This window comes from Dasypus novemcinctus, unplaced genomic scaffold (assembly GCF_030445035.2).
Source record: "Dasypus novemcinctus isolate mDasNov1 unplaced genomic scaffold, mDasNov1.1.hap2 scaffold_243, whole genome shotgun sequence".
In the NCBI taxonomy this organism is placed as follows: Eukaryota; Metazoa; Chordata; class Mammalia; order Cingulata; family Dasypodidae; genus Dasypus; species Dasypus novemcinctus.
The window spans coordinates 61,799-205,977 of NW_026688210.1; the positions used below are offsets into that span (position 1 = coordinate 61,799).

General features: G+C 37.6%; 1 protein-coding gene across 1 annotated transcript; it reads right to left on the reverse strand.

Moving 5' to 3' along the window:
- Positions 1–24,520: 24,520 nt before the first annotated feature.
- LOC131277653 (zinc finger protein 596-like) lies at positions 24,521–117,436 on the reverse strand. The gene is made up of 7 exons (XM_058292717.2): positions 117,128–117,436; positions 57,125–57,244; positions 42,699–42,790; positions 34,361–34,443; positions 30,050–30,176; positions 28,545–28,636; positions 24,521–28,117 (listed from the first exon to the last, which is right to left on the reverse strand). Exons 4-7 carry the CDS (start codon positions 34,376–34,378, stop codon positions 27,206–27,208), a joined length of 1,149 nt encoding a protein of 382 aa, XP_058148700.1. The 5' UTR covers positions 34,379–34,443; positions 42,699–42,790; positions 57,125–57,244; positions 117,128–117,436; the 3' UTR covers positions 24,521–27,205.
- Between the last annotated feature and the right edge of the window lie 26,743 nt (positions 117,437–144,179).

A 144,179-nucleotide genomic window follows, 5' to 3' on the forward strand; every position in this document is an offset into this window, starting at 1 on the left:
TAGTGAATAGTAATACTGTAATATACTTTCATCAATGACAAAGATGTACTGTGTTACTAATAGAGGAATATGGAATAATTATGCCAGAGTTACACTGTGGACCCTGCTTAGTGGTAAGAGTTTTATGAAACAAATGTACCACATCAGAGTTGTGTGTTGGTGGAGGAGTGTTGTATGGAAATTCCAGACATGTACATCATAATTTTGTAAGTTCACCACTTCTCTACTAAAAATACATTAAAAAATAAATACATGCAAATAGGAAAAGTGGAATTAAAACCTCCAATATTTGCAGATGACATAATCCTGTATTTAGTAAATTCTGAAATGTCTACAACAAAGCTATTTGAGTTAATGAATGAGTTCAGCAAATTCATGGGATGCAAGAACAACAAGAAAAAATCAGTAAGTTTTTATATGCTAGTATTGAACATTCTAAGGGGTGAATCAGGAAAAATTTCCATTTGCAATAGGAAAAAAGTCTCAAATACCTAGGTATAAAATGTAATCAACAAGTACAGGACCTAAATGCAGAAAAATAATGCTAAAAGAAACCAATGAAAACTTAAACAAATGGAAACATATTCCCTGTTCATGGAATGAAAGATTAAATATTGTGAAAATATCAATCCTAGAAAAACTGATTTATAGATCCTATGCAATACCAATCAAAATTTCAATAGCCTACTTTACAAAAACACAAAAGGCACTTCCACATTCATTTGGAAGGGAAAGTGCACCTGAGTAGGCATTCTAAGAAAATTAATGTGGGAGGAATTTCATTTCCTGACCTTGAAACATATTACAAAGCTACAGTGGTCAAAAGATCATGGTACTGTCATAAAGATAGACATCAATCAGGGGAAGAGATTTGAGACTCTAGAAATAAATCCTCATATCTATTGTCAACTGGATTTTAACAAACATACAAAGTCTATGTTAGTGTGACAAAAGAGTCTCTTCAACAAACCATGTTTCAAGAACTAGATATCTATAAATAAAAGATTGAAAGAGGACACCTATCTCATTCCCTATACTAAAAGCAACTAAAAAAATGAATCAAATACTTAGATATAAAATCAGTACAATAAAACTACCAGAATAAAATATAGGGGAACATCTTAAAGACATTGTGATATATGGTGGTTTCTTAGAACTTTACACCCGAAGCAAATGTAACAACAACAACAAAAATCATAGATAAATGGGACCTCTTCAAAATTAACACTTTTTGTCCCTCATAGGACTTTGTAAAAGGCTGAAAAGCAAGGAAACTTAATGGGAAAAAATGATTGGAAAAATCACATGCCCAATAAAGGATTAATATCCATGAGGTATAAACAGATGTTACCATACAATAAAGAAACACATGATCAAAATTTAAAATGGCCAAAAGACTTCTAAAGACATTTGTCCAAAGAAGAAATACAAATGGAAAAATGAAAAAATGTTTAACATCACTCATGATTAGGAAGATGCAAATGAAACAATGAGATATCATATCACTCCCATCAGAACAGCTGCTATGAAAAAGAGAGAGTGTTTGGCAGGTCCTAAGGAAGCTGAATATAGATTTGCAATGTGATCCAGCAATGCCACTACTGAGTATGTACCCAAAAGAACAGAAAGCAGTGACACGAATAGACATCTACACACCTGTGTTCACAGTGATATTAACAATTGCCAAAAGTTGAAAATATAACAGGTGTCCTCCCACCACTGAAAGGATAAAGAAATTGGTGTATTCAGCAATAAAAAGAAATGAAATTGTAAAGCATATGAGAACATGGGTGAACCTGGAGGATATTATCCTGAGTGAAGCAAGTTAGACACAAAAGGGCAAATATTGTATGACATTACTATGAAGTAAATATATTGTGTAACATATTGTATAATTTCATTTATATAAAATGTAAATATAAATCAATTTATAAAGATGAAATTTAATTAGTGGTTATGGAGGGCTAGGAAAGACATGCTAAGGTGTATGGAGATTTTTATTGGAGTAAAGAAATATTTCTGAAATTTTTTTCTGATAATGAATGCATAGCATTGTGATTATACAAAAAGTGATCGCTCATTCAACTTTAGATAGTTCATAGAGTATTTGAATATATCTTAATATATTCTATTAATTTATATAATTTATAATGTATAATAAATGCTTAATAGAGAAATAATTGTGCAAGAATAGCCAGAAATAGGAGCTATGTATTGCAGAGGGAACAGGTTGAAAGGTGAAAAAATTTTCTTGTAGGTTTTTGTATATTATTATTATGGAAATAATTAAGATGCTTTCATAATGATTGAGGTGAGGAATACAAAACCATATGATTATAACAAATACCTTTAATATGTATCAATAAATTTGATTTGTTAACAAAAAGGAAACAGGTAAATGGGAAGTCATCAAAATTTAAAATTCCTTTTGCTCAAAAGGCTTTATCATAAATGATAAATGACAGCATATACAATGAGAGAAAATATTTGGAAAGCACATATCTGATAAAGGATTAATATCCAGTATATATAACAAAATCTTTCAATTTAAGAAAATGACAAACAACCAGATAAAAATTGGGTAAAAGACATGAAGATATATCTCTCCAAAGAAGATACAGAAATAGTGAGTAAACAAATGAAAAGATACTCAACATAATCTGCAATCAGGGACAGGCAAAACAAAACCCTTTCATATTCAATTGAATGGCTATTCTTAATCTTTAAAAAAATCAATAAGGGTTTTGTTTTTTTTGCAACTTGCTTGCTGTCTGCTTTCTGTGTCCATTTGCTGTGTGCTCTTCTGTGTTTTTGCTGGTCTCCCTTTCTGTTGTGTCACCTTGCTGAGTTGGTATTCTGCAGTGCTTGCAGGCTGGGTGGAACTTGTGGGCTGGTGGCATTCTGCAGTGCATGGCTGGTGGCTTTCTGTGGCATGTGGGCATGCCTGCCTTTTTACAAGGAGGCCTTGGGACATGAATCCAGGTCCTCCCATATGGTAGACAGGTACCCAACAGATTGAGCTACAGCTGCTTCCTGACAAAAAGTTTTTGAGAGGACGTACATAGAGAAGAAGACTCATTCATTGCTGGTGGCAATATAAAATGATACAGGTCTTGTGAAAACAGTTGGAAGTTCCTAAGAAAGCTCAGTATAGAAATACCATATGACCTGGCAATCCCAATGCTAGGTATATACCAAAAAACAATGAAAAACAACAGCCTAAAATAATATTGCACACTGGTAGTCATAGTACTGTTATTCACACTTGCCAAAAAGATGGAAGAAGCTCATGTCCATCAATCAATGAATGCATAGCAATATATTATTGTATTAGTCAGGGTTCTCTAGGGAAACAGAATCACCAAGAGATATGTCAATAGTATGTGATTTTATGAGTCTCTCATGTGACTGTGGGGATGCACAAGTCCAGGTTCTGCAGGCAGGCTGCAACCAGGAGCTCTGGTGGAAGTCCATTGAAGGTTCTTGACGAATTCTGGGAGACACTGGCTGTCTAAAGACGAGGAAGGAAATTTCTCACTCAATCCTAGAATCACTTCCCTTATAAGGCATGCAAATGATTGGAGAAAGCATCAGTCATTGCTGATAGCAATCTCCCTGATTGATGTAATTGTAAACAGCATTCTATGATTTACCACTGCAATAAAATGAATGTTGACTAAAGTCCATAAATGCCCTTGTATTAGAGTTAGTCCAGTGCTTGTTTGTCCAAACAACTGGGCTCAACTACCTGGCTGAGTGGACACATTAGCCTAACCATCACAGTCCATCCCTTGTCAACTTGGCAACCATACACATTACCTTAAACCATACTTAGTCTCTCAGTAAAAACAGTAACAAACATGCATATATATATATTTTGACTAAACAGTGTTGAACTCTCCTGCTTACTACTGGAAATACATTAATTCCATACAGAATATGATGCAAGGTCTTTGGTAATATTCACTCTTAAACTTGATATCCTCAAATATTATGACATGAAATTGATACAACTTGTTATATGGTAAGGGAAAACTTTGTGGAAGAAGACAAAGAAATTTGTTTTGTGTACATATACAATCTACACCATAATGAAACAAGGAAGAAAGATTCTTGACCATTACAGTCCTCATTTCTGTAACTGGTCATGTATTTGAAGTTCGTTTTTAATCACTACCTTCTTCTACTACCCATTCCATATTTCCATTACCCTCAGCAAGCATTTTAGCTGGCTGTGGTTCTTTGCCTGGTGGAGTGATGCAACCTTCCATTCCTGAAGATTCTGGGCCATTTTTACTCCTGCTTAATTAGGTTGTTGCAATTTCCCATTGACTTTAGTCATAGGACGTGGCAGTACTAGGAGATGCCCTAGAGGATCTCCTGTATTCCAGGCAAACTCTTCTTTACCCCCATCATATAGATGCAGTCCTATTTCCCCTTGATAATCAGGATCAATCACTCCAGCCAGTATACTGATTTCCTTCTTTGTTGATTCAGAGGTAAGAGGAGCTCAAAGTGGTCAGGTGGCAATTTTAACTTCCAGTTCAATGGAATCACTGTTGTGTTCCCTGGTGACAGCACTCTTCCTTTGGGGATTAAAATCTGTAGACCAACAGAGTTTGAGGTTGCAGGGACAGGAAGTGAAAAATCTCCTAGGGAGTTACTAGGGGTATTAGTGAGTGGTGCCACTCCCTTTTCCATCCCTTGATTCCTGGACATATGGATCCTGGTTATGGGAGAAACATCACAATAGAATGGATGCTGATTTAGAGCATACACAGCCTCCTGGAGAACATTGCCCGAGCCCTGTATGGTATTGCCACATAGTTGGTACCATAATTGAGTCCTCAAAAGACCATTCTACCATTCTATCAATCCAGCTGCTTCAGGGAGAGGGGGAACATGGTAAGACCAGTGAATTGCATGGGCATGTGACTATTTCTGAACATCATTTGTTGTGAAATGGGTTCCTTTATCAGAAGCAATATTGTGTGGGATGCCATGGTAGTAGATAAGACATTTGGTAAATCCAGGGATGGTAGTTTTGGAAGAAGCATTGTGTGTAGGAAATGCAAACTCATATCCAGAGTATATGTCTATTCCAGTTAAAACAAATTTCTGCCCCTTCCATGGTGGAAGTGGTCCAGTGTAGTCAACCCGCTACCAGGTAACAGTCTAGGCACCTTGAGGAATGGGGCCATATTGGGTATGGGTGTGTGTATCTGCTGCTGGCAGAATGGGCACTCAGCAGTGGCTGTAGCCAAGTCAGCCTTGGTATGGGGAAGTCCATGTTACTGAGCCCATGCATAACCTACATCCCTATCTTTGCCACGACCACTTTGTTCATGAGCACATTGGCAAAGACAGGAGTGACTGGGAAAAGAGGCTGAGCATTAGCCACAGAGCAGGTCATCTTATCCATTTGATCATTAAAAACTTCATCTGCTGAAGTCACCCTCTGGTGAGTATTCATGTGAGACACAAATATTTTCATGTTTTTTGCCCACTCAAAAAGGTCTACCCACATACCTCTTCCCCAGACCTCTTTGTCACCAATTTTCCAATCCTATTCCTTCCAAGTCCCTGACCATCCAATGAAACCATTGGCATTAGCCCATGAATCAGTGTACAAGTGAACCTCTGGCCATTTCTTCACCCAAGCAAAATGAACAACCAGGTGCACTGCTCAAAGTACTGCCCACTGGGAGGTTTTGCCCTCACCACTGTCCTTCAGGGATTTCCCAGAAAGGGGCTGCAGTGCTGCAGCTGTCCACTTTTGGGTGGTACCTATATACCATGCTGAACCATCTGTAAACCAGCCCTGAGTTTTCTCTTTCTCAGTGAATTGATTACAAGTGACTCCCCAAGAGATCAAAGCTGTGGGCTGGGAAAAAGAAGGTAATATGGCAGTGTTGATGACCACTAGCATTTTGGCTACTTCCTCATGTAACTTACTTATGCCTTCAGGACACACTTGAGCTTTATCTCATATATACCACTTCCACTTTATTATGGGGTGCTGTGTTGCATGCCCAACTTTATGATTTGGTGGATCAGACAATACTCAGCTCATGATAGGCAACTCAGGTCTCATGGTAAATTGATGGCCCATGGTTCAGTGTTCAGACTCCTCTAAGACACAGTACCAGTCAAAATGCTGTTTCTCAAAAGGGGAGTAGTTACCTGCATAGGATGGCAGGACTTTGCTCCAAAATCCTAAGTGTCTGCACTGTGATTCTCCTATAGGGGCTTGCCAAAGGTTCCAGACAGCATCTCTATTTGCCACTGAATTTTCCAGCACCATTGGAACTGCTGCATCATATAACCCAAGTGGTAGTGCAGCTTGCACAGCAGCCTGGACCTGACACAGAGCCTCTTGTTGTTCTGGTCCCCCCCCCCAAAACTAGCAGCTTTTCTGGTCACCCAGTATATGAGCTGGAGTAGCACACCTAAGTGAGGAATGTTTTGTTTCCAAAACCCAGAGATCAACTAAGCATTGTGCCTCTTTTTTGGTCATAGGAGGTACCAGATGCAACAGTTTATCCCTCACTTTAGAAGGGATATCTTGACATGCCCCACACCACTGGACACCTAGAAATTTCACTGAGGTGAAGGACCTTGTATTTTAGTTGGATTTATATCCCATCTTCTCCCATGCAAATGCCTTACTAATACATCTACAGTCTTTGCTACCTCTTGCTCACTAGGTCCTATCAACATGATATGATCAATATAATGGACCACTGTGATGTCTTAAGGGAAGGAAAGATTATATCCCTGTGGAAAATATTACGATGTAGGGCTAGAGAGTTGATATACCCGAGGCAGGACAATAAGGTATACTGTTGGACTTGCTTGCTGAAAGCAAAGTGTTTCTGGTGGTCCTTACTAATAGAAATTTAGAAAGCATTCACCAAATCAACGGCTGCATACCAGGTACCAGGGAACATGCTGATTTGCTCAAGTAATGATACCACATCTGGGACGGTTGAAATTGGAGGCACCGCCTGCTTAACTTTATGATAATCTATTGTTCTTCCAAGATCAACTTCTTTTCTGTACAGGCCAATTAAGAGAGTTGAATGTGTATGTAGTGGGAATTCACCACCCCTGCATCCTTCAAATCCTTGATGGTGGCACTAATTTCTACAGTCCCTCCAGGAATCCAGTATTGCTTTTTAAATTTACTATTTTGCTCGGCAGGAGTAGTTCTAGTAGCTTCTACTTGGGCTATCCAACAATAGACCTCACCACACATATCAGGGATACAATGTGGGTATTTTGCCACTTGCTGATTATGTCTATTCCAATTATGTATTCTGGAATTGGGGAAATAACCATAGAGCGGGGCTGGGACACACTGGACCAACTGTGAGGCAGACCTGAGCTAAAATCCCTTTAATTACCTGATCTTCATAAGCTCCTACTCTGATTGGATCACAGTGATATTTTGAATCTCCTGAAATTAATGTCACTTTTGAGCCAGTGTCTAATAATCCCTGAAATATCTGATCATTTCCTTTTCTCAGTGCACAGTTACTCTGGTAGAAGGCTGTAGATCTCCTGGGGGAATGGTAGGAGGAAGAACAGTATAAATTTTGGGCAGTTTAACAGGATCGTTCCCCCAGGAGACCTGGCCTTTGCCTCATTCTAGGGGCTCTTGGTCTATAAACTGTTTCAAGTCTGGGAAATGATTAAGGGGTCATGATTCTCTATGTCTGTAATTTGAGGTAGGGTTTTGTTCAGTTGAACTTGAACTCTTCTGCTTTTGCAGATCTGAAAGAAATTTAGTAGACTGCCTATTTCACTGGTATGTACCCCAGTGATGTATTATCTAAGGCCATAACTTTATATGGCTCATACTCAGTGCACTTAGTTTTAGTGCTTTACTGAATCTGCCTTTCATTGAATCTGCTTTTCATTGAAGCAGTAATTAACTGCTGAAATCTGACTTTTACCAGACCAACGTCTGATCATTCCCATAAAGTTTAAGGATTCTGATTCCATCAGAGCCCACCCAAAAGTAATATCTGGACTACAGAGAAGAGCAATCACAGAGCTACTCAGGGAAGATGGAGTTAGTCTTACAAATTTATTCCTTACAGCCCAGGTTAAAGGTGTGTCTTCTGGACATTGCTGGGGTGGGTTGGCAGCTCTCAAATGGTAAATCCATTCTAGCATTCCAATCTCCCTAAGCCTTTGAATTTCCTCTTCTACTGTATGCAAGGGCAATTTGGGCATCTCAACCTCAGACATGCTAGGCCATCTTTTCGTCCATGCTTCAGTCAGTCATGAGAACAAACTGTTAGAGCCCTCTTTAACCCTTGAGCTACATGTTGAATCCAGTATTTCTGTTTAGTGGGCCCATATCAATAAATTCAGCCTGATCCAACTTTATCTTCCTTTCACCATTATCCCATACTCTTACTATCCATTCCCACACATATTCCCCTGATGTGTGTCTATATGAGATGGAAAACTCATGCAGTTCTTTCTGAGTATACCTTACTTCCTCTTGGATCACACTTGTATTTCACCTTAGGGGCTTGTTGTGATTTTAGTCTAGTAATAGGTCTTGAAAACAAGAGAGGTGGTGGGGGTGGGTAAGGAGAAGGATTAGAAATGCCTAGCAAGCTACTGACCTCAGGGCATCCCCTAGAATTTTCTTCTGGTGAGAAAGGATTAATTTCTTCAGGCAGGGGTTGGAAGGCAGTTTCTTCAGGGAGGACTGGAGGCTCAGCAGTGCATATAGGAGTTTGGCTGGTTTGTCCCTCAGGGCTGGGAGGAGGTTCAGACTCCCTGGGGCAGACTGGGGGCTGGGCAGGTCAGGCTTCAATTTGGGTGGTACACACCTCAGGCCTGGAAGGTGATTCAGACTCCCTGGGGCAGGATGGAACCTGGATGATACAAGGTTGAAAAGGTGTGGTCTTGACAGGGCAGGCCATAGCAGTTTATCTGGTAAAGTCTCAGCATAATTCACGGTTTCAATGTCTCCTCCAATATTATCATCATCCTATATACCTCCATCCAAAGTCTCTGGATTCCACTCTTAAAAATCAGTGCCTTCATTTTAACTGCACAAACCCTGCAGAGTTGAGATTTTAGATTCCTTTGTAAGTCTGCTACTCATACAATGAGAGTCTGAGTTTGGTTCTCAGATATTTTGAGCTTGTGGCTATAGGTGACTATTTTCTTTAAGAGAACACAAAGAAATTTTCCCATCATACATGTAGCATTTAAGTTTCAAATTTGAAGGCCTTTAATTATCTCTTTCTTTTCTAACAATATCCAGATTATATAGGAGGAGTCAGCCAACATGTTCATACTATTTGACTCTACAAAACTCTTCAAGGTGCTGAAAACAATCGCACCCAGAACCTTGCTTCTTATAAGTAAGGAAGTAGGGGATTCCAGTGACAATATTTTGCATATCTTGATTGCTAACTTGTACCTTGGGCTGTTAGCAGCCTCTTCATTATTGTTAAGTGAGTCCTCAATACCCTTGGTCCAATTACAGTAGAGAGCCAATTGCAAAACTCCCTGAACCACCTCAGACAACCCATGTTTAAGACTTTGTTCCTCAAGAACTGCTCCCTGTACAAAGCTTTATTAGTCAGCATTCTCTGGGGAAACAGAATTAACAAAAGATATCTGCCAATAGTATGCAAATTTAAGAGTCTCTCACATGACCATGGGGATGCACTAGTCTAGGTTCCACAAGCATGCTGCAACAAGGGACTCCAATGAAAGTCCAATGAAGGTTCTTGACACATTCTGAGAGACACTGGCTGTCCAAAGACGAGCTGGGAAATTCTCACTAAGCGCTGGAATCACATCTCCTTTTAAGGCATTCAACTGATTGAATAAAGCATTGCTCATTGCTAATGGCAATCTCCCTGACTGATGTAATTGTAATCAGCTAAGACTGTCAATGCCATAAAGCCAATGCTGACAAGTCCATAAATGCCCTTGTAATAGAGTTAGCCAAGTGCTTCCTTGACCAAACAACTGGGCAGAATTACCTGGCTGAGTTGACACATTAGCCTACCCATCACAATTATATACACACAAAGGAATAGTTTCAAGCACTGAAAAAGAAAGGAAGTTCCCATACATTCCACCATACTGATAAAACCAAGGTAACATATTGAGTGAAACAAGGTAGACTCAAAAGTAAAATCTTGTGTGATCTCAGTGATATGCAATAATTAACAGTCATGATAGGGCCAGCAAAGAAGCGGCTGAGTAGGGTTGGAGTCCTGCTGGACCAGGCTGTTTTAGGTGTTTGCAGGGCAGGAAGTGTCTGTACATTGATTTGGTGGGACGGTGACAGAGGAGATTCTTGCAAGAGGTAGAATTTTGGGTCTCTTTCATGGAGGTAGGGGTTGAGGATGGGATGCTTCCCCCTGGGGCTGGCAGCCCAGCGTTGGTGCTTCCTAAAGGCCTTGCTGTGATGAGGAGTTCCCAATCCCTGAGCAGGTTGTTTTGGAGGCTTGCAGGGCAGGAGGTGTCTGGAAGTTGATTTAGTGAGACAGTGACAGAGGAGATTATCGTGAGAGGTGAAATATTGGGTTTCTGATGCAGAGGTCTGAGGTTTGAGGAGGAACCCCTCCCCCTAGGGCTGGCAGCCAGGACAGGAAGTCCCTGAACACTTTATAGTGCAGCAGCACCCTCAACAGACTGTTTTGGGGGCTTGCAGGGCAGGAGGTGTCTGGATGTCGATTTGGTGAGACAGTGACAGAAGAGATTATTGTGAGAGGTGGAATTTTGGGTTTCTGACACAGAGGTCAGAGTTTGTGGGTGGGATCCCTCCCCCTAGGGCTGGCGCCCAGCTGCGGGGATCCCTGAAGACTGTGTTGCATTGTGGTGCTCGCAGGCCCCCTGTTAACTGGATGCATGGTTTCCAGGTCTGTGTCCCTTAAACCCTGGTGGCCCATGTTCCAGAGACTCACAAGCCTTGAGTCTGCAATAACACAGACTTCCTATCCCTGAATTCACCATGCCCTGAGGTCCATCTGGGGTCCTGGATTACCCTAGCCCTTGGCGTTTGTGATTTTTTTTTCATATTTCTTTTTTTTTTTTTTTTGTCTTGGTTGCTAATATTGCATTGTCTCCTGGTCTTTTATCCTGTTTTATCCCCCAAGGTCCTTTTTCATTTATGTAGTTGCTTTTCTCCTTTTCTTTTTCCTGCTTGTTTCCATCCCTTTTCTGTGCCCACCCCCTTTTTTCTTCTCTTTTTTTCCTCTTTTTTCTTCTTATTTTATTTTATTTTATTTATAGAATAGGTGCTGCAAGGAGTGCTTCACATTGGCTGTGTTACCTCATCCTCCATTTCCTTTATTCTATGTGAATTGATTTTGGTCACCTATACTATCCTCTTTCCCCCACATCTTGCTATCCTCCATCATCTACTGTTTCTCTTACATTCCACCTCCCTTTCTATGGACCCCAAATTGTTTGAATTTTAATTTCTAATACCTTTGTTCTGTTTCTGTATTTTATCCACTCTTGATACTATTGTCTTTCTTCTCTCTTTCCCTCTCTCATGAAAACACTGGCTTTTTAATTCATTCTATATTTCTCCCCATATTCAGTTTACTGTTTCATTATAGGTAATCTACTTACTGCTATTAACACTACACAACTTACATGAGTCTAATATCCGTTCTCCCAGATCTCACATTGTTGCTCTGTTAACATTTACTACCAATACTACTTTATACTTTTTCTTTTCTTACTCATTTTGCTTTCCCTGGCCCTAATACTTTCCTTCAAAGTGAGCTTAGCCAGCAATGAGAAAATAGAGTAAGAAGAACAAAGTGACAAAGAGAACCCATAACACTTATGCAAGAACAACTAATTAATCTCCAAGACTAGTCAAAGAAGCTAAAGAACTGATTAAACCCATCAAGATAAAATGATGACCAGACAGCAACAAAAAACTACAAAACAAACCAATAATCAGGAAACCATGGCCTAATCCAATGAACAAACTGAAAACCAGGAAGGGGAGCAGAACATCTGACAAGTAATTAAAGATCTCAAAACATATATTAGAGACCAACTTAATGAAGTAAAGGAAGGGATTAACAATATGAAGAAAACACTTGGAGAGGAAATTGCAGACACACGCAAAAAGATAACAGATACGATGGTGATGAACACCACAGTTCAAGAAATCAAAAATACACTCAGCAAATAGCAGCAGATTAGAAGAGTCAGAGGAGAGAATTAGTGATGTGGAAGACAGTACCTTGGAAATCAAAGATAGTAGAAATGATCGATAAAAAGATACAAAAAATCCAGCTAGGATTTAGGGACCTGAATGACAATCCAAAATGCACAAACATATGTATATAGGCATCCCAGAAGGAGAAGAGAAAGGACAGGGGATAGAACGGGTGTTGCAGGAAATAATGGCTGAAAACTTCCCAAATCTACTGAAAGAGACAGATGTACATGTCCAGGAAGCACAACACACCCCAAACACCATAAATCCTAACAGGCCCACTCCAAGACACATACTTGTCAAATTATACAATGTTCAAGACACAGAGAAAATTCTAAAAGCAGCAAAAGAAAAGAAAACCATCACATACAAGGGTGGCTCCATATGATTAAGTGCTGATTTCTCGTCTGAAACCATGGAGGCAAGAAGGTAGTGGCATGATATAGTCCAGGTACTAAAAGAAAAAAAAATTTACATCCAAGAATACCCAGCTAAACTAGCATTGAAAAACAATGGAGAGTTGAAAATATTCACAGATAAACAGAAATTAAAAGAGTACGCCAACAAGAACCCTGCCCTTCTAGAAATACTAAAGGGAGTTCAGCAGGAAGAAAGAACAAAAACAGGAAAGGCAGAGATGGAGGAGAGTGTAAGAGCAACAAAAAAGACACAAAGAGATGAAAAAAACAAACAAAATATGACAAAACAAGTCCAATAAAAATATGGCTAACATAAATAATTCCTTGAAAGTAATAACTCTGAATGTCAATGGATTAAACTCACCTATCAAAAGATTCAGACTGGGACATTGGATAAGGAAATATGACCCATCTATATGCTGTCTACAAGAAACACATCTTAGACTTAGGGATTCATGGAGGTTGAAAGTGAATGGTTGGAAAACAATCTTACAAGCAAACAATAACCAAAAAAAAGGCATGAGTAGCTATATTAATATCAGACAAAACAGACTTTAAATGTGAAACAATTGTGAGAGACAAAGCAGGATACTACATATAAGTGAAAGGGACAATCTCTCAAGAAGAATGAACAATCATAAATATTTATGCTCTTAACAAGGGTGCCTCCAAATATGTTAGGCAAACACTGGAAAAACTAAGTGAAAGAATAGATGACTCTACAATTATAGTGGGGAATTTTAATACAACACTATCAACTTTGGACAGAATATCTGAAAAGAGAATCAAAAAAGACACAAAAACTTTTAACAGTATATTAGAGGAGCTGGATCTAATAGACATACACAGATCATTATACCCAAATACAGCGAGATATACATGTTTGTCAAGTGCACATGGACCATTCTCCAAGACAGACCATATGCTAGGCCACAAAGAAAGGCCCAATGAATTCAGAAAGATTGAAATCATACAAAATATCTCTGACCACAGTGGAGTGAAGCTGGGAATCAGCAAGGGCCAGAGGGCCCGATTTCACAGGAAGATATGGAAATTAAACAGCACACTCTTAGAAAAACAGTGGGTCAAAGAGGTAATCTCAAAAGAAATTAATAACTACTTTGAAACTAATGAAAATGATAACACAACATAACAAAACTTATGGGATGCAGCAAAAGCAGTACTGAGAGGGAAATTTATAGCCATAAATTCATACAACAAAAAAGAAGCACAAAAATTGAAGAACTAACTGCACATATGGAGGAAAGAGTAAAAAAACAACAAAGTACCCAACAGTAAGAAGAAAGAAAGAACAAAGGTAAGAGCAGAACTAAATGAAATAGAAAATAAGAAAGCACTTGAAAAGATAAACAAGACAAAGAGCTGCTTCTTTGAGAAAATCAATAAAACTGACAAACCCTCAGTGAGACTAACAAAGAAAAAAAAAGAGAAGATGCAAATAAAGAAAATAAGAAATGAGAAAGGAGATATCACCAATGACCCCACAAAAATAAAGACTATAATAAGAGGATACTTTGAAAAGCTATATTCCAACAAAAATGACAATTCAGAGGAAATGGACAAAATCCTAGAAACACACAAGCAGCCTATATTGATGAAAGAAGAAATTGATGATCTCAACAAACCAATCACAAGTAAACAGATAGAATCAGTCGTTAAAAATCTCCCAACTAAGAAGACCCCAAGGCCAGACAGCTTCACAGGTGAATTCTACAAAACAATCCAGAAAGAACTAACACCAATTCTGCTGAAACTCTTCCAAACAATTGAAATGGAAGGAACATTATCTAACTCATTCTATGAAGCCAACATTACTCTAGTACCAAAGCCAAACAAAGACACCACAAGAAAGGAAAATTACAGATCAAATTCTCTAATGAACCTAGATGCAAAAATCCTCAACAAAATTCTTGCTAACGGTATTCAACAACACATTAAACAAATTATAAACCATGACCAAATGTGATTCATTCCGGGTATGCAAGGATGGTTCAACATAACAAAATCAATCAATGTAATACACCATATAAACAGATTGAAGGAAAAAAATAACATGATTATATCTATTCATGAAGAAAAATCATTCAAAAAATACTGAACACTTTCTTGATAAAAACACTGCCTAACATTGGAATACAAGGACATTTTTTGAACATGATAAAGAGTATATATGGAAAACCCACAGCCAACATCATTTACAATGGTGAAATCCGAAAATACTTCCCTCTAAGAGCAGGAACAAGACAAGGATACCCACTCTCACCTCTTCTATTTAACATTGTCTAAAAGTACTTGCTTGAGCACTGAGACAAGAACAAGATATAAAGGGCATTCAAATTTGAAAGGAAGAAGTCAAAATTTCATTATTTGCAGATGACACGATCCTATACATAGAAAACCCTGAGAGGTCTACAACAAAGCTTCTAGAAGTCCTAAATGAGTTTAGTAAAGTGGCAGGTTATAAGATCAAAGCACAAAAATCAGTAACATTTCTGTACAGCAATAATGAAAAAGCTCAGGAGGAAATCAAGAAACAAATACCATTTACAATTGTCAATAAAAAAATCAAATACCTAGGAATAAATTTAATTACAGATGTAAAAAACTTATACACAAGAGAACTACACAAGACTGCTCAAAGAAATCAAAGAAGACCTAAATAATTGGAAGAATATTCCCTGTTCATGAGTAGGAAGACTAAATACTAAGATGTCTATCCTACCAAAACTGATTTACACATTCAATGCAATCCCAAAAAATATCAACATAGCATTCTTTAAGGAACTAGAGAAACTAGCTATGAAATTCATTTGGAAAAGAAAGAGGCCCCGAATAGCCAAAGACATATTGAAAAAGAAATGAAATTGGAGGAATCACACTACCTGACTTGAAAACATACTACAAAGCTACAGTAGTGAAAACAGCATAGTACTGGCACAAACAGAGACACACAAACCAGTGGAACCAAATTTAGAGTTCTGATATAGATCCTCATATATATCATCATATAATATTTTATAAAGCCACCAAACCCTCTCAACTGGGAGAGAGTGGCCTATTTAAAAAATGGTGCCTGGAGAACTGGATAGCCACATGTAAAAGAATGAAAGAGCATTACCATCTCACACTTTATACAAAAATCAACTCAAGATGGATCAAAGACCTAAATATAAGAGCCCAGACCATAAAAACTTTGGAAAGCAGTGTAGGGAAGCATATACAAGAACTTATAAAAGGAAATGGCTTCATGAACTTCACACCCAAAGCATGAGCAGCAAAAGAACAAATAGATAACTGGGACTTCCACAAAAGGAAAGCCTTCTGCACCTCAAAGGAGTTTGTCAAGAAAGTGAAAAGAGAGCCTACACAATGGGAGAATATATTTGGTACCATGTATCTCATAGGAGACTTATAACATGCACATATATAAAGAACTCCTATATTTTGAAAATAAAAAGATAAACAACCCATTTAAAAAATGGGAAAAAGATTTAAACAGACATATCTCCAAAGAAGAAATACAAATGGCTAAAAAGCACATGAAAAAATGCTCCAAATCTCTAGTTATCAAGGAAATGCTAATCAAAACTACAATGAGATACCATCTTACTCCCATAAGATTGGCAGATGTGAAAAAAACAGAAGACTACAAGTGCTGGAGAGGATGTGGAGGAATGGGAACACTCATCCACTGCTGGTGGGAATGCAGAAGGATCCAACCATTCTGGAGGACAGTTTGGCAATTTCTCAAAAAACTAACCATAGATTTGCCATATGACCCAGCTATCCCACTGCTGGGTATATACCCAATAGAACAGAAAACAAGGACACAAACTGATATATGCACACCAATGTTCAAAGCAGCATTGTTCACTATCACCAAAAGTTGGAATCCACCCAAATGTCCATCAACAGAAGAATGGATAAATAAAATGTGGTATATACATACAATGGAATACTACTAAGCTTTAAGAACAAATACACTACAAACACATGTGATAACATGGATGAATCTTGAGAACATTATGTTGAGTGAAGCAACCCATGCATTGAAGGACAAATACTACATGACCTCAATGATATGAAATAAATAAACCAAGTGGCCTCAGAGAGCTACACACTGAATGATAGGTTTACAGGAAATTGGGGGGTAGAGGAAAGATGTAAACTGACACCTACCTGGGTGAAATCTATAAGATTGAGGTATTTGTATAAGGAATGGATAAAATGGGGGCATAGGGTTACCTTTGGGTGGGGCTTTGCTGGCTTGAGGGGGGCTAGGGATGGGAGGATGGCAATATTGCCAAGAAATTGGGGGAGGGTGGGGAAACATATGGACATAGGAGATTGTCAGGTATTTGGTTGAGAATATAATGCTGGGAAAAACTTTTCAAAAATATAATAAGGAAAGTTACCTGTTTAAGATGCTTAAAGGGGATAATCTGATGCAGGACAAGCTCCTAGGGAATATGTGAATATTCATTTTGCCATAGTGGTTTATATCATTGGATAGAGACCCATATAATGAGAGTGAAGATATACCCACATCCTGGGGATGACTGATGCCATTAAATAGAGGGAACATCTCTCCAGAGAAATGGTGCCTCTCAGTGCATTAGGGCAGTTGAGCATGTCAAGTCCTCAACACTGTTGCAACTATCTCTAAACATGGCCCTTCAAGCAATGAAGATTGACTGTCACTGTGGGCCCTAAGGGGAGGGGGAAAGAGGTATTGAATAGATGGAACCAATGTCATTGTGTGGGCAATAGAAGTGTTTCACAAGAGTATGCAAGTATGGATATAAGACATGTAAAATTATCCAAAAATGTATAGGGGTTGATAGGCTAAAATGTAAATCATAATGTAAAACATAAGGTAACTAAAACTTTAGAAAATTGTATAGTCTAAAATATAAACCACAATGTAAACACAAATGTTACCTTATTTGAAAGCTATTTTCTCAGTATCTGTATATCAGTTCCAGTAAATGTAGTATGAATACGCAAAAAGATTATTGCTGTGGAAGGGAAAAGCTTTTATGTTGGATATGTGGGAGTTCTATATATTCTATATATGAATTACTGTGGTCTAAAACTCTTGTGAAAATAAGCTTAATAATTAGAAAAAAGAAAAGAAAGAGATAGGATGTAGACACTGAGGAAAAGACGAAAGTAGTTGCCTTGCCAATTTCCAAACAGAGGAACACTTATTGTAGTGATGGAAGGCAAAACACTAAAAACAAAGCTTTTGCATTTTTAAATTTTTTCATACCCCTATTTATTTTTTACCTTAATTTTAAAAAATTAATATATATTCTGTATCAAATCTTTAAACTCATCACTATATTCCATTTTACTATTAATAGAACCTGGCAATATACTGGGCTTCACTTTTCAGGAAGTTTTGGATCATAGAGAGGTTCAACAATGGCAGCAGAGGAATACTGGTATGGGATGTTATTGACAGGGGACACATGGTTGGCAGGGAGTTCTACAGGGCATATATCCAGGGTACATAAAAAACATTTGGATATTTTCATAGTGGATACAATTAAAAACAACAACTGAGGGAGTGCAGAGTTCCTAGCCAGGGGAGCTCTATCATAGTCCCTAAAGAAACAGCAACAATCCCCCAAGTGCAACGGCAAAGACCAAACAAGAATGAAGGTCCAACAATGAGCCCTTAATACTAATGACTATGGTTGTGAGCCTGTGCACCTGAAATAAGAACAAGGCCTAGAGCTGCAGGGTGCCTAAGATTTGCCTACTGAGAGCCTCCATGTTGCTCAAATGTGGCCAGTCTCGAAGCCAAACTCAGCATGAAAATGCATTGCCTTCCCCCCAGCATGGGAAATGAGTCCCAGGGATGAGCCTCCCTGGCACTGAGGGATTAATACCAAGTACCAGCTGATGATGTAACCAGAAAATGACCTTGAATAAAAGGGTAAACTCTGGCCCTCATAATATCTCACTCTACATATAATACCAGGATTTAAAAATGCTTTTGTACAAATGAGTTTATATGGCTATGAGTCTCCAAAAATAACTGGGAGGATATCAGAGTGTTGCCCTTATGCATACCTCAGCAGAGTCCCAGAGACAGATAAAGTAGATACAACCCCAATATAGGTTCTTCTGAGGGCTACAGAGACCCACAGGTTCTATGGATATGGCAGATGGAGTTCAATGCCATGCCAGTTGACCCTTCTTTGGAGCTGGTGTTTCTGTGTGATGGAGCTGGACTCAGATGTGATTTTTTTTCAGAAGCCTCTCCTGTTGGTTTCACCAGAACTGTAGTTGGTGCTGGGGTTTAATATATACCCAGGGGACCTGAATCTCTGGACTGACCATATGATAGCCAGGCCCTGAGCCTCAACAGACAGCAGCTCCTACACTCTGGTTTATTGGAATTAACCCACACAGCTACCACAGAGTTGAAGGTCAACCACCACACCAGGCAGCCAAGAGTGCCTACAAATGAAAGCAGGATTGCATCCAGCATCCATGTGGTATCTAAGCCCTCTCTTGATATAGATGTGGAATGGACACAACCATCCCATGGTCCACAGGATGGAGGAATTGAATATGGATTAGAGTGGACTTACTGATATTCTATTCATGAACTATTTTGATTAGTAATCGAAGAAAATGTGGCCATGGTGGTTGCTGGGGGTGGGGAATGGGAGGAAGAGATGAGATGTGGAGGCGTTTTTGGGACTTGGATTTGTCCTGGGTGATGTTGCAGGGACAGTTACTGGACACTGTATGTCTTCCCATGGCCCAATGGCTGGAAGATGGGAGAGTGTGGGATATGATGTGGACCATTGACCATGATGTCGAGCAGTGCTCAGAGATGTATTCACCAAATGCAATGAATGTCTCATGATGATGGAGGAGATGTTGCTATGGGGTGACGAGTGGGGGGAGAGGGTGGGGGGCACATGGGGACCCCATATATTTTTAATGTAATATTAAAAAAAAAAGACCAAAAAATTTAAAAAATTAATTGACAGTCATAGATGTAAAATATTAAAGAGAGATTACCAGGGGAAAGTGGTGATAGTTAATCCATAATTATTTCTTAAAATTTTGGGCATCTATACATATAAATCCTGCACCACTGCACATCCCAGCAATTACTAAAATTGTTTGCTCCAAATTCCAACAAAGTCATGATTGGGGGTGTGAGAGACCATGCATGCCCAGTGTAAGCACCTCTTTGCATTGTCAGCTGCAGCAATACTGTCTTCCTGGTGGAGAAAAGGACCATACAGACTCATAAAGACCTTCTATCTGTGGCTGAGACAGAACTACTTCTTCAAAGGGAAATGTATTTTATGTTCTTGTGGCTTGGTGGAAAGGGGAAGGATTGTCAAGAGCTTTCAGGTCCTCCTGAGGCTAGAAACCTCCATCTCATACTGGGTCCTGGGATATCAGTACCCTTCACCCAGGGAGTTCCCAATGACAGTATCATTGGTAAAATCAGGACCATGCTTGCCATGGCCCCAGGAAGTGACACAGCTGCATGTGTGGGTGGTGGAGACACCAATGAAAAATCCTGATACAATACCAGACAAATGCTTTGCTGCCCATGCATTGGCATCCTGAAGATACCGATACTCGGTGCTGATTCACTGATGGATCAGCCAAGCTGAAGACACCTGGCATTATATCTATATAGAATGCAACTGATAAGAGAAGACACAATTTTTGTCTTTGTTTACAGTAATGCATTCTCTATAACTATGACATAAAAGACAAGGTGTAGTGAGAATAACAGAAATAATTGTAATAACCCCAATCTTAGTAGGAAAGCATTCTGCAATCATTTAAAAGCAGGCATGAAATTAGCTGTATGATTTTGATATTTTCAAGTTCTGGGGTCATATTTTTTTTTAAATTATTAATAACCAAGAAAGGATTTCCATATCTTGACCATCGTAAGGTCATTGCTTATAGTTCCATAGGACCAAAGGTTTTGGAATCTATTAATATTTGATTATTAACAAGACAATTATTGCAGTACATTTTGATTGATACTCCTTACTGGGTCAATAATGGGTGGCAATGGGAATGATCTGGACCTCTCCTTGGCAAAATGAAATATTATGTACAAGACCCTCACAACCACCAGTGAAGATTCTAATCAGTGAAATGAAATATTGTTTCCTCTCAGATCAGGAACAAAGCAACCATATGTTTCCTATCATTTAGAAATTTAATCACTGTTTCAGGAGTACCATACAAGGGACTATATTCACTTACTGGAGAAGATTAAAAAATCAGGAGACTCCACACATTCTTTTTCCCCCTAAACCTATAACATGTCTCCCAATGATATCAATAACTCAGCCTCTAGATACCCAATCATTTGCCCAAACACTTCAAACATTATCCCTATAGAAACACAATAACTGATGCACACCACCTTCACAATTGCCAAAAAGTTGATTCCCCTGATTTTTTCTTTGAATACATTCTCCACCATGAATTTTCTGGAAATCCATCAAGTAGTTTCATCCTCTTAATAAATACATTTCCCTCTAATTTCAAGTTTTTTTATGGTTATATTTTTACTTTATATTTAAAGAAGTTTTAGGTTACCAAAATGTTATATAAAATATAGGAGGGAAGCGGACTTGGCTCAGTGGTTAGGGTGTCTGTCTACCACATGGGAGGTCCATGGTTTAAACCCTGGGCCTCACTGACCTATGTGGAGCTGGCCCATGTGAAGTGCTGATGTGTGCAAGGAGTGCCCTGCCACACAGAGGTGTCCCCACGTAGGGGAGCCCCACACACAAGGAGTGCTCCCTGTAAGGAGAGGTGTCCAGCATGAAAGTTCAGCCTGCCCACGAATGGAACCACACACATGGAGTTGACACAAGATGATGCAACAAAAAGAAACACAGATTCCCATGCTTCTGACAACAACAGAAGTGGACAAAGGACATGCAGCAAATAGACACAGAGAACAGACAACTGGGGTGGGGGGAAGGGGAGAGAAATAAATAAATCTTAAAAAATATATAGGAGATTCCCATATGCACCAATCCCTCTCTCATTTTCCATTATGAATAACATCTTAAATGAATATGGCACATTTGTAAAAAGTGATGAATATCAAAACATTGCTACTAACCATGGTTAGGAGTTTTTATTATGATTTACACTTTGCAGCATATAATTTTATAGGTTTTGAAAAAAATGGATAATGGTTTGTATCCATCAGTGCAATATCATACAGAACAATTTCAATGTCCATTTATAATTTTCCATTTTTCAATGTCCTATGTTCCAACTATTCTTGCCCCCTCCCCTCAAAACATCTGGTAACTACTATCTCCATATCACTGTTAAAAGTTCTTCCATTTCTAAAATAATAAGTCTAATTTGGTTCATGGTTTCATTCCTCCTTAAGTTGCTCATTCTTTAGTCCTGAGGATTTTGGAATGGTGATGCCTGCCCTGCTTCAGACTGAAAGGGGACTTAGGCTTTATGGGAAAGATGCAAAGAACAGTTTTGCTTGCAGTTTTACTCTTTCCTTTTTGGAATGGGTATTGTCCATCATCATCATTTGTTTAGTCTTGGGCAAGTCTGATAAACTGAAGAGTGGGTGTGGGAGGCAACAGCGCTGAGATTCAGGGTTCAACTGGCATATGAACAGGCCTGGAGATTTAAGTCTCTTGCACCAACATTTAATGTAGATAGTATTAATTATAGGTGAAAATACAAAAGTGGAAGAATCTTCTGAAGGAAATGATAAATGAGCCTTACTGTTACAGTGGGGAAATAAGTTGTCAAATATTCCAAGGTAAGTCACAGTGGTGAGATGCTGATTTCATGGGGATCTGTGTTTTGTTTGCACTATTCAGGTTTCTCTAGAGCCCTCAGGGCATCCCAGTTTGAGGCTTAAACCACCCATTCACTTGATCATAGATTCTCCTCAGATTGAGCATTGGCTCACCAATCTCTACTCAATTTTAATCTGCTGATAACATATATTCAAGGCTCTAGCTCTTGGAGTCTGCACAATATCCTGAGTTCATATCAGTGAAATAATGCAATATTTGTTCTTTAATGACTGGCTTACTTCACCCAACATTGCCGTCAAGATTCATTCATGTTGTCTCATGTCAATACTTCATGCCTTTATAGGGCAGAGTAATATTCCACTATATGTATATACCACATTTTATTTATCCATTCATCCATCGATGAAATCTTCAGTTGTATCCATCTTCCAGGAATTGTGAATAATGCTGTGATGAACATTGTTGTATGTATAGGTTCACATCCTTGCTTTCAATTCTCCAGTAATAGGACTGCCAGATCATATGACAATTCTATTCTTAGCTTCCTAAGGAAGTGTAAATCCATCCTTCCCAGTGGCTGCAGCATTTCACATACCCACAAGCAGTGGATGAGTATTCCTATTCCATCACATCCTCTCCAAAACATTATAGTTTTGTTTTGTTAATAGCAGTTAGGCTAATGGTGTAAGGTGCTATCCCATTGTAGTTTTTTATTTGCATTTCCCTAAGAGCTGGTGTGACTGTTTTGGATTATTTATGAATTCCAAAAAGAGAGATCATGTTTGTAAACTGGTTTTTACCTCTTGGTTTGATAACTCTTTGATTGTGTTAGATTCAGGTGAGGTATCTGACTAAATTATTTTAAGATTAGGGATTTAATTCAGCCTCAATAGAGTGGAACTCAGGCACTGATAAAACAGACTCACAAAATGAGACATGCAGGAGAAGAACATAGAGAAATAGAGATGGTGCCAAGACACAGAAGAGGCTCAAGGAAGAAAGATGAGCCAGATAGTCTACACCTGACCTTTTGAAGAGAACAGAGCAGCTGACTCCAAAAAGAAACATGCCTTGGGGAGAGAGATGAGCCATATGCCAACCTACAGCTGAAATCAGAAGAAGCTGAGGCCATAGAGCCTTAAAAAGAATGAAGGCTGAACCCTCACAGACATTGCCCACCACCTTATTTCAACATGTGGCAAATGATTTTGGGTGAGAAAATACCTCTTATGGTACCTTGAGTTGGGCTCTTTAGGGACCTGTGATTGTAAGCTTCTACACCCAAATAAATACCCTTTATAAAAGCCAACAGATTTCTGGTATTGTTTATCAGCACTCCTTTAGCTGACTAATGCTGCTGGTGATGTTGTCCATCTTTTCAAGTAATTTTAGCCATTTGTATTTCTCTTTGGAAAAGTGTCTATTCAAATAACTTACCCACTTTTTAAATGGGATGTTTTTATTTTTGAGATGTATGATTTCTGTATCTATGCTGGATATTAGGCTCTTATTATATAAGTGGTTTCCAAATATTTTCTACAACTGAGAAGGCTGCCTTTTCACTTTCTTAACTCCTTTGAAGCACAAAGGTTTTAATTTTCAGGGTATCACATTTATCTATTTTTCTTTAATGTTCATCCTTTGGGTGCAATGTTTATGAAACCATTACCTATAAAGTGATCTCATAGATGCATACCTACATGATCTTCTAGGATTTTTATGGTCTTCGCTGTTACATTAAAGTCTGATCCATCTAGAGTTAAAATTTTATAGGGCATGAGATGGTGATCTTCTTTTATTCTTTAACATATACATATCCAGTTCAGGCCCCATTTACTGAGGAGACTATTCTGTCCCAGTTAAGTGGGCTTGGTGGTCTTGTCAAATATTAGTTGGCTATATATGTGTGTGACAATATCAGGACCCTCAATTTGGCTCCATTGGTCAGTATGTCTATCTTTGTGACAGTATAATGAATTTTACTACTGTAGATTTGTAGTATGTTCTAAAGTCAGGTAGTGTGATTTCTCCAATTTCAATTTTCTTTTTCAAGTTGTTTTAGGCTAGTTTGGACCCCCTGCCCTTCCAAATATTTTTGATAATTGACTTTTCTGTTTCAGTATATATTTCTGCTGGAATTTTTATTAGCACTGCATTGAATTTGTTAATTTGTGCAGGATAGACATTCTAATGATATTTTGTCTTCCTATCCATGAGCATGGAATAGTTTTACATTTACTTGGATCTACATTAATTTCCATTAGCAATGTTGTGTACTTTTCTGGGTATAAGTCCTTTACACATATAAATTTATTCCTAGATATTTGATTCTTTTTGTTGCTATTGTAAATGGTAATTTATTCTTGATTTCTTCCTCAGATTGCTCATTATTATTTTACAGAAATGCTATTGATTTTTGTGTGTTCATCTTATATCCTACCACTTTATTGAACTGGTTTGTCAGATCTAGAATTTTTTTGTGTATTTTTGGGACTTTCTACAAATAGGGTTGTGTCATCTGCAAATAGTGAAATTTTTATTTTTCCTTTCCAATTTGGATTCATTTGTTTCTTTTTCTCACATAGGTGCTCACATAAGTACTTGTGATACAATGCTAACCAAGAGTGGCAACAGTGTGAATACTTGTCATTTATAGATCTTAAAGGGAAAGCCTTTAGCATCTCACCATAGAGTATGAAGTTAGCTATGGGTTTTTCATATATGCCATTTATCAAGTTAAGGAAGTATACTTCTAATACTATCTTTTGAAGTATTTGTGATAAAAAAATGCATGCTATGTTTTGTCAGTTGCATTTTCTGCAGAAATAATCATTTGTTTTTTTCTTTGATATGTCAATGTGGTGTATTATATCAATTTTCTTCTTTTGAACCATCCTTGCATACATGAGATAAAATCCACTTGATCATGGTGTATAATTTGTTGTGTGGTTGGATATGATTAGCAAGGATATTTGGACATCTTTTATTAGTTCTTCCATGTTGTGTGACTCCTCTTACATTTTAGTTTGTTCACTATACTGGACCATAAATTCTGGTTTCTTTATATGGAGCAATATTTTTTCCTGATGTCTAGACATCAGTTTATTTTGAGGTTCACATTCAGTTTCTTAGTTCCTCTTTATACTCTTGGGTTTTATTTTTGATTGGTTTTCTATAATGAGACTCTTTATCACTCAGTTTCACTTTTTCTATATTCTTATTGCCCATTTCAACAGAAAAAAATATTAATTCCTCAAAAAAGAGAGACAAAAGAAAAAGAGAAAAAATTAAAAAAGGAAAAACAAAAAGAAACAGAAAAAGTAAATAATAGGAGGAATAATAGAAATAAAATTTTAAAATGTGAATAATAGAAAAGACAAACTGAAAATAGAGAAATGTCTTAATACATCAAAAGAGAAGACAAAACTGGGAAAGGAGGGAAGAAAATAAGAGAAAATATGACAGAGTATTAGAGATGAAAGGAAAAGTGAAGAGGAAGGAAAGAGAAATAAGAAAAAAGATGAAATAATAATAATATGAAAAGGGAGGGAAAATAAGAAAAAGGGAGGAAAATAAAAATAGAAAGGGAAAATTTAAAAAAATTAAAAAAAATAAGAAGTGGGAAGTGAAAGAAATACAAAAGCAAGAGAAGAAGGAATGAAAATGAGGAAGAGGAGAAGAAGAAACAAATAGGCAAACAAAACAATACAAAAGGAAACAGAAATTTGGTTCTCCCTTTCAGGCCACCAGATGCACTCAGACTGCTTGTTTCGGGCAATTGACCACCCCACAAAAATATAAAAAAAACAGGTCTCTACCTCAGTCCACCAGCACCTCACCTGTCTACTCTTATCCAGCTGCTTTTACCTGCCAAACAATCCACCCACAGCTAGTCTCTATGTCAGAACCCAAATAAAAAATGATTAAAAAACTGTAAAGAAAAGGGAACAAACAGAAAAACACTTTTGGCTAATTTTCTTCAGCTCCCTTCATATTTCATTCAGCTCTAGCTACTCTAAGCTGCTTGGACATAGACCCACCTGTATGATTGCCCCTCACCAACTTCTGTGGTCCCTGATTGTATGTCTTACCATCACCCAGGGTGAGATGTGGGAATCTCTATTCCTACATAGATAACATGAATGTGGTTTCCTTGCTGTGTCAGAGCTCCAATGTTCTTTAAGATTAAAATATTGACTGAATGCTTTCACACATAATTCATGAGATTTCTCTCCAGTGTGAGTTCCTTCATGTTTTTTTAAAAGAAGAATGATGAAAGACATGTTTCTCACACAGATGAAATTCATGTAATTTCTCACCAGTGTAAGTTCTCTCATTTTGTTTTGGGGAAGAGGATTGGACAAGTCTTTCGCACAAAGATGACATTCATGGAGTTTTTCTCCAGCATGACATTTCTCATGGTATTTAAGGCAAGAGGATGCAGTGAGGACTTTCCCACAAAGTTGACAGTCATAGGACTTCTCTCCAGTGTGAGTTCTCTCATGTCACCGAAGTTTGGAAAATTGACTAAAAGCTTTCTCACTTAGATGATATTCATGGGGTTTTCTCACCAGTGCTAGTTCTTTCATGTTGTTTAAGTTTAGCATATTGACCAAAGCCTTTGCGACATAGATGGCATTCATGGGTTTTTCTCTCCAGTGTGAGTTCTCTCATGTCTTTTAAGGGGACAGCAATTAGTGAAGCATTTCCCACTTAGATAACATTCATGGGGTTTCTCTCCAGTGAATCCTCTCATGTTGTTTAAGGGAAGAGGAATCACTGAAGCATTTCCCACATAGATGACATGCATAGGGTTTCTCACCAGTGTGAGTTCTCACATGTCGTTTAAGTTGAGAATGTCGACTGAATCCTTTGTCACATAGATGACATTGATGAGGTTTCTCCCCAGTGTGAGTTCTCACATGTTGTTTAAGGTAAGAATGTCGACCGAAACATTTGCCACATAGATGACATTCATGGGGTTTCTCTCCAGTGTGAGTTCTCTTATGTCTGATAAGGGAAGAGTGATTAGCGAAGCATTTCCCACATAGATGACATTCATGGGGTTTCTCTCCAGTGTGAATCCTCTCATGTTCTTTAAGGGAAGAGGAATTGATGAAGCATTTCCCACAATGAGAACATGCATAGGGTTTCTCACCAGTGTGAGTTCTCACATGTTGTTTAAGTTGATAATGTTGACTGAATCCTTTGTCACACAGATGACATTGATGAGGTTTCTCTCCAGTGTGCGTTAACACATGTCGTTTAAGGCGACAGTGATGACTGAAACATTTGCCACACAGCAGACACTCATAAGGTTTCTCTCCAGAGTGAGTCTTCTTATGTTGATTAAGGGAAGAGCAAGAAACAAAATATTTCCCACAAAGATGGCATAAGTAGTGTTTCTGGGCAGTAGGAGTTCTTTTATTTTCTTTAAAATGAGAATAGTGACATTCACGAATCTGCTTATGGTGACTAATAACTGAGCGGTCCCTGTGTAATTTTGCCATCGGACTCCTAAAATATGGTTTCTGTGTCTTGCAAATTAAAGCATGTTGTGTCACTGTGGATCTGTCAGTGGTATCTTCTTTCAAATAATTGTATTTGAAGGAATTCCTTTTAATGTTAGATCTCTGCTGTGGGGAATTAGATGAGAGACTGTAAAACATTTGTCAATATACATGAATTTCTTTACTTCCCTGCATATGAATTCTACACTAATCCTTCAGTGATAGAATCCAATTAAATAATTCCCTTGTTACATTCATAAATACATTATTCTTCTCCATAACACAGAGATATTCTTCATTATAAAAATCCAATATCAGAGTTATCTGATAAATCTTGAACTTCATTATGTATTAAAGATTACATATGTGAAACCTATTTATGCAATTCTTTTAAATATTTTCTCAGGTTAGAGTTTTTGGCTTAGGTTAATTTTCCCTAAATTCAAACTCTGATTTTTTCTAGATTAGAATTTAATCCCAAAATTGATTAAATTAGGCTATTTTAATAAATTCCTAATTTACTCTATCTCCAGGTATCTATGTGGAAACTTACCAATGACATGATTTCAGAAGTATCTTTCTTACAGATAGGTGGGTTGAATATCATTTCTATCATTTCCCATTTTTCAGAGACACTTTTGCTACCTGTAATAATTGGGGAAAAAATTTACATGTTAGGGTACGATTCAGGGTTTGAAAATGTTTAAAGTTTCCAAGTATCTCTGTCAGTATGTTTCCAACATTCAGAATTATCAGGAAAAGAGAATCAAATTGAATACTCTAAACAAAAAACTATGATATCCACATATAATGGGCAAAAAAACCCTGAACAACTGTATATTAATATTACAAGATGTTAATATCAGGCAAAAAACATAGTAAGTGAAAGAAACCAGATGCAAAATACTATGTATTATATGATTCCATTTATATAAAATGTAAATATAAGTCAATATATAAAGAAATAAGTCTGCTCATTATGTAAGACTGGGAAGGATTGCTAACAGGGTGTAGTTTTTCTTTTTGGTGTAATGAAATTGTTCTAAATTTTTTTTCTGTTGATGAATGCACACCATTTGATTATAATAAAAGCCACTGATTATACCCTTTGGAAAATTTGTATGGTATATGAGTATATCTCAGAAAAACTGCTAAATAAATAATAAATATGCAAAAATAGCCAGAAATAGGAGCTATGTAAAACAGCTGAAGCATGGATAAATTGAGAAGTGAAGAATCTTCTTATGTATCTGGTGTTTGTTTGTTATAATTATTGAAATAAAAGGTTCTAATTACATTAATGATACTTCAGAGAAAATAAAGAATCCTGTTAATTCGAAATAGGAAGAAATCTATGTTTCCACAGTGACTGAATATATTTTAAAACAATTTGATTGATACATATTAGTGAAGCATATGATCCATTCAGGGTGTACAAATCAATGGTATTTGGAATAATCACATCACTGGACATTTATAACTTCACTAATTTAATAATAATAAACAAAAAAAATTCATCACCTCTCAATCTCTGTATGCTTCATGAGATTCATTTTATGTTAAAAAAAATCAAACTTATTTCATCAGAATTATCTAAATTCAATCTGGGAAAAGGTATACACAAATTTTTTTTTAACTGTTCTGAAAAGTCAGCATAGCCCTTGCAGCAGAATACCTATTTCACAATGGCTTTTTAATCCATTCAAACAGCATTCACTGAGTTCTCCACACTGCACAGAGTGTTGGAAATGGAGATTCACAAAAGACACTAAGTTGTGGTCAAGATTAAATTATATTGGATTGAAATAGAGGTAAGTAAAAGTAAGGAACAAATTACATTTAGACAATTGTATGTGTTATAAAATAATATATTTAAATTATAATATATAAAATATAAGCAAAATAATGATTATATGACAATACAGAAAACCTGATCTTGCTATTTGAATAAATGGAAGATGATTTATAGTAAATATATAGGTAAATACTAGATACATAGGTGGGATAGATGGTAAACAGAGACAGACATAGATGATAACTACATTTTTAGATTCTTACCCACTGAGACCAGGTGACTGATATTCTCCAGCATCACTTCTCTGAATAGCTTTCTCTGGGAGGAGTCCAGCATGTCCCACTCTTCCTGGGTGAAGTCTACAGCTACATCTTTGAAGGTAATTAACTCCTAAAACATCACAGAAATGTTGGTTCACACAGAGCTCTCTGTAACAATGTCTTGAGTGTGATGCTCAAATTAACATCACTAACCTCTACAATAAACTTTCATATTACACTGAGATCTCTTAACCATAAAGGCTCCTTCATATTTAATGATTCCCCATTTTGGCCAAGGTCTTTTTCCAAATTCATCACTAGTTGGTGCTTCATATTAATCCCTTGGTGCCAGGGAGCCTCATCTCTGGAGGTCATGTCCCATGCAGGGGTTATAAAGTAGTGTTTTTATTTGCTCATCAGTGGTCTGGCATTTTGTGTTTGCTTTTATTAGGCATTGCTTACGTACTTGAGAGATTCTTGCCTCTCTATTTGAGAATGTAGCAGGAATCCCCAAGATAGGAATTTACAATTTTGTTGTGTGGGTCTCTACCCACTTAAGATAACATTCTAGGCAAACATGAACACATCCATATTTCAAAGGGGCATGTTCCAGGTACACCTTTCCCCATACATCCTCATACTTGATAACACCCAGCACCAGTGACCCTCTCCTGCAATATTTGCCAAAATAACACTCCCCACAATGTATTATCAACTACAGCCCCCCACCTCCCCAAAGATCAACTATTCCTTACTCCTGCCCTCCCCTCAGCTCCATGGAGAGCCCAAGCCACCGCCCCCAACCCTTCACATACTCACATTGAGTACTACTGGAACACACTCACAATGTTCCTCTACCATTAGCCCATCTTTTGCCAAACTAAACCCATCCACTTTATCATAGTTTCTCCCCACTTTGAGCATCACCTCACCACCCTCCACTCCCTTTTATATCCTGGCAAACTAGCTGCCAGAATCTATCTCTCTGAGTCTGCTAAATATCCTTAGTATCAATGAGATCAGATAATATTCCTCTCTTAGTGACTGGTTATATCACTCAACATAAAGTATTTGGGTTCTTTCATGTTGTCTCATATGTCAATACTTATTCCTTCTTACAACTAAATAATATTACATCACATTATATACCACATCTTGTTTATCCATTCATCCCTTGATGTAAACTTGTGTTGCTTCCAACTTCTGGATGTAGTGAATAACACTGCAATCAACATTTGTGTGCATATATATGTTAATGACTCTACTTTCAATTCTTCTGGAAATAGTCCTAGTATTGGAATTGTTTGGTCATATGGCAATTCTATACTTAGCTTCCTGAGGAACAATGAAGCTGTTCTTCAAAATGGCTGCACCATTCTACATTTCCACTAGCAGTGGATGATTGTTCCTATTCCTCCACATTCTCTCATAAAAATGAGCATTATCTTGCAACATTTGTCAACCAATTTCCCCAATGTAACAGAGTTAGACTCATTTATTTTCCTACACATGATTCTTCTACCCTTTTTGTTTGAGCCAATGAAGAGTATCTTACCAGTTAAATACATATCCCTGAGACATTAATCTTCAGACTGTTTCTATGTCACTTGAGCCATGAATTTCAGCAGAGGTGCAACAAACACCTAATCTCCAGTTCATCAGACTCACACAGGACAACTAACATAATGTTGATGCTGGAAAAGCCCCATGCCCCCAAACAGGGAGGATATACAACTGCAAGCAAAACAGATCCTTCCACCTGTTCCATACGATCTAAGCATTCTCTCAATCTGAAGCAGAGTTGAAATTGCCATTGCATAATCCTCAAGATTGAGGAATGAAGAAACATAAAGGGGGAATGCTATCATGGACCAAAGTAGACATTATTATTGTAGCAATGGTAGAACTTGTAAAAACTGACATAAATATGGTAGTACCAGAGTATCTGAGGGGAAGAGGAGGGAAGAAAAGGTGGAAAACAGGGCATTTTAAGGCTATTGAAATTGGTCTGCATGATATTGCAATGATGAATACAGGCCTTTATACATTTTTTCAAAACCGTAATACTCTGTGGTGCAAAGTATAAACATTATGGTAAAATATAGACCTGGGTTAGTAGCAATGTTTAAATTTTATTCATCAGCTGTAGCAAATGTACCACACTATTGTAAAATGTTAAAAGGGAGAATGTGAGAGAGGGAAAATTGGGGTAGATGGCATTAACTTATGCTTTTGATGAAACATTTCTGTAATCTAAAACCTCTTTAAAAGAATAAAATCTATTATACAGAAAAAGAAAAAAAAAAAAAACCCCAACACTAAAAAGCAGACTGTGCATGGAAAACTCTATATGTGTGAGGGGTTCCAGTATACTTATTATTAATGCTTAACTGTCATCTGCCATTCTGATATGCTCACAGTCTCATATATACACTTTGAAAGCATAAAACTCTATTGTTAAAGAATATCACATGAAATGTATAATATACACCTGGAAACTTCACAATAAACTTGTAATTATGACTTCTTACTGGTGGTTATAAAGCTTTCACTCAACAATTCATAATTAAAACAATCCTTCCCACCAACTTTATGTTAATTTACAGACATCATCAATATTATTTTAACTGCCTGTCAGTTTGAAAGTATTTAAAAGAAAGTTTTTAAAAGAAAAAATAAGTATGTTTAGATTATAAATGTACATGTAACTTCATTTTCCTCTCATTTTTTAACATTTGTAAAGAATAAATTAACATTTTGACAAATCTACCCAGCTAATGTGTGAAGTCCTTTCTTCCCAGATTAAATTCACAGGTCTGTTATTCATGAAAATGGCAGGGAGCTCTGAAGCAATATTCAGAAATATGCAGAATAGTTTTCATATCCAACTCAGTTCAATAAGGTCTGCTTGCTTCAAGTATACATATTTCAAATTTAAACAATACTTTGAAAGGACAGATGGATCATGGTTGCAAGTCATGAACTTCTGAGACACTATACAGAAACTGGAGCTAGACTGATGAGTCCGATGGTAGGACTGGGGCCTACAAATATTAGTTTTCATTGTCTCTTTTGTTTTTTCATGTCTTCTGTGTGAGAAAGATTAAGAGAAAACTCTCCTTTGTTTCTGGAGTCTCCAAATCTTCAAAAAATTTCACAGGGACATAATTTTTATTCTGCTTCTGATATGCAATCTGAACAAGCACCCACAATGAAGGAAAAAATAATTCCTATACATTGCATTCATTTATAAAATTTTTATAAATTTGATTTAGAAAAACTGAAGTTGGTAAATTTGAAGAGCAGTGGTAAGGAGAATTTTTGAATATTTCAAAATGGGCAAACACATTCTATAGAAAATTTTAAGAAAATTCATTTGGGGAAAATATATAAATGATTCCTCATTTCCTTTTCTATTTAAAGATTTTATTTGTTTAAATGTTTTTCTCTCCCCCCACCATTGTCTGCTCTCTTGTGTCCATTTGCTGTGTGTCCACTTGCATTCTCAATGGCACTGGGAATCTGTGTCTCTCTTTTTATTGCATCACCTTGCTGTATCAACTCTCCATGTGTGTGTGCCACTCCTGGGTGGGCTGCACTTTTCACATGGGGCAGCTCTCCCTGTGGGGCACATTCCTTACATGTGGGACACTCCTATGCAGGAGCTTCCCTGCATGGCATGGCACTCATTGCATGCAGCAACACTGTGCATGGGCCAGCTCATCACACTGGCCAGGTGGCCCTAGGTTAGATTCCTGGACCTCTGATATGGTAGGCGAATTCTGTATTCTGTTGAGACACATCTGCTTCCCCCTCATTTCCTTTTCTTTCCTACGCTTCTCTTGTGCTTCTGGTGAATATACTTAGATTTACACCCTAGTATCTGTAATTTTGCATGGATTGAATGAACTTGTTGCAAATTCAGCCTTTTTTCTAACTGTATACTTATATTCTTACTCATCACTATCACCTCTAATCACTGCATGTTAAACCAATTTCAGACACTAGCATAATTCATGAATACACTATTTCTCTAATGATGCCATAGGTTGGGAGAGAAAGAAAATGTGTCTTATCTTTCCAGAGAATACACAGCCTTTGTGGAAGCTGGAAACAACTACTGTAATGGTTGAAGGAGATTACTTATTGATCAGTACTTAACTTACCATAATTCTAGAGTTGTGTATAATCACAATTTGAGACCAGATCCTTGAATAGCTCATGAATACACTTGGATAATCCATGCCACTAGGAGAAATCTCCCCATCTGCTGTTAGCAGAGGTACAATTTCAGTTAAACAATACCAAACTCACCTGTGATTCCATTGTCATTACCTCACCTGCAATCTATCTTCCTCTGGGTTTTCATTCAAATCCAGACAAGCAGAAGAAGAAAGCTGAGAATCGAGAAAGAAGCCTTAAGAGTCAAGACTTGATCACAAATTTCAGGTCCACTTGTGATGAATACCAAACATTTCACCTAGTAATAACCCCAGCCCAGTCAACAAGAATAAAATGAAGTGTGCTCCAAGGGAAATAAGGGAAGGACTCTCTTTTATGAAGGTCAAGTGGCCAGAGGTCTTGTCTTTCCTGGCTAATAAAGATGATATGAATACCTCGATGTACAGATAAGAACATGAAAATCCATGAATTTTATTAGCCTGTGATGTTCTGAGATTTTCTTTTTTAATTTTTAAAGATATTTGGATGGCATAAATGTTACAAAAAATATAGGGGATTCCCATAAGCCCTATTCCCCACAATACCCACATTTGCCCCAATTAAATACATCCTTCAGAGTGTGGTACATTAATTGCAAATGAACACATTTTACAGCATTGCCATTAAGCATGGATTATAGTTTACATTGTAGTTTACACTCTCTCCCACACAATTCTGTAAGTTATGGCAAGGTATATAATGGCCTGTATCTGTCATTTCAATGTCAGTCAGGAAGATTACCAACTCCTGAAAATTCCCCTGTATTACATCTGTTTTCCCTCTCCCTGACCTCAGAACCTCCATTGGCCACTGCCTCCACATCAATGATATAAGTTCTTCCATTTTGTAATCACTCTAAGTCTATAGTAGAATACCAGTAAGTCCACTCTAGGGCATATTCCATTCCCCAATCCTGAGAATTCTGGGATGGTGATGCTCACTCTAACTAACTGAGACAGGATTCCCGTGTGCCTGATGGATGGAGCTCATTTGCTTGCAGTTGTAGGCTCTCTTGGTTCCTTGGTATGGTGTTTGTCCATCATCACCTCCTTGTTCATTGTGCTGGGTAATTGCAATGAGCTGGAGCATAGGTGTTGCAACTCTGTTGAGGTTTATGGCCCAGGTGGCACATGGACAGTCCAAAGATTCAAGTTTCTCAGATGTACACCTAACAATTCCAACACTAAATATAGGATCAAATAGAAGGGACCAAAGAGCCATGCATAGGGAAACCACAACTGAGTCCAATTCTGTGTCACTGTGGGGTACAAACACCAAAGTAGGGCCCACTGGCAAGGTACCAACCTCATGAGCTATCTACCCTGCCTGGGTGTCTCCAGAGTCCTTAGGAGCCCTGCTAATTGGGGTAGTATCTAATTTGACAGTCAATGAGTGTTCAACATGATCTTGCAATGATGGATATAAGTGATGTTAACTTTCATCAATATTTATAAAAGTATATGGTCCAAAATGTAAACCATCATGTAAACCACTGACCATGGTTGGTAGATATGCTTCAATATTTGTACATCAGTTATAAGAAATGTACCATACATGTATAAAATGTTATTAATAGGGGAAGGGGAAATTGGGAGGATGTTCGATATATAGGAGTCCCCTTTATTCTGCATGTGTCAGTGCTGTGATGTAACACTTCTTTCGTGTCAGTGCTGTGATGTAACACATCTTTCAAGACAAAATGAAAATAGTAAGACATTGGAGGAATAAATGGAAGAAAACGTCACTGGACATACAGGGAAACAGATCTTATAGGGAGGAAAGGCACAACATCAAAAAGAATTTTATATTTTTCATTATCTGTTATCCTAAGATTAATTTTATAAAAAACTGTTCTATCTTATTTTCAATCATCGAAACTATCAAGATTATTTCATTTTCTTAATAACTGTATTCAGCAATTTTATTGGGTTCATTTGGGGGGTCATTTTTTTATGAAGGTTTAGATCACAAAATGGTTACAACTGTGAAAGGGGAAGACAACGAAAGGGTATACATGAGACGATTCACATGAGCATACATATTAAGCATATAAATGCATTCAAATGTTCTTAATGCATTGTCATAGTGGGTGGAGAGTCAGACAATAAGTGAAAGAATGTTGAATTCCCATCCTGAGGTGTTCTGCCATATTCTGATGAAACAGCAAGAATCCCCCAAGGACAGAGGCAATGGCTAGAGAAGGATAATGGTCCATTGACAGGACCTTGAAATTGATGACTAGTTATAAACCTTTATTCCTGACAGTGAAACTTAGCATAGTATCAAAGGGAGCCAAAGGTTTACTTCCTGAGAGCCAATTTGTTGCTCAAATGTGGCCTGTCTTTAAGCCGAACACATCATATAAATGCAATAATTCCCCCAAGCATGTGACATGACTCTCAGGGATGAGGCTACCTGGCATCAAGGGATTACTACCAAGGACCAATTAGCATACAACTGAAAAAAGACCTTGACCAAAAGAGGTAAAAGTTAAAAACAAATTAGTTTATATGACTAAGAAAGTTCAAAGGGAATTGGGAAGTCATTACAGAGATTGTGCTTATGCACATCTAGCAGGATCTCATTAACTGCCAAATTAGATGAAGAATTTCAATTCCTTTCATGATTCTAAAATTAGAAATCCTTGACCATGTCACATTTAGAATTATGCCTCCACACCAGAGAATGCAGACTGAAGTTACTCAATTATGTTTATCCTTAGGTTTAGCACTAACATTGGTTCTCCAACCTCTCTCCTTGTCTTCTGGACCGTCAGTCCCTTCCTACACTATTCCGTACCTGAACTTATGGGTACACATGTCCTAAATCATTTTGTTCTTCCATGAGAAGACTAACAATGCACTCCCTCTAACACAAGTTCTACATCTCACCCCAATATGAAAATCAATGGAAAGAAAAAAATCACATGATCATATGTATAGATGCAGAAAAAGCTTTCAACAAAGTACAGCAATCTTTCCTAAAAAAAACACTGCAAAAGATAGGAATAGAAGGAAACTTTCTGAACATAATCAAAAGTATATAAGAAGAAAAAAAAACCACAGCTAGTATCAGTTACAGTGGTGAAATCCTGAAGTCTTTCCCCCTAAGATCAGGAACAAGACAAAGATGACCACTGTCAATCCTTCTATTTAACATTGTGTTAGAAGGACTTGTTTGAGCACTGCGTCAAGAAACAGATATAAAAGACATCTAAACTGGAAAGGAAGAAGTCAAAATTCCACTATTTGCAGATGACATGATCCTATATATAGAATGCACTGAGAAATCTGCAACCAAGCTTCTTTATCTTATAAATGAGTTCAGTAAAGTCACAGGTTATAATATCAAAGGGTAAAAACCAGTAGCATTTCTGGACACCAATAATGAGCAATTTTAGGAGGAAATCAAGAAACAAGTACAATTTACAGTAGTAAGTTAAAAAAATCAACTACCCGGGAATAAATTTAACTAACTACACAACATTGTTCAAGGAAATCAAGAAAGACTTAAAGAAATGGAAGAATATTCCCTGTTCATGCATAAGAGGTGTAAACATTATTAAGATGTCAATCCTATCCAAACTGATCTACAGATTTAATGCAATCACCAAAAAAATCAACACAGCATTTTTAATGAACTGACAAAATTAACTATGGAATATTTTTGGAAGAGAAAGAGGCCCTGAATACCCAAAGATATTTTGGAAAAAAAATGCAACCAGGGAAATCACACTACCTGACTTTTAAAACATACTACAAAGCTATAGTGATCAAAGTGGCATGGTATTGTCACAAGGATAGAAATACTGCACAATGGAAATGAATTGAGGGTTTTTATATATGTCTTCACATACACAGTCATCTGATATTTGACAAGCCACCAAGCCACCTCATCTGGGAGAGAATGGCCACTTTAACAAATGGTGCTTTGAGAACTGGGTATCCATATGCAAAAGAATGAGAAAGGAATATCCTCTCACACCTTTATTCAAAAATAAACTCAAGATGTATCCAAGACCTAAATAGAAGAGCCAAGACCATAAAGACCTTGGAAGACAATGTAGGAAAGTATTTACAGGACATTGTAATAGGAAATGGCTTCATAAAATTTACACCCAAAGCACAAGCAGTGAAAGAAAAAATAAATGGGAGTTCCGCAAAATTAAATCCTTTTGTACCTCAAAGGAGTTTATCAAGAAAGTGGGCAGCTTATACAATGGTAGAAAATATTTGGTAACCATATATCTGATGGTATCCTAATAACCAGCATATATAAAGAAGGCCTAGATCTCTGAAATAGAAATACAAAGAGCCCATTTTAAAAATGGGCAAGAGAATTGAACAAATACTTCTCCAAAGAAGAAATACAAATGGCTAAAAAGCACATGAAAAGATGTTGAACATCACTAGCTATTAGGGAAATGCAAATCAAAACTACAAAGAGATACCATCTTTCCTGCATTAGACTGGCCACTATTTTAAAAAAGAGAGAGATTACATGAGTTGGAGAGGATGTGGGAATAGGAATCCTCATCAATTGCTGTTGAGAATTTAGAAGGATACTGGCATTGTGAAGGATAGTTTAGCAGTACCTCAAAAAACTAGCTGTAGATTTGCCATATGACCCAGCAATTGTACTGCCTGGTATATACCCAGAAGAAATGTAATCAGGGATACAAACCAATGTATGTACACCAATATACATACTGGCACTATTCACTATTGACAAATGTTGGAATCAACCCAAATACGCATCAACAGATGAAAGAATAAACAAAATGTGGTGTATACATTGAATGGAATCCTACTCAGCTGTAAGAATACAGTACTAACACACAGGATAACTTGGATGAATCTTGAGGATCTTATGTTCAGTGGAGCAAGGCAGGCATTGAAGGACGAATACTACATCACCTCTCTGATATAAATTAAGTAAATCAAGCTGTCTCAGAGGGCTAGAGGCTGGAAGATAAGCGTACAGGAAATGGGGGTAGAGGAAGGTTCTGAGCCAATGCCCACAAGGGCAAAATCTATGCTAAAGTGGAGGTAAGTAGTTGTGAAGTGAAGGGATAAGATGGGGACAGAGGGAAACAAATGGGTTGGGCTTTGCAGGTTTTAAGAGAGCTAGGGTTGGGAGGATGGATCAGATGGTCCACAGAAACAGGGGGAGGGTTGGGTAGGGAGCAGGTGAACATGGGAGATTATCAGGTGCAAGGCTGAAACTATAATGTTGAGAAAAATCTTTAGAAAATAGAATAAGGAAGGGTTACTGGTTTTAGGTGTTTGATGGAGGACATCTGGAACAGGGTGTGCCTGGGACAGGTTTCTAGGGAGTGTGAGAGTGCTCATCCTGTCATAGGAGACACATACAATGTTGTAACCCAATCCTGGGGAAGGCTGATCTCAAAGTGAAGGCACGGTGTCTCTTGAGAGCATGGATGGTCACCACTGGGGGAGAACAGACTAGTATGCCAAGCCCTCAGCATTGTTGCAAATATCTATGACTCTAAATCCTTCAGGCAGTGAAGCTTAGGTGTCACTGTTGGCCCTGAAGGTTGGAAGAGAGATGAATAGAGTAGATGGAAGAGGGGGTAACTGTGGGGCAATGGAAGTGTTCTCCATGATTGTACAATGTTGGATACAGGCCAGGTTAAATGCCACCACAATTTTATAAAAGTGTATAGTCTAAAATGTAAACCATAATGTAAACCATAATGTAACAAAAACTTGATAAAGGTAAATGGATTAAAATGTAAACCATAGTGTAGAACATAATGTAACCATGGTTGGTAGATATGTTTCAATATTTGTGCCTCAGTTTTAGCAAAAGTAGCATCTGCATGTGAAGCAACTGTTGCTGAGGATGTTGGGTAAATGGGAGTTCCCTATATTCTTCACGTGACTTTAGTGTGATTTAAAACTCCTTTGAAGAGATAAGAAAAAAAAAAAAAGGATGTAAGGCACAGGGAAGAAATGGAAGAAATTGCCTTGCCTTGTATATAGAGAACAACACCTGTTGCAGTGATGAAACGCAAAATGTCAAAAACAATTATGATATTTTTCAGTTTTAATGTCCCAATTAACTTCTTATTTCATTTTAGTTTTTCTGCATATTATATATTTTATTTCTAATCTTTAAACCTATCATGACTATGTCTTTTCCCTAGTCTTTGAATTTGGCAGTGTATTAGGCTTCATTTTTTAATAAATTTTGGATAACAGCCTGGTTCAACTATGGCAGGGGAGGAGCATGGTGTGCAGTGTCATTGACAGGGGATGCATGGGTGGGAAGGACTTCACCGGGGCATGCATATGAAGTGTATTTACATGATCAGATTTTCTTTGGGTGTTGACATAATGGGTGGAGTTTCACATAATGCCTGAGGGGGCTGGGTTCCCATCATGGGGAGCTCTGACATTTTCCCCGGTGGTATGGTGGCATTTCCCTAGGTGCAAGGTCAGAGACCAGTGCAGAGAGATGGTCAAATTGTGGGCCTTTGATGCTGATGGCTAAGCTTGTGATTCTGTGTGCTTGAAATTTCAACTTTGTCTAGATCCTCAGGGTCCCTAAGACTTACCTCCTGAGCTCCTCCATGTTGCTCAAATGGGGCCACTCTCTAGGTCAAACTCAGCATATAGATGCAATGCCTTCCCCCAGTGTGGGACCTTACTCCCAGGTTTGAGCCTCTCTGGCACTTTTTGATTTCTACCAGGCTCTGTGTGGTGATGCAACTAGAAAAATTCCTTGGGTAGAAGGGGGAAATGGTAAGAACAAATGAGTTTATATGGCTAAGAGACTTCAAAATGAGTTGGGACATCATCAGAGAGGTCATGTTTATGTACATCTCAGCAGGATCCCAGAGACAGTCAATGTAGATACAACCCCAGGTAGTGGTGTTCCTGAAGGCTGCAGCCACATCAGGGTCCTATGGTCATGGCAGATGGCTCTGGAGTTCACTGCCTTTCCAGTAGGCCCCACTTTGGAATTTGTGCTCCTGAGTGTGACAGAGTTGGACTCAGATGTGACTTCTCTACACATGCCTCTTCTGTCACTTTTACTAAAACTGCAGTTGGTTCTGGGATTGGTGTATTCCCAGGAGACATGAATCTCTGGACTGTACATGTGCCAGCTGGGCCCTGAGCACAGCAGAGTTGCAACACCTACTCTCCTCTTTGTTGGACTTTCCCAGGTCAGCTCACAAGGAGGTGATGATGGTCAAACACCACGCCAAGGAACTGAGAGAGTCTACACTGCAAGCAGGAGAATCCCATTCAGCAGTCATGTGGGACCTAAGTCCCCTTTCGATTTAGAGGTGGAGTGGTCATCACCATTCCAGGATCCTTGGCATGGAGGAAAAAATATGGAGTAGATTGGATTTACTGGTAATCTACTATAGAATTATTGTGACTCTAGCAATGGAAGAAACTGTGTCATTGATGTGAAGACTGTGGCCAACAGAGTTGCTGAGGCCAGAGAGTGGGATGAAGAGTTATGATATGGGGTCATTTTTTGGACTTAGAGTTGTCCTGAATGCTACTGCAGGGATAGATGCAGGACATTATATATATAGGTATTACCCACTAAATGGACCGGGAGAGAGTGTAAACTACAATGTAAACTGTAATCCATGCAGTGTAGCAGTGCTACAAAATGTATTCATCAAATGCAATGTGCCATGCTGATGAAAGAGGTTTGTGATGTGGGAGGAGTGGGTGGGTAGGGAGTGTATGTGGAATCCTCTTATATTTTTAATGTAACATTTTGTATGATCTAAATATCTTTAAAAAATAAAATAAAAATCCATTTAAAATTTAAAAAGAGAAATTCAACTGAAAAAGTTAAGAATGTATTATATTATGGGATGATCAATTCAAATTCTTCATCATTTGGGAGTCAATTGGGAGGGATCAATAGCTCCCATCAAGGAAATCTAGTCATGAAAATCCCCTGCATCAATAAATAGCAGAATTATATAGGTCATAATGTCTTAGTCATATCCCACAATCCTCGTAGGCTTAGAAGGCTCAGACAATGCAGAATGAAGGAATTTGGGAGAAAATACATTTGAACAGTTTGAAACGATAAATGAATTCTTGTTCAATATTAATCATCATCAGCTACAATATCTCTACATTTCATTATTTTTGTTTGAGAAAATGTGTATACCGTAAATTCTCCTCTAAACTATCACTAACAATTACATCCATTTCATGGACAATTAATGAGAAGTCATCATAAACAGAGCTAGGATTAACTTAGTTATTTGTACCTGAAGTCCACAAAGAAAATGGTTGTATTCAATATGCATGGAGAATTACATATTTTTTAAGAATTTAATCCGCACACTAACCCTGCTGATAAATGTTAATTTACAAATTTAACAAGTTTCATAAAGAGAGGTTCAGAAAGAAAAATATGACAAACTTACCTGTCCAGAAAAAGACATCTAGAGTTTGCATTTTTTCTTCCTGTATCCCAATCTTAAATAACACAAGGGTTACATGCCACTCCTGGGTGTACCTGGAATGTCACCATTCATATCGATAATCAGACTCTCACCATGTTTTCAAAGTGTTCTCTTTATATAGTCTGTTACCACAATTATACCCCATGCCCAGATTTTCCTATCACAAGGAAAACTCCATTGCATTGGACCCACTTCCAAAACATCAGATTCTAACTCAATGTTTATTATCAGTCTGTCCAAGGATACTTATTTCAGCATATTCTTCCTTAGAATGACATTCCTGATGTTGTTTTATTTACTTACTCTGTCAATAAATATCTTACTATTTACTACTCCGACCCTCATAGGAGGTGACTGTAATTATCAATCTTGTTTTTACTCATCTGACAAAGCACATTACTAATCTCTTGTTTTAGGTCTCAATGAAGAATCACTACTCTAGTGCTTTCAAATATTATCTGGGAAACAGACTACAGCTTGAAAATTGAGTCAATTTCCCACACTCCATAATCACTTCACATCCTATAGTTTTGAACATCATACTCTCTCACATTTCATATTACCTTCTAATAACCAGTTATATGATGTAATTTGAGAAATCACCTCAATTTAGTACCATAATATTCCTGGATTCACTATTTCTGCATTCATACCCATTAGTTAATCCTTCTCTTTCATCAAGTGTCATATCACCTGATTGAATGTCTCCAATTTAATTACCATCTTTTCTGTTTCTTCCTGAAAACTTTATAAGCAATAGCTGTCTCTTATCATAATCATCTCATCATTTAACATCCTTTACCTTGTTAAGAATAAAAATGTAATCTGTGCCTATTTCCTCTCTCATGCCTGATATCTTCCTCCTCTCATGATCAATCTGCACTAGCATTTTACCCTGTCATCACACAGCCTAAAATGATCACTTAACATCACCGCCTTCCTCTTTAAAAATCATGTTATCTCCAATAAGTATCCTATGAATAAATCCATTTTGTGTGTCTCATTCTACAATTTGGAATTAAAAAATTAGATCTTTTGAGAACTTTCTTTTCCCTAGTCTTCTCTGAGATCTCAGTCCCCTGAATGTATTCAAGCTATTTTGGTTATTTCTTCATTTTTCATTCTGCATGGTACTCTTCAAACTATATTATTAGAACATCTTATTGCTCAAGTGTAACCCCTTACTATCTCATTTCTTTAGCTGTCATAATATTCTCACACATTTATTTAATTACTTCAATTTATTGCACTCTCAGCCCTAAAATGACAATGAAGATCTCTATTTTCATAGGCAGAGGTACAGAAAATAAAATATAACTCAAGACATTAACAACACAAACCCAGAAATCTAAAAAAAATTATCCTCCTATAGAGATTACTTTCTGGTTAACCTAGATGTCAATCAAGATAAGTATAATCAAGGCATGCTTCTTTAACAAAATATTTCCCTTCAAATTGGATAAATTTCATTTAGAATTCCTCCAGGTATCCAAGGGTTAAAATAGAAATCACCACTCAAAAATGCACAAATACATATAAGGAAAGATATTATTTCAGCTCTGACCACTATAATCATCCTTTAATTCCATGGCAACCCTCTCGAAAGTTGTCCCAAATAATAGTATATTCTTTTGGTCTCTATTTTGTCATTTCTTCAGAAGTCTCTTCATTGATCCAAGCCTAAGATAGCTTTTTCTTTTCCTACAGCCTCTATTAAAATGCTGCATTGGCCCTAATTTGGAGTTTGTCTTTCTGTGTAATGGAGTAGGACTCAGATGTGATCTTTGTTCACAACCCTCTCCTGTAACATTTACCAGAACTGTAGTTGGCGCTGGGGTTTAATATATACCCAGGGGATCTGAATCTCTGGACTGACCATGTAATAGCCAGGCCCTGAGCCTCAACAGACTTGCAACTCCTACACTCTGGTTTATTGGACTTACCCACTCAGCTAACATGGAGGTGAAGGTCAACCACAACACCAGGGAGCCAAGAGTGCCTACAACTGAAAGCAGAAGAATTGCATCCAGCATCCATGTGGAATCTAAGTCCCCTCTTGATATAGATGTGATGTGGACACGGCCATTCTAGGGTCCACAGGATGGAGGAATAGAGTATGGATTAGAGTGCACTTACTGATATTCTATTCATGAAATATTGTGATTAGTAATCGAAGAAAATGTTAAATTGGGGAGAAAGTGGCCATGGTGTCTGCTGGCGGTAGGGAGTGGGAGGAAGAGCTGTCATGAGGGGGCATTTTCAGGACTTAGAGTTGTCCTGGGTGGTGCTACAGGGACAGTTACTGGACATTGTATGTCCTCCCATGGCCCACTGGGTGAACTGTGGGAGAGTGTGGGCTATGGTGTGGACCATTGACCACGAGGTGCAGTGGTGCTCAGAGATATATTCACCAAGTGCAATGAATGTCTCATGATGATGGAGGAGATTATTGTTATGGGGGGAGGAGTGGGTTGAGAGGGGTGGGGGTATATGGGGATCTCATATTTTTTAAATGTAACATTAAAAAATAAAGACAAAAAAATTCTGCAATTTCTTCAGTTCACTCATATAATTTTTCTTTATACATTTATTTTTTTGTTCCTTTTTCTCTCCTACTGGTCTAACTGCATAAAATTCTCCTATGAATATTTATTTTAGGTGAATTTCCCTTTGAAAATTAATAAGTGAGTCCAGAGATACTGTATCTTCACAATAACTTCACCTGACCTCAGATTACTTTGGCCCAACTGGCTGCAGTAAATTAAATAATACCATCTGAATAAAAAGAAAATTATTTCCAAGTTAAATTAGAATTCTCACACCTGGTTAAAATTCTCTCCTTTCCTTATCAGAACAAAAAAGAACTGTGAAGGCAAGGAATCGAAGTTTTGATGAGGCTGCTTTCACCAAATTCTGTAGTCAGAGCTTCTTTCTCTCTACAAAAAGCATCATTTTGATGGTGAATCCTCTTTTTTTGTAGCGGATAACCCCATCAGTCCTATAATCAAAAGTCATACCTTGATTATTTCAGATGTTATTCAAGATAAATCTAATAAAGTCATGCTTCGGTCATTCCCTTCCAATAGTCTCAAAATCCATCTTCTGCCTGGTCCGGGAAGCTTCACAATTTTAAGAAATTTGCTTGTCCTGGGTAAGGACAGTAGAGCATCTATAGCAAGAATATTACTACTAATCTGTGTGTCTAAAAGGACTTTTATCAGTCATTCCTGTGACTACAAGAAAAAAAATTCATGTTATAAAAATATATTCAAGGAAAATTATTTTAACTTTTCTTGGTGTATATTTTTCTACCGAGAAAAAGAGAGACCATGCAGTAAAGGTCTTGTTTTGTCAGATATTGCTTCAAACTTCAAAATATTTGGTGTCCCCAAAATAAGTCATTAAATTCACTGATATGGACTTTAAAGAATTTTTGCATTTATTACTACAAAATTATTCAGACACATCATGAAATATAGAAAAATAAAGTATTTCTGTAGGGAAATCAGGCAGTATATTGCCGTTATAGGTGTAGGGATTTACATGCAAATAAATATTTTGTCATTTTCTTTTATAATTCACTCTTCTGAAATTAAAAAATTGCACATTATTATTTTGGTATAATACATTTTAGGTAATCAATTTCTCCCTTTTCATAGATTTCTAATGTAGTCCTATGTGTTTTCAGCCTAATTTCTGGAGCATTAGTAAAATAAAATCTATGTGTAACCTACCAAGCACCTTAGGAAGAAATAAAGTTTCTGTGGGAAAGCAAATAGTCCTGTCTATGTGCTTTATTTGAAATTAAGGAAACCATTTATTTCTTCTTTGTAAAGAAAAAAATACATGTTGTCAGCATGGAATGCTTCTCTCTTTCATTTATCCTTATCACCATGAGATTTAGATTCACCAGCCATATTTAACTTGATATTAATGGGAGCAGTGCACTAGAGAAAGTCCTGAGCCCCTTTCCAGAGATCTCAACTTAATAATACATTTGTTTCAAATCTATATAAAAGCCATATGAAATCCCTCAATAGGGAGGCATATATGAGATGGTTTAGATCCTGAAATCCACCTTCTGATAAAACCACTTCCTCCCTAGCCTAGTTTGGTGTGTCTTCCTATTCTGCTGTGCCATGTGATGATCAGTGGACCATTCTGGTCACCTTCAATTTGGCAACCAAATGGACTATTGTCCTCATGATAAGGGCACTGCTTGGTGGTCCCTAAAGATAAGATGTTCATGGCCTTTGGCTCTGTAGCTGCCAGTGTATTTTATTCTGAGACTTGGAATATGCGTTACTTGCCCTGGGTAGCTAGCATCCCTAAAGGAGGCAGGGCATGACGGGAAACATGTTCTCTGTGTACTGTGTGCTGTCCTATTCAACAGCACAATAACTCTGGCTGAAGCTGTAAGTGGAGATTTGCCATGCCTGGTTTGGGGAAGGTGTTAGTTACACAGGCGGTGTTACAGACATTGGTTGTACAGGTTTCTTGGAACTTGTTTAGTCAAACCATTGAAATGAGAAATAATCAGAAATTCTAAGGGAAAAATAGAGTAAAAAAATAAGCTGAATTATTAACCATTGTGAACAATTTGGGTATGAACTGACAAAAAAGTGAGTGATCTGTCTTTTTAAGTAAAGCTGGCCTCAATATGCATTAGAGGATGAACATAAATGACCAGCACAAGGGTCCTTAGAGTACAATACTGTTCTGCAATTGCATCTATTCTGAAAAATTTTAAGTAAATGTGATTAGATTCCTTAGATTCCATATTTTATGGAGTTAGCCCAAAATAAAATTCTTGAGAGCTTGTTTCAGTCACAGTGTACTGCCAATTGTTCAGGACCTATATCCCCAACACTTGAAAGTCAAAAATGGCAAGGGTTCACCACACCAACCAGAAAAGAAATTAGTCAAATCTCTAAACCAAAGCAGGAGTGAAATATCTGTAAGGATGGATGAATAAAAGTCTGTAAAACCCTCCCTGATTCTATCTGCACTGATGATGTTTTATTTCCAATGATGTTTTAGATAATATCATTGCTAATATATTGATACTTGGAATTGTCACAACTCCAATATCACCTACACTGCCATATAAGAGGGATAGAAATGAGCCTGAATTACCATTAGATCCCCCAGGAATTACCACCCCACCCTACAGCCAGAGGGAAGAGACTTTTTTCAGGGTGCCTCGATCTTGAAAGAGCAAAGTCAGGGCCAATTCTGTCTTTGGCAACAACCTTTAGGATTGGATGAATAAAGACCACCATGGGGCTATCTATATACCCATATTCCATTTTCAATAGCAGACCTATATAATTGGAAAGATTGAGTCCACTGCTGTAGAGAGCAACTGAAAATTATTTTCAAGTCTATATTTGGAATCATCATAAAAAATCGGGCAAATATCCAATCATTACCAAACGTAATTGTAACCTCAGATGAAAAGCAAATTGTACTAGAAAAGGATCAAGATCCTTTTCTAGTACATGTCCTAGGGAGTCATACCATTCAAATAACTGACCCCAAATGGAACCTGAATGAACAAGGGGGCTGAAATAAACTGGATAATTACAAAGAATGCATAACTGTTGGGCTCAGGAATAGGGTTCCCAATTGGAACCTGAAGGAACAATATCAATATTCAGGGTGAACAATGAACCCAAAAGTTTATGAATCCTAAGAAAACTACTCTGAGATAACTACTCTTCAGATTGTCAAAGGCCAAACATAAAGAGAGGATTCTGAGAGCAGCAAGAGAAAAGGAATGTATTACTTACAAGGAATTATTAATAAAGTTAAGTGCTTTTGTCTTCAGAAACTATGGAGTTCTTATAAGAAGGTATAAAATGTTTAAGTTCACAAAGAAAAAAAACTGCCATCCAAGAATTCATTATGTGGAAAACTATGCTTCAGAAATGAAGGTGAGTTTAAAATTTTTAAAGATAATAAAAAACTGAGAGAGTATGTTACCAGGAGACCAAATCTATAAGTGATATCAAAGACTGTGTTACAGCCTGAAGACAAGGAAGAGAGCCTTGGACAAGAGTGTAGAAATGAACGACATAAGTAAGACAAAATAAACTGGAGAAAACTACTGATACATGCAATAACTTGGATCAATCTCCACAGAATTATGCTGAGACAAAAAATGCTATTCAAAAATATCACATACCATAAGATTTCATTCATATATATTTGAATTTACAGCACATGGAACTGTCCATTTGAAAAATATAGGATAATAAACAACTATTACAGGGAAGCGGGCATGGCTCAACTGATAGAGCATCTGTCTACCATATGGAGGGTCCAGGGTTCAATCCCCAGGGCCTCTTGGCCTGACTGGTAAGCTGGCCCATGCACAGTGCTGCCATGTGCAAGGAGTGCCATGCCACGCAGGGGTGCCCCCACATAGGCATGCCCCATGTGCAAGGTGTGTACCCCGCAAGGAGAGATGTCCTGCATGAAAAAAAGTGCAGCCTGCCCAAGAGTGGCACAGCACAGACAGATAGCTGATGCAGCAAGATGACACAACAAAAAAGCGATGCAGTCTCCCAGTGCCACAGATAATGCAAGTAGATGCAGAAAAGCACACAGCAAATGAACTCAGAGAGCAGACAACGGGAGTGAATGGGAGAGAAATAAATAAGATAAATCTTAAAAAAAAAAAAAACCAAAAAACTATTGCTATTTTGAAGGAAAAAATAAACAACCCAGAATAAAAATGGGAAAGATCTGAATAAACATTTTACCAAAACCGAAGGAAAAATGAAAAACAGTACGATTATCATACATCTGATAAATCTGGAAATTATGAGTTTTTCAGTACCAAGTGTTTGTGGGAATATGGAATAAATAAAATTCTCTTTCTGAGATTGTATATTCCTGGATCCATTTTGTAAGTGATTTGGAAATAACGTGATTAAAGATGGGCATATTCTATAACCTGGCAAATAAAGTCACAGATTGATAGAATTAATTTTTAAAATAAGCCATTTTTGCTTTCTACAGAAGACTCACCCTAGATGCAAGGATACAACCAGGCTGAATATGCAAGGTTGGAATAAGTTATTCCATGCTAATAGCAATAAAAAAAGAAAAGGTGTAGTGATAACAATGTCACATAAAATAGATTTTAATTGAAAAACTATTATAAGAGATGAAATATGGTAAAATATACTAGTAAAAGGAAAATTTCACCAAGAAAAGTAACAATAATATTTATCCACCTACCATAGTTGCCAAAAAATATGAAACATACACTAGCAAAACTGAGGGGGGAAATAAATGTCTCTACAATGATTATTAGACTTCAACACTGCAAGTCAGCATTACATAGAACATCTGAACACAGGATAATTGAGGAAACTGAAAGCTTGCCAAATATAAATAAATGAGATCTAATAGATATTTATAGAACATTACACTGCAAAACAGCAGGATATATACTCTACTCAAGTGCTCATGGATCTTTCTCCAAAACAGATCATATATTGGGACATAAGTCATATCTCAATAAATTTACAAACACTGAAGATTAACAAAGCATATTCTCTGATCATAGTGGAAAAATGTTGGAAATGAATAACAGGTGTTATAAAAGAAAATTCACAGATATATGGACAGTAAACAGTATACACTTAATCAGTAGTTTAAAGGAGAAATTGCAAGAGAAATGAGTAAATACTTCAAGACAAATGAAAATGAGAACACAACATACCAAAAGTTTGGGGTTCCAGAAAAGTAAATGGTGGGAGGGAAATGTATAGGCTTCCATGAGCACTTTAAAAAAGAAGAAAGAGCTGTAATAAAAGACATAACTGCACACCTGGAGGAATTAGAAAAAGAATGGGAAATCAATCCCAAAACAAGCAAATGGAAAGAAATAACAAAAATTAGAGCTGAAATAAATGAAATGGAGAATTTAAAACAATAGAGAAAATCAACAAAACCAAAAGTTGTTTCTTAGAAAAGAATAACAAAATCAATAAACCCTTAGTGAGATTAACAAATAAAAAATAAATAAAATAAGAAATGAGAAGGGTGACATTATCCCTGACCCAGCAGAAAATAAAGAGATTGGAAGAGGATAGTATCACTGTCAAAAATTGTATGCCAACTCTATTAGTCAGCCAAAGGGGTGCTGATGCAAAATACCAGAAATTGGTTGGTTTTTATAAAGGGTATTTATTTGGGTTAGGAGCTTACAGATACCAGGCCATAAAGCACAAGTTACTTTCCTCACCAAAGTCTATTTAGAGGAAGATGCCTGCTAATATCTGCAAGGTTTCAGGCCTCCTGGGTTCCTAAGTTCCTGGGGCTTGCTTTTCTCTGGGTTCAAGCTTCCATTTCTTGGGGCTGGCTTCCCTTCCCTCTGTGAACTTACTTCCCAGGGCTCCAGCTTAAGTCTTCGGCATCAAACTCAGACATCAAAACTCCAACATCAGAAATCCTCAACTCTGTACTTCACAATGCCTTTTATATGTGAGTCCCCACCCACCCACGGGTGAAGACTTAAATGCTCTAATCATAACTCAATCATGCCCCGGTTACAAACGTAATCCAATATCTATTTTTGTAAATCATACCTATATCAAACTGCTACACCAACCATCTAGGCAAAATTGATGAAATGCACAAATTTCTAAAAAACAAGAACAAATCAAACTGAACCTAAAAGAAACAGAAAACCTCAAATACCAAATAAAATGGAAATTGAAACAGGCTTCAAAATTATTCCCAAAATGACAGAGCTTGAAAGGGAAGGCCTAAGAACATTTATATTACTAGAAGGAAAGTTTAAAAAATGTAGCAATCAATGGATTGTATAAAATAGTGAAAACTCATTTAAAATAAGAATATGGGTGACATTGCATATATAAGACTGTTTTTACAAAACAAACACAAATAAAACATAGAAAAGGAAAGAATTTCAGCTAAGTATGTCAGGGGAAGCATAGACAGATTGAGAGGTGATGACTTTTGATTGCTTTGTTTGTTTTGTTTTTTCATATTATCATCAAAATAATGAAAATGCTCTGGGAGTGATTGGAGTGATAAATGCAAAACAGAATAGCATCGACTGTGCACAGTGGATGGACAGATACTTTATAAATATGAATAAATAAAACTGATTTGTAAAAAAAACAAAAAACAAAATGCTAAGTCCAAGAAAAGATGGCTTTATAGGTGAATTCTAGTAGTCACTTAAAGATGACCTAATATAAACACTGCTCAAACTCTTCCAAAAACCTGAGCTGGAAGTATTGCTCCCCAAATCACTCTATGAAGCTAACATTGCCCTAATATCAAAGCTAGGTAAAGATGTTATGAGAAAAGAAAATTAGAGCTCATGTTCTTTAATGAAAATAGATGCAAAAATCCACAAATATACTTGCTAACAAAATCAAAAAACACCTATAAAATATGATGCATCATGATCAAGAGAACTTTATACCAGGTGTAGCAGTTTGATATAATTGATGAATTCCAAAAAGAAATACTGGATTATGCTTGTAATCTTATCTGTACCTGGGCATGACTGAATTATGATTAGGGCATTGATAAAAGGCATGGCAAAGAACAGAGTTCAGGGTTTCTGATGTTGGAGTTTGATGCTAAAGCCTTAAGCTGGAGCCCTGGGGAAAAGAGACAGAGACATTAACCTCATAGTCTAAAACTGACCTTGTGAAAGAGGCAAAGCCCTAGAGAGCCTTATCAGCTATAGCCGATCTTGTGGATGAAACACAGGAGCTGAGCCCAGAGCTGGTGAGAAAAGAAAATTATGCTTTGTGGCCTGGGAACTGTAAGCTCCTACCCCAAATAAACACCCTTTATAAAAACCAAACAATTTCTGGTATTTTGCATCAGCACCCCTTGGCTGACTAATACAGAATTTGGTATCAAGGAGTGGGGAAGAGCTTTTGCAATTACTGAAATTCTGGGAAGTTTTATAATTGGGTAAGGGGTATTTATTGGAGGAATTGTGAGATGCTTGATGGAAAAAGGCCTAGATTGCTTTGAAGTGACTGAGGATAGCAATATCAATGCTAGAGGGACTTCTTATAATCCTTGAGAAGTAAATGATGAAACTAATATTGGAAACTGGAGGAAAGGCAATCCATGTTTTAATGTTGCAGAGAACTTAGCAAGATTAACTTGTGCTGTTGTACAGAGGGGTAATTTTAATATGGCAAGCCTGGGCATTTAGCTGAAGAACTTCCCAAAGAGAATGTAGCTTGGCTTCTGCTTGCAGCTTATAGCAAAATGCTGGATGAGAGAGATACGCTAAGAACTGAACTGTCTGGCAAAAGGAAAACAGAGACTGATTCCAGAAGTTCCAAGCCTTTGGAAATCAAGCTCCCAGATGAAAGTGCCCCATTTGAGGACTTAACTAAACTTGAACTGGAAACTCAAGATTGAAGATGCAGTTTTCTAGGAAAGACTTGTGGAAAGTCTTACTGTCTGAGGGCTTGTACCACTGCCTCCTGCATGCTAAACTAACAAGATTTTTGAGAGAGCTGTATGAAAAAACCATTGTCAGCCTTGAATAAAAAGGACATGGAAAGGAGAGATTGAAGGAGACACAGCTTTAAGAGGAAAACCACGGAAGCTGAGATCTGGAATTAAGACTTCACTATGAGTCAAGAGTGGAACCCCATCCATGTGTATAGAAGGGTGAGTTTGCCCTAGCAGTTGAAGATTGTGGATGTTCCTGTCTTATGTTCTGTGAGAGTTTTGCTGCCCCAGAGTACAGAGGGGGTGGAAAACATTCCCCATGAATTAGGGTAGTTAAGGTAGGCATCTCACAGGTCTGAGAGGGGTGGACCTGTCCCCCAAAGGTTAGGGAAGGCCAAGTGGTCAACTCACTGCTCTGAGAGAGTTGAGCCTGTATGCCAGAGTTTAGGGGGAATGTTGCCTTCACACCACTATAGCTGGGGGTTAAGACTCCAACCCAAAGTTTGGATGAGGTGTGGCAATCACCCCAACACTCTTGGTGGAAGAGGTCTGGAGCTTGGTTGACATCCAGATGCTTGATGATGGTGGAACCAAGATGCTTGATCAGGGTGGAACCATTGGGCAGGACTGTGGAAAGGGTGGAACCACATATGACCCCAAGGAGAAGAAACCATCATCTTAAGAATGAGTCTCCAACTTTGAAATCTAATGGAGGTTTACTGCAGGTTTACTGAACTGTAGAGGACCCATGACTCATGTTTCCCTCCCAATTTCTCCTTATTGTAATAAAAATGTTTATCCTATATCTGTCCATTTGGATTGGAAGCATGTGAATTGTTCTGTAAGTTTAGAGGTCTATCGCAGACAGGGCTTTGCCCCAAGACAAACTGTGTTTCTCTAATTGATTATGATATGATTTAGAACTTGCACTGCAACTGATTTAAGGCTTTCTTTAATATTGTAATGACTTTTTGGAATTCAGAGGGTGAAGTGTAGGAGTTTGATATAATTGATGAATTCCAAAGAGAAATAATTGAGTTATGTTTGTAATCTGTTCTGTATTTGGGCATGACTGAGTTATGATAAGAGCACAGGTGGGGGGCTCACAGGTAAAGGACATGGCAAAGAACAGGGTTGATGGCTTCTGATGTTGGAGTTTTGATGTTGGAGCTTGATGCTTAAGCTGGAGCCCTGGGGAAAGAGACAGAGCCGTTCACTTGGTAGTCTACAGCAGACCTTGTGGAGACAGGCAAAGCCTAGAGAGCCTCATAAACTACAGCTGACTTTGTGGAGGAAACAGAGGAGCTGAGCGCAGAGGAACCCAGAAAGACTGAATCCTCACAGACATCAGCAGCCATCTTGCCCCAACACGTGTAAATAAAGTTTGGTGTGGTGAGGGAAGTAACTTATGCTTTATAGCCTGGTAACTGTAAGCTCCTACCCCAAATAAATACCTTTTGCAAAGCCCAGCAGTTTTTTGGTATTTTGCATCAGCACCCCTTTGGTTGACTAATATCCTGGGTATGAAAGGTGGTTCAACATAAGAAAATCAATCAGTGTAATACAGCACATCAATAAATTTAAAAAGAATTAATGCAAAAAAAAAAAAAAGAATTAATGCATTATCTTCTTATTTGATGCAGAAAAGGCATTTGACAAAATACAGCACCTTTCCTTGATAAAAATACCCCAAAAGGTAGAAACAGAAGGAAACTTTTCAACATGATAAAGCGCATATATGAAAAACCCACAGGTAACATACTCAGTGGTGCAAGACTGAAACCTTTTCCACAAGAATGCCCTCTCTTCCCACTGTTATTCAGTATGGTGCTAGAAGTTCTAACTAGAGCAATTAGGCAAGAAAAGGAAGTAAATATAATACATATATTAAACAAGACATAAAATTTTATTTACTGTTGATATGATCCTATCATTAGATAATAAAAAAAAAAAACCACAATAAAACTATTAGAACTTATAGACAATTTCAGCAAAGTGGCAGGATACAAGATCTAGATGCAAAAATCAAAAGCTTTCTATATACTATTAATGAGTAATCTGAGGAGGAAGCCAGAAAAAAATTTGACTTACAATATTGAATAAAAGAATCAAATATTTAGGAAAAAAACTTAACCAAGGACATAAAGGACCCATACTTATTTATTTTTAAACATTTATATATTTCTTTCCCCTTCCCTCCCCATTGCCTGCTCTCGTGTCTATTCACCGTGTGTTCTTCTGTGTCCACTTGCATTTTTGGCAGGCACTGGGAATCTGTGTCTCTTTTTGTTCTGTCATCTTGCTGTGTCAGCTCTCCATGTGTGGGCTGCGACTCCTGGGTGGGCTGTGCTTTTTTGACACTGGGTTGCTCTCCTTGTAGGGTGCATTCCTTGTACATGGGGCTCCCCTACATAGGGGACACATCTATATTCGTGACACTCCTCATGTGTGGCAGCACTGAGCATGCATCAACTCACCACACAGGCTAGGAGGCCCTAGGTTTGAACCCTGGACCTCCTATATGGTAGGCAGATAATCTATCAGTTGAGCCACATCTGCTTCCCAAGGACCCATATTAAGAAAACTATAAAAAAACATTGTTAAGAGAAATCAAGGATGATCTACATAAAAGAATATTCTGTGTTCATCATTTGGAAGACTATATCATTAAGATGTCAATTTGATCTGAACTGATCTGCAGTTTTAATGCAATCTTAATGAATTTTACAAAATCCTTCTCTGCAGACTTGAAGAAGCCAACTATCAAATTTATGTTGAAATGTAAAGCCCCCAAATAGCCAAAAATATCTTAAAGATAAGAAAGAATGTAGTTACGAAATCCCACTTCCAAATTTTAAAGCATATAATCTAACTTTGAGTGGTAGCAATGTCATGGTACTTGCATAAAGACAGACAGATTGACCAGTGGAATCAAATCAAGAGTTCATAAATAGACAAATCTATGGTCAAGTGATTTTTGACAGGAATGTTGAACACACTCAAATAGCTCATAATTGCCTATTCATCAAGTGGTACTGGGAAACTGAATATCCATATCTAAAAAAGAGGAACCTTATCTCACACAGTAAATAAATCATTAATAAAAAATGGATCAAGACCTAAGTATAAAGAAAAAGAACTATAAACTTCTAGAAGAAAATGTGGGAAAATACCTTTAAGATCTTGTGGCTAGTAATGGTTTCTTGCACCTTATACCCGAAGCACAAGCAACAAAAAAAAAACTAGATAAATGGGACTGCCTCAAAATTAAATACTTCAGTTCTTCAAAAGACTTTGTAAAGAAAGTAAAAAGGCAGCCTAATCAATGATGAAAAATTTGTGAAAAGTTATCCTTATGAGGGATTTATTTCCTTGGTGTAGAAAGAGATCACACAATTTAGCAACAAAATGACAAGCAACCCCATTTTAAAAATGGGCAAAATAATTGAACAAAAATTTCTCTGAAGTAGAAATACAAATCACCAAAAATACATGAAAAGGTGTTCAACATCACTAGCTATTAGGAAAATGCATATCAAAACTCATCTCCCAACATATAGTATAGCCATTATTAAAAGAACAGAAGAGTAGTGGGGTGAGGCCCACATGTGCAGCAGTGGCTCCCCTATCTTCCCCTCTTTCTGCCTCCCCATCACCACTGGGCTCTGCCAGGACCATGTGCTACTCTACCTGCATGCTGCCTAAGGCTGAGAAAATCCACCTCCAGCTTGGGCCGCTCCCTTGCAATTTCCTCTCGATTCAAAGGCCAGCTGGGCTGCACAACCACCACCCATTGTGCACTATCCCCACAGGAATGTGCCACCATGCCCCAGCCCAAGGTCATGCACAAGCCTCTGTGCAGTGACATGAGATAGGGCCTCTGCCCTTGGGGGGACCAGAAGGGAGCCACATACCTTGCCTTCCCTTGGGTCACCACCCAACCCAGCAGAAGGAGGAGGAGCAGCAACAGTAGGACTAAGGGCCCTGCACCACTGTCACAGGACACCTCTGACTCATTGCATCTTGAAGAGCATCTGTAGAAGAGGAAGGAGAAGATGGGTGTGAAAACATTTACTTACAGCTTCTCTTCCCAGTCAGGAAATGCTTGGGAAGCTAAATATGCTGCAAAATGATGGACATTTTGGTAATATCATTATATGTGTCCAGAACAAAATCTTCTGGGCACAAAAGGGGTCCTAATGGCTTGCAGTGATTTGTTTTGCACCAAGCTTGTGAGTCTAGCTAAGGATGAGAATAAGAAAGCTTTACATCATGTTATAGGGACTGGCTTTCTACCCCTTTTAGAATATGCTTACACAGCCACTCTGTCAACTAACACAGAAAATATTACTGATGTTCTAGCTGTTGCCAGCTGCATGAAATATTTAAAGTTGCCAGCCCCTGCTCAGAGTTCATGAAATGAAGTATTTTATGGAATACACCCAACAGCAACCAGAAAAGGGTCTAGATGCGGGACAAGAAAATTTCGAACTGCAATTTTACTTCTTGAAATGGAAGCATTTTTCCTTTGTCTTCAGAGTTCAGTGTGGTAGAAAGAATCATTCCTGTTTGCCTCGAGTCCCAGAGAAAGTGTAAAAGCTACATGGTTATGTCTTCTGAAAGTCCTGGAAAGTGCAGCAAACAAGTTCTCCCCAAATATTGAGTTCTACAGCCTCCTACTCAGAAGGTATAAATCAACTAGCTGACTCTTCTTTAGCTTTTCCCTGGACTTTACATTTTGGAGGTGATTGAATGATGCTGTCTGGAAATGTTAAGCATGCAGAAAATAACCAGACTCAAGAATTTTCAGGCCCATCTGAAACATGTAGAAGACTAGCTGATTATATGACTTGTGAGAGCACAGTAACTAGTTTGCCTCTGGGTAGTGAAGAAGATGTCTGTGTCAAAGTCAAATGTTAAGTGATGAGTAAGTGTCCCACCATGTCAGAGCATCTCATTTTTCACTGAGTGATCACCAGACAATACCAGGAAGTGTGCAAGTTCAAGAGGACCTTCTCATTAGTCCACTGTCTTCCTCTATAGGTGTAATGTCTTCTGTGTTTTTCATGATACAATAAAAACAATTCAGAAAATGTTATTAAGTGCCTATTGGATACCTTTGAAATGTAAACAAGGGTAAAATATGACAACTGGATTTTTTTAAAAATGCTAATAGCATTATCATATTTTTTCCACTTACACATTGGGAAAGAAAATACAATTGATCAGCAGCTGATGGGCCAAAAGCAGAAGGCATGAACTGTGAATTATTTTCAATGCAAAAGAACAAAAAACACCATTTTTTTAAAAAGAGCAGAAAACTACAAGTGCTGCAGAGAATGTGGAGAAATAAGAACAATCCTTCACTGCTGATGGGAGTATAAAATGTTTCTAACTGTGTGGAAGATGATCTGGTAGTTCATCAGGAAACAAAATATCGATGTCATATGATCCAGCAATCCCACTACTAGGAATATATCCAAAGAACTGACAGCAATGACCTAAACAGATATTTGCACACTGATGTTCATATGACATTATTCACAGCTGCTAAGAAAGGAAAACAGCCTAAGTGTCCTTGACCTGAAGAATGGATAAACAAAATTTACTGTATTCATATAATGGAATGCCATTCAGCTCTAAGAAAAAATCAATTTGGAAAGCACATGAAAACATGGAGTAATCTTGAAGGTATTATATTGAAAGAAACAGGGCAGACTCAAAAGAAGGAATATTGCATGGTCACACTGATAGGAACTAAATACAATGTGTAGACTTATGGAGCTGGACTATGAAGTGAAGGTTGTTCAGAGATGGAATGGGATAAGAAGGGAGAGAAGATAGTCAATGCTTGTAGTATGTTCAATAAGGTCAAATGTAAATATGTATTGGTTGGAAATGATAGTAACACATTATAATGAATACAACAAACACTTTTGGTTTTTGGATGTGATTGTGGCTGAAATGAGTAGTCTAAGAAGATTAATGTTAGTTGGAAAATAGCTGGAGGAAAATGCTGGGAATGTATGGCATTGATTTTGGAAATAGATAAGGATTGTATTTAATAAGATAAGTAAAGGAATGTTCTACTTCAAGGTGTTAACATAACTAATTATTTTATGGACTATTGTTTTTGTAGCCAAAGCAAAGTTGGTACTATATTAATTCTAAGGGTAAAAAAAGAATATCTGGTCAAAAGTGGATTTGGCTCAACTGATAGAGCATTTGCCTACTTACCACATGGGAGGTCCAGGTGTCGGAGTCTTGGTCGGTGACCCGAGGTATCGGGAATGAAAGACAAAGAAAGATTGGGTTCAGGGGATCTGAGAGCATTGATTTCTCAAGCTCATCAGACAACTTTATTGAGTCAAGGGGCTAGTATATATACCCCTAACATACGTGACATTCAGCACAAAATCAAGTTACCTATTACCCTTACCTCATTCTATATTAACTAGTGATTGATGAACACCAACAAACTTTACTGGAACTATTATTATAAAAATCAGTAACTATACTCATAAATTGTTACTCAGGTTGTTCTGTTCTATATGTATTGTTCGGCCTGCAGGTGTGCTTTCCCAGAGAAGATCAGGATCCACACCAATAATCACAAGGGACAGTTTGACTCAGTGGTCAAAGAAGTAACTTGCTTCCATGAAAACAACATGCCTTTGTTTCCCACATCCAGGGTTCAAACCCAGGGTCTCCTGACCTATATGGTGAGCTGGCCCATGCATAGTGCTGAAGCAAACAAGGAGTGCCAGGCCATGGAGCAGTGTCCCCTGCATAGGGAAACTGCTTGTGCAAAGAGTGTGCCCTGAAAGAGAGCCACCTCACATGAAAAACAAAAAGAACAGCCTGCCCAAGAGTGGCACTGCACACACAGAGAGCTGATGCAGCAAGATGATGCAACAAAAATAAAGAGACACAGATTCCCAGTGATGCTGATAAGAATGCAAGTGAGCACAGGAGAACACACAGCAAATGGACAAAGAGAGCAGACAATTGGGGGAGAGGGGAGAGAAATAAATAATAAAAAAAGAAAGAAAAAATGTTCTACAGTTGGGACCTAATCAGACCTTGCTTGTCCGACTTTACCATGTCTATCTTTCCAGTCCTGAAACCTGGCACACAAAAGTAGAGATTTGTGCAACATTTAAAGGTGGTTAATCAACTGGTAGAAGACATCCACCCAATAGTGCCTAATCCTTATATATTCCATGTCAGGACTGTAGATGATTAAGCTAAGCTTGGGTCACTATTTTAGAATTGAAAGACACTTTTTACTGCATACCCTTAGAGAAAGAATCACAAGTGCTTTCTGTTTTTGAGTGGGAGGATTCCAATACCAGACTAAAACAACAATATTGTTGGACTGTATTGCCACAAGTGTTCAAAAACGTTCCTACTCTTTTTGGGCTGATATTGTCCAAGAACTTACAAAGCATATGCCTCCAAGAAGGACATTTCCTTCAGAGTGCTGCTGATACTCATAGCTAGCAAAACCCAGGAAGCCTCAAATCAAAACAAAAAAATGATAAAGAGGCTAACAGAGAAAGTATATAAAGTACCTGAAAAGAAAACTCAAATATTTTATTGCCACTTTTGATTGTTGGTTCAAACAGAATTCAGAATGAAGAAATGTGACCTTATTGCAGTGACAAGATATTTGATTACAGCTCAGTGTTATGGCTTGAGTTCACAGTGTTAGCCTGGCTGGGATGAGTATGGAAGTGCCCTCAGTGTTAGAGCTCAAGACTGGCCAAGGTGACAATGGAAGTGTACCCAGGACAAAGAAGGAACTGTGCCCATGGCTTTGGGGCTCTTCTAGATACAGGTTCACTGTGCAGCCACCCTGGGGTTGGAGACTTAAGTTGCAATGCTCTAATTGGTGAGTTATTGGGTTCTGCAAGGGAGCATTCTCTGGAGTTTGGAAGCTAGGTTAGCATTCGTGTTAATAGGGTATGTTAGCTGGGAAGCATCAGATTGGGTGAATACAAATTAGGGGAATGGTTTGAAAATCTTATCCTATTAGTTGGCTTTTCCTCCCTCTGCCCAGGGGTCAAAGTTCAGCCACCAGCCCACTCCCTCAAAACCCAAGTAAAATACCTTGGATTTTAATTATCTTAATGACTATGAGCACTGCTGTCCAGCAAAAATGAAATCTTTCAGTAAGTATCAGAGCCCCAAACAGAAAGAAACTTAGATGGTTTCTAGGAATGGCTGGCTATCACAGGCTCTAGATACAAATTTTGGACTCATTGCTAAATCCCTATATGGAATCTTACAAGGGGGAAGATAAAGATCATTTAGAATGGAACCCAGAATGTTCTCTTAATTCTAAGGATAAGCTCCTATTAGCCCTAGCCCTGAGACTCCTTGACCTAATGAAAGAATTTATGTTGCTTGTTTATGAATGATAAGGCATTACATTGGGACAATTAGTGCAAGAATTTGGAAGAAATATCAGGTCAATTGTTTACATATCAAAGCAGATCAACTCTGTACCTGAGTATGGCCAGCTTGCTTGCTAGCTGTAGTTCCCACCTGTGAACTTCTCCAGATATCAGAATTCTCACTGGGCTCTCCCACATGAGTTTTCACCCCATATTACATTCTTACTACACTAGAACAAAAAGTAGGCCCCCATTTTAGCAAATATCAAGCCATTTTACTAAACAATCCAAATGCCACTCTGAAAACTAATAGATGAACTCAACTTGGCCACTTACTACCTGAATTACATGAAACACCAGAATGGAAAACTTCCAGATATGATTGTGTGTAACTTCTTGATATATACTCTAGAATCCTGGATTTGAGGCACATTAGTTTAGGGGGAAGGGAAATGAGTCACAGCTGAGACCTGGTAAAAAATATGGGCAAGAGACATATGGTCATGAAAGCACATTTGGAAACTCCATGTAGGAAGAGTGCTGCCAAGAATAAAGCTGGAGAGATCCCAGAAGACATCAGCCACAAGAATCCCATTTGGAACAAGACTGGAAAGTGATCCTATTCACGGTCAAGGGGGAGCCCCAGATCCCTTCAAACAAAAGGCCTCACCATTGGCCCATGAGAGATAACAGGTGGGACAACCAATCAGAAGAGCAAACATCAGGGGCCTTGCCCAAACATTATGAAGGGGAAGAGCAAAACTTTTAAAAGGTCTGGCCTGGGACCACACACACACTTCTCACTCTGGAACATGCCTACAGTCCATGCCTCTGACTAGGTACTTTTCTCATTTTCTTTTTTCTTAAACTCCTTTCTTCCCTGCCTACTCTATGGCATGCTCTTAAATTCTTTTTTGTGACATAAGTCAAGAATAGAGAAACCCAGAACCCAGAGCTTTTTACTACCATATTGACTGATGTCCCACTATCACACCCAGCAGAAATTTTCTCTAATGGGAACAGTTATACGAATCATGGAAAGCACAAGGTAGACTACTCAGTAGTCATTCCCACTGGAATATGAGAAGCAGACCTTTGTTCCCACGAACTTCTGCACAAAGAGGTTAATTAATTGTTCTTTAAGTGTCCTGTTATAGAATGCAGGACATAGAGCAAATATATATACTATTCTAGATATGCTTTTGTCATCTGCATGCCTATGGAGCTACTTGGAGAGAGTGTAGTTTTCTAACCAATACCAATAAAGATATTAAACATAAAGATTTAATCCTGCAACTACTAGATGCAGTCTTTTTTCAATCAGTGGAATTTGGTATAATCACATAGTTGTGCATTCATCATCTCAATCATTATTAGATCATTTTTATTATAACAGTAATAGTAATAAACAAAAACAAGAAAATTCTTCACCTCTCAATCACTCTATGCTACCCCTGCTGTACATATCTGCTACTTCTGTTCATTCTTGCACAAGTATTTATGTATGTACTTATTTAAAAGTTTTATTAAGATATATTTACACACTATATGATCTATTCAAAGTCTATAATCACTGGGTTTTAGTTTAATCACAATTTTGTGCATTCATCACCACGAAATTTTGAATAATTTCATTCCTCCAAAAAAGTGAAACTCTACATCACTTAGCAGTCCTTCCCCAGGTCTACATTACCACTAATCTAGTTTTATCCTTTAAATTGATTTATATTTATATTTTATATAAATGGAATCATACTATATGTAGTATTTTTTGTCTCATTTCTTTCACTTAGCATTATGGTGCTTTTGTATGATATTAAAATTCTTTAGTATTAATGAATATTTGATCAGTTTCAATGAAAAACTCATATGTGCAATTTCATCCATAGTCATATTTCACATGTGGTTTTATTGTGCTACATGGTTCCATGTTACAATTTTTTAGAACAGAAAATGTGAAATCACAACATATTTATGCCTTGAAGTACTATAATGTGGTTATGGCTATGGATCAAAGGGAAAGTCTAAGGTCATATATGTTACAAACATGATAGATGCAGTTTTACAACCAATAGAACTGGTGGTCCTCCACTGTAAAGGACGTCAAACTAATAACAGCAAAGATGCTAGATGCAATAAGCTACCTGATAAGGCAGCAAAAGAAGTGGCCAAGAACGAAACCCCTTCTGCAACTCTTGCCATGTTTTATCCAAAGCTCCTGTTGTTACTTCTAGGTGAACAGGGACCTCAACTTGAAAGATTTTTGAATCTTCAATATTCAATAAAAGCTTGGCAGGGACAAAGAAGGGGATTTTACAAGTTTAAAAGAACAAAGATGGTTAGAAAGTGGTAATAAACCTGAGGATATCCATAAAATTATTGTCCCAGATGAACTCCTTAAACTCATCATAATATATTTTTAGCAAATCATTATGGATGTGAAACTCTGTATAAATGGATTAGTCAGTTCCTGATGGGTCCCAAGTTATGATGAATGATTCAAAATACAACTGACCAATATGTGATTCACACTCAAGAATATCTTGGACCCCACACCAAATCCCCACATAAACAAAAGGAGTGCAATATTAGAAGTTTGGGTGGAGAACACTGGCAAGTTGATTTTACTCTGATGTCAAAGACCCCAGAAAATTTTAGATATCTTTAAGTGTTTGCTGAAAATTTTACAGGATGAATGGAAACTTTGCTAAAGAGAAACAACCCATGAAGTGGTTAAATATCTACTAGAGGAAATTATTCCTAGGTTTGGACTCCCTTTCTCCATTCTGTGTCAGTGGTGCTACTCTCATCTCTAAAGTAGTCAAAGATGTTTCAGGTTTGCTGGGCACTCATTAGTGACTACACTATTCTTATGGCCTCAATCCACAGTAAAAACACAACATATGAGCTGAACATTAAGGGGATATCTAGCAAAAACCTGCATAGAAACACAACTGAAATGGGATAAATCCCTCCTGAGGATAAGAGTAGCACCTTGAAGTGTGCTAGGTTTAAGCCCTTATGAAATGATCTATAGAAAGCCATTTCTAAAAGTTGAATATGCTGGCAATACACATCTAGTTATGAACCAGCCACCATACAATATGTGAAATATTTATGAGCTACCCTAACTCAAAAATAAATATGCTTCCAACTATCTTAATTTCCCCACTTATAGTCCTTTACACAATTACCAACTGGAGACTGGTTATGGCTGTGAACATGAAGAACAAGGACAATTAAATCCCAAATGGGTGTTGCTTGTCACTCATCCTTCTCTTAAGTTACAGGACCTAAAACCATGAATCCATCATGCCAGAATCAAGGCACAACCAATCCTACAAGGTGATTCTCCATCACTCACTCAAAAAGCAGTCATTGCCATTGTTCTACCCAAAGATCTGCAACTCAGGTATACTTGTGAACCTCTGGATGGACTCAAACATTTATTTTTAAAAAATCATTAGTAATTGGTGGTTGTGTTTATTGTTAATTCCCTTTTTCTCATTTTTCTAGAACTTGAGATCCTGGATAATATAAATTTTTTTATTTATTTAGGATTACCTCAAAATTGAGTTCTCTTAGCATGATTACTTAACCCATTACTATGCTCTCTCTCCTTCCCTTAACTGTACAATCACAAGAAAAAGATCTCTTTCTCCAATGGGCTAATTCTTATGCTAACTCTTTATAAAGTTAATTCTGTCTAATTCTTGAGTCTTTGGACAGCTGCCAACTTCAAGTGTTTCTAGATTATCTTTGGGGTATCTCCCTTACAATTTACTAATTGGAAAGCTTTAAAGTATTCTATAAAAGAAAACCAAAAATGGAAAGAAACTTTAAATACCATTGATATAACTACAGTCAACCCAAACTATTGACCAGAAAGCTTGATAAAACCAGGTTATTGTCTCTGATTAACAAATAATGTTATTACTAGAAATGCCTTGCAGTATTCTTTTCAATTACATGATTAAACTGAAAATTAAGCCATAGAATATTGGCAGAATGGATAAGGAAATATGGACCATCTATATGCTATCTACAATAAACTCACCTTAGAACTAGGAATGCAAGGAGGCTGAAAGTGAATGGTTGGAAAACAACTCTACATGCAACCAATAATCAGAAAAGGGTAGGAGTAGCTATACTAATAATGATAAAAGAGACTTTAGATGCAAACTATTGTAAGAGGTGTGATATGGAGGCATTTCTGGGACTTTAAAGCTTTCCAACTAAGAGCCCAGGACCATATGGCTTCACAGGTGATATCTACCATATATTTGAAAAGAAATAACATCAATCCTGATTAAAGTCTTCCACAAAATAGAAGGGGAGGAAACATTGCATAACTCATTCTAGGATGCTGATATCACTCTAATACCAAAGCCAAAGATGCGACAAGAAAGCGAAACTGTAGACCAATCTCTCTAATGAACCTAGATGCTAAAATCCTCAAAAAATATTTGCTAATCATATTCTTCATTGAATCAAATGAAATATACACCATCAGAACATGTGTTTCCTCCTTGGCATGCAAGGGTGGTTCAAAATAAGAATATTAATCAATGTAATATACCATATAAACAGATCAAAATTTAAAAATCACATGATCATGTCTATAGATGCAGAAAAAGCATTTGACAAAATACAGCAACCATTCCCAAAACAAGGAAGCCCATATTCAATGCTCTTATTTAATGCTGTATTAGAAATACTTCCTCAAGCTCTTAGGCAAGAAGAAGATATAAAAGTTATCCAAATTGGAAAGGAAGAAGTGAAAATGTCAGTATTTACTGATGACATAATCCTATACATAGAAAGCCCTGAGAAATCTACAAAAAACTTCAAGAGCTGATAAATGCATTCAGAAAAGGGGCAGGTTAAAAGATCAATGTGCAATAATCAATAACATTTTTGTACACCAATAATGAACAATGTGAAGAGGAAATCAAGGAATACACTCCATTCACAAAGGCAACCAAAAGAAACAAATACCTAGGAATCAATATAAATGCAAATGATTTGGATTTAGAAAAATATACAACAATGTTAAAGGAAGTCAAAGAAGAACAAAACAAATGGAAGAACATTTCCTGTTCATGGATAGGAAAAATAAACATCAATTAGATGTCTATCCTATGCAAAATGACTTACAAATTTAATGGAATCCCAATAAAAACTACCACAGCATTCTTTACTGAATTGGAAGAGCTAACTCTTAAATTAATTTGGAAGGGCAAGAGGCCCTGAATAGGCAAAGACATATTGAGAAAGAAAAGTGGAATCAGAGGAATCACACTACCTGACTTTAAAATATACTAGAAACCTAGTGGTCAAAATTGCATGGTATGGGCACAAACACAGACATATTGACCAATGGAATCAAGCTGAGAGTTCTGGTATAGATCCTTGGATATATAGTCAACTGATATTTGACAAGGCACTAAGCCCATTCAACTGGGCGAGAAGGGTCTCTTCAACAAATGGTGCTGGGAGAACTGAATGCCCATATCTAAAAGAATCAGAGGGGAACATCAATCCACACCTTATATAAAAATTAACTCAAAATTGATCAAAGATCTAAATATAAGAGCCAAGATGATAAGGATCTTGGAAGATAATGTAAAGAAGCATCTACAGGATCTTGTATTAGGAAATAGTTTCATGAAATTTACATCAAAAGCATTTGAGAAATGAAAGAAAAAATAGATACATGAGACATCCTCAAAATTTGAAATGTTTGGACATCAAAGGAGTTTGTCCAGAAAATGAAAAGGTGGCATACTCAATGGGAAAAAATATTTGGTAACCATATCTCTGACAGGAGCCTAATATCCAGCATATATAAAGAAATCCTACACCTTGAAAATAAAAAGACAAAAAACCCACTTATAAAAATGGGCAAGTGATTTGACTAAACATTTCTCCACAGAAGAAATACAAATGGCTAAAAAGCACATGAATAGATACTCAATATCCCTAGCTATTAGGGGAATACAAATGGAAAGCACAGTAAGATATTATTTTACATCCATTACACTGGAAGCAATTGGAAAAACAGAGGGCTCCAAGTGTTGGAGAGGATGTGAAGGATTGGTAACTCTTATCCACTGCTGGTGGGAATGTAGAACGTAGTATGTTAAAGCCATTGTGGAGGGCAGTTTGGCAGTTCCTTTTGAAGCCAATGCTGTAAATGTTCACTGTCCATACAGGAGAACAGGTCTTACAGTGATGAAAGACATGTCAAATATTTTTAAAATAGTTTTTTCATTATTTTTATTACTCCAAACTTTTTCATTTTTAAAATTTCTTACATTTTATTCCTTATTTTAAAAACTCTAATTTTGTGTTAGTCAGCCAAAAGCGTGCTGATGAAAAATGCCTGAAGCCTATTGGCTTTTATAAAGGGTATTTATTTAGGTATAGGCTTACAGATAACAAGCAGCATAGGTTAATTCCCTTACCAAAGTCTACTTCCACATGTTGGAGCAAGACAGATGCCAACAACTCCTGGGGTTCAGGCTTCCTGGGTTCCTGTCTTCCCAGGTCTTGCTTCTCTCTGGGCTCAGGGTTCATCTCTTCCCAGAGCTTGTTTCTCCTTGGCTCAGAGTTCCTCTCTTCCTGGGACTTGCTTCTCTTTCCTCTCTGTGCTTACTTCCTGGGGTTCCAGCTTAAGACTTCAGTATCAAACACCAACAACAAACCTCCAACATTAAAAACACTCCAACTCTGTCCTTTGCCATAACCACCAAGTGGTAGGGACTGAAAACTCTAATGACATGGCCCAATCAAAGCCCTAATCATAACATAATCATGCCCAGGTACAGGCCAGTTTACAAACATAATCCAAATATATTTTTCGAATTCATAGCTATATCAAACTGCTAATTTCCACTCTCTGAATTCCAAAAGGACATAACAATATTAAAACAAACTTTAAATCAGTAACAATAGAGATACTAAATCACATCATAATCAATTTAAAGAAATAAAGTTTGTCTTGGGGCAATTTCCATGCTGGATGTAGATCTCTGAAACTTACAAAACAATTTATCTGCTTCCAATACACAAATGGACAAAGGATAAACATTTTCATTACAATATGGAGAAACTGGGAGGGAAACATAAGTCATGGGTCCTCTAGATTTCAGTAATCCTGCAGGGCATATTCCATATAATTTCGCAGTCTGAAAGTCATTCTTAAAAAGATAGATTTTCTCCTTTGGACCTTATGGGAACCCACCCCTTCTACAGGCTTGCCCAATGGCCATTTTCTTGGTTCCACCCTTATCTAGCAGCTGGATGTTACCCTAGCTCCAGACCTCACTCTGTGAGAGCAGTGGGGTGATGACCACAACTTACCCAAACCCTGGGTTAGAGTCTTAACCCCCCTAGTACAGTGATGTGAAGACAACGTTCCCCCTAACTTTTGGCATACAGGCTCAACTGTCTCAGAGCTATGAATTGACCACCTGGTCTTCCTTGATCCATGGCGGCAGAGACACCCCTCTCAGACCTAAGGAGTGCTGACCTTAACTGTCCAAATCCTTGAGGAATGTGCCCCACTCTCTCTGTACCATGGGGTGTATATTAGTTAGCCAAAGGGGTGCTGATGCAAAATACCAGAAATCTGCTGGGTGTTATAAAGGGTATTTATTTGGGGTAGGAGATTAGAGTTACCAGGCCATAAAGCATAAGTTACTTCCCTCACCAAAGTCCTTTTTCATGTTTGCAGTAAGATGGCTGCTGGAATCTGTGAAGGTTCAGGCTTTCTGGGTTCCTATGGGCTCAGCAACTCTGTTTCCTCCATGAGTTCAGCTATAGGCTATGAGGCTCTCTAGACTTTGCCACAAGGTCAGCTGTAGACTATCAAGTGAATGGCTCTGTCTCTCTCACTGGGGTTTCTGCCATGTCTAAGGAACCATATCTATCCCTCTGTGTTGTTCTCCTGGCTTAGGTCCTCTCTTCCAGGGTGTTGCTTCTCTCTGGGTTCAAGGTTCCTTTCTTCCCAGGGCTTGCTGCTTCCTGGGTTCCTCTCTTCCTGAGCTGGCATCACTTTCCTCTGTGAGGTTCCTTCCAGGGGTTCCAGCTTAAGACTTCAGCTTCAAACTCCAACATCAAAACTCCAACATCAGAAACCATCAGCTCTGTTCTTTGCCATGCCTTTTATCTGTGAGTCCCCACCCACCAAGCGGTGCAGACTCAATGCCCTTATCATAACTCAGTCATGCCCAGGTACTGATCAGATTACAAGCATAATCCAATATTTCTTTTTTAAATTCATCAATTATATCAAACTGCTATAGGGTGGCAAAACTGTACCACAACATTGGGCAGAAACATCCACCCTCTTCAACTAGTGGGGCAAATTGACACCCTCTGTCCATGTCTTGGCAAAAGGAGATGTCTTAATTCCAGATCTAAGCTTCCATAATTTTTCTCTTGAAGTTGTTTCTCCTTCAATCTCTCCTTTACATGTCCTTTTTATTCCAGGCTGACAGTGGTTTTGTTCATATAGCTCTTTCAAAAATTCTGTTGTTTTAGCATGCCAAAAGTATGGGCCCAAACCATCAGACAGTAAAACTTTCCACAAGTCTTTCTGACATAACTGCATCTTCAATCCTGATTTACAAGTTTCAAATTTAGTTAAGTACTCAAAAGGGGCACTTTCATCTGGGAGCTTTGATTTCAAGAGGCTTGGAATTTCCAGAACAAGTTTCTGATTTCTTCGTGCCCAACAGTTCAGTACTCAGCATATCTATCTCATCTAGCATTTTGCTATAAGTTGCAAGCAGAAGCCAAGCTGCATTCTCCAGGTTTATTTTGGGAATTTCTTCAGCTAAAAGCCCAGACTCACCAGTTTCAAATTCTGCCTACCATAAAACACCAGGAGTTAATCTTGCTAAATTCTCCACACCTTTAAAACATGGATTTCCTTTCCTCCACTTTCCAATAATAGTTTCATCACTTCTGAGGCATCATTGAAAGTCTCTTTAGCATTCATATTGCTATCAATACTCTCTCCAAAGCACAGTAGGTCTTTTCTTCCAAACATCTTATAGTTCCTACAAAAAAATACCCACTACCGATTAATAAAATTGTTCCACCATTTTGGTAATTGCAAAAGCACTTCCCCACTCCTTGGCACCAAATTCTGTATTAGTCAGCAAAAAGGATGCTGATGCAAAATACCAGAAGCCTGTTGGCTTTTATAACAGGCATTTATTTGGGGTAGGAGTTTACAGATACCAGCCAGCATCAGTTACTTCTTTCACCAAAGTCTTCTTACACATGTTGGAGCAAGATGGCTCCTAATGTCTGCCAGGGTTCAGGCTACCTGGGTTCCTCCCTTCCCAGGTCTTGCTTCTTTCTTGGCTCATGGTTCCTCTTTTCCCAGGGCTTGCTTTTTCCTTTGCTCAGAGTTCCTCTTTTCCTGCAGCTTGCTTCCCTTTCCTCTGGGTGCTTACTTCCTGAGGTTCCAGCTTAAGATTTCAGCATCAAACTCCAACATCAAAACTCCAACACTAAAATACTCCAACTCTGTCCTTTGCCATGCCTTTTATCAGTGAGTCCCCACCCACCAACTGGTGGGTACTCAACACCCTACAGACATGGCCCAATCAAAGCCCTAATCTAATTTAATCATGCCCAGGTACAGACCAGTTTACAAAAATAATCCAATATCTATTTTGGAATTCATATCTATATCAAACTGCTACAATTATTTTTTGTATTAATTGTATGTGATTATTTTGTTGGCTTTATTTTTGAAGAAGTTTTGGATCACAGAATGATAAAAACTATAATAGGGGAGTATCATTGGTGTGGGGCATCACCAATGAGGGATTCAAGGGAGGGAGTTTGCCCATAAAACATATAAATGTGTTCAAATGTTCATGAAGCATGGCCATGGTGGGTGGAGATTTACACAGTAAATGAAAAAATATTGAATTCCCATCCTGGGGAGCTCTCCCACATTCTCTAAAGGAACAGCAAGAATCCTGAGTACAGGGGCAGTGACAAGTGAAAGAGGATGGACCATTGATAAGCTCATGATATTGATGACTTTACTTATGAATGTTTAATTTTGAAATTGAAACATAGCCTAGTATTATAGGATGCCTAAGAGTAACCTCCTGAAAGCCTCCTTGTTGCTCAAATGTGGCCTCTCTCTAAGCTGAACTTAGCATATAAATGCATTCCCTTCCCCCAGGTTGGGATATGACTCCCAGGGATAGGCATTTCGGACACCTAGGGTTTACTACCAAGCACCAATTAGCAATGCAACTGGAAAAAGACCTTGGGAAAAAAAAGAGATAAAATGTATAGGCAAATGACTTTACATGGCTAAGAAATTTCAAAGTGTCAGGAGATCATCCCAGAAGTTACACTTATGCACATCTCAACAAGATCTCTTTGGCTGCCAAAGTAAATATTGCCTCAAATAGCAGAGACATCCAGGCACATAGAGCAGAGAGCTCAGGAATTTGGTGTCCTGCCAGTGTAACCTACTTTGGAATTTATGCTCCCCAATGTGACAGAGTTGGACTCAGTTGTGGTTCCCCTACACACGGCTCTGCTGCTCCATCCATTTGAACATAATTTGTTCTAGAGTTAATACCTGTATGTCCAAGAGACTTAAATCTCTGTGTTCTCCATGAGCCAGCTGGAAACTAAATTCCAACAGAATTGCAACACCTACTCTAGTTCATTTGACTCACCCAGGAAAACTAAGAAGGAGATAATTATGGACAGTGACCATCCTAAGAAACAGCATCTGCAACTGAAGTAGGTTAGTCTCCTCCATCTGCCCTATGGAATACAAGCTCCCTCTCAGTTTGACATGGAGTGGATATCACCATCCCAGAGTACTCTGGATTGGGGAATGAACAATGGACTAGAATAGACTTACTAGTGTTCTAGTATAGACTTACTGTGTTTCTAGCAATGGAAGAACTTCTATCACTGATGTGGAGGAATTGGCCACTGGAGGTTCTGAGGTGAGGGAAAGGGAAAAGCAGGTGTATTAAGGGGGTGTTTTCAGGACTTGGGAATTGTTCTGAAGGACATTGCAATGAAAGATACAGGCAATTATAAATACTGCCTTGACTTTAAAAATTGTGCAGGTGAGAGTGTAAAATACAATGTAAAATATAACCCACACATAATGGCAGTGTTCCAAAATGTGTTCATCAATTGTAACAAATGTACCACACTAAAGAAGGATGTTGTTAATGTGGGAAAATGTGGGAGGCATAGGTAGTGGGGCATATGGGAATCCCTTATTTTTTTATGTAATACTTATGTAATCTAATATCTTTTAAAAACATAAAAATATAATTTATAAAATTCAGAAAAATAGGAATAGAAGGAAATTTCCTCAGTTAATGAAGGACATTTATGAAAAACACATACCAATGGGGATAGCCTTAAAGCTTTCCCCCTAAGGTAAGTAATGATGCAGGGATACTTGTTTTTATCACTGCTATTAAATATTATACTGAAAGTTTTATCCAGAGGCATTAAAAGAGAAGAAATAAAAATAATTCTGCACCTACCATGAAAAAAATAAAATGAAGTGTAGCAAATGTAGTTCAATAGTTGTACATTAGCTTCCCTTTTATCAGGTCCTGAGTTCAATACTCAGTACCTCCTAAAATAAATAAGTAAATACAGTGATGTTGAAGAAATATGAATCCTTGTGATTGACACTGCTTTTGTGACAAAAATGCAACTGGTTTGTGTTTTGGAGCATGGAGGAGGGGAATGTTAGGACAGAGGTCAAAGAGTCTCTAGAACATTCTATTCTTACTAAATCTAAGGTAAAATGAGAAGCCTGTTTTATAATTTTGTTTTTATAGGTTGAAAGTTAAAATTTAGGTATCTACCATAGAGGATGATGCAATTTTTTATGGTTTTCTTATTAAGAATTATAATTTATATTTGAATGGAATTGAAGGATTTCACTTTCATCAATTTCCTAATTTAGTGGATTTTTAAGCTCTGAATATGGTTACAAATATCACACTCTATTAAAAAAAGTATACTGATGTACGTATGAAAATAATTTTCCTTTTTATTAAAAATATGCAATTGTGATTATGATTATTTGCACCTTCAGTGTAAACATTTCCCATATTGCATCATGCAATCTAAGGGCATCGATCTCAAAAGAATCAGCTTATTGAAATCTCTCAGAAAATTTAACAAGTTCTAATGCTGGGGTCCTAGCATCACAGATCACGATTTAATTGTTCCCTTGTGTGGCCTGTGTGTTTAGTTTTCAAACTCCATGTATGACCCTAATTGATATACAAGTTGAGAACATATTCTCTAAGGAAAAAATTCCCTGTGACCCCAAACAAGGCCTTGGTAATTACAGTGAGTGGTAGGTGGATCTGCAGCACTAGCATGTATGTGAGGATAGCAGAAAATCAGAATCTAAAAAACCATCCAAGACCAATGGAATTAAAAGTCACTACTGATAATGCTGGACTATCTTCTGCCATTGTGTTAGTATTTGTAACTGTTATATATTTTTGTGACCCCTGATTCTTCCATTAATGCCTACTTCCATATTTATTTGATTTTCGGTATTGTACAATTTAGTCATTTCTATCTAGATATATTTTTCACATATTTTCCTTGTGGTTATATGTAATGATCATATTTGATTTGATACTTTATAACTATCATTGCTTTCATTCTTTTTCAGGCCCTGAAGCTCTTTATGTGCTCAGGGTCTGCCCACCCATGTCTTCTCTATGAGAACTATGAAGTTTGAATGCTGAGATATTTTATCAATTTAGAAAATTGTGCATGCAAGTTGAAGAGACTTGTATAGAAAGATTAGATTACTGATTATAATATATCAATCATAGCCAATAGGCCCATCCTTAGAAAAGAAAGGGGCATTGTTAAAAATTTTCCAAATTTTCTAAATAGTATCATATATCTCCACGTCACTGATTCCTAGAAGGAATAATTCTACCAATATCAAAACTTCACAGGATGAATTGAGAAAATGACAAATTTTATGGCTGTATTTCCATCTTTAATATAAGAAAATCTGATGTTATTAAAATAACTAAAAATAAATGTGATAATTTAAGTAATCCAGCAAATATTCATCATAAATTTGATATGAAACACAAATTATTTTGGTAAAATGGAAAAGGTAATCCTTTGAAACAATCAAATCGGCCCCTAAAGAGCTTGGGAGAAAAACATACTTTTTAAACTTGCCTACAAATAAATTACTTCCCAATGAAAATTTCTTGTCATTGCTACTGATAAAATTCTGTATTAAATTATTTTTATCCTGACAATAAGGAGTCTAACTATTTATAAATTTATACAGTTTGGATTGCATATTCTTTTATTACCCCACCATCACCAACCTCAGTTCAGATTTCTGTGAAAGAGTTTGGGTCAATTTACATTGATGGCTTTTATTCAATCATTCTTGAAAATGACTCAGTTTATGTATACAGGTATCTGCCATATACATCCACATTAATGCCCAACATTCCTTGGTTGGTTACCGACGTCTTCACAGCACTTAAATTACTTCCCTCACAAGTGATTTCCATCTATATTAATCCCAAAACGTGGACTTTAATAAATAACAAATACCCAAATCAGTGTCTATCATTCTGTCATCAACACTTCTAAGCCTCTTCCTATACCAAACTTTGATGGTGAAAATAAAACAGGCTAGACTCCTGACCACTTGGAGTTCATTGGCTGGTGGAAGATGTATTCAAAAAAGTATTTTTATAGCAGTACAGACTTTGAAAGAACACAGCTTCTGTTCAGCTTTAGATAGGCACTAGTATTGGACTAGAATATTCAAGGAATTTTTCAAAATTGTTACATATAAGTCAGAACTGGAAAGAAAGCCATCCTGGATATTGCTGTAAAGTGTACCAGCAATAAAGGACTTCATAGACAAGTCACTAATGAACTTTCAGAAGAACAAAACACCTATGTCACCTCACAAACCCTAAAGCAATGGAAATGAGTAACACTATATACCACTTTGACCCTGGAAGATATATATAAGTAATGACAAAGAACAGTAACAGAATGTATATTTTTCTCAAGTGTACCTGGGTTATTCCACAGGGTAGACCATATATCTGGTCACAAAAATATCTAGGAAATTTTAAAGATAAAATATATTCTTGAAAAATCATGGAATATAAGTAAAATTCAATTCCAGAAAGAAACCTGAAAAACTCAGATACACAAAAATTAATATTTTAAGCAGTGATTCAAAAATAATCATGAGGAAATTAAAAAAATACTTTGAGATGAACTAAAATGATGACAATATACTAAAACATGGGAGTGTTCAGAGGATAATTAATATGAATAAACAGTTACTTTGATAAGGAGAAAAATCTTAAATCCTTAACCAAAACTCTAACCTTAATTTCTTGGGGAACTATGAAAAGAAAAGCAAACTAAGCCCAATGTTATGAGAAGGAAGGAAATAGTAAGGATTAAAATGGACATGAATGTAATAGGGAAGAGAGAAAAAATACAGAAAAATCAGCAAAACCAAAAGTAGCTTCCTTGACAGTAAAATTACCAATACGAAGCTCCACTCACCAGGAAAAGAAGAGAGAAAACATGAATAACTAATGTCAGAAATGAAATTGTTCATAGCTATTGACTATAGAAATTAAAAGATTGTAAAATAATACTATGAACAATTTAACATCACCAAACTATAAAAGTTCTTCTTTATTTTGGAACCTCTTTCAGAACCTAGTTGATCTTCACCATTTCTTCCAATTTGGAGGTTCTGGTGAATTCTCCAAACAGAAAATGTGACCAGGCCTCATTTACTTACATTTTCATAAATCCTGACTGTATTCAGAATGTTTTTATTCAAAAAAAATTGTTCATTTTATTGTATCAACTTTTGCCTCACCATTCTCATTGCCATTTTTTTTACTACTTTTGTCCAATATTCTTTTGTTTTAAATCTTTCATTACTTTTAATTACATTGTCCAAAATGCTAGGTCTTAACATTTCAATACTGTAAGCAATAGTCATATATTATTAAATTTAATTATTAAATTTTAATAGCACTAAAAGTTCAGTGCTTTAATAGCACTAGCCAAATATCATGCCCAGTAACTGTATGTGGCTATCAGCTGCTATAACTGAGTGTGCAGATATATAACACTATCTTCACTGCAGAAATAACTAATAGGCACACTGATCTGAAACTAGATATTTCTTCTATTTTCTCAAGTTATAAATGATTAATTTTTTCTTCTCTATTAGTTTCCTTCCATATGTACACTACAGCAATGGTTCCTTTTATTTCTTTTAACTTTTTAAGGTAGGTATTTATATCTTTCAGGCCTCCCCTGCCCCAATAACAAATAACAACCCCAAACCCCCACCCCTGTCCCTAATGCAACAGGATGTAGTAGGCACCTGTGCCATCATAAATGAAACTTGCTGTTTTTATATTAACAGAACTGGTCAGATAAAAAAATCTTAAAGTCTTAAAAAAATATATAAAAATCATTCAGAATACCCAAAATAATAATTATAGAAATTAGTCATGGTTATCGTCATTCCTTTTTTTTTTTTAATTATTTATTATTATTTTTTTAAATTACATTAAAAAAAATATGAGGTCCCATTCAACCTCACCGCCCCCGCCCTCCACTCCCCCCACAGCAACACTCTCTCCCATCATCATGACATATCCATTGCACCTGGTAAGTTCATCTCTGAGAATCACTGCACCCCATAGTCAATGGTCCACATCATAGCCCAGACTCTCTCACGTTCCATCCAGTGGGCCCTGGGGGGATCTACAATGTCCCGTAATTGTCCGTGAAGCACTATCCAGGACAACTCCACGTCCCGAAAACGCCTCCACATCTCCTCTCTTCCTCCCGTTCCCCACACCCAGCAGCCACCATGGCTACCGTTCCCAAACCCATTCCACATTTTCTCTGTGGACATTGGATTGGTTGTGTCCATTGCACACCTATGTCAAGTGAGGGCTTAGATTCCACATGGGTACTGAATGCACTCCTCCCGCTTCCAGTTGTAGACACTCTAGGCTCCATGTTGTGGTGGTTGACTTTCTTCAACTCCATGTTAGCTGAGTGGAGTAAGTCTAATAAGTCAAAGTGTAGGAGCTGAAGTCTTTTGAGGCTCTGGGCCTGGGTGTCATATTATCAGTCCAGAGATTCAAATCCCCTACATATATCTTAAACCCAGCACCAACTACAATTCCAATAAAGTAGCATGCAAGTCTTGTGAAAAGAGATCCCCTCTGAGTCCAATTCCATCACGCAGAAACACCAGCTCCAAAGAAGGGCCCTGTCATGGCAGTGAACCCCTTCTGCAATGACCATAGAACTCGTGGGTCTCTTTATCCCTCAAAAGAACCAATACCTGGGGTTGTATCTACCTTATCTGTCTCTTAGACTCTGTTCAGTTGTACATAGGGGTATTCCTTCTGACAACCTCCAGACTCTTTTTTAGAGACTCACAGCCTTATAATCTCATTTCTCCTTTCCATTTCCCCCTTACATTAGGTCAAACAGCTTCCCGAAGTCATGTTATTATATGTAGACAGGTATATTCTGCTGTTCCGCATTGAATCTTTAATTCAAGGTCATTTTCTAGTTGCTTCTTCAGCTGGTATGTGGTAGTGATCCCTCGGTGCCAGGGAGGCTCATCCCCGGGTGTCGTGTCCCACGCTGGGGGGAATGCATCGCATCTACACGCTGAGTTTGGCTGTGAGAGTGGCCACATTTGAGTAACATGAAGGCTGTCAGGAGGAAACCCCCAGGCACAATGCTACTCTAGGCCTTGTTCTTATTGCAGGTGTATAGGCTCAAAAGTGTAGCCATTAGTATCAAGAGCCCACTGTTGGGCCCTCCTTCCTTCCTGGTTCTTGCCGTTGCACCTGGAGGATTACCGCTGCTCTCCCAGGGCCCACAACAGTGACCCCCCGGCCAGGAGCCCAGTACCCCCCCAGCTGTTGTTTTTAATTGTTTCCACTATGAGTATATATAGACATTACCATATACCCTGGGCATATGCCCTGTATAACTCCCTGTCAACCATATATATCCTGTCAATAACATCCCATATCAGTATTCCTCCGCTGCCATTGTTGAACCACTCTGTGATCCAAAACTTCCCGTAAAGTGAATCCCAACATAATGTCAGCTTCAGAAGAGTCTTAGATCACCGAAATTCATATATACAATATACAGTATTTCCCCAGATCCACCATAAAACCTTTTCCCTTCCACAGCAATAATCTTTTAACTTATTCATATCATATTTCCTGAAACTGATGTACAGATTCCGAAACTATAGTTTTCAAACAAGGTGACATTTGTGCTTACTATGTGGTCCATACTTTAGGTTGTACAGTTTTCTAAATTTTTTAGTTATCCTATGTTTTGTCTTATGGTTTTCATTATTAGTCTGTCGTCCTTCCTTTTTTATTTTTCTTTACCCATAAAATCAATCCTTTTATCCATTATAACATCATTAACAGTATTGCTGCTGCTTCTTTTTGGCCCTTGTCTCTTACAGCTTCTTGTCTGATTCATACACTGAATTGTACAGTCAATAACCCAGGAATACATAAATGGCATCTTTCTGCTGTGTGAACAACAATATCAATCCCTCTGGAACCTAAAACCACAGCCCACTGTACAGGATGAAAAAAAACTCATTTTCTGTACCTATTGACAGCAGGAAGTAGCCAGACCCAATGCCCCAAATCCCCTTACCCTCCCATCCTGCCCAGTACATTACACCCCAATACTCAGATCCATATATATATAAACAAGGAGGAATGTTAATGGTTTGCAATAATTAACAAGCTGTACCTCAGTTTCCCCTGATATGCATTGGGGAAAAGGTAAATCCCCACCCCTATGTGGCACTTTCCCATTGGTTAAACAAAGGAACCCTTAGAAACAGGAGTAAAGGGAGATAGAGATCTTCACCATCTGCATATCAGAGGCAGATGGAGATCTTTACTACCTCTACCTGCATATGAGAGGAAGACAGACAGAAAACTTCACTATTTATAAACCCTTTTTAAAACCTTACAGATCAAAAGAAACATCTGCTCCTGCAGCATTCCAAGAAGCCATAGACTCCCTCAACTCCTTCCCACTACCTCACTCAGACCCTCAACCCCCCTTCCACTAACTGTCATTTCCCCACCGAGGAAAGTTCTGTATAAATTCAAGTCCTGCCCTTCCAGGAGTGGGCTGAAGTCTCTCTTCAGATCCCCACCATGCTGGTGGGAGTGCTGAAGTCTGTTCTTCAGACTCCCTCCATCGGGAGAGCTTCTCAATAAATTCTTTGCTTATGGTCAATCAGTCTCCATGTCCCAGTAAGAACTGTATTTTCTCCAACAATATCATTTATCTATTTTAATTTATAAAAAGTATTTGACCCAATACAAGACCAATAATTATCTCAGGAATATTGGTCTAGGTTTGTGACCCTAGTAATATGTAAAATATTCAAGAATTTTTATTATTTTTCCAAATGTATATTTATTATTCATGCCAAAGTTATTTAGAAGAATTTTCATGCTTAATTTTCAGTTCATAGATTAGATTTTGCATGTTTACCATTACTTTCTGGATTTATTTCTTTTTTAATAGGGAATATTGTTCATCCCTTTCAAAGTTTTGAGGTTTGCAACCATCCTATTATATGAAACATTTATATCATGTGTCCTTGAGTTCTTTAAAGACAGTTTTTTTTCTTTTGGTGTGTAATTCCTTAATGTATACTTTGTTGAATAATTGAGCAAATTATTTTACTTTTCAGAAAGTAGTAAGGATTTTTATTGTCAAAACAAGAAGAAATACAGGCTTAAATGATGCTAAATAGAATACATTGGACTGAGATGAGTTCCCAATGCTAAGCCCTATGTCAGCAAAACAAAGCTTAACTAAGTTGCTTTCTCACTAAGTGCTTCTGTCCCAGAACCTGAACCTTGGGAACAACCGATCATAATGCAACAGCTCCCCTCTTCTTCTGTAGTTTAATTCCTCATAGTCAAGGTTAAGCCAAGGTAGGAAAACAATCCTATGCCAATCAATAATATTACTTTCTTTAATACTAACTTTTCCTGTCTATAGAATCCTTCTTGTTCTCACTCTTCAGAACCCCTTCCATTTTATGGCTTGTATGTTACCTGATTCATGAAGAGTTTAAAAGCTTTGGGTCACAAAAAGCTCATTTCCTTTGGATTTTCGGTGGTTTTACTTTTGACAATTTTGGATATGAGGACAGAATCCAATGGTGACTGGTAATGACACTGGAGACAAGAAAGACAAAAACTGCTTGCTGAACCCTTCGTGTTTTCTTTTCTCTCCACCATTTCCAAAGGTTCAATGATGAGTCACTCTCAGATCTGAGTTCCACTATATTTGCATTTGAACTCTCTGATTTGCTAGCTCCCAGTCCAAAGGTTAGTGGATCAATTTTATTGATGTAAGGACAAATTTTGAGCTTGAACTGAGCTCCTACCTTTTTAGTACACCAGTTTAATATCTGCTACAATTGGTTTCTTTGTCCTCTGCACAAGATAAATAAAATGGTAAAGGGGAAGCCTCATCTTTATCTAAAAACTTTGATTCCCTATACTCTGGCATATTACATATTCAAAGTTTATGTGGCTGGAAGTTGTGCCAATCTAACAAATAGGGAAAATCTCTTGAAATAGACAGCCTGGAATTTCAGAGCCTGTTTTGGGGATCATCCAATTAGACAAAATTACTCATCACTCTGATGTGGGCTATGGGAGGCAGGCTCTTTGTCTCTTCAGAGGTAACCTAAACTATCTGTGACTTGTGGGTGTGGGATGATGAAAGGTTGCAGCCCTGCCCTTGGTGAGCAGGAGACGGTTTAACAATGCAAGGTCTATAAACTTTAGTATTCAGGGGAAATGCAAAGCAAATATGCTAAAAGCTTATCAAATGCCTGAGGTCCATGCTAAAAGCTTACTAAGATGTGGAAATAAATGCTAATTCAAGCCTACTGAGAACTGAAACAAAAGGACCATTTGGCCTTTCCTCTCTGTATAAAAGAGACTAAAAAATCTTGTTCTGGGCTCAGGATTCAAACAGAAAGTTCCCGAGTCTGGCAGGCTGTCAATAAACCATTTTTCCTTCTCAAAATCATTCCTGAGTCCTGGCCTCTCTATACTCAAGTAATTGAACTTCTCTCAAATTCTACAACAACTCCAGATGAAGAGCTGTAAAATTGAAATTATGAATGAAATGTCCACTTTAATTAGTACTCAGTTTACTCAGCTATCACAAGACTTGACAATAGTTTCATTAAAGGATCTTTGCAAAAGGCAAATGAGAAATTGTAAGTTCATGGGATTTCTATATTTCTTTATTTCTATAATTTTGTGTTTGACAAATGCCAAACTTATTTTTAATTGAAACCTGTAATCTATTTGGGTCCATTTGTATGTTTGATGTATGATATTTTCCTAACTCTGAATGGTATTACCAAATTAACCTCAGAAATTCCTTCAAAGAATCTCTGTTCAAATTGGAAGATAAAATAAGCACTTATTCATGTAAATTAATTCTATTGTTCCAGAAATTAAGGAAACAAACTCAGTGAAAACAGAGTGTTCATAGAAATGAATCCAAATTTTTGAAGAAAATTAAAGTTCACACAATTCAGGGAAAACCTATCAAAGAGGACTGATTTACTATTGTTAGTTAAATAAAAATAAATATGTTTTTGAAATTATCAATACTAAGTACAATTAAGCATAATTTTATTCTACTTGGGTTTCTTCTTCCTAAATTTATAGTTTTCTAATCACATAATAAAGCATTATATCTACTAGATCTTTAAGATGATCAAAAGCTTAAATTGTGTTCAGAAGGATGTTATGTTAAATACAGTTTGTAAGAGCTTTCTATAACCTAAATATGTAAGGTATGAAGGATGTGGTTTTTTTTTAAAGAAAGGAAAAGAATTTTGTCTTAAGGTAAAATGACATGTTGTTACAAAATGAGTAACAATATGTAGGACAATCCTGAATATAGAAACTTGGAGAAAGTTTACAGAAATGAGATTTTATTTGTCATGGTCAAGGATGTTTAAGATTTGATAGGTCTATTAGATTTTTAAGAGTTTTCATAACAGACAGGGACTGCATGGAAAACTATTCATTTTTCTTTCTGTTAAAATGACACAGTATTCTTGGATAACTGGTCTGTTCTAAATAAGAAATAAAATAAGGCTTTTCTAAAATATCTGAGTAACTTGCTTATTAGACAGCAAAGATTTTGTATTTTATTAAAAAAATCTCTTGTGCTTTATATTGATCTTATCCTTCACTGTTTAAGAGAACAGTCTTCTTACTTTCGAAATAATTAAGTATACTTTTTTACCATCATGCTAAATCTTCTCTTCACGTTTAAAATCTTTTGTTGTCACTTTCATTAAGTAGGGAACCAAATATTGTTTCACAATTTAATATGATCCTATTTAATAAAATGTTGAAGTATGACAACTTTTGACATGCTCCTTACAAAAATTAAACCATAAATGATACCTTCTTGAACACAAACCCTTGGGATTTTCCCAGTGGCCCACTGAAAAATGAAAAGAAGGATGTTTTCTTTTACATTGTAAAAAGAGAAGTATTAAAACTAGTTTTATTTTGTTTTGTTAGTTGTAAAGGAAATGTTATCAAATTAAAAGTATTTTGTTACATTCTGTTGGTTAAGTTTATAAGATATACTGTTAATATTAATATTTTAGAAATTACATGAAGTTCTTAGAGACTTGTTAATAACCTCAATGTACAGGAGTTGTCCAAGTACTGAATTAGTTGATACTGGACAATAGTATTATTATGCATAAGTTCTATTCTTAAAATAATAGTTCATGAACTCTCATCTGTTTACTTTTGTAAAACAGCAATAAATTAACTATGGACATTTTAGGACTTTGTACCACCTACAAATAAGTTTTGCTCAGACGCATACATGAAAACACAATCAGCGACAGGCCAGTGTGCTATGAACAAAAAAGATTGTCTCATAGAGACTTATAGAAAGGGCTGTGCCAACTTCTCTTGGACACCAAATTCTAATGACCTTTTAAAATAACTATGAGAACATACAATTGTACTGAGTCAAGATCTCCAGAATTCTAGTGAAGAAGTATTACTAGTGAAGAAGCTGATAAGTTCAGGAGATTGATAACAGATCAAATGAAAGAAAGATTAATTGCCTAAAGTTAAATGAACTGATAAATAATGATTACAGTTTTGTTTGGATTACTGCTAATATGTTACTGTTCTATTTTCTAAATACAAGGTATTAAGGTTTAATTCATAAAACATGCATATTTTATTCTATCTTTACACAGACTCCACCAGATTTTGAAAATTCTTACGGAATATTCTTATGTTTATGGACATATAGAATACATAATAATAATTGAATTATGGTAATACAAATATTTGCATAGTTATATCAGGATCTGTCCTCCTTGTTAAGAGGAAATAATTGGAGTTAATGGTTACATAACCAAGTCTTAGGAATGTTAACTCAAGAACACAGAGGGAATTGCAAATCTATTGCTTTTTAGAGCCTTCAACTTGATTCATTTGCCTGTGTCACACACAAATTGTGTTAAAGCTATAGCAGAAGCTGTTACATTAGTTAAAGCCTCTGCAAATGAACTTTGAGTCTACCTATATATGAGTATATATGGAGTACACTTTTTCCTCCATAAAACTGACTTATGAGATCCTTTCACTTTACCTCTTCACCTTCACCTAGTGTTGCAATGCTCTTAACCCTGCTACTCTGCTACATTTTCTGACAGGGATGTTCCTCTGACTGTAAACTGGTAACTTCAAAATTAACAATTCCATTAATGCTCTTATGATCAGTCCAGAGGTAATTTTGTTGTTAATGTTTCTTATGCTAGAAATTTCATGATACATTCCAAGCTGGGTATGTGGATACCATTCACTGTCTGACTTCCACAATTTTCTTCTGCCAAAGAGGATGCACTCTATGCTCTTACCCAAACATGCCTTCTATGTGAAGGAAATTCTAACAGATATGCTTTTGCCTCAATTCATGGCTTCAGCATGCAATGAAAACACAGAGGGTTCCTAAATTTTTCTGGGATGCCAGTTGAAAATTGTGGACAATTATCTCCTTATGGCCATTTTATTCCCAATGATGTTTGCCATCATTAAGAAAGGTACACATATAAAAAGAACTGAGCCTGACTATTTCTTAAAATATTTATGCATACTTTCATGTGAAAACAGCCTGTACTAAAAGATCTGTTATTATAAACTTCAATTAAATCTCTCTATGAATTAACTGAACATCATGGCCTCTCCTGGACCAAAATTTTGCCTTTGGCCCTCATGTTTAATCATACCATTGCCATTGGTAAACACAAACTCTTCCCATTTGAGATTGATCATCTGTTCCTGTAAATAAAATTGAGAAGTGATAACATATTGTCACACTGAGATATAACACAATTTGTTAATCCTAAAGACATTATACCAAAGATTATCTTCAGTGGATAAAGGACTTTTTTCCCACATGACAGATACCCCATTAATCATAAGCAGACATCAGGATAATGGATCTATTGGAAATGACACAAAGGGCAGCCCAGATCCTCATTAAAATGAACACTGCCAATTACTCCTAATTTCTGACAATGCATCTTAATGACAGGGTGTTGAGCCATGGGTCTACATCACTCAAATAAAAAAGTACCATCAGACTCCTGGACTTGGTCTAACTCTGGAAACTTTAAATCTAACTGGATAGGAAGTGAAGCAGACAATGTAATGTGGTAGACTACTCATTCCCAAGGTGGCAGATCAAGTGCTCCCATAAATGAGATCTCAAAAAGGCTTTAAAGAACATTTACAATGCACGTGCTTTCCTGTGCTTTATCCTTGCACTGGCTTGAAAAGACAATGCCATTTTATGCTTCTCCAAGGACATTCCAAAGGGAAGTAACATCACAGGCTGTTGGATTTGTCACCACAAAGACTAATCTATGCACATCACAGGGGACCTCATTGTTCTACTCATAACACATTTCTTTCTTGTCCCAAATAAACTCTTACGGCATTAGCCTAACCATCACATGTCGCTTTGGATCAAACTGCACGTTTTTTTTTATATCAAATACGAATACCAGACCCAAGGTCCTCTTTATTTTGCCTTAAGCTTTCTTGGAACTATAATCTTGTAACTAAGAATTATAATAATAAAAGTTTATGGTTACTGAATTTTTATATAAGTACATTTTTTCCTTTTTTACTATAATATAGAATATCCAAACATTAATATCCCTTTTTATGGTTATTTGAAACTGTAAATGGCTCTCCTTTGTTTATACTTACTGTTGTGATGGTTACTGTAGTCTGACCTTACATTTGTTTACAGTTATTTCAAAACTAGGCTCACCCTTGTATAAACTTACTATTTGGATGGTTATTCTAGTCTGACCTTACTTTTTTTTTAAAGTTATTTGAAAACTGCACTCACATTTGTGTATATTCATATGGTGATGGTAACCACTCCACCCTTCCTTGTTTGAACCCATAAAACCCTAAACTCCTCAAAATCTGAAAGGCAGATTTTTGGGCCCTTGTGTCAATGACCTCTTTCCTAGACTAGCAGAGAAATTCTTCTCTCTTAGAACACCAGTGTCTCAGGAATTGGTCTTTAAAGAGCCAAAGAATAGTTTCTGTGGCATTCCACCTTCTTCTATTTAGTCACTCTGGGAAATCTACCACCAGGTATGGAGACATCACCCAAAAAAAATTAAAAGCATGTTAGATTATCATCCCAGCATTGCTGTTGCATGGCTACATGACTGGTGAGTGCTAACTACCCATGGCTACCAGTTACACTAAGAGTGTAATAGCATTTCTACTTTCTGTACAACAAACAAATCTTTGTAAATAAAACCTTAACATTTAGGGTCTGTTTTCCTTCATTTTATTTGCTTTTTTAATGATTTTTAAAGTATTTTGACATTTTATGTGAAAACTGCCCAAAAAACTATTATTAAGAAATGAACATCCATGTTATCCCATGTGTTAGTACTGTATGGGGAAAGGGGAAAAGGGTTTAATGTTGGGTATATGGGAGTTCCCTATATTCTCTGTGTGACTTTACTGTGACCTAAAACTTTTTTGAAAACATGAAAAAGAGGTTTTAGACACTCTGAGGGAGTAATTGAAGAAACTGCCTTGCCACTGTACATATAGGGCAACAGTGACGAAATGCAAAACATCAAAAATTTACAAACAATTTACAGTGATGAAATGCAAAACATCAAAAAATTTTCATATTTTTCATTTTTTAATATCCCAATTTATTTTTTTACTTTATTTTAGTTTTCCTAATTATTATGTATTCTATTTCTAATCTTTAAACTTATCATTATTTCATTTTCTTATTAATTGAACTTGGCAATACATTAGACTACATCTTTGAAAAAGTTTTGGAACAAATGGGTTCAACAATGGCAAAGGAGGAGCACTAATGTGTGGTGTCATTGATGGGGTAGGCATGGGTGGGAGGGAGTTCTACAGGGCATGCATATAGATTATATAGATATGTTCAGATGTTCATTGGGTATTGACATAAATGGTAGAGTATCACATGACAACTGAGGGAGTGCTGAGTTCCCATTCTGGGAAACTCTTGCACTCCCCAGGGAACAGCAACAATCCCCCAAGTACAAGGTCAAGACCAGAGAAGAAGTTTGATTGAATAATGGGCCCTTGATTCTGATGACTATGCTTATAAGCCTTTGTGCTTGAAATTTTGACTCACACTTGAGCTGCAGGGTGCCTTGCCTAAGAGTTACCTCCAGAGAACCTCCATGTTTCTCAAATGTGGCCAACTTCTAAGCCAAACTCAGCATGTAATTGCATTACCTTCCCTGCAGCATGGAACATAACTCCTGGGTGTGAGTCTCCCTGTTACAGAGGGATTACTGCTGAGCACCATATTGGTGATGCAACCAAAAAAAGTCCCTGAATAAAAGGGGAAAAAGAAAAGACAAATGATTTTATATGGCTAAGAGACTTCAAAATGAGTCAGAAAGTCATCAGTGGAGTTACACTTATGCATATCTCAGCAGGGTCTCAGACAGTCAAAGTAGATACAACCCCAGGTAGTGATACTACTGAGGGCTACAGAAACACCCAGGCCCTATGATCATGACAGATGGCTCTGGGGTTCAGTACCTTGCCACTAGGCCCTACTTTGGAATTTGTGCTCCTGTGTGTGATGGAGTTGGACTCAAATGTGACCTTTCTATGCATGCCTCTTCTGTCACTCTTACTGAACCTGTGGTTGGTGCTGGAAATAGTATATGCTCAGGAGACTTGAATCTCTGGACTCTCCATGTGCTAGCTGGGCCCTGATACTCAGCAGAGTTGCAACACCTACTCTTGTTCAACAGACTTATCCAGGTCAGCTGACAGGGAGGTGAGGATGATCAAACCCTACACCAGGGAGCCAAGATAGTCCACAGCTGCAAGAAGGAGAATTCCAGCTATCATCCATATGGGATCTAAGCCTCCACTTGATTTAGAGGTGGAATGGACATCAACATGCCAGTGTTCTCAGGTTGGAGGAATAAAATATGGATTAGAGTGGACTTACTGGTATTACACATAGAATTATTGTGACTCTAGCAATGGAAAACATTACTTCATAGAAGTGGAGATGGTGGCCATGGGAGTTGCTAAAGGCAGGGAGGGGAAAAAAGAGGTGTGATATTGTGGCATTTTCAGGACTTGGCATTGTCCTGGATGGTATAGCAGGGACAGATGCAAGACATTATATATCCTGCAATAACCCACTGAATGCACTAGGAGAGAGTGTAAACTACAACATAGACTATAATCCATGCTGTGTAGCAATGCTCGAAAATCTACTCATCAAATGTGATGATTGTACTATACTAATGAAAGAAACTGACAATGTGGGAAGAGTGAGGGTTGTGGGGAGTGGGGTATATAGGAACCTCTTATATTTTTATTGTAATACTTTGCGTGATTTATGTATCTTTAAAATAAAAAGAAAATAACAAATAACAATTTTAAAAAAGAAATAAACATTACTCTTTCGTTAAAAAAATAATAAAGTGAATTGGGAAGATGGCGTCTGGGTGAGTTCATCCTTGTGATCTCTCTTGCCAAAAACCACCTGAGTGGGGACAGAATCCTCCCTCACTGAGCAGTTTTAGGAGCCACAAAGCAGGAAGTTTCTGGACATCAGTTTGGAGAGACAGCAACAAAAAGAGTGCTTCCTCAAGGAAAAATCACAGGTTTCTGACACTAGAGCCAGAAGCTGTCTGAAGGCAAATCCCTTCCCCAAAGACTGAAAGCTGCAGTATTCCCTGAACACTGCACATCAGATGACAGTGTCCCTGAACCCATGTGTCCTGAATCTCTCATTACCCAGACCCCACATTCCTCATAACCTACGTTCCCCAAACCCTCACTCCCCAAACCCAGGACTCCCCTAACTCTGGCATTCACCTAGCCCTCCAGTCCCAGACAAACTCAGAGTGGGAGGGTTTTTGTGAGGAATGCAGAGGGGCCCAAGGTGTACAGGTTCAATTGTCTGGTCCCTGCTTTGTTTTAACTTGGAGAAAGCCAGCTGGCTTAAGAAGCAGCTAGTAAGAGAGGAGAGGTAAATCTGCTGAGAGTCTGTCTGATTTACATAAATACCCTGGGATAGGGAAATTTGGTCTGTGAAAAAGTAGAGTCAGAAGATTAACTAATCCTGCATAGCACACTTAAGAGAGGGGGATAGTAGGATATGCTTTGTATACTTCCAATAGCATATTTAGGGTTCCTGGCAAGGTATGGGTGCTCTCTCCCAAAGAAAATAAGAGTCATTATCATCTGTGGTGTGTTGGTTCACCAGGGTTCCATTTGAATCTTTGAAGGGAGCTCTCACATGGCCTTCCTGCTGCCCTGGAAGAGAGGGAAATGAGGAAGGGAAAGTGGGAAGTACAGACTCCTAAGCAGTTTATTCAATTGCAAAGAGGATTCCTTGCCTCAGGCCTTGTCTGGTCTTTTTTGTTGGTATATTTTCTTCTCTTTCCTTCTTCTTTATATTACCATGATCCAACTTTTTCTGTTTTTCCCCTTTTTTCTTTCCTTTTTTCTATTAGGTGCTATAGGCAGTGATTATTATTTGATGTGCTTCCTCATCCTCAATTTCCTCTTTTTTGTGTGTACTCATTTTGGCTACCAATGATATCCAATTTCCATTACGTCTTTCTATCTTCCATCATCTATTGTTTCTCTTACATTCCACCCCTCCTTGTTTAGCCTCCATTTTTTTCTGAATTTTTATTTCTAACTTCTCTAATTTGTTTCCTATCTTTATTCACTCTTTATGTTATTGTACTTTCTTTTTTCTTTCCCTCTCTCCTGAACTCACTGGCCTTTTAAAATGTACTATATTCTTCCCTACATTCAGTTTGCCACTTCATTGTAGGTACTCCACATTTTCCTGTTATAACTCTACACTGCTTACATGCATTTAATATCCATTCTTCTAGACCTCACATTGTTCTTGTGCTAACATTTACTATCGATACGACTATTATACTTGTGCTTTCCTTACCTCCCTTGCCTTCCCTGGCCCTAATATTTTCCTTCCAGGGAACTTAGACAACAACAAGGGAATAGAATGAGAACAAAGTGTCAAAGAGAAGACATAACACACACACGCAAAGAGCACCACATAAATCCTAAGACTAGATGGAGAAGAAAATCAACTGATCAAACTCATCAAGATAAAATTATAACCAGAAAGCAACAAAAAATTACAAAAAAATACCAAATAATCAGGAAAACATGGCCCAATCCAATGAACAAACTAAAAACCTGAAAGAGGAGCAGAATATCAACCAACCAATCAAAGCTCTCAAAAAACACATCATGTGAATCTGGACTCAGATGGGATCTCCCTTCATAAGACTTTCATGCTAATGTGCTGGAGGTGCAGTTAATGTTGGGGTTTAAGATATATTTAGGGGATTTGAATCTCTGGACTGACAATGTGATAGCCAGATCCTGAGCCTCAACAGACTCCAGCACCTACAATCTGATTTATTGGACTTACCACACTCAGCTAAGATGGAGTTGAAGAAGGACAACCACCACACCATGGAGCCTAGAGTGATTACAACTGAAAATGGGAGGATTGCATCCAGCATCCAGGTGGAATCTGACCCTCCTCTTGACATAGAGGTGCAATGGACACAACCAATCCAATGTCCACATAGAAGAGGTGGCATTGGATTGGGAAAAGTGGACATAATGGACAAAGGGTATGGGGAAAGGCAGGAAGAGATGAGAGGTGGAGGCGTCTTCGGGACATGGAGCTGCCCTGGATGGTGCTTCAGAGGTAATCACCGGACATTGTAAATCCTCACAGGGCCCACTTGATGGAATAGAGGAGAGTATGGGCCATGATGTGAACCAATGTATATGAGGTGCAGAGGTGCCCAAAGATGTACTTACCAAATCCAATGGATGTGTCATGATGATGGGAACAAGTGTTGTTGGGGGGGGGGGAGAGGGGGGGTGGGGGGGTGGGGTTGAATGGGACCTCACATATATATCTTTAATGTAATATTATTACAAAGTCAATAAAAAATAAAAAAATTAAAAAAAAAAAAACACATCATGGATGAATTTAATGAAATGAAGGAAGAAATTATGGATAATAAAACACTTGGAAAGCATACAGAAGAAATTATAAACATAATCAAAAAGATAAAGTACATGATGGTAATGAATGGTACAATCCAAGTAATCAAAAACACTCTCAGAAAATAGCAGATTTGAAGAGGCAGAGGAAAGTAGTAGTGATGTGGTAAAAAGTACATCTGAAATAAAACCAGTAGATGGATTGATCAATAAAAAGAAAAGACCCAGCAGGGACTGGCACCTGAATGACAACACAAAACACACAAAGGTACACATTATATGCATCCCAGAAAGAGAAGAGAAGGGAAAGGGGACAGAATGGGACTTGGAGGAAATAATGGCTGAAAACTTCCCAAACCTATGGAGGGAGATGGATGTACACATCCAGGAAGCACAATGTACCCCAACAACATAAATCCCAACAGGCTTACCCTAAAGCATATACTTGTCAAATTATCCAACAATATAGACAAAGGGAAAATACTGAAAGCAGAAGGAGAAAAGAGACGCATCATTTACAAGGGAATCTTCATAAGGCTAAGTGCTGATTTCTCATCTGAAACCATGGAGCAAGAAGACAGTGGTATGACATAAGGTACAAAAAAAAAAAAAAAAAGGGAAACAGACTTTGGCCCAGTGGTTAGGGCGTCTGTCTACCACATGGGAGGCCCGCGGTTCAAATCCCGGGCCTCCTTGACCATAGTGGAGCTGGCCATGCACAGTGCTGATGCACGCAAGGAGTGCCGTGCCACGCAAGGGTGTCCCCGCAAGGAGTGCGCCCGTGAGGAGAGCCGCCCAGCGTGAAAGAAAGTACAGCCTGCCCAGGAATGGCGCCGCCCACACTTCCCATGCCGCTGACGACAACAGAAGCGGACAAAGAAACAAGACGCAGCAAATAGACACCAAGAACAGACAACCAGGGGAGGGGGGGAAATTAAATAAATAAATAAATCTTTAAAAAAAAAAAAAATCCAACCAAGTGCTGTGGGCTGCTATTCTAAGTTAGCAACCCACGAGGACCGGGCGGGCTTCCACGGCTCGGCGGTGAGCCCCTAGGCCAGCGCGTAGGCCTAGGTTCTCCAGGCGTGGGGGACGCGCGGTAAAAACCACGGAGACAGCCTGTGAGAGTGAGCTAGTCCACTTTATTGCGGAAATACACTTGATTATATAAGGTCGGGTCAAGGGAGGGGTAGGAATTGGGGCGGGTTAGCTACGGGGCGGTAGTGGATAGGCGGAACTGTGCAGGCAGCTATGAGGTAGGCGGTGAAGGATAGCAACGGCTGGAAAAGGGAGATAACAAAGGCTAGGAGGAGGGGTGAAGGGAGGCAGCAACAACCAAGAATATGCTACCCAGCAGAACGACATTCAAAAATAAAGGGGAGTTCAAAATATTCACAGATAAACAGAAATTAAGACAGTATGGCAACAAGAATCCTGCCCTTCAAGAAATACTGACGAGAATTTTGCAGGAGGAAAGAAAAAAACAGGAGAGACAGAGTTGGAGGAGAGTGTAGAAACAACAGAAAGAGAAAAAGAGAAAGAACACAAAAATATATGACATGCACACATCCAAACATAATATGGATAATGTAAGTAATTCCTTGAGAGTAATAACACTGAAAATCAGTGGATTAAACTCACCTGTCAAGAGATAAAGATTGGAAGAATGGATAAGGAAACATAACCCATCTATATGCTGCCTACAAGAAACACATCTTAGACCCAGAGATTCAAGAAGGTCAAAAGTGATCGGCTGGAAAACAATCTTACAAGAAAACAATAACAAAAAAAAAAAAAAAAAGGACAGGAGTAGCTATATTAATATCAGACAATAATATAGACTTTAAACGTAAAACTATTGAGAAACACAAAGATGGGCAAGGGGTAATGTTTTAAGAAGAAAGAACAATCATCAACACTTAAGTTCCTAACCAGAGTGACTCCAAATATATGAGGAAACCTGGAAAGATTAAGTGAAGGAATAGATGCCTCTACAATTATAGTTGGGGACTTTAATAAACCACTATCACCATTGGACAGAACATCTCAACAGATAATCAATAGAGAAACAAAGACTTTGAACAATATTTTAGAGGAGCAGGACCCAATAGACATATACAGAACATTACACTGAAATATAGAAGGATATACATTCTTCTCGATCCTTCTATGGATCATTCTAATGCTAGGCCACAGAGTAAGACTCAGTGAATTCAGAAAGATTGAAATCATAAAAAATAACTTCTCAGGAAGTGGACTTGGCCCAGTGGATAGGGTGTCCATCTACTACATGGGAGGTCTGCGATTCAAACCCAGGGCCTCCTTGACCCTGTGGAGCTGGCCCATGTGCAGTGCTGATGTGTGCAAGGAGTGCTGTGCCATGCAGGGGTGTTCCCCATGTAGGGGAGCCCCACGTGCAAGGAGTGCGCCCAATAAGGAGAGCTGCCCAGTGTGAAAATAAGTGCAGCCTGCCCAAGAATGGTGCCACATACACGGAGAACTGATGCAGCAATATGATGCAACAAAAAGAAACACAGATTTCCTGTGCCACTGACAAAACAAAAGCAGACAAATAGAAGAACACGCAACAAACAGACACAGAGAACAGACAACTGGGGTGGGGGTGGGGGGAGAAAGGGAGAAAAATTAATTAAAAAAAAAATAACTTCTCTGACCACAGTGAAATAAAACTGGAAATCTGCAAGGACCAGAAACCCAGATTAGGCACCAAGATATGGAAATTAAACAACACACTCTTAGACAAATAGTAGGTCAAGGAGGAAGTATTAAAAGAAATCAGTTACTACCTTAAAGCTAATGAAAATGACAACACAACATAACAAACTCATGGGATGTAGCAAAAGCTGTACTGAGAGGGAAAGTCATAGCCATAAATTCATTCCAAAAAAAAGAAGAGCTAAAATTGAAGACTCCTAAATGCACACTTGTAGAAATTAGTAAAAAAAGAACAACAAACTAATCCTAAAGGAAGAAGAAAGAAATAACAAAGAGCAGAACTAAATGAAATGCAAAATAGGAAATCAGTAGAAAATATAAACAAAACAAAGAGGTGGTTCTTTGAGAAGATCAATAAAATTGACAAACCCTTAGCTAGATAAACAAAGAAAAAAGAGAGAAGATGCAAATACACAAAATAAGAAATTAGAAAGGTAATATCACCACTGACCACACAGAAATAATGAGTTTTATAAGAGAATAGTTTGAAAAACTATATGACAAGAAGGACAACTTAAAGGAAATGGACAAAATCCTGGAAACATATAAGTATCCTACACTGATGAAAGAAGAAATTGGTAATCTCAACAAGCCTTCACATAAAAATAAACAGACTTAGTCATTAAAAACCTCCCAACTAAGAAGAACCCTGGGGAAGACAGCTTCACAGATGAATTCTACCAAACATTCTGAAAATAAATAACAACTATCTTGCTTAAACTCTTTCAAAAAATCAAAAGAGTAGAACAATGCCTAACTCCTTGTATGATGCCAACATTACCTAATAACAAAGCCAAAATAAGTCACCACAATAAAGGTAAATTACAGACCAATATCTCTGATGAACCTAGATGTGAAAATGCTCTTGCTCAAAAAAATGCTTGGAGGCATATAACAGATTTGAAGAAGGAGAAGAAAGGATCGGTGAGCTTGAAGACATGACCTCTGAAAGTCAACAAACAAAAGAACAGATGAAGAATAAAAAAGGTCAACAGGGTCTTGGGTAACTAAATGACAGCAAGAGATATGCAAACATGTGCAATGGGTTTCCCAGAAGGAGAAGAGAAGGAAAGAGGTGCAGAAAGAATATTTGAAGAAATAATGGTGGAAAAATTCCCAACCCTATCAAAGGACATAGATATACATGTCCTAGAAGCACAACGTAGGCCCATCTGAATAAATCCAAATAGACCAACTCTGAGACACATACTATTCAGAATGACAAATGCCAGAGACAAAGAGAGAATTCTGAGAGCATCAAGAGAAAAGCAATGCATAACATATAAGGCATACCCGATAAGACTAAGTGCCGATTTCTCATCAGAAACCATGGAGACAAGAATTTAAGATATTGCCGGAGAAAAACTGCCAGCCAAGGATTTTATACCCAGCAAGATAATCTTTTAAAAATGAGGGTGAGATTAGAATATTTACAGATAAACAGATACTGAGAGAGTTTATAACAAAAAGACCAGCTTTCCAAGAAATACTAAAGGCAGTGTTAAAACCTGAAAGGAAAAGACAGTAAACAGAAGCCTGAAAGAGACTCTAGAAATGACAACTGTATCAGTAATAGTAACTAAAAGTGTCAAATATAAAATGACAGACAAAATGCAAAGATCAAAATGGATGAAATAAGAACTGCATTTACAGTAATAACGTTGAATGTTAATGGATTAAACTCCCCAATCAAAAGACACAGACTGGCAGAATGGATAAGAAAATATAAGCCATCTATACGTAGTCTGCAAGAGACTCACCTTAGACCCAAGAATACCAATAAATTGAAAATGAAAGGCTGGAAAAAGATATTCCATGCATGCAGTAACCAAAAAAAAAAGTTGGGGTAGTTATATCAGATGATACAGACTTTCAAAGCAAAACTTATTAGAGAGAAGGACAGACATTACATATTAATAAAAAGGATGATTCACTAGGAAGAAATAATAAGTATATATGCACCTAACCAGGATGCCCCTAGACACATGAGGCAAACACTGGCAAAACTGAAGGGAGAAACAAGACAACTCCACAATAATAGTTGGAGAATTCAATACACCATTCTCAGCACTGGAAAGAACAACTGGTCAGAAGATTAGTAAAGAAACACAGAGCTTGAATAATATGATAAATGGACTAAACCTAATAGACATATACAGAACACTGCCCCCAAAACAGCAGAATATACATTCTTTTCATGTGTTCATGAGTCTTTCTCCAGGATAGACCATATGTTGGGACACAAAGCAGATCTCAACAGAATTGAAATTATATAAAGTACTTTCTCTGATCATAATGGAGTAAAACTGGAAATCAGCAAGTGGAAAATAAAGGGAAAACTCACACATATATGGAGATCAAACAACACACTCTTAAATAATCAGGGGGTCGAAGAAGAAATTTCAAGAGAAATCAATAAATATCTTGAGATGAATGACAATAAGAATACAACATATCAGAACCTATGGGATGCTGCAAAGGCAGTGTTGAGAGGAAAATTTATAGCCCTCAATGCTTACATTATAAAACAAGAGCTAAAATCAATGACTTAACTACACAGCTGGAAGAACCACAAGAAGAACAGCAAACTAATCCTAAAGCAAGCAGAAGGAATGAAATAACAAATATCAGAGCAGAAATAAATGAAATTGAGGACAAAAACAAAAGAGAAGAGTAACTAAATGGACAAACACTTATCTAAACTGACTAAGAAAAAGAGAGAGAAGATACAAATAAAGGAAATAAGAAATGAAAAAGGGAACCTTACTACTGATGTGACAGAAATAAGGAGATCATAAGAGGATAATATGAACAACTTTATGCTAAAAAACTAGACAATTTAGATGAAATGGAAAAATCCTAGGAATGTACAAACAACCTACACTTACACTAGAAGAAACAGAAGACCTCAACAAGCCAGTCACAAGTAAAGAAATTGAAACAATCGTCAAACAGCTCCCCAAAATGAAAAGCCCAGGACCAGTGGTTTCATAGCTGAGTTCTACCAGGCATTCAAAGAAGATTTAATACCAATCTTACTCAAGCTCTTCCAAAAAATTCAACAAGAAGGAATGCTACCACACACATTCTATGAAGCTAGTATCACTCTAATACCAAAGCCAGATTAAGATATTACAAAAAAAGGAAAATTACAGACCCATTTCTCTAATGAATACAGATGCTAAAGTCCTCAATAAAATACTTGCTAACTGAATCCAAGAACACATTAAAAGAACTATCCATCACGATCAAGTGGGTTTTATTCCAGGCATGCAAGTCTGTTTCAACACAACAAAATCAATCAGCATAATACACCACATTACTAAATCAAAGAAGAAAAATCACATGATCTTATCAATTGATACAGAAAAGGCATTTGACAAAATACAGCACCCTTTCTTGATAAAAAGACTACAAAAAATAGGAAGTGAAGGAAGTTTCCTCAACATGATAAAGGCCATATATGAAAAATCCACAGTGAACATTGTACTCAATGGTGAAAAACTAAAAGCTTTCCTGTTGAGATCAGGGACAAGACAAGGGTACCACTGTCACTACTGTTGTTCAATATATTCCTAGAGGTTCTAGGTAGACTAATCAGGCAAGAAAAAGAAATAAAAGGCATCCAAATTGGAATGGAAGAATTAAAACTTTCACTATTCACAGATGATACTATTGTATATCTAGAAAATCCAAAAAAAAAAAAAAAAACTACAACAAAGCTACTAGAGCTAATAAATGATTTCAGTAGAGTGTCGGGATACAAGATCAATATGCAAAAATCAGTGGTGTTCCTATACACTAATAATGCACAATCTGGAGGTGGGGTAAGATGGCATTTGAGTAAGTACACCATCATCATTTCTCTTACAAGAGACCAGCTGTGTGGTGACAGAGTCCTACCAGAGCAGGCTGTTTGGGGAACCTGCAGAGCAGGAGGTGTCTGGACATTGATCTGGCAAGACTGAAGCAGAAGTGGTGTTTGCTCAAGGTAGAACTGCGGATTTCTAACACTGAAGTCAGATTCCGTGGAAAGGGACATACCTTCCCCCTAGGGCTAAGAGCCACAGTGTTCACTGAGAACTACCGGCTCTGGGGCAGAGATTCCAAGACCCACGTTTCCCAAATGCATGAACCCAAACCTGTGTCCCCTGAACTCCTATGGCCCACATTTCACAGACCTACATACTCCAAGTCCACATGTTTCTGGGCCTCTGTTTCCCAAGTCCAGCACTCCCAGAAATCCGGCATTGCCGTACCCCTCCCATTACGGACTAACTCCAGGAGCAGGAGGGTTTAGGTGGGAGGTGAAGGGGTGCCAAGGAGTGCAGATTCAATTTTCTGGTTTCCCCCTTTTATTGAATTTGGAGGAGCGTATCAGCTGATTTGGAATGAGTCGAGGAAGAGAGGAGACGTGAATCCAGTGAGAACCCAATTTACCTAAACACCCTGGGATAGGAAACTTGGACTGGGAGAAGGTGGAGTCATAAAATTAATTAGCCTCCTTGTAGCACACCTAAGGGAGAGGGATGGTAAGATGTGCTTTACAGGCTTCTAATAGCATATTTAGGGTTCCTGACAAGGGGTGGGTGTACTCTCAAGAAATTAAGAGTCACTATTTTCTCAGGTGAGTTGGTTCAACAGAGACCCATTTGAATTTCCTACAGGAGCCCTCATGCAGCATGGGAGAGAGGAAAGCAAGGAAGGGAGAAAAGGGGAAGGTCAGACTCCTAAGCCATTTATTCAAATGTAAAGAGGATTCATGGCCTGAGGCGATGTCTGGGCTTTTGTTTGTCTTCTTGTTTTTTCTACCTCTTTATCCCCACCACCATCCTTTTTTTCTCATTTCTATTTTTCTTATTCTGCTTTTTTTCTTCTATTTCTACTTTTTCTTTATTCTTTTTTTGTATTAGTGCTGCAGGCAACATTTCTTATTTGCTGTGTTTCCTCATCCTCAATTTTCTCTTTACTCTGTGTACTGATTTTAGCTACCAATGCTATCTCCTTTCCTTTACATCATTCTCTCGTCCATCATTTATTGTTTCTCTTACATCCCACCTCTCTGTTTAGCCCCCAATATTACTGACTTTTTATCTCTAATACCTCGAATCTGTTTTCTATCATTTATTCACTCTTTATATTATCCTCCCTTTTCTTTTTCCCTCTAACCTGACCACACTGACCTTTGAATTCATAGTACATTCATCCCAATATTCAGTTTAATATCTTATCATAGGTACTCCACTTTCTTACAGTTATAACTATACACAGCTTCCATGAGTTCTATATACATTCTCCTAGATCTTCCATGTTTCTTCTGCTAACATTCACTGACAATACTGCTATGTTATTTTTCTATTCTTACCCCTTTTGCTTTCTCTGGACCTAATATTTTCCTTCAAGAGAACTTAGCCAACAACAAGGAAATAGAATAAGAAGGAAAAAGTGACAAAGAAAAGTCTTAAGACACACACAAAAACAACAAATAATTACACTGCAAGACTAGAATAAGAAGATAATCAACAGAATAAAAAACAAGATAAAATGATGACCAGACAGCAACAAAAAACTACAGACCATACCAATAATCAGGAAAATATGGCCCAATCCAATGAACAAACTAAAAACCAGGAAGAGAAGTGGAACATTGAACAAGTAATTAAAGCTCTCAACACATGTATCATGAACCAATTCAATAAGGTGAAGGAAGAGATTAAGCATATTAAGAAAACACTTGGAGAGCATACAGAAGAAATTGTGACCATGCACAAAAAGATCATGGAGATGATGGGGATCCACAGCACAATCCAAAAAATCAAAAATACACTCTCAGAAAATAACAGCATATTTGAAGAGGCAGAAGAAAGAATTAGTGATGGGGAAGACAATACATCTGAAATCAGATAGTAGAATTAATTGATAAATAGAAAAACTCAAGCAGGGACTTAGGGGCCTAAAGGACAATGCAAAATGCACAAACATATGCATTATAGACATCCCAGAAGGAGAAGAGAAGGGAAAGGGGACAGAAGGTGTGTTGGAGGAAATCATGGCTGAAAACATCCCAAATCTATTGAGGGAGATGCATGAACATGTCCAGGAAGCACAATGCACCCCAAACAGCATGAATCCCAAAAGGCCTACCCCAACACACATATATATTTGTCAAATTATCCAATGTGCAAGACAAAGAGAAAATACTAAAAGCAGCAAGAGAAAAGAGAACCATCAAATGCACAGGAGGCTCCATAAGATTAAGTGCTTGTCTCTCATCTGAAACCACGGAGGCAAGAAGTCACGGTACTACAAGAAAAGAATTTCCAACCAAGAATACTCCATCCAGCAAAGCTAGCATTCAAAAATGATGGAGAGTTCAAAATATTCACACATAAACAGAAACTAAGAGGGTATGCCAACAAGAAACCTGCCCTTCAAGAAATACTAGAGGGAGTTCTGCAGGAGGAAAGAAAAAAACAGGGGAGACAGAGTTGGAGGAGAGTGTAAGAACTAAAACTACAAAAAGCGAAAAAATCAAACAACAGAAGACAAACAAAATTCCAAAGAAAATATGGGTAATATAAGTAATTCCTTGAAAGGAATAACACTAAATGTCAATGGATAAAACTCACATGTTAAGAGACACAGATTGGAAGATTGGAAAAGGAAATAGGACCCATATATATGTTGTCTACAAGAAACTCATCTCAGACACAGGAATTCAAGGAGATTCAAAGTGAATGGCTGGAAAATAATCTTACAGGCAAACAATAACAAGAAAAGGGCCATAGTAGCTATATTAATATCAGACAAAATAGACTTTAAATGCAAAACAATTGTGAGAGACAAAGATGGACACCACAGATTAGTGAAAGGGATAAACATTCAAAAAAAAAAAAAACAACAGCCCTAAACCCTAAACATTTATGCACCTAACAAGAGTGCCTCCATATACGTGAGGCAAACACTGGAGAAACTAAGTGAAGGAATAGATATCTCTACAGTTACAGCAAGGGACTTTAACACACCACTATCACCATTAGACAGAACATCTGAAAAGAGAATCAATAAAGAAACAAAGGCTTTGAACATTATATTAGAGGAGCTGGACCTAACAGACATACACAGAACATTACACCCAAATACAGCAGGATAGACATTTTTCTCAAGTGCACATGGATCATTCTCCAAGATAGACCACATGCTAGGCCACAAAGTCTCAATAAATTCAGAAAGATTGAAATCATACAAAATAATTTCTCTAACCACAGTGGAGCAAAGCTGGAAATCTGCAAGGGCTAGAGACCCAGATTTGGCATCAAGTTATGGGAGTTAAACAATGCAATCTTAGAAAAACAATGGGTCAAGGAGGAAATCTCAACAGAAATCAATAACTATCTTGAAACTAATGAAAATGAAAACACACCACATCCAAACTTATGTGATGCAGCAAAAGCTGTACTGAGAGGGAAATTCATAGCCATAATCTCATACATCAAAAAGCTAAAATTAAAGAACTAACTGAAAAATTGGAGGAATTAGTAAAAAAACAACAAAGTAACCCAAAAGAAAGAAAAAATAACAAATATCAGAGAAGAACTAAATGAAATAGGAAATAGGAAAACACTCAAAAAATAAACAAAACAGAGAGTTGGTTCTTTGAGATAAAAAATATTGACAAACCCTTTGCTAGGCTAATAACGAAAAAAGAGAGAAGATGCAAATACACAAAATAAGAAATGATAAGGGTGATATCACCACTGATGTGACTAAAATAAAGGTTATCATAAGAGGATACTGGGAAAAACTGTATTCCAAAAAGAAAGACAAATTAGAGGAAATGGACAAATGCCTAGAAACACAAAAGCAGAGTACGCTGACAAAAGAAGAAATTGATGATCTCAACAAATCAATCACAAGTAAAGAGATAGAGTTAGTCATTAAAAACCTCCCAACTAAGAAGTGCCCTGGGCCAGATGGCTTCACAGTTGCATTCTACAAAACATTCTGGAAAGAAGTAACATCAATTTTGCTTAAATTCTTCAAAAAAAATAGAAATAGAAGGAACATTGCCTAATTCATTTTATGATGTCAACATTACCCTAATACCAAAGCCAAACAAAGACACCACAAGAAAGGAAAATTACAAACCAGTCTCTAACGAACCTAGAGGTGAAAATCCTCAATAAAATACTTACAAATCATATTCAATAACAAATAAAAAAAATTATACACCATGACCAAGTAGGCTTCATTCCTGGTATGCAAGGATGGTTCAAGATAAGAAAAATCAATCAATGTAAAACACCACATAAACAGAATGAAGGAAAAAGATCACATGATCCTATCTACAGATGCAGAAAAAGCATTTGACAAAATACAACACCCTTTCCTGATAAAAACACTGCAAAAGATTGGAAAAGAAGGAAACTTTCTGAACATGATAAAGGGTATATACAAAAAACCCACAGCCAACATCATATACAATGGTGAAATCCTAAAATCTTTCCCTCTAAGATCAGGAACAAGACAAGGATTTCCACTATCATCCCTTTTATTTAACATTGTGTTAGAAGTACTTGCTGGAGCACTGAGGCAAGAACCAGACATAAAAGGCATCAAAAGTGGAAAGGAAGAAGTCAAAAGTTCACTATTTGCAGAAGACATGATAATATACATACAAAACCCTGAGAAGTCTACAGATAAGCTTCTAAGGACTTTTAAATGAGTTCAGTAAAGTCACAGGGTATAAGAGCAATGTACGAAAACCAGTAGCATTACTGTACACCAATGATGAGCAATCTGAGGAGGAAATCAAGAAAGAAATACCATTTATAATAGCAAATTAAAAAATCAAATACCTAGGAATAAATTTAACCAAAGATGTGAAAGATGTATACACAGAAAACTACACAAAACTGTTCAAGGAAATCAAAGAAGACCTAAACAAATGGAAGAATATTCCCTGTTCATGGATAGGAAGACTAAATATTATTAAGATGCCTATCCTACCAAAACTGATCTAGAGATTCAATGCAATCCCAATAAAAATCAACACAGCATTTTTTAATGAACTAGATAAACTCTGAAATTTATGTGGAAAGGAAAGAGACCCCAAATAACCAAAGACATATTGAAAAAGAAAAATGAAACTGGAGGAACCAAACTACCAGACTTCAAAACATGCTACAAAGCTACAGTAGTGAAAATAGCATGGGACTGGCACAAGGATAGACACACTGAGCAATGGAACTGAATTGAGAGTTCTGATATAGATCCTCATATATACAGTCATCTGATATTCTCAAGGCCACCAAGCCCACTCAACTGAGCGAGAATGGCTTCTTCAACAAATGGTGTCTAGAGAATTGGATATCAACATGCAAAAGAAGGAACGAGGATTACCATTTCACACCTGATACAAAAATCAACTCAAGATGGATCAAAGACCTAAAAGTAAGAACCAAGACCATAAAGACCTTGGAAAACAATGTAGGAAAGCACCTACAGGACCTTGTAATAGGAAATGGCTTCATGAACTTGACACCCAAAGCACAAGCAGCAAAAGATCAAATAGATAAATGGGACTTCCTCAAAATTAAAGCCTCTTACACCTCAAAGGAGTTTGTCATGAAAGTGAAAAGAGAGCCTACACAATGGGAGAAAATATTTGGTAACCATATATCTGATAGTAGACTAATATCCTGTATATATAAAGAACTATATCTTGAAAACAAAAAGACAAACAACCCATTTAAAAAACGGGAAAAAGATTTGAACAGATGATTCTCCAAAGAAGACATACAAATAGCTAAAAAGCACATGAAAAAATGCTCCAAATCTCTAGCTATTAGGGAAATGCAAATCAAATCTACAATGACATACCATCTTACTTCCATAAGATTGGCAGCTTTGAAGAAAAACAGAAGAATACAAATGCTGGAGAGGATGTGGAGGAATGGAAACACTCATCCACTGCTGGTGGGAATGCAAATGGATCCAGCCATTCTGGAGGACTGTTTCCTGGTGTCTCATAAAGTTAGCTATAGATTTGCCATATGACCCAGCAATTCCACTGCTGGGTATATACCCAGAAGATCTGAAAATAAGGACACAAACTGATATATGCACACCAATGTTCATAACATCATTATACACTATCGCCAAAAGATGGAACCAACCCAAATGCCCATCGATGCATGAATGGATAAATAAAATGTGGTATTTATATACAATGGAACACTACTCAGCTATAAGAAGGAATACAGTACAAACACATGTGATAACATGGATGAATCTTGAGGACCTTATCTTGAGTGAAGCAAGCCAGGCATTGAAGGACAAATACTATATGACCTCTCTGATATGAAATAAGCAAACTGAGCTGTGTCAGAGAGCTCAAGTGTGGAAGATAATCTTTTAAAGGAATCTCAGGGGACAAGGAAGGTTGCGAGCTGACACCTACATGGGTGAAGTCTATGATAAGCTGAAGGTAAGTATTTGTACAGAGAAGGAATAAGATGGGGGCATAGGGATACCTTTCAGTGGGGCTTTGCAGGATTGAGGGGGTTAGGGTTGGGAGGATGGGTCAAATGACCCAAGGAATTGGGGAGAGGGCTGGGGGAACCATTGAATATGGGAGAATGTCAGGTATATGGTTGAAACTATACTGTTGAGAATACTCTTTAGAAAATATAATAAGGAAGCATCACATGTTTAAGGTGCTTAAGGGGAAGGCATCTGGTATAGGGGCAAGCTTCTAGGGAGTATGCGAGTGATCATTTTGTCATAGTGTGTTATAACATTGGGTGTAGACCCATACAATGAGTGTGAAGGTGTACCCACAACCTGGGGAGATCTGATGTTCCCAAAGAGAGGGAATTGTGTCTCCCGAGAGGATTGCTGGCTCCAAATTAGTTAGGGCAGGTGAGTATGTCAAGCCTTCAGCATTGTTGCAGTATCTGTAAAACTAGTTCCTCAAGTAGTGAAGGCTGAGTGTCACAGTGTGCCCTGAGGGGGGGGGGGGGGGGGAGAGAGGTATAGCATGGATGGAATCAGGGAACTGGGGGGTAATGGAAGTGCTTCATAAGATCATGCAAGGGATGTCAACTTACATCTAAAGTGTATAAAAGTCTCTAAACTAAAATGTAAACTATAGTGTAAAACATAAGGAAACTAAAAACTTAGAAATTTGTACAGTCTAAAATATAAACAATAATGGAAACCAGAATGGAACCATGTTTGATAGCTATGTTTCAAAATTTGTACATACCTGCAGCTACTATAACATGAACATGCAAAGAGATCAATGCTGGGGACAGGGGAAAAGGGTTTAATGTTGGATATCTGAGAGTCCCCTATACTGTGTATGTGAATTACTGTGATCTAAAACTTTTCTGAAGACAAAATTAAAAATTAGGAAAAAAAAGAAAGGATGTGGACACTGAGGAAGAAATGAAAATGTCTTGCCACTGTACATACAGGGCAACACCTACTACAGTGATGAAAGGCAAAAAGAAACAAAGCTTTATAATATCTTTCATTTTATGAATACATCAATTTATTTTTATTTTAATATTTCTAAATTACTATGTATTTTATTTCTAAACTTTAAACCCATCATTGTATTTCAATTTCTTATTAATTGAATTTGGCAATATATTAGGATTCATTGTTGAAGAAGTTTTGGATCACAGAGAATTTCAACTATGGCAGGGGAGGAACTCCAGTGTGGGGTGTTATTGATGGGGGGCACATGGATCGGGGGGAGTTCTCCAGGGCAAGTATATAGGGAACATAAATATTTTAGGATTTATGCTGGGTGTTTTTATAGTAGTTACAGTTATAAACATCAACTGAGGGAGTACTGAGTTCCCACCCAGGGCAGCTCTGTCACTTTCTCCAATGGAACAACAATAATCTCCCACATGCAACGGCAAAGATCAACAAGGAAGGATGGTCCAGTAATGAGCTCTTGATACTGCTGACTGTGCTTAGGAGCCTGTGTGCTTGAAAAATGAACTAGGTCTAGAGCTGTAGGGTACCTAAGAGTTACCTCCTGAGGGCCTCCATGTTGCTCAAATGTGGCCACTCTCCAAGCCAAACTCAGTATGTAAGTGCATTATCTTCTCCCCAATGTGGGATGAGCCTCCCTAGCATTGAAGGATTACTAGCAATCACTAACTGGAGAAAGAACTAGAAAGAGATTCGAATAAAAGGTTCAACTCAGACCAGCAGAATATCTCAGCCTACATGTTGGATCAAGTGTTAAATACTGCACTTTGACCTTGAATAAAAGGGGGAAATGGCAAAGACAAATGAGTTGATATGGCTAAGTCTTCCAAAAAGAGTAGGGAGGTCATCAGAGGGGTCATGCTTATGCACACCTCAGCAGGATCCCAGAAAAAGCCAAAGTAGATGCAACCCTAAGTACTGGCTCTCCTGTAGGCTACAGAGATCCACAGGGTATATATATAATCATGGCAGATGGATCTGGAGCTCTGTGCATGTCAGAGGGCCCTACTTTGGAATTTGTGCTCCTGAGTGTGATGGAGCTGGACTCAGATGTGACTTTTCTACACATATCTCTTCTTTCACTTTTACTGAACCTGTGGTTGACATTAGGGATGGTCCATACTCAGGAGACTTAAATCTCTGAACTGCCCATGTGCCAGCTGGGCCCTGAGCCTCAGCAGAGTGGTGACTCCTACGCTGGTTCGATGTGTTACCCAGGTCAGCATACAGGGAGATGAAGATGGTCAACGACCACACCAGGGAATCAAGAGTGCCTACAACTGTAAGCAGAAGAATTGCATCCATCATCCATGTGGAATCTAAGCTCCCTCTTGATCTAGAGGTGGAGGGGACATCGCCATTCCAGGGTCCACAGAATGGAGGAATAAAATATGGACTAGAGTGGACTTACTGATATTCTACTATAAAACTATTGTGATGAGTAATAGAAGAAATTTTAGCATTGAGGTGGAGAAAGTGGTCACAGTAGTTGCTGAAGAGGTGGTGGAAGAGTTGGTGGAAGAGGGTAGAAAGAGATGTAATGTGGAGGCATTTTTCAGATTTTGAGTTGCCTTAATGATACTGCAGGATCAGATGCTGGACTTTATATATCCTGCCATAACCCACTGAATGTACTGGGGGAGAGTGCAAACTACAGGGTAAACTATTATCTGTGTAGTGCAGCAGTGCCCCTAAATGTGTTCACTGAATGCGATGAGGGTGCCGCAATGATGAGGGAGTTTGTTGGTGTGGGAGGAGTGGGGTAAGGGGGTGGGGGTACACAGGAACCTCATATTTTTTAGTGTAACATTTTTATGATGTATATATCTTCAAAAAATACAATTTACAAAAATCATGTGGTGGGGAGGGGGGAGGGGGTTATATGGGAACCTCTTATGTTAGTTTTAATGCTTTTTAACATAACATTCCTTGTGATCTATTAACTAAAAAAAAAATTTTTTTAATGCACAACCTGAGGAGGAAGTCAGGAAAAATTTCCATTTACAATAGCAACGAAAAGAATAAAATATTTAGGAATAAAGTTAACCAAGAATGCAAACCACCTGTACTCAGAAAACTGTAATGCATTGCTAAAAGAAATAAAAAAAGAACTAAATAATTGGAAAAACATTCTATGCTCATAGATTGGAGGACTAAATATCATTAAGATATCAATTCTACCCAAATTGATATACACATTCCAGGGAATCCCAATAATAATTCCATCAGCATTTTTTAAGCAAATGGAAAACACTATGATCAAATTTATCTGGAAAGGTAAGAGGCTCCAAATAGCCAGAAACATCTTAAAAAGGAAAAGTGAAGTTGGAGGACTCTCACTTCCGGACTTTAAATCATATTACATTGCGACAGTGGTAAAAACAGCATGATATTGACATAAAATAGACACATAGACAAATGCAACTGAAATGATCATTCAGAAACAGACCCTCACATCTTCAACCAAGTGATTTTTGACAAGCCTGTCAAGCTCTCCCAGTTGGGGCAGAACAGTTTATTCAATAACTGGTCTTGGGAGAAGTGGATATCCATAGCCAAAAGAAAGAAAGAAGACCGCTACCTTACACCTTATACAAAAATTAGCTCGAAATGGATCAAAAACCTAAATATAAAAGGAAGTACAATAAAGCTCTTAGAAGAAAATGTAGGGAAACATCTTCAAGACCTAGTGGTAGGTGGTGGATTCTTAAACCTTACACCAAAAGCATGAGAAATAAAAGAAAACATGGATAAATGGGAGGGACCTCCTCAAACTTAAACATTTCTGTGATTCAAAGGACTTCTTCAAGAAGGTGAAAAGGCACCCCAGTTAATGGCAGAAAATATTTGGAAACCACTTATCCAATAAGCATTTAATTTCAATTCTATATAAAGAGATCATACAACCCAACAATAAAAGATAAGCAATCCAATTTAAAAATGGCCAAAGGATTTAAAAAGACATTTCTCCAAAGAGAAAATACAAATGGCCAAAAAGCACATAAAAAAATGATCCATATCACTAGCTATTAGGGAAAGGCAAATTAAAACAACGATGAGATATCATCTAGCACCACATAGAATAGCCATTATTTAAAAAAACAGACAACAATAAGTGCTGGAGAGGATGTGGAGAAATAGGAACACTTCATCACTGTTGGTGGAAGTGTAAAATGGTGCAGCCTCTATGGAAGACAGTTTGGTAGTTCCTCAGGAAGCTAAATATAGAACTGCCATATGATCCAGCATCTCCTCTGCTAGGAATATATCCAGAAGAACTAAAATCTATGACACAAACAGACACCTGCACACCAATGTTCATAGTGGCATTGTTCACAATTGCCAAAAGATGGAAACAATCCAAGCATCCATCCACCAACGAATGGATAAACAAACTGTGGTATATACATATGATACATAATATACATACTATGTTGCAATAAGAAGAAATGAAATTGGGACATATGTGATAATATGGATGAATCTTGAAGACATTATACTAAGCAAAGTAAGCCAGACACAAAAGGACAAATATTGCATGGTCTCATTAATATGAACTAAATACAAATAACAAACACATGGAATTAAAACCTAGAGTATAGGTTATAAGGAGATAAGAGTAGGGTTGAGAAGAACTATGGATGCTTAGTGTATGTAGAAGTTTTAATTAACTTGACTGTAAAAGTGTGGAGTATACTGAGTAACAACTGGTTTATAAATGGGATTGTAACTGAAAAAGGTAGTCTGGGGAAGTAAATATCAATAGAAAGAAAGCTAAAGAATAAACTAGGGACTGAATAACCCAGTGAGCCCAGAGGCAGTTGAGAATTGTGGTTAAGGGTACAAATGCAAGAGAGTTCTTCTGTTAACTAGAGCAGATGTACATCACTATTGCAGGGTGATGGGAATATGGAGAAACACAGGAAAACTACAACTGGTGTTACCTATAGACTGTGGTTAACAGCAGTACTATAATTTTCCTGCAAGGTATACTGTGTTGATATAATATAATGCAAGGTATGCTGTGTTGATAATGGAGGTGTATGGAAAAGTGTGTCAAATATATGCTATAGACCATGATTGGTGGTAATAGTCTGATGATATTATCTTATAATCTGTAACAAATGTTCCACCAGGTGGTGGAGTTTTATGGGAAATCTACACATCTGTATGATTGTTTTGCAAGTTCACAATACCTGTAACAAAAAAATTTTTTTTAAATAGTATGGGTTGGGGGAAAAATACACCAAATGTAAGATAATGAATATAACGGGTAGTAATATTTTTACAATGTTCTAGCATAGCTTGTAACAAATGTTTCATACCAATGCAAAGAGTTGGTGGAGGGGTGATGTATGAGATCCCTGTGAGATGTTAAGTATGTTTATTTTGTAAGTTCACAATCTTTACTATGCACTTATTGTTTATGTGTGTTCAAGTATGAATGACATACTTCAATAAAAAAATCAACACAGCATTTTCAATGAACTAGGAAAATAAACTATGAAATTTATTTGGAAAGGAAAGAGGCCTCAAACAGCCAAAGACATATTACATGGGAAAATGAAGTTGAAGGACTCACACTACCTGGCTTCAAAACAAATTACGAAGCAACAGTGCTGAAAATGGCATGGTATTGACACAAAGATAGACATACTGAACAATGGAACCAAAATGAGAGTTCTGATATAAATTCTCACATATACAGTCACCTGATATTTGACAAGGCCACCATGCCCACTCAATTGGAAAGAATGGCCTCTTTAACAAATGGTGCTTGGAGAACTGGATATCCATATGCAAAAGAATGAAAGAGGATTACCATCTCACACCTTATACAAAAATCAACTCAAGATGGATCAAAGACCTAAATATAAGAGCCCAGACAATAAAGATCTTGGAAAACAATGTAGGGAAACATCCACCACACCTTGTAACAGGAAATGGCTTCATGAACTTCACACCCATAGAACAAAAAGACAAAAAAAACAAATAGGTAAATGGGACCTCCTCAAAGCTAAAGCATTTTACATCTCAAAGGAGTTTGTCAAGAAAGTGAAAAGACAGTTTACCCAATCGGAGAAATATTTGGTAACCATATATCTGATAGAAAGCTAATATCCTGCACATAAAAAAACACCTATATCTCAAAATTTAAAAGACAAAAACCCATTCAACAAATGGGCAAAATATCTGAACAGATGCTTCTCTAAAGAATTATAATTAGCTAGAAAGCACAAGAAAAGATGCTCAAAATCACTAGCTTTTCAGGAAATGCAAATCAAAACTAGAATGACAAATGATCATACTCCCATAGGACTGGCAGCTATTAAAAAAACAGAAGACTACAAGTGTTGGGGAGGTGAAGTGGCTGTGACCCAATCAGTTGGGCTCCCTTCTACCATATGGGAGGCTCTGTGTTCATGTTCCAGGGCCTCCTTGTGAAGGCAAGCTCACCTGTGCACAGTGGAGAGCCAAAGGACCATGCACCACAGTGAGCCAACGGTCCACATGCCACGGAGAGCCAATAGCCTGCATGCCACAGAGAGCTGGCACAGCAAGGTGACTCAACAAAAGGGAGACAAGCAACCACAGAAGAACATGCAGCCAATGGACACAGAAAGCAGCCAGAAGCAAGCCGCAAGGGGGGGCAGCAAGGTGTTGCAACAAAAGGGAGACAAGCAAACATGGAAGATCACACAGTGAAAGGACACGGAGAGCAAACAGCAAGCAATCTATAAGGGGGGGGGCAATCAATCAATCAATCAATCTTTAAAACAAATGTGTTGGAGAGGATGTGGAGAAAAGGGAACACTTACCCACTGGTGGTAATGCAGAAGGACGCAGCTCCTACAGATTTGCCATGTGACACAGCAATTCCACAGCACGGGATATACACAGAAGAATTGAAAACAAGGACACAAACCAAAGTATGCACAACACCGTTCATCATGGCATTATTGGCTACTGCCAAAGGGTGGAATCAACCCAAATTGCCATCAACAGATGAATGTATAAACAAAATGTGGAACATACATACAATGGAATACTACTCAGCTATAAGAAGGAATACAGTACAAACACATGGGATAACATGGATGAATCCTGAGGACCTTATGTTGAGTGAGGTGACCCAGCCATTGAAGGACAAATACTGCATGACCTCTCTTCTTTAAAGAAGCAAACCAAACTGTGTCAGAGAGCTAGAGACTGGATGATAGGCTTACAGGAAATTGGGGGTGAAAGCAAGGATGTGAGCTGAGGTCTACATGAGTGAAATCTATGATAAAGTGGAGGTAAGTAGTTGAACAGGGAAGGGATAGGATGGGGGCATAGGAATATTATTGGGTGGGGCTTTGTAGGCTTGAGGGGGGCTAGGGTTGGGAGGTTGGGTCAGAAGGTCCAGGGAATTGAGGGGAGGGCTTGGGGAACAGTTGAATATGGGAGACTGTCAGGTACATGGTTGAAACTATAAGGCTGAGAAAACTCTTTAGACAGTATAATAAAGAAGGATTATGAGTTTAAAGTGCTTAAAGGGGCATCTGGCACAGGGGCAAGCTTCTAGGGAGTGAGTGCTCATTTTGTCATAGTGTGTTAAATCCTTGGGTGGAGACAATATAATGAGTGTGAAGGTATACCCACATCCTGGAGAAACCTGATGTTCTCAAACAGAGGGAGTTGTGTCCCTTGAGAGAATTGGTGGATCCCAATTGGTTAGGGCAGTCTAGTATGTCAAGCACTCAGCACTGTTGCAAGTATCTGTAAATCTGGTCCCTCAAGCAGTGAAGATAGATAGTTACTGTGGGCCCTAAGGGGAGAGGGAGAAACGTACAGAATAGATGGAAGCCTGATAAATAGGGTGCAATGGAAGTGCTCCACAAGATCATGTAATGATGGATATAGGACATGTTAACTTACACCACAACTGTATAAAACTCTAAGCTAAAACATAAATCATAATGTAAATCATAGGGAAACTAAAAATTTAGAAATTTGTAGTCTAAAACATAAAACATAATGTAAACCAAAATGGAACCATGTTTGAAAGCTATGTTTCAATATCTGCACATTAGCTACAGAAACTATAACATGAACGTGTAAAATGATCACTGATGTGGAAGGGGAAGTGTTTGATGTTAGATATATGGGAGGTCCCCTATATAGTATATGTGACTTTTCTGTTATCTAAAAGTTTTTTGAAGACAATATTAAAAATTAAAAAAAGGATATAGACCCTAAGAATGAAATTGTCTTACCACTATATAGTGCAATATCTCTGACAGTTATTAAAGGCAAAATCTCAAAAACAAAGTTTTATATTTTCGTTTTTGAATACCCCAATTATTTTTTTAGTTTTTCTAAACTAGTATGTATTCCATTTCTAATCTTTAAATCTACCATTACTATTTCATTTTCCTACTAAGTGAATTTGGCAATATATTATGCTTCATTTTTGAAGAGTTTGGACCACAGAGGGATTCAACTACGGCAGGGGAAGAACACTGGTATGGAGCATTATTAAAGGGGGACAAATGGTTGGGAGGGAGTTCTCACAGTTTGTATATAGGGTATATAAAAATGTTGGGACATTCATTGGGTATTTTCACAGTAGTTAGTTATAAATGACAGCTGAGGGAGTGCTGAGTTCCTAGTCAGGGGAGATCTGTCACATTCCCCAATGGAATAGCAACAATCCTCCAAGTGCAAGGGTAAATACCAGTGAAGAAGGATGGTCCAATTATGAGCCCTTGATATACGCTTACAGGCCTTGACTATGCTTATGAGCCCGTGAGCCTGAAATTTCAACTAGGCCTAGAGATGCAGAGTGTCTAAGTGTTACATCCTGAGAGCCTCCATGTTGCTCAAATATGGCCACTTTCTAAGCCAAACTCAACAGGTAAGTGTAATACCTTCTCCCCAGTGTGGGAAATGACACCCAGGGATACGCCTCCCTGGTGCCGATGCTTACTACCAATCACAAACTTGTGATGCAGCTAGAAAAAGACCATGAATAGAAGGGGGAATTGGTAAAGACAAATGAGTTTATATGCTTAAGAGTTTTCAAAAAAGAGTCAGGAGGTAATCAGAGGAGTTGCACTTATGCACACCTCAGAAGAATTGTAGAGATAAGTAAAGTGGATACAACCCCTGGTACTGGTATTTCTGATGGCTATGGAGACACACAGGTTCTATGGTCATGACAGATGGCTCTGGAGCTCAGTACCTTGTCAGTGGGCCATACTTTGGAATTTGTGTTCCTGAGTGTGATGGAGTTGGACTCAGATGTGACCTTTCTACACAGGCCTCTTCTGTCACTTTTACTGAACCTGTGGTTGGTGCTAGGGTTGGTGTATTCTCAGGAGACTGGAATCTCTGGACTGGCCATGTGACAGCTGGGCCCTGAGGCTCAACAGAGTTGTATCTCCTTCTCTCCAGTTCATTGGACTTACCCAGATCAGCTAACAGGGAGGTGAAGCTGGTCAAGCAGGATGTATAATGCCCAGCATCTGTCCCTGCAATATCATTTAGGAAAACTCCAAGTCCTGAAAATGCCCCACATAACATCTCTTCTTGCCTCTCCCTGCCTCCAGCATCTACTGTGGAAACTTTCTACAGATCAGTGCTATAATTTCTTCCATTACTAGTCAAAATAGTTCTATAGTAGAATACCAATAAGTCTATTCTAATCCATATTTTATTCCTCCATCCAGTGGAGTGTGTCTAAAGATACGACTAGTCTAGATGATTAAACATATCACAGAAGTGCATGGAAACCTTACTAAAATAATCCACTTGCCTCCGTGAACTACAAGTTAACTTAACAATGCATGTCCACTTTCAGGATTAACGTACTGAATCTGCAAAAGAATCACAACACAAGTAAATTTTGGTCCTCTCCTTACTTACACTCTGAATACCAAGCAGCACACCAGGGAAATGAGCATGCCTATAACTGCAACCAGCAGAAATGCATCCATCAACCATGTGGGCTCTAAGTTCCCTCTCTTGATAGAGCTGGAGTAGACATCTCCATCCCAGGGTCCACTGGATGGAGGAATAAAATATGGATTAGAATAGATTTATTGGTATTCTACTATAGAACTATTATGACTAGTAATGGAAGAAATTGTAGCACTGATCTGTAGAAAGTATCCATTATGAGCACATGGGCTCATAATGCAGTGGTTTATGGCAGGATGTATAATGTCCATCATCTGTCCCTGCAATATCATTTAGGAAAACTCCAAGTCCTGAAAACTACAATGTAAGCTATATCCACATGGTACAGCAGAGCTCCAAAATGTATTCACCCAATGCAATGAATGTGTCACAATGATGAAAGAGGTTGTTGATGTAGGAGGAGTGGCCGGGTGGGGTTTGTGGTATATGGGAACCTCTTATTTATTTTTGTAACTTTTTTTATCTCTATAACCACAAAAAATACATTTAAAAATAAATATAAAAAAATAAAATGAATTGGGAAGAAAGAGACTGCTTTGCTCAGGATCAATCACTCTATACACACAACTGGTCTAGATGATTAAACATATCACAGAAGTACATGGAAACCTTACTAAAATAATCCGTATGCCTCCAAGAACTACAAGTTAACTTAACAATGCATGGCCACTTTCAGGGTTAAGGTACTGGATCTGCAAAAGATTCACAATACAAGTAAATTTTGGTCCTCTCCTCATTTATACTCTGAATACCACAGAACCTTGCATCCAACTGACAAGGGACAGTATTCCTAGTAGTGGATCTTTAAACAAGATCCCTTTGGCTGTACTGATGTTCTCCCAGGCAACATTTTTATTGTAGAAATTTTATAGGGCAATTTCCTGGGCAATAAATTGCCTTAATAGCTAGTAAATTCCTGGGCAATGTGCCCTTGGTCTCCTCACAGCTCCTTAGGAGTGTATAATCAATCAAACTTTTCACTGGACTACTAGCCTCAATCTACATTCTCAAGGGAAGCAAGATAAACACAGGGAGTTAATAATTCTGATTTTGCCTCTTTTGGCAGATTTTTGCTACTTTGCCATATATGGTCAACACAAATGAAAACAGGATTAGATATTTATCAATCACAATAGGAGAAAATATTAAATCTACTATTATATAGCAGCACAGCAAGTCATTAAATTTTTTTTACTTAATTTGTTTTAGAAAATAGCATTGCCAAACTTGTTTACTTAGCTGAACAAGGAAGCATTTTTGTCATTGCCAACACCACCTGCTCTATTTAAGTAGACTCTGTTGGGGAAGTCCTCTCACACATAACACAATAGCATGAAAAAATTAAAACATGCCATATAGCTTAAAGAGAAAAGGCCTTCCTGATTCAAATCATGGACCCTGGGCTTAGTAGCATACTACGAGGTGGACATTTGGGTATTTTTTATTCACAATACTCATTTTAGTCTCCCTGGTGCACTCTTTGCTCTCAAGGGTTTTCAATTCATGACATCAGCCACTTGTGAAACAGCAAACGATTTCTTTGTATCTAGAGTGACATAAAAATGATGATCAAGGAAAAACTGACATCATCGTGACTATGTGCCTAATAGTAAATACTACTCCAATAGTAAGTACTACTCCAAGACCTCAGGCAGTAACTGAAAATGGATACAATACCTTAAATTTTGATCAATAGCTGACAGCCAGATCAAACTGGGGGAAATTGTTAAAGAAATTAATTTATGCTAAAGCTGGTTTCCCTTATACTAAGCCCTCTACCAGCAAACTGAAGCTTAACTAAGGTCTTATCTCTTTGAGGTTGTCATTTTTCCAGAACCTGAACCATAATCACAACTTGCCCTAACTTGGCGGCTTCTTTCCTCTGTCTTCAGCAGGAAAGTTGATCAGTTATGTTTATTTTTGTGCAGAATTCTGTCCCCAGTTCCTGTAATTTGTTTAAATTCTCTTCCTCACTCCGTACCCCATTTTCCTTGCACATTTTGTTTCTGAGACCCTCCCCTCACAAAGCAGTTCCGTTTAAGCATCCCCACTATTTTCTCCATGAGGATTTTCTGCTTCAGGTTTCTTCCCTGCTAGGAAAACCCTGCCTCTGGGTTTCAGATGGAGTTATTCCCGTAAGGTGAGTCCCTCCAGAAAAGTCAATTCTGCAATTAGAATCCCACCAACGGTAACTAGATGGCATTAGCTACCGCCATTCTGCCTATGTTCACCTCCCCTCCTCCACCAAGGGGCCCTTTTGTTTCCAGTACTCCTCAAAGGCTTGTTTTCCACCCTTGGTCTCTGTGGATGGACTTGGGTCTCCGTGCCTGGATATGCATGGGGTTCTTACTCACAGCTGTAAGTTCTTCTAAAATCTTTTACTTCAGTGAGGGGGACTCAGGCTGCTGGCCCCCTCTAGAGAACTCCCACACATTACATGAGACACATTGAGAGGGAAGGGAAGAGGACCGGCAGGTCATGGATGAAATTTTCCCACCTGGCATTTTTCTCTTTCTTCAACTCAAGGTTGATGGAGTCTTTGTCCAGCTTCTAACACGCTCCAGAGCGCTGGATGATGTCGCTGCAGTTTTTTTAAAGCGTTAACTTCCGTCGCTCTGTTGATGACGTCAACTCTTTGTTAGGCTCAGGGGGAAGCTGAGGGACGGAGCTGCTTAGAAATCAGGCCAGGAGCTGAAATCAGTTTAAGCAAAGCATTTAATGAGAGAGAGGGGACTTAGGAATAGGACTTGTGGGGATTAGTTCCACCACCTCGGCACCGGCATGCTTAAATGATTTATTAAAGCTCGTCTGTTCTTGCTTCAGAGCAAAAGTAGCTCCGTCCTCGCTATCTCTGCACAAGCTATCTCTTTTTCCTTGAAGTTTGGAAATGGCGTTTTCTTGTATATTTTGCTGGTAGATAAGATGTGAGTCCAGGGACAAGGTTTCTTGTTCCAAGACAAAACATTGAGAAATTTAACTTTACCCACAGGCCTTGGCCAAATCCAAAAATACATGCTATATAATCAAGAGAATTAAGCCAGATGAGGCCCTCCCTGCATGATGTGTGTGTGTCTTTCATTTCCATGGCAATTTGTGCCCAAACTTGGGGTAGCTGATTTTCTCCCTAGCTAAAGGGAAGTTTTCAGGTTGGCCCCCAATGTAACTACAGTCCAGACGTTCATCGCTGCTAGTAATCACAGTCGCCCTTGAGGTAAGCTGCTCACTGGGTTCATTCATAGAAGCATGTCTGCCTAGTGTGATTAGTCTGGACCAGGCTTCCTGCAGAGACGACATCAGCTGCCCTGAGAGAGGAAAGCCGACTGCAGGCACTAGTATAACATGAGAAATACATTATCCAGGCAATAGGAGATCTCTCTCTCTCTCTCTCTGTACTTTACAACAACTATTGAAAGCAGCCAATTGTGAAGTGGAAAAAGAACAAAGTATTACTTTGCTTCAAAGAGTATAGAGTTTTGTCCATACTTCCCCACTGAGGGAACATTAGACTTTGAATTCTAGGAACTCTAGACCTACAATTATGAGTCAAGTTATAAACTTTATATTTCTGTTGGTGTAATTGTTTTTGTGTTTGTCTGTTTGTTCAATGTCAGTGTATATTTAGGTGCCTCTGGGTGATAATATTAAATTAATGGATAATAGATCCTAGGGGAGCTCTATTCAAATAGTCAATAAAAAAATTAGTGCTTATATTAATACCTAAGTACAAATGCTAATAAGATCTCTACGATGATAAAAATTGTAAGTCTTGATTAATGAAATTACTACAAGTCTTCATAAAACATAGTTCTTAGCTAAGGTGAAATAAATAGTTGATTTTTCTTCACAGGATAAAATGAAGGATGTAAAACTTAAATGAATATTTACAAAGGTAAAAGGCTTGTGGGAGTGATAACTGAATTTTGATAAGTTTGTTCAAAAAAGTGAGTTTTGTCCTAAAATAAAATGGCTAGTTTTCATAAAATCCAAATGAAAAATGCAGGACAAAACTTAAGTACATATGGCAAGTTGTAAAAAGTATTTTTGTGGCATTCAATGAGAGAATGTGTACTATGAAGGTAAAATTTTCCACAAGATAAATAATTATAGCTTATGTGGTTATGAATAATTATAAGAAGTATGTAGAAGCATTTTTTAAATTGATGTTTTTAAATAGCTAATTCTAAAAAGTCATTATGACACAGAAACTGAATGATAATAACAACAAAATGTAACTTCATAACAGGAAAAGTTATTAGTAGCCAGCCTCCCCCCTGCCAACTTCCCTCTAAAAATCTGTTTGCTTAAAGACAGTTTCCAAAATCATTTTGATAACATATATGTAAAGTATGTAGAACATGTTTTTATTATTAAGGAAACACAAATAATTCTGTCCTAAGATAGAATGACTAGTTATTAAGAAATAGTAAAATTTAGGACAAAACCTGAATAAATACAGAAAGTGCAGAAGGTGTGTGGAAAAGGAATTCTTATGTTTTAAAGTTGAATAAAATTTGATGGGTCTAAGTTTTAAAAGCTTTAATATCAAATAGTATACTAATACAAAGTTAAATTTTGTTCTGTTTCGAGGTTTCTTAAATCACTATTGTTTTAGCAAAAGTTAACAAAGAATTTTTCTCCTGACTTAGTGTACAAAAAAGTCTCTTTTATCAAATTAGCTTCTTGTATTTTAACCGTATCATGTCCTTGGCTATTCATGTAAGGCAAGTCTTTTCACTTTTAAAGAAAAAATATTCAAACATGCTTTCTCAATGTCAAATGCTAAAAAGTATCTTTTATTTCAAGCTGTTGCAGAGAATTTATTCTTTCACCTGAAAAGAACTGAATAAATAAAAATTAAGTTCATTTAATATCTTATAAGTTAAATGAACAATATTTTAAATATTATAAAATTAAAAGGGATTATTTAACCCTCTGTTAAAGTTTTATAAATAAAAACTCCATGTGAATATTTAAAGTATATATAAAATTCCTGAAAATTTAATAATGTTCCAACCATAATATTAAATAAAAATATAACGTTAACCATAATTTTGGTTATTATTAAAATAGTATATATCACATAAACAACCTCTCTACTTAAAAATGAAAAAGCCAATGCTTTAACTCATACTTGTGTGAGTTACACTGAAAGCTGCCACAAGAGAAATATTTTAACTGATACTTGTCTGACACACATAGAAAGTTGCCACAGGATGATATAAAATAGTAAGCTTTCATAAATTAAGGTAACACCTTGTTGTGTTCATCAACGCTAAATATTGTTAGTTTATTACAAAAATTAATATCCAATTGTGTCACTATCACATTGTTTTAAAACTTGCTAAAGCTTTCTCTAATATCTCCTTCAGCAAGTCAAGCCAGCCTGCATTCATATGTGAACAAGCCAACAGTAAATTTTATAGTGCTTTCCCAAAGCTGTGTGCATAACCCAATTATGTATCCTAGCCTAATTACAAAAATCTAACTGTATACAAAACCTGCAGTTTTAACCCTTTTTTGCTATATTAATAAAATTATGTTAAATATATATATATATTTTTACAGAATAATCTCACTCCACCTTAAACCTATGCTTACAAAACAAAAAAGGGGAATACGGTGTTAGGTCTAACCAGTCCAAAGGATGTCATACAAATAGCCTTATATATACTTTACATTTTAAAAATCACAATGAGGACGGTTATACATCAGCAGAACAACATTTTCAGATACCAATTGTAAAAATTTATCCTAAAGTGTTATACAAACTCCTGGATGAACCAGAAGCTAATGGTAATTGGCATCATCCAGTAAATTTACTAACTTGGGGACAAGGTTATGCATTGTGGTCTCTCCCTAAGGAGGACCTCTTTGACTTCCTGCAAAGCATGTAAAACCATACCATGGCCTGGTGGAATCTGCTGAAGAACCCAATACTGAGCCTGGAAGCATTCAAGGTGCAATTGACTAACATCCCTCTAAAGACTACCCAAGGAGATGAACCAAGGGCATGGGGGAGTCTTAAAAAATTGGGCAACCAAGCACAAACTATTATGGTATGAGTTGGGTGCCCCAAGAACCCTGAAAATACATTTTTAGCTTACTTGGCAGTAATCACTACCACTTCTGCTAAAGTGGGAACATGGAAAATGTATGTATTGTTCATCCTTATGTGTTTTAACCCCTGCACAGCTAATCACATCTATTGGGCCCATATAACAGATCCACCCATATTTGCTCTCACCTCCTGGTGTAATCCTGAGCCTGCATTATCCTCAAATGATTCAACATGGATAGGAGGATACTGGGTTCCTTCTGCAGGGCCACTAATAAATAAAGTTGATTGGAGGCATTGTAACATTTGTGTCACTCCTTTAAAATGGAATGACACCCAACATAATTGGAACAAAAAAAAAAAACACCTTCAATGTGCATTCTCCTCTCATATGTCAGATGAAGTAGAAGTTCTCCATCTCCAAATGGAGTGGCAATTATGGAACTCAAACTTAAAAACCCACACTAAAATTTTTAGCTGAACTGTTACAATGACTGAACCCTTCAACATGGTTTTCCAATCTAAGTTTTGAATGGTAAGCAACAATAGGATTAATTTTTCTCTGTCTTGTTATATTTATAGGATGCCAATGCTTCTTCCAACTCTAGCAATGTACCACACAACTCTATGAGTATCTGGTCACCATATACACAGGTACTCAGTAAAACCACCTGCTCATAAAAGAAAGGGGGGAGATGTGTGGATTAGTTCCACCACCTCGGCACAGGCATGGTTAAATGATTTATTAAAGCTCATCTGTTCTTGCTTCAGAACAAAAGTAGCTCTGTCCTTGCTATCTCTGCACAAGCTATCTCTTTTTGCTTGAAGTTTGAAAATGGCTTCTTCTTGCATTTCTGCCACTAGATAGGATGTGATCTAGAGACAAGGTTTCTTGTTCCATGACAAAACATCCTTGAGAAATTTAACTTTAACCACAGCCCTTGGTCAAGTCCAAAATACATAATATATGAGCAAGAGAAATAAACCAAAAGGGGCCCTGCCTTCATATGAGTTTTAGTGTGTGTGTCTTTCATCCCTGTGGCAGGACTGAGTTAGAACAGATGGCAGAAGCCAAGGAGAGGAAGGGGGATTATTTATAACTCTTTTGGGGGCTATACTACAAGGGGACTAGTTTGTGATGGTTTATGGTAGCTGCATTTTTAAGGTCAGGGCAAGATAACTCATATAGGCTTTGTAGTTCCATCTGCATCCCTCAGAGATGGGTTGCTACTATCAAGCCTGAATGTTTAGGGAGAGACTTCTCCTTTAGGGAGAGGAAATTTGGTTTCATATCAATTAGGACTTCACAGCTACAGCAAGAGGAGGAGAAGGGGGATGAAGGGCAGGTGCAAGATGGAGACCCTTGTCCTATCACCCTCCACCACTGATTTTTTTATCTTCATTTCATCTTCAAAATTAAAAGAGACAAAAAAGCAGGTTAACAAATTATGGAAGCACTACTCTAAAAAAATTCTATTCAGGCTCATTTATCTCACTTAATTCTAAAACAAACAGTTGTTTCTCCAGGGTTAGAAAAGATAAATAAATGAACACAAATTGGTTGACAAGACCAACATCCCTTTGTTAATGAAGAAAATGAAGAAAACAATGCTTAATCATATTCATATGTCATATTCTAAAATTTATTTTCTTCTATAAGATTTATGGTTATAGATTTTTAAATTAATTCCTTGAATTTTTATAGGTAATTTTTGTATAAGGTGTGATATAATGGACCACTTTCTTTCATTTATATATGGATATCCAGTTTCCAGCATAATTTGTTGAATGGACTATTCTGACACAACTTGGTTGGTTTGACAGTCTTGTCAAAAACACTTGACCTATAAATATGGGGGTTCTATTTTTGAACTCTTGTTTTGATTTTTAAACCCCATATAGTATTTTTCACCTTTAGCATTGATGTAGTACCTTCTTTGCTGTTGCTACAACATTATTGGTAACTATAATCTCTAAGCTTTATTAGTGGTATTTTTCCCATATATTGGCATATCCTTATCACCATAGAGTAGAAAAACATTCTGGTATTTATATTATTAACTGCCATCCTCATGTACTACAAAATCATTGTTATATATCCCCTAGATTATCTTATGGGTATCTTTCAAGTAGCATTAACCTCCCCAGATTATCCCTTTCAACCACAATCCCATTTGTAAACCAGGAAGGATTGTTATATTCATTATAATGTGTCACTATCAATGCTTTTCATTACAACATATTTACATTCAACCTTATTACACATTCTACATACATTTAGTATCATCTCCCCCTTCATAACCAACATTCTGTCTCCTGTTAACCTATACTCTATAGTTTAATTCCTTAAGCTTACTAATGGTGTTTACATCATATCAATGAGAACATACAGTATTCATCCTTTTGTTTTATTTCAGTCAACACAATATCTTCAAGGTTCATTCATGCTGTCATGTGCTTTCCCAGTTCTGTCTACTTAGAGTTGAATAGTATTCCATCATAGGTATATATCACATTTCTTTATCTAGGTTAAGATGATGAACATTTAAGTTTTTTCTGTCTTTTAGGAAATGTGAGAAATGCAGCTATGAAAATTGGTGTGGAAATATCTATTAGCATTCATGCTTTCAGTCCTTCTGTATATATAGCTACTAGCAGGATAGCTAAGTCATAAGGCAGTTCTACATTTAGATTCCTGAGGATCCCCTAAACTGTTCTCCATAGAGGATATACCACTTTACAATCCCACAAACAGTGAGGGAGTATTATTATTTCTCGACAACTCTCCAACACCCATAGTTCTGTTTCTTTCAGGTTTCCATTGTGTAAGTCATGAAATGGTATTTCATTTTAGTTTAGATCTGTATTGCCCTGACAACTAGTGATGTTGAGCATCTTATCATGTACTTTTAGATCATTTGTATTTCCTCTTTGATAAAGTGTCTATCAAGACTTTTGACAATATTTTAATTAGGTTGCTTGTCTTTCTGTCCTTTCATAACCCCTTTATATAGCAGGCATATAATACCTTTTTTGTCTATGTGGTTTCTAAAAATTTTCTTCTGTTAAGTAGGCTGCCTTTTCCCCTTAACAAAATCTTCTGAAAAGCAAAAGTGCTTAATCTTGAGGAAGTCCAAAAAACCACCACCTACCAGAAGAACTTGAAAATGATTCATTACATTTTCTTCTAGGAGTTTTATGGTGATAAATTTTAGAATTAGTTTCTTGATATATTTTTGTGATAGTTTTTGTGTAAGTTTTAAGATAAGGATCCTGTTTCTTTCTTTTATATATGGATATTCATTTTTCCCAGCACATTTTATTAATAGGCTGTTCTGACACAGCTGGGTGGTTTGATACTCTTGTTAAAAAAACACTTGGCCATAAATGTGAGGGTCTATTTTTTTAAAAGATTTATTTATTTATTTATTTATTTATTTATTTGGGCAGGCTGCACTTTCTTTCACGCTGGGCAGCTGTCCTTACACAGGGAACACCCATGTGTGGCAGGGCACTCCTCGCGCGCGTCAGCCCTGTGCATGGGCCAGGGGCACACGGGACAAGGAGGCCTGGGGTTTGAACCGCGGACCTCCCATGTGGTAGATGGATGCCCTAAACACTGGGCCAAGTCCGCATCCCAAGTGAGAGTCTATTTTTGAACTCTTGTTTTGCAAGGGCACACTCTTTTTTACCAGTGTACCTAAGTAATATACCTTCAAGTCTTGGAGTATGTGTCTTCTAGTTTCATTCCTCTTTTTATAGATATTTTTGGCTATTCAGGATAATTTTGATAATTGGAATTTCCAATTCTACAAAGAATGTTGTTTGAAATTTTATTGGATTACATTAAATCTGTAGATCAGTATGAGTACAATTAACATCTTAATGATATTCAGTCCAACCCATTAATAGAAAATATCCTTCAATTTACTTAAGTATTTAGTTTCTTTTACCAATATTCTATAAGTCACTGAATACAGGCCCTTTATATCCTTAAGTTTATTCCTAAATATTTGATTCAGTCAGTTGCTATTTTAAAAGTTCTTTTTCCTCAGTTCTTCTCACTAGTTGTGTATAGGAAATCTATTGGTTCTTTGCATATTAAGCATCAGATCACTTTGCTCAAATAGCTAATTATTTCTAGTTGTTCTCTTGTAGATTTGAAAGGATTTTCTGTATATAGGACTACATCATCCATAAACAGCAAAAGTTTTATTTCTTCCTTTAGTATTTTGGTAACATTTATTTCTTTATTTCTTGCCTACTTACTCTAGCTAGAATTTCTAGCACAATATTCAATAAGAGTGGTGACAGTGGGCATCATTGTCTTTTTTTCCCCCAATCTCAATGGGAAAGATTTCAGTCATTCATTATGATATTTTTCATGGATTTTTCCCTTATGCACTTTATCATTTGGAGAAATTTTCCTGCTATTCCTATCTTTCAGAGTGTTTTCATGAAGAAGGAATGTGGCATTTTGTCTGTGCCTTTTCTACATCAAATGAGATGATCCTGTGATTTTTTTCATCGTCATTTTATATTTTTGGTATGTTACACTGATTGAGTATCTTATGTTGAGCCACATTTGCATTCCAGGTATAAAACCCATTTCTTCATGATGATTAGTTTTCTAATATACATTGGAATTCAGTTAGAAAATATTTTTGTTGGGGATTTTTCATCTTTATTTATTAGAGAAACTGGTTTATAATTTTCTTTTTTCTTAATATCTCTATTTGACTTTGGTGTTAAAGTGATCTTTCCTTCATTGAATGAGTTTGCTAGCATTCCAATTTGTTCCATTTTTAGGAACATTTTGAGGAAGAATGGAATTAGAATGCCTTTAAATACTTTGTAGAAATCTCTTGAGAAGCCATCTGGTAATGGGTTTTCATTTTGTGCTGGGTGTTGTTAATTCTATCAATTTCTTTGCTTTTGGTTAATTTCTCAAAGTCATCAATTTCTTCTGAGGTCACTGTGGGTTGCTCATGGGTTTCCAGGAATTTTTCCATTTATTCAATATTGTCTACTTTTTTGGTGTACAGCTGTTAATAGTATCCTTTTAGCATCTGTTTATTTTTGTTAGGTCAGTGGTCATATACCCTTTCTCATTTCTGATTTTATTTATTTGCATCTTCTTGCTTTTTCACTTTTAGTCTAGCTGAGGATTGTCAATTTTGTTGATCTTCTCAAAGAATGTGCTTTTGATTCTATTGATTTTCTGTTTTGAATTTAATTCTATATTTTATTTATTTCTGCTCTAATCATTACTGTTGCATTCCTTCTGCTTGATTTTGGATTCGTTTGCTCTTCTTTTCCTAGTTCCTCCATGTGTCCAGTTAGGTCTTTTTTTTTTTAAAGTTTTATTTTTATTTATTTAATTCCCCTCCCCTCCCCCAGTTGTCTGTTTTCTGTGTCTTTTTGCTGCGTCTTGTTTCTTTGTCCGCTTCTGTTGTCGTCAGCGGCATGGGAAGTGTGGGCGGCGCCATTCCTCGGCAGGCTGCTCCCTCCTTTGCACTGGGAGGCTCTCCTTAGGGGTGCACTCCTTGCCGTGGGGCTCCCCTACGTGGGGGACACCCCTGTGTGGCAGGGCACTCCTTGCATGCATGAGCACTATGTATGGGCTAGCTCACCACACAGGCCATGAGGCCTTGGTTTTGAACCCTGGACATCCTATGTGGTAGGTGGACGCTCTATCAGTTGAGCCAAGTTCACTTCCCCATGCTGCTTTTCTCTCTTTATTTTTTTAAAATGTTACATTAAAAAAATAGGAGGTCTCCATATACCCAGCATGATGGACAGGCATCTAATAAATAAATAATGATCAATAAGCATTTAATAAAGCCACAGTCTCCTTATTTCCATGGAAAAAATGAATTCAAAAGAGTGTTCTGGTGGGCAAAATGCATGACAAAAATATGCTTCCTGAGGTTTCCTGACCTTTTGAAAATAAAATTTAATGGAATTTATGTGTCATCACTTCTCAATTTTTTGCTGTTTTGTTTACACTTTAAACTCTTAATAATGAAAAGACACCATGAAAATTCAATTAAGTGAAAGATAGTTATATATACAAATACATATACATATCTTTACTGTATTAGAAATTAAAAGGCATACAGTTGTAAATGATTTAATTTATTTAACCCAATGAATCCTATATACATTAATATATTAATACCTTTTGACCAAAATACATTCATTTCTAAAACAAGGGCATAATGAGAAAGTGTTTAGGACTTATGAAAATCTCTTTAAACCAAGAGATTTAGCATGTTAAGAAAGAGCTGGAATTTGCTACCTGTGTCTTTATTTATGCTTTTGAGATAAGAGAGCCTCACACAGACATGTTGTCAAAAAATGGAAGGACTATTTAATGAGCATTTTTAGATAATCATTAATACTTCTTCATAATATTGAAATTCTACAAAAATTCAACAAGTGGTTACTTACAAAGAATGATTGTAGTTTATAATCTGAAAATATGCCAAAACTTTCATATTATGTTAAATTTAAATTCATTGAATTAAAAACATTGACTATTTTCACAGCTGTGCATGATTTTGTAACACTAGAAAATATTTACACATTTACATATTTGGTGAGCTTTCAAATATGAAATAATTCTTACACATATACACTTACAAATATGAAACACATACATTTATTTCACTAACAATTCTCATGGAGAAGACTTTCATTACTGGGAGATTTGTAAGGTTATATGGAGAACAATTTTCTAAAATACGAATTTCATTGAAACTAAATGAAATATTTAGCTTCATTTTCATAGATTTTCCTTCAGTAAACTATTTCATTACTAATATTAGTATTCAATTTGATTTTCTTTAATTCCTGATATATCTAAGTAGAAGTTAACCAGTCTGGTAACCTATCTTTTAAAGAAACTAAACCTTTTTGCTTTTCTTACTTTTTCCTTTCCTTTATTTGTTTATCCTCTTCTACTTACTTGAAGGTCACTTTCTTTTCCTGTTTTTTTCAGTTAGAAATGACAGTCATTCAGTGGTGCAGTAATACCTTTGGGTTGAATGGTGCTGGCTCATCTGAGGAATAGGGAGGAGAGGGTGGGGTGCACTGTCCATGGAACTGGGGGGAGGGATGGGGGATGGAGCAGGTGAACACTGGAGATAGGCGGGTATGTGGTTAAAACTACAACACTGGGAATGCTCTTTTGGCAACATGGCAGGGGAGGGTTACTGGTTTAGGGTGTTGAATGTGGGGGACTTTTGTGACAGGATGCCCCTGGGGCAGGCTTCTAGGCTGTATGTGAGTGTGCATCTTGTCATTTTGGGTTGTATCAGTGGGTGGAGGCCCACAAAATGAGCAAGAAGGTGATGCACTCCCATCCTGGGGAGTCCTGCTGTGTTCTCAGATAGAGGGGCAGGAGTCTATGGAAAGCATAGCATTCAAATAGGAGAGGACGGAACAATATGTCAAGTCCTCCATGTTGTTGCAAGTAACCATGAATCTTGGTCTTCAAGGAGTGAAGCCCGGTGGTTGCCTGGGTCACAAGGGGAGGGGAGGGAGGAATAGAATAGATGGAACATGGGACATTTTGGGGGAGGGGTGATGGAGGTGGTCTACATGATCTTGCAATGATGGATACAAGCCATGTTAAATTTCATCAAAATTTATAATAGTGTATGTTCCAATATATAAATCATAATGTAAACAATTGACCATTGTTAGTAGATAATTTTCAATATTTGTACATTAATTGTAACAAATCTACCATCCACATTAAAAAATGCAATTTATATAGGAAAAGAGTAAAGGGGAAGGATGTTGGGTATATGATAAATATATATGTGTGTGTGTGTATTCTATAGTTTATTCTATAAAACTGAAATCCAGCCGGATTATTTTATAAAATTATAAAGATAGGTTTATCAGTTGATATATTTATTTCTCTCCTCTCCCCCCCACCAGTTTTTCTGCTCTCTGTATTAATTCACTGTGTGTTCTTTTGTGTCCACTTATATTCTCTTAGCAGCACCTGGAATCTGTGTCCTTTTTTTGTTGTGCCATCTTGCTGTGTCAGCTCTCCATGTGTGGAGCACCACTCCTGGGCACGCTGGACATTTTTTGCACTGGGCAGCTCTCCTTATGGGATGCACTCCTTGAGGTTGGGGCTCCCCTGTGCAGGGGACAGCCCTGTGTGGCAAGGCACTCCTTGAGTGTGTCAAAACTGTGAGTGGGCCAACACATCACACAGGTATCAGGAGGCCCTGAGTTTGAACCCTGGACCTCCTATGTAGTAGGTGGATGCTCTAGCCATTGAGCAAAGTCCGCTTTCCAGTTTATATTTTTTAAAGACTTACTTTTCAGAGCTTTTTTGGGAAATACAGAAAAGTTTTAGTATCAGAAGGTAGTCATCCATAATGTAACCACTCAGAAGCAAATACTATTGCCATCTTTGCATGATTTCTTCCATATTTTCTTTTGAAAATATTGTTGAAGCTACACCATATTTTCAAAAACACCTCTATTGAGGTATAGTTCACATACCATTCAAATCACACATTTGAAATGAGTGATTCGGTGATTTTTGGTATACTCAGAGTTCTGTAGCCATTACTCAATCTAATTTTAAATCATCCCAGAAAAAAACTATTTGCTAGCATATCACTCCCTGTTCCCTATGCCACTGCCCATAGTCCAAGGCAAACACTGATCAACTTTCTGCCACTATGGATTTGCCTACTCTGGATATTTCATATAAGTGGAATTAGAGAAAATATAGTTTTTGTGACTGGCATCTTTCACTTAGCATGTTTTCAAGGATTATCCATGTTATAGCATGCATCAGTATTTCATTTCTTTTTCTTGATTAAAATATTCCACTGTATGTATATGCCACATTTTGTGTATCTATTTGTCTATTGATGGACTTTTGGATTGTTTGTACTTTTGACTATTATGGATAATGCTGTTCTCAACATTCATGTCTAACTTCTTGCACGTACATATGTTTTTATTTCTCTTGGGTATATACCTACGTGTAGAATTGCCGACTCATGAGGTAGCTCTATGTTTGACATTTTGAGAAAATTCTAAAATGTTTTGCAAAGTGACTGCACCATTTTACATTTTCCTCAGCAATGTAAGAAATTTCCATTTCTCCACATCCTATCAGTATACGTTACTGTCATTTTTGTTAAAGCCAATCTAGTGGTGTAAAGTGGTATCACCTTGTGGTTTTGATTTGCATTTCTCTAATGATGAATGATGTCGTTTTCTTATGCTTATTGGCCATTTTAGATCTTCTTTGGAGAACTATCTATTGAGATCTTTCACCCATTTTTGAATTGGAGTATTTATATTTTGATTATTGAGCTGCTTTGAGAGTTCTTTTTGTATTTGAAATACCAGTCACATATGAAATATATAATTTGAAAATATTTTTCTCCCATTCTCTTAGTTTTCTTTTCACTTTCTTGATGAAATTATTTGCAAACGATAAGTTTTTTTTGCTAGAGTTGAATTTATCCATTTTTCTTGTATTACCACTGATTCTGGTGTCATATCTGAGAAACCATGCCCTAACACAAAGTCACAGAGATTTGCTTCAATGTTTTCTTTAAGTGTGTCATAGTTTTGCCTCATATATTTAGGTCTATGATTCAGTTTGAGTTAATTTCTGCAAGTAGTGTGAAATTCTTTTGCATGTGTATATCCTGTTGTCCCTGCAGTATTTGTTGGAAGCACTATTCTTTCCCCATCATTGAGATGTTTTTGAAAACTGGGTCAAATTTAATTGCTAGAGGGTTGTGGGAAGATGGCAATGGACTAACAGGCAGAGCTGAATGCTCTCACAAAAACAGTGGAGAAAGAGCCAAAAGCTGTCTGAGGGACCTGCTTTGGGGATCAGCAGACCAGGACAATGTTACACAATTCCAAGAGTAGCAAGGAACAGAGAGATGAAGAAGTGAAAATCACAAACGTGACTTACCCAGCCCCTGTGGCAGCCAAGAAAGGCTCCCCTCCCTAACCCCCAAGATATTAAGCTGGGAAAAACCCCTGCTCACTGTAGCTGACTGAGAGGGGAAAGGACAACATCCTGCCTGTCAGCAGTTTCAAAGGAGTAAAGGAGGGCAGGTCAGGGTGCTTTTGTTCAGTGAATTGGCCAGCAGATTCTACTTTGAATCACGATCTGGAGATTCAACACAAGAAGAAAGGATAGCCTAGACTGAAACACCTGTGTGGAAAGGTGTGCTGATAAGCGCTAACTGTTGGGTGGTGTGGAAAGTGCATGGACAAAAACTGTTCATGTTCTCTGTATCCAACCCCTGGGAGAAAAATCTATGCCCCACTGGTGAGTGTCTGGCCCGATTTTGAAAACTTAAGCCTTGTAAATTTAAAGACTTAGAATAACTTGAATCAAATGTCAAAGAACTACTGTAAAAAGAGAAAAAACAATAGGAAAGAGAAATTGGTCATCAGAATAAATTCACCAACATATTCAGATTCCTTGACATCAGCAAAAAATTATAAGAAAAATTACTAGGAAACAGGAAAAGATGGCACAGCCAAAAGAACAAACCAAATATCCTGAAGAAATATAGAATTCAAGACAATTAGTCAGTGATAAACACACAACTCTCCTAAATCACTTCAAAGAATTTAAAGAAAATAGGACTGAAGAAATAATTGTTACAATGAAGGCACTGGGAGAGCATGAAGAAAAATTTGAAGACATTCAAATAAAAGTAACAAAGCTTACAGGAATGAAAGACGTGATGGATGTGATAAAATAAATAAAAAAACATGAGAGGCACATTCAAGCAGCTTTGAATTGCTTAAACACAGAAACAGTAATTTTGAAGACAGAACATCTGACCTGGAAAACACAGGAAAACAGAAAGAGACTAGAATGGAAAAAATGGAACAGAGTCTCAGGGAATTGAACGACAGTGTGAAATGCACTAACATTTGTGTTCTTGGTGTCCAAAAAGAAGAGAATGGAAAAGGAGCAGAAAGAATATTTGAGGAAATAATTACTGAAAACTTCCCAACACTTATGAAATACATAAATATCAATATCCAAGAAGGACAATGCATCCTAAGAAGAATAAACTTCAATAGACCTACCCCCAGACACCTAATATTCAGAATGACAAACATCAGCAATAAAGCGAGGATTTTGAAAGCAGAAAGAGAAAAGCAAAGCATTCCATACAAGGGAAACTCAATACGATTAAGCTCCCACCTCTCATCTGAAACCATGGAGGAGGGAAGAGAGTGTGGCTCGGATGATAGCACCTTTGCCTATCATATCGGAGGACCTGGGTTCAATCTCTGGGGCCTCCTGGTCAAAAAAGAAGAAGGGAAGCATGCCTGAGCAGTGAGTCAGTGCCCAAGTGGTGACTGCAGTGAGCCAAGTGCCCATGGGGTGAGCCCAGTGCCTACATGGTAGGCTGAATGCCCACATGGCAAGCTGAGTTCCCACATGGTGAGTCAAGTGCCTGCACTGTGAGCTGGTGCCTGTGCAAGTGAGTCACGCAGTAAGATGATGGCACAAGGAAAGAGATGAAGGGAAGAGTCAAGGTGAAGTGCAGTAGAGACCCGGAACTGAGGAGGCTCTCTCCACATCAGAGGTCCCCAGGATTGAATCCAGGTGAATCCTAGAGGAGAAAGATGAGAAAAGAAGACAAAAAGAGAAATAGGTAAGGAAGATCACACAGCTAATGGATACAGACAGCAAAAGTCCATTGGCTATTTAGGAATGTGCTAATTTTCACTTATTTGTGAATTTCAAAAATTTCCTTGTTATTGCTTTCTCACTTAACTTCATAGTTTGTGTGGTTTTTAAAAGCATTTATTACAAGTAGGATTTATAAAGGTGTAATTTTGTTCTGGCAAATGCAGTCTTAGAAACATCTTTTCTTAAGGTGATTTTTATGGTCTATCATATGAGCAATCCTAAAGAATGTTACACTTGTGCTTGTGATGAATGTGTATTCTGCTTGTGTTGTGTGGAATGTTGTATAAATATCTGTTAGATCTAGTTGTTTTGTGGTATTTTGCTGCATTCAGCTCACAATAGGTTGGCTTGAAGGGAAGGCAATGCAGAAATAAAGGTGAGACACAAGAGGGGAGACAAACCTGGGACCAGGGGACTCACAGCTTCTGGAACTGAGAGCCTCAACCCTAGTTTTCCCATCGCATTTATTGGGAAACTACCAAGCAGTTCTTTGCTATTAGAACTGCAACATCATTTACAATAACAGGGAACAACTGCAACATCTAACAACTGCTACATTTAACAGGTGTAACATTTACAATAACACACAGGTAAGCCAGTTTTCCACAACAGTATTTTCTGTAGATTTTGATCTTCTGCCTCAATATTCTATTTATTATTGAAAGTGGGTTATTGAAGCCTTCATCTATTAATGCTGAATTGTTTAATTCTTTCTTTGGAGTCCTGTGGTTAGAAGCATGATAGGTGTTCCGTTGTTATATCTTCCTGATGGAGTTATCCATTTATTATTTTAAAATGTCTGATTTTGGGGGGATTTAAAGTCTATTTTGTCTGATATCAATATAATCCTTCCGACTCTCCTGTGGCTTGTTTGTATGGTATGTCTTTCTCCATGCTTTTAGTTTTGACCTATTGTATTTTTTATTCTGAAGTGTGTTTCTTATTGACAATATAGAGTTGGTTCTTATTTCTTTATTCAGCATGACAATCTCTGCCATTTGGTTGCATTGTATAATCCTTTCCCATAATGTTATTGATATCATTGAATTTATATCTGCCATTTGGTTTCTATACATTTTATATTCTTTTATTCCTCTGTCTTTCTTTTCCAATATTCTTTTTATTACATGGATATTTTTTTGTAGGGAAATATTTGGATTGATTTAATGATTTTGAAACCATTTTCGACTTATTTTCTCAGTGTGGCTCCAGGCCTTACCATATACATAAAAACTTACATATTCTCAAATTTATACTACATTTGAGTGAGATATAGAAATTTTATTCCTATATATGTTTTCCCTCTCCCCTTTTTGTGCTATTATACATATTCCACCTATATATAAGTCCCAAATACGTTATTATAGTTATTATTTTATATAACCTTATCTCTTTTAAAGTAGCTGAGTAAAGAATGCAGAACAAGTATATATGAATAGAGTTAATTTTATTAACCTTATTTATGATATCTGGTTTTCTTCGTTTCTTTTTCTTTTTCAAAATAAAATTTGCCTTATTAATTTTGGATTGTGATAAATCCATAAAATGCCTTAGTTCTGCCTTTCTATTACAATTCCAGCCTCTAGCTGAGCCTCCTGTACCCTTCCCCTCCCGTCCCCTCCCCTCCCGTCCCCTCCCCTCCCCTCCCCATCCCCTCCCCATCCCTCCTCCTTCCCTTTGCTCCTCCTGCCTTCTCGGCTTCCATCCTCCTTACTTCGCAAAGCCCCGGGTGGAACCGCTGCTGCAGGCGGGAGGGTCGTTTGTTTTAGTGGTGGCCAGGCCTGGCGCCTAGCCTGAGCCGCGGAGAGCCCTGGCGCCCCCGTCTACTGTGCAGACAGGCCGGGGGCAGGAGGAAGCCCTGCCCCTGGGGCGACCTGTCTTCCACCGCGGTTCCTCCTCCCGCCGCTCTCCCTCCTCCCGCCGCCCCTGCCTCTCCGGTTTTCTTCATTTCTTCTTGCAGGTATGTTACCACCAGGCATTACGTCCTTACTTCAGTTTAGATTTGTTCGCATCTACCTCCTTTGTGCTCCTATAATGAAATTTTTACATTTCTACATATTATGGGCCCAGCAATACAAATTATTATAAGTCCAGCAATAAAATTGCAAACGTATTGTTTTCTGTAGTTGCTTTTTAATGTACTAGTAGAAGTTAAGAGAAGACATATAATGTCTTTATAATTGCCTACATAATTATCTTTATTGGCACTCTCTACTTTTTCATGTGGATTTGAAATACTGTGACTTGCTTTTAGCCTGAAGAACGTCCTTTAATATTTCCTGTAAGGCATTCCTGCTAGTAATTAATTCTCTCAGTTTTTCTTACTAGAAATTTATTTTGTCTTCGTTTTTGAAAGATAGTTTTGCTGGATATGAGATTCTTGGTTGACACTTTCGGTTTTTTTTCTTTCAGCATTTACAATATGCCATCTTGCTGCCTTCTGACCTCTATTGTTTCTGATGAGATGTCAGCTCTTTATCTTATTGGGGTTCCCTTGTATGTGAATAGTCAAATACTTCTTGCTGCTTTCAAGAATTTCCTTTGGTCTTGTTTTTCAGCATTTTTACTTTGATGTACTGTGTGTGACTCTCTTTGCATTTGTTTTACTTGAAGTGTGTTGAACTTCTTGGATGTGTAAATTAATGTTTGTCATCAAATTTAGTCTCTAAGGCTCTGCTTATTTTTTATCATTTTATTCTCTCTGTTCCCTAGATTGCTTAATTTCCATTTATCTTTCTTAAAGTTCATTGGTTCTTCCTTCTGCCAGGACACGCTGTTGATCCCCTCTAGCAAATTTATCAATTTTGTCATCATTCATTTCAAGTCCAGAATTAGCATTTCATTCTTTTTTTATAATTCCCATCTCATTATTGATATTCTGTCTTTGATATGTAATTATCATTATATTTTCCTTTGTTCTTTAAACCTGATTTCCTTTAGTACTTTAAACATATTTAAAATAGGTGCTTTCAAGTCTCACTCTGCTAAGGGCAGCATCTGGGTCCCCCAAAGGCAGTATCTCTTGTCTGCTTTTTTTCCCCAGTTGTGTTGGTCACAGTGTCCTGTTTCTTTTCATGTCTTATAATTTGTTATGAAAATTGAACATTTTAGATAATATATTGAAGTATCTCTGGATGTTGAGTCCCAACGACCCATGTTCCCAAGACTTCTTATACTTGTTATTATTTGCTCATTTCTTTGTTATCTACTGGGCTGGAAAGTCTATTATTCCCTTCATGTACATGTGCCTGCTCAATTATTTTCCTTGTTTTTTTCTTTATGGTTGACTATTTAGGGTTTGCCTAGGAGTCAGTGCCATTTTTTTTAAGAAGACACTGGAGATTGAATCCAGGACCTCCTTCATGGAAAGCAGGTGCTAAACCACTTGATCTACATCCACTCCCAGCACCATTTAGTTTTCAACTACTGATTGGTCAGGATTTGCTTAAGTCCCCTAAACCAGTAAGATTTTCACATTTTACTATTGAATCTGTGTGTGACTTGGAGACTGCTTTTACTCTTCATGTGTTAATGAATTTGTCCAATATGTAGTTAGAGACTTGTAGCTCAGAAATTCCTTCCCTGGTTCTTTAGAGTGTACAGCATTGAGCATGTACAGTTTTTCTGATCACCAAAGATGACAGAGATTTAGCTGGACTTTCTTTGAATGTCTCTTTTTCTTATGTAACCATTAAGCTTTTGGCTCTGTTGGTATCAGACTCAGCTGTTAGGCCCCAATTATTGCTGACTGATTACTCTATTGTTTTCAACAACACCCTGAAACTTTAATTGCTTTATAGTCTTATCCAAATAGTACCTGGGCCCTTGGCAGGAGCAGGGTGTTGCTAGCCTTTGAGATTATCCCAGGACCTTCCTTGGGCAAAAGGTCAGTACTCTGGAACAGAGGCTGGGGTTCTGAAAGGATGACTTACTCTTCACTAGCTTTTACTCAAAGAATCTCCTTATAGAACAGGGCCTGTGTGCTAGGCTCAGGGTTGGAAAATGGGGCCACCAACCTTCTGCCACCACCATCCACTATAGTACTTCTGTAGCCCAAAGCTGGGAGGAAATTCTGGAAATAAAATGAATAGAACAATAGCAATACAGAAATATGAATAAAAAGGGAGACGGTACAATAGGAATGAAAGGGGAACCTTATAACTGAAATTATAAAGACTGTAAGAGGATACTATGAACAACTGTACATCAGTAAATTGATAATCTAGATGAAACGGGCAAATTCTTAGAAATACATGGTCTTAGAAATGGAAAAATTCTTACATTGACTGAAAATCTAATAGAGGATCTCAACAAACTAATTTGTAGTGAAAAGATTGAATCGGTCATCAAAGACCTCCCAACAGAAAAACCCAGGACCAACTGACTTCAAAGGGGAATTCTACCAAGTAGTCTAAGAAGACTGAACTCTGATTAGTCTCAAACACGTCAAAAAAATTGTAGAGGAGAAAGCATTCCCTAATTCATTCTTGAGGCCAACATCACCTTCATACCAAAGCAAGATAAACACAGCGCAAGGAAAGAAAACTAGAGACCAATATCCCTTAGGAATATAGTTGCAAAAATCCTCCACAAAATGCAAGCAAACTGAATCCAACAGCACATTAAAGAATTATACACTGTGATCAAGTGTTATTTTAACGAGTATGCAAGATTGGTTCATTAATAGAATGAACTAAACCACATGACCATCTCAATTGATGCAGAAAAGTTATTTGATGAAATACAGCACCCTTTGTCTTAAAAGCCTTTAGAACATTAGGAATATACAGAAACTTCCTCAGCATGATAAAGAGAATATATGAAAAGTCAACAGGTAACATCGTACTTAATGGTGAAACATTGAAAGGTTTTCCTTAAGATCAAGAATAAGACAAGAATGCCCACTGTTACCACTGTTATTTAACATTGTGTTAGAAGTCCTAGCCAGAGCTCTTTGGCAAGAAAAATAAATATAAGGCATCCAAAAGGTCAATGAGCGCATGAAAAGAGGCTTGAATTCATTAGCCATCTGAGGAATGCAAGTCATAACCACAATAAGAAACCATCTCACAGCTGCTAATATTGCCATTATTAAAACCAAATCAAAACAAAACAAAACAAAATAACAAGTGTAGAAGAGGCTGTGAAGAAATAGTAACGCTTGTTCATTGTTGGGAATGTAAAATTGTGCAACTGCTGTGGAAAACAGTTTGGCAGTTCCTCTGAAAGTTAAGTGTATACTTACCACATGACCCAAAAGAATTGAAAGCAGGACTTAAATTTGCACATGTGCGCATAGTGCCATTTTTCACAGTTGTCAAAAGATGGAAGCAACTCAAGTGTCCATCAACAGATGAATGAGCAAGTAAAATATGGTATAGACATACAATGGAATATTATTTAGCCATAAAAAGAATGAAGTTCTATATGTCCAGGGTGCATGGTAATGTTTGGATATACTCATAGTGGCAACAATTAAAAACCACAGCAGGGGGGGTACTGGGTTCCTGGCCAGTGGTGCTCTGTCGTGGTCCCTAGGGGAGCAGCGACAGTCTCCCAGGTACAGTGGCGGGGACCGGGAGGGAGTGAGGGTTCAACAGTGAGCCCCTGATGCTAATGACTATGCTTGTGAGCTGATAAACTTAAAATAAGAACAAGGCCTAGAGCAACATTGTGCCTGGGAATTTCCTCCTGTCAGCCTTCATGTTACTCAAATGTGGCCAGTCTTGAAGCCAAACTCAGCATGTAAATGCAATGCCTTCCCCCCAGCGTGGGACATGACACCCGGGGATGAGCCTCCCTGGCAACGAGGGACCACTATCAACTACCAACTGATGATGCAACTGGAAAATGACCTTATACGGAAGGTTCAATGCGGATCAGCAGAATATCCATGTCTACATAAAATACCATGACTTTAAAATGCTGTTTGACCTAAAGTAAGGGGGAAATGGAAAGGAGAAATGAGTTTATATGGCTACGAGTTTCTAAAAAAGAGTCTGGAGGCTGGCAGAAGGATTGCCCTCATGCACAACTGAGCAGAGTCAGAGAGACAGATAAAGCAGATACAACCCCCAGATATTGGTTCCTTTGAGGGCTAAAGAGACCCATGGGAGTTATGGTCATGGCCGATGGGGTTAACTACCAGGGCAGATGGCCCCTCTTTGGAAATGGTGTTTATGTGTGATGAATCTGGACTCAGATGGGATCTCCCTTCATAAGACTTTCATGCTAATGTGCTGGAGGTGCAGTTAATGTTGGGGTTTAAGATATATTTAGGGGATTTGAATCTCTGGACTGACAATGTGATAGCCAGGTCCTGAGCCTCAACAGACTCCAGCACCTACAATCTGACCTATTGGACTTACCACACTCAGCTAAGATGGAGTTGAAGAAGGACAACCACCACACCATGGAGCCTAGAGTGATTACAACTGAAAATGGGAGGATTGCATCCAGCATCCATGTGGAATCTGAGCCTCCTCTTGACATAGAGGTGCAATGGACACAACCAATCCAATGTCCACATAGAAGAGGTGGCATTGGATTGGGAAAAGTGGACATGGTGGACAATGGGTATGGGGAAGAGATGAGAGGTGGAGGTGTCTTTGGGACATGGAGCTGCCCTGGATGGTGCTTCAGAGGTAATCACCGGACATTGTAAATCCTCACAGGGCCCACTGGATGGAATGGAGGAGAGTATGGGCCATGATGTGAACCATTGTCTATGAGGTGCAGAGGTGCCCAAAAATGTACTTACCAAATCCAATGGATGTGTCATGATGATGGGAACGAGTGTTGTTGGTGGGGGGAGAGGGGGGGTGGGGGGGTGGGGTTGAATGGGACCTCACATATATATTTTTAATGTAATATTATTACAAAGTCAATAAAAAAAATAAAAAAAGAAAAAGAAAAAAGAATGAAGTTCTGACACTTGCAACAACATGGATGACCTTTGAAGATAAGATGTTGAGTTGTGATCTCATGGACATTAAGTAATTAGAATAAGCAAATTCAGTGAGAAACTAGAATGTAGGTTACCAAGAACCAAGATGGGGATAGGACCTTTGGGCTTAATGCTTATTTAGTACAGACTTCCTGTTTAGAGTGATGAAAAACTTTGGTAATGGATGGTGGTGATGGTAGTACAACATATTCATTATATGTTTGAATGTGGATAAGGAGGGAAGTTTTAAGTTTTATGTAACTTACCACACACAGAACTGCACAGCTCAAAGAGTGAACCCTAATGTATACAGTAGGCTAAAGTTTGTTGTATAATTATAGTAATATTGTTTCATGAATTGTAACAGTGATACCACATTAGAAAAATGACATTCAGTAAAAACTAAGGAAATCTGAATAAAGTGTGGTAGTTAAGTTTTTAAAATATTTAGTATTTCTTCTTAGCCATTTCTGCATCTGTAGCCTCAGTGTGTCTGTCATTGCATCTAAGATTGTAGGCTGGAGGTCTTGTAGTACTGAATAAGAAAAATAGGTAATACTATTTAGACCTTACAATAGGATAGGGAAGACAAACTTGTAAATACTTTACATGTTTTATCTTATTTCGTGTTTTTTACAACAACCCTTTGGTATTTTTTATTTTTCATATTAGAGATGAAGAAGTGAAAGGTTAAGTTACTTGTTCAAGATTAAGCATTAATTCCCAGTAACCAGATCCTATACTTTTTTTTTTAAAGATTTATTTATTTAATTCCCCTCCCTCCTCCGGTTGTCTGTTCTCTGTGTGTATTTGCTGCGTATTGTTTCTTTGTCTGCTTCTGTTGTCGTCAGTGGCACGGGAAGTGTGGGCGGCACCATTCCTGAGCAGGCTGCACTTTCTTTCGCGCTGGGCGGCTCTCCTTAAGGGTGCACTCCTTGCGCGTGGGGCTCCCCTACGTGGGGGACACCCCTGCGTGGGGGGGCACTCCTTGTGCGCATCAGCACTGCGCATGGGCCAGCTTCGCTCGGGTAAAGGAGGCCCGGGGTTTGAACCGTGGACCTCCCATGTGGTAGATGGATGCCCTAACCACTGGGCCAAGTCTGTTTCCCGAGATCCTATACTCTTAACCATTAGGATTTACTGAATTTCTCTTGTAACTAGAGAATGGTTATTTGTGGGGGAATTTGCAAGGAGCAGTTCCTCTTCATCACCAATTCTGGCTTCTGTCCAGATATGTCAGATACAGCATAAGAAGTCTTCTCTTACATTCATTAAATGAAAGTGGAAAGGTTATATTTTTATGGTGTTGTATGTATATTATTTCATACCCACTTCCTCCCTATTTTCTCCTTTATATGGTAGGAATACTACAATTTTCTACAAACTGTAAGAGTCCCATATTCACTAGTTTTATGATTACTGGACAAATTCTCTACCAATATACCTCAGGTAAAATGGTTATTATCTAACATCTGTTTTGCATCATAACATTTACAAATATTGGGTCTTTTTTAAGTCACCCTTTTTCATAACAGCATTTGGAATTTTTACTTTGTAATCCTCAAATAGCAGAAACAGTACCAGGGGCTTGGGAACATTTAATCAAGTTTGTTTGGCAACGTTATATCTGAAGACCTCAATATGTGTAATCCTGCTTTTTTCCCCTGTAAAAATAACATAAGGTAACATCTCAATGTTTTCTTAGTTTTCCAGAGCCCAGCTGACAATAGCTCATTTTTATTATTTTTATAAACATTTATTTACATAATTACAATCCAAGTAGCAATGATGCTAATTGGCAGAGGTGAATATCTGCCCAGAAATAAAAATGTGTTCTGTAAATTGAGGTGAACTATTTGCCCTTGGCTTGAATCTTTGTGGTGCCTCACAGCTAGTTTTTTTTTATTTTCACCTAGTGAGGGACAAGTAAGATTTATTTATTTTGGGACACAGAAAAAAATGCTAGCATATTCCTTTCTTTGTGAGCTATGTTAACATTTTGAAGTCTAACCTACAGTAGTGCAGTCCACCATTTTACACCTACAGCCCACGACCTCCTGAACAGGGTTGTGCCATGCCACTAGCAGATAGCTAAGCTGTCACAATTCACCTTTTTATTCAGCTTCTACTTCTGTGGTAGTGCCTCCCACCTTTATTTATGTGACACACATACAAAGTGATGCTATTTGGAGAGCACCTTGGGGTAACTTGTGGCTGGTGGTGATTGGCCTGAGGGCTCAAGCTGCCCCAGTCTCCATCAGTCACCCCAGGCTGAAGGGTTCAGCATCTTGGCATACTTGTAAACTCCTTGTGATGCATTATGTGCTTTCCTCCCCTGTTCTGTGATAGGCAGTGGTGTGTTTTCCCCAGGTGTATTTAGTTTGCACAACAAATTGTGTAAGGTTTTTACAAAAAATCTTTATGCAGAAATCTGAAATATTTAGAAGATACATGATATTACAGTCTCTTAAACTGATCTGAATCTTGCCTTTGACAACTTGTATTGGATAATTCCATTACGGGGATGAGTATCTCTTAAGAGGTCCAATAAATCATCCCTTTTCTCCACCTAAATTTTGAATAAAATAAGAAAGAAAATAAAAGTTAGGCCCATATTTACCAGTAAGATCAGTGACTTTTTCTTCTCTGGCAAGAGATAGGAAGATGTTGACAGAAGGTCTGTAGTTACGTGACTGAACTCCCTCCACACTCTCAGGAAACAGAGGAAGTGCAGAAGAAGCATTTTCCCCAATGCCATTGAGTGAGTTACCATTATTAGTTGTAGCGTGCTGTGAAAACCAGACCTTTTTATATAACAGGACCTTAAAAGAAACTTTAAATAGGGCCTCTTAAAAAGGAAGGTATTTCCTTAAAAAATTCCTCAACCTGAAAAGATTTAGATTATTAATCATATTTACTATCTAATATGTGCCCTAAAGATAGTTTTCCTTCTCTGCATTCAAGTCCCTTGAGCCGATGACTTAGGAAATCTATATGTGTTTTATGAAATCATTTTAAAAAGTCAGATTCTTTTTCTATTTGGAGTTGAAAGTTTTAAGCTTAGAAAGTCAAACATTTCAGAAACAATGTTGATTTTGGATGAGTATGAATTTTCGTAGCATTATTAGGAATTCCGAAAAATCATTAGAACTTTAAAAATGTACAGTTATGAACTTCAACTAAGGGGATAGATGGAATTTCAAATATCTTGAAACATTTAAAAGTATTTCCAGAAGGTCTCCTTCTAGTAGAAAATCTCAAAAGGTAAAAATGGAAATATATGGTATTATACTGTATTAGTTAGCCAAAGGGGTGCTGATGCAAAATACCAGAAATCTGTTGGCGTTTATAAAGTGTATTTGGGTACCATCCTAAAGTCACAAGGCCTTAAAGAGTCCAACTCAGAGTACCATAACAGGTACTTTCTGACCCAGATTCAGTTGCCATGTCTATGATGCAAGACATCAGGTGATGTTTGTAAGGGTTCAGTCTTCCTCCTCCTCCCAAGGCTTTGTGGTCCCAGCTTTGTCTAGTCTCAGCCACAGGCTGGACAAGTCTTGCCTCTCCCAGGGCTTGTTTCTCTTTGGGCTCAGCTGCCCTGGGCTCTCTACAAGTCAGCTGTAGGCTATCAGGCAAATGGCTCCTCTCTTCCCAGGGCCTCTGCCATGTCTATAGAGCTGTGATCTTTTCCTGTGTGTTTACTTCCCAGGCTCCAGGTCCAGAATGCCTTCCAACTCCTTTGCCTTGTCATTTTTTCTGCGAGTCCCCACATGCCAAGTGAATGGGGAATCAACATCCTACTGATGTAGTCCAATCGAAGCCTTAATCATAATTTAATCAAGTAAGAGTGAAACCTCTGAATCCAAAATCTACTTTTAGAATCCACAGAAAATATCAAACTGCTACATGTACCATTTTTGTTATGTTGAAATCTCATGAGAAGAAATTGTTTGGTATTTGCTATCTCAAAATCACCTTAACTTCAAGGCAGTCTTCATTTTCTGGCAGATGGCCAGTTCTCAACAAATGTTTCTTTTTTCCTTTCTCCTTGCTGATTAATAAATCATGTTCAGGCTAATGTCTTAGGCAGGTAGTCCTATTAATGAAAGATAAAGTTAAATATAGCCATGAGGTATCCTTTATATAAAACATTTTGAGAAAGAAAATTAAAGTATTTAAATAAGGAAACAGTTTCAACATGGAAGGAAAAGATCAAACTATCTCAGATTCCCAAAATAATGTAGGATATGTTTTTCACTTAAAACACAATATCTTTGCCTTGCCACTGTACACACAGGGCAAAAATATTGCAGTAATGAAAGCCAAGATGTCAAAAATAAAGCTGTATAATATTTTCATTTTTTAATACCCTCATTTATTTTTACTTTATTTTATTTTTTCTAAATTAGTATTTATTCTACTTTTAATGCTTGAACCCATTATTATATTTTGTTTTCCTATTAATTGAATTTGGCGATATATTAGACTTCATTTTTGAAGAAGTTTTGGACTACAGAGAGGTTCAACCATGGCAGTGGAGGAACACTGTGTGGGGTGTTATTGATTGGTGGCACATTGTTGGGGGTTCTCCAGGGCATGCATATAGGGTACATAAAAATGTTTGGATATATGTTGGGTATTTTCATAGTAGTTACTGTTAGAAATGACAATGGAGTAAGTGCTGAGTTCCTAGCCAGGGGAGCTCTATCACATTCCTGAATGGAAAAGAAACAATCATCCAAGTGCATTGACAAAGACCAACAAACAAAGATGGTCCAACAGTGAGCTCTTGATACTCATGGCTATACTCATGAGCCTGTGTG

Excerpts from the sequence above, each read along its gene's own strand:
- LOC131277653 (XM_058292717.2), bottom strand. Across the intron at positions 28,637-30,049 it reads CAGTCACCTGGTCTCAGTGG|GTAGCAAAAGTGTCTCTGAA; the intron begins GTAAGAATCTAA and ends CAATTATTACAG. Across the intron at positions 28,118-28,544 it reads CTTCTGAAATCATGTCATTG|CAGAGATCTAACATTAAAAG; the intron begins GTAAGTTTCCAC and ends AATTCCCCACAG.